The sequence below is a fragment of the Hippichthys cyanospilos genome, chromosome 3, assembly GCF_059441005.1.
Source record: "Hippichthys cyanospilos isolate Australia breed blue-spotted pipefish chromosome 3, RoL_Hcya_1.0, whole genome shotgun sequence".
Lineage (NCBI taxonomy): Eukaryota > Metazoa > Chordata > Actinopteri > Syngnathiformes > Syngnathidae > Hippichthys > Hippichthys cyanospilos.
The window spans coordinates 1,589,869-1,734,047 of record NC_142371.1 but is presented as its reverse complement, the minus strand read 5'-3'; the positions used below and the strand labels follow the sequence as shown (position 1 = coordinate 1,734,047).

General features: G+C 39.5%; 7 protein-coding genes and 1 pseudogene across 16 annotated transcripts in view; 4 read left to right on the top strand and 4 right to left on the bottom strand.

The window, feature by feature from the left end:
- Positions 1–43,706: 43,706 nt before the first annotated feature.
- Positions 43,707–46,253, bottom strand: LOC148425382 (INO80 complex subunit C-like). Its single transcript, XM_088411184.1, has 5 exons — positions 45,927–46,253; positions 45,123–45,251; positions 44,924–45,035; positions 44,203–44,270; positions 43,707–44,119 (listed from the first exon to the last, which is right to left on the bottom strand). Exons 1-5 carry the CDS (start codon positions 46,098–46,100, stop codon positions 43,988–43,990), a joined length of 615 nt encoding a protein of 204 aa, XP_088267310.1. The 5' UTR covers positions 46,101–46,253; the 3' UTR covers positions 43,707–43,987.
- A 353-nt stretch (positions 46,254–46,606) lies between these two features.
- On the top strand, positions 46,607–50,474 carry LOC148425381 (proteasome subunit alpha type-2-like). 3 transcript variants are annotated; one of them, XM_088411181.1, is made up of 8 exons: positions 46,610–46,724; positions 47,159–47,235; positions 47,774–47,906; positions 48,018–48,140; positions 48,665–48,746; positions 49,001–49,074; positions 50,126–50,183; positions 50,259–50,474. In XM_088411181.1, exons 1-8 carry the CDS (start codon positions 46,684–46,686, stop codon positions 50,373–50,375), a joined length of 705 nt encoding a protein of 234 aa, XP_088267307.1. In that variant the 5' UTR covers positions 46,610–46,683; the 3' UTR covers positions 50,376–50,474. The 3 variants fall into 3 exon arrangements, with proteins under 3 accessions (XP_088267309.1, XP_088267307.1, XP_088267308.1); XM_088411182.1 differs by lacking the exon at positions 46,610–46,724 and adding an exon at positions 46,739–46,966; XM_088411183.1 differs by lacking the exon at positions 48,018–48,140 and having other exon boundaries at positions 46,607–46,724.
- Positions 50,475–56,175: 5,701 nt separating this feature from the next.
- LOC148425379 (polypeptide N-acetylgalactosaminyltransferase 1) lies at positions 56,176–107,240 on the top strand. The gene is made up of 14 exons (XM_088409970.1): positions 56,176–56,672; positions 80,196–80,297; positions 89,720–89,866; positions 89,935–90,103; positions 93,415–93,581; positions 95,991–96,118; positions 96,226–96,305; positions 96,383–96,553; positions 99,709–99,826; positions 99,930–100,110; positions 101,593–101,732; positions 101,840–101,938; positions 102,040–102,174; positions 105,073–107,240. Exons 3-14 carry the CDS (start codon positions 89,728–89,730, stop codon positions 105,217–105,219), a joined length of 1,674 nt encoding a protein of 557 aa, XP_088266096.1. The 5' UTR covers positions 56,176–56,672; positions 80,196–80,297; positions 89,720–89,727; the 3' UTR covers positions 105,220–107,240.
- Positions 60,854–84,804, top strand: LOC148425380 (E3 ubiquitin-protein ligase TRIM35-like; annotated as a pseudogene).
- A 1,080-nt stretch (positions 107,241–108,320) lies between the features above and the next one.
- On the bottom strand, positions 108,321–119,294 carry LOC148425378 (transmembrane protein 245-like). 2 transcript variants are annotated; one of them, XM_088409968.1, is made up of 18 exons: positions 118,689–119,294; positions 118,129–118,246; positions 117,922–118,017; positions 117,596–117,703; positions 116,065–116,265; positions 115,826–115,995; positions 114,909–114,932; positions 113,762–113,866; positions 113,597–113,679; positions 113,421–113,511; positions 112,419–112,517; positions 112,211–112,342; positions 112,011–112,133; positions 111,785–111,930; positions 110,909–111,009; positions 110,663–110,837; positions 110,250–110,444; positions 108,321–110,169 (listed from the first exon to the last, which is right to left on the bottom strand). In XM_088409968.1, exons 1-18 carry the CDS (start codon positions 119,286–119,288, stop codon positions 110,121–110,123), a joined length of 2,616 nt encoding a protein of 871 aa, XP_088266094.1. In that variant the 5' UTR covers positions 119,289–119,294; the 3' UTR covers positions 108,321–110,120. The 2 variants fall into 2 exon arrangements, with proteins under 2 accessions (XP_088266094.1, XP_088266095.1); XM_088409969.1 differs by lacking the exon at positions 114,909–114,932.
- A 1,394-nt stretch (positions 119,295–120,688) lies between these two features.
- Positions 120,689–124,445, bottom strand: LOC148425377 (DOMON domain-containing protein FRRS1L-like). Its single transcript, XM_088409413.1, has 5 exons — positions 123,908–124,445; positions 123,288–123,372; positions 122,763–122,901; positions 120,988–121,234; positions 120,689–120,915 (listed from the first exon to the last, which is right to left on the bottom strand). Exons 1-5 carry the CDS (start codon positions 124,098–124,100, stop codon positions 120,743–120,745), a joined length of 837 nt encoding a protein of 278 aa, XP_088265539.1. The 5' UTR covers positions 124,101–124,445; the 3' UTR covers positions 120,689–120,742.
- Positions 124,446–140,458: 16,013 nt separating this feature from the next.
- LOC148425376 (phospholipase A and acyltransferase 4-like) lies at positions 140,459–142,834 on the top strand. Its single transcript, XM_088412140.1, has 4 exons — positions 140,459–140,512; positions 140,629–140,752; positions 140,839–141,140; positions 142,662–142,834. Exons 1-4 carry the CDS (start codon positions 140,459–140,461, stop codon positions 142,749–142,751), a joined length of 570 nt encoding a protein of 189 aa, XP_088268266.1. The 3' UTR covers positions 142,752–142,834.
- Positions 142,835–142,911: 77 nt separating this feature from the next.
- LOC148425374 (alpha-1,3/1,6-mannosyltransferase ALG2-like) overlaps positions 142,912–144,179 on the bottom strand; it is a 68,940-nt gene continuing 67,672 nt past the window's right edge. For all 7 annotated transcript variants that reach the window (XM_088412134.1, XM_088412133.1, XM_088412136.1 and 4 more), the window contains one exon: positions 142,912–144,179. This exon is cut by the window's right edge and continues 113 nt beyond it. In XM_088412134.1, coding sequence (XP_088268260.1) covers positions 143,552–144,179 — 628 coding nt within the window. In that variant the 3' untranslated portion in view covers positions 142,912–143,551.

The window sequence follows — 144,179 nt, the reverse complement described above, 5'->3', positions numbered from 1 at the left end:
TGTTCTCGGCGCTCTTTGGATCTGACGGATCCCTGCACATGTGTTCCATGCCGTACAGCCGCTGTCCAGCTGGTCTGTATCTGCGTGACGTGTATGTGCGCGCGTGTGTGTGTGTGTGTAGGTGGATAAGGGTTTGAATGCAGCGTATGGCGTATATGACAGCACAACAGCTGCTGCGGGCCAGCTTTGACCCAAACTAACGGCGCCCATTGTTTTGAACAGCTTATGTCATATTGTCATGCAAACACAAACATGCATTGACAAAGCGGAAAGTAAATCACAGTTCATCAATGTCATTGGAATCCTCATGGAATGAATAATTCAACTTTCGTTTCCCATCTGCCTTTGATAGTTTTTCTATTTGATCTATTTGTTTTGATGGCTTGCGTTTCGTCAATAAGCAGCCAAATACATCGCACCATCTCTTGTGCTTTTTGCTCTTTTGTAGTGAGCCGCGCTATGTTGTGATAAAGCTGCACAGTTCTGCGGCAATGCTAAATATTGCTGAGCTGCTCTTCTCATCAGGCACAGCAACAACACACAAAGGTAGTTGCGCACACACACACATACGCACACAATACAAAAATGCTGGTCTAGGGGAGAAATGTGGCCTGTTTCTTTGCCGTTTTGATGACTCGTGCTGTACTGGTGAAGCAAAATGTAGCGTACGTTAGCACAGCAAAGTGATGATGATTTGATAAAAGACCTTGAGTTGAAATATTTGGGTGTGCAGCTGCAGTGGCATCAAGGTGAGCAACTCAAAAGAAGGCGGCGCCCTAGCGCCCTCTATTGACCGACCGCCATTGTCCAGATCTTGACTCAAAAGCACTTTTAAAGACGCACTATTACGTGCAATCAAGTTTACGCCCGTTCCTGCAAGCCTTTAGTGAGTCTCCGAGCGGATTTGACCCGCCTGAGCGGCCTTCAAACAAATGAATATGTTCATTTTCCACATGGTGGAAGTTGTAATCGCTGTCACTGTCTGACCCAGTGGACACGCTGCATTATTCACCTTGTGATGATGAATCATAAGATTTATTGGTCGTTTAAAAGGGGATCCGCTCCGGTTAAGAGTGGATAATCAAAATGTATCATCTTTGTAATAAATCCTTTGCAGGGGAATTCATTGGCTCCCTTTCCATTAAATGGACCACTTTGGTTCACTTTGGTACAGAATGCAGATGACTTTTTGGGTATAGAATCAAATACCCTATTTGGTCAGATAAAGCTTCCAACTATTGCATAGGTTCCATTCTTGCGTTGGTAAGTTTCTTAGTCCATCACAAATTTAGCCAGAACAAGATGGATCATTTTGAGCCTTCATTCAGGGAATCTAAGATTCAACTTTGGACGAGACATTTGCTCTTTTCTTATCCAATGTGACTGGACACAAATGAGCTGGACAAGCGGGAAGTAATTACAGCCAGCAAATCACCTGCGCGCCTGCCATTTAACTCATACACAAACTAACTCGATGTAAAAAACTGAAACCCCTGCTGTTGTTTTCACAAAACGTTTTATCTAACCACAAAAACATGGTGCGATTGTCAATGAAAACCACATTTCTCTGCAAGCTTTTTGCCAAATTTTAGAGGCCCTTTTAATGCCGTGTGCACTCCCACACTCCTCTCATTGTTTTGTATGTACAATTTATGCCTTTTAAAACATTTTGCCACTTACTGTCAACTGGAAATGACACCACATATGTTCAAGACTCAGGTAATGACCAATTAGGGCTCAGCTGTTTTCTGGATTTGGTCATGTAATATTCACAAGCTGAGCTGTGATTCCTACCTATGTCCTGAGTATTTGGGATGCTTTTCATTTGGCAGCAAGAGGCAAAAATGGTACACGATGTTCAAATTCATAATCAAAGATTTGAAAATTAACTTAACCGGGAAACTGATTTTTTTGCAAAACGGTGGCGTAATACTGGGGGAATGGTTTCCAAGACTTGTTTACAATATTTACCAACCACTTAATTCATTCAGTGCCATTCATTTTTACCCTCCTTTACCCAAACACTTGAAAATAAATGGAATCAGTTGGCTGTTAGCGCCAGAACAGTTGATTACAGCAGCTTTTGGTAACCATGGTTGCACCACATAATTTTCATTAAAAAAACAAAAACAAAAACCAAAACAAGCAGCCTGAACCAACGTTTGAATCTATCCGTGTTCATAGGGGCATTAAGATGAGTTTTATTTTGTTAAGAATTCTTCAAGCTCTCCAGTTTTATCGTTCTCTTAACTGTGTTACCATATTTTGAAATATCTGCTTTTAATCTGGAAGGCTACAGTATATTTCCTTTTAACTAACCTGTAAGCTAACCCTAACCCTGTTTTCCGTTCGTCTTTTAGCTCTGTGTTCATGTTAACAAAGGTTGTTATGTTTGTGGTTTCAAGAAAAGAACCTAGCAGACTGACCCAACGTTTGAGTCCATCCTTGCTCACATGCAGGGGCATTAAGGGGACATTTATTTTGTGTTTAGAATTCTTCAAGCACTTTAACTTTGAATGTTCAGTTACTTTTACTCTGACAATGTGTGCTTTTATTCTGGAAGGCTGTGCGATATTTCTGTTTCACTTTTTTATGCGTTTTGTGTCCCGTCCCACCAAACACGTTCAATAGATGTTGCCCTATCACGCAATCACACATCATTGACTGCAATTCAAATCCCCCTGGCCTAGACTCATGGAAGATATGTAAAAATACGTCTTTGGAATTGAATGTTATGCACAAGATATGAATGTTAAGCTTAACATTGAAACTGACTTTAAATCATCACACATTATCATTGTCTGAATATTTTAAAGAAAAAATAACTTATAAATTAAACCTTGAAGTAAAATATTGTTGTTGTTTCTTACTTCATTGAAAATGGATAAAATTATAATTGCTCAGAATGACTTGTGAAAATTGAGATTTGATTCTTGGGCCATATCACGCAGCCATAAATGAAAGTGTGCAGACCTTGTGTGGTTAATGTCTTCAATAGCAATCATGATTCCATCAGTGTTGGTTTTCTGTTATATTCCGATCCCTCTAGTAAGTGTGATCCTTTACTGAACTATACAACTTAATGAAAATAAATAGCCTATTGACCAAAACCTCTATCTGTTACATATGTTGTAACGACGGCGAATATCTATTCCTTTTCGCTTGTACACCTCAAGCAAGTGGCTGGCTGATTTGGCAACGCACTGAGGTGTCTTTGTGTATTTCCTTAAACTCCCGGTGACCCACGGTGAGAGGGCTATTCCTCTTCCTCTCGCCATCTTGGGGTAATTGTGTGAATCAGGGCAGATTGCATTTAGTCAGACAGCTGAGTGGTGAGCTGGCAGGGTAATAAATGGCCCGATAACCAGCACCGCGCGGATCCCCCTCAACGCTGAAATAAGAACAAAAAAAATCATTACCTGGCCCGGACAGGCCTATCCCGCCATGTCACATGCGATAAAGAGGGACATATTTCGGAGGGAAACGCGGAGAGGGGGCGGGCTTGCGACTGAAAGGGGGGAAGAAAAATGAAGGAAGGGATAAAAGAGTGATGGAGTAAGTAAGAGACTTGTGGAAACATTCCAGGTGACATTTTTATTTGTCTTCTAGATTGATCCATTTATTCGTTCTTCCTGGAGGATAACGCAGAAATGAGGCAGATAGAGCCCGCTTAAACATTACAATGGAATTCTATCAGAGAAATGAGGAAAACGCTGAGGCTCACAACAGCACTGCATCACATGGAAAGTCGCTCTATTATTTTGCTTGCTTTAGCTGACTGAGTACTTCTGTTGTTTTCATAAGAAGCAATATGTTTAGTGTACTGTATATGCGCGTGGGGCCAGACTTTGCATTTTAGGATATTACGGTACTCTTTTTCAGGCTTGATTGACGATGCCATAGATTTTATCATTGACAATATCAAACATTTGCATGGCGAAGAAGCAAAAGAATGTTTAGGCAATTAATAAATTGCATGTTCAATTTGACTGTACTAACTTTGAAATAGTGTACCATAAACACACACACACTTACATGAGGTTTTAATAGCAGACAACCTCAGAGTTGTTACAAAATCACTAGATTAATCAGTACCTATTTTGTTATTTTTTTGCCTCACAGGAAAAGGGACCCGAGTTTGAATCCACCTGGCTCTGGCCTTCCTGTGTGGAATTGGCATGTTCACCCTTACATGTCCCCTTTGCATGTTCTGGACATACTAAATTGTCCTTTGGTGTAATTGGGTGCGTGAATGGTTGTTGGTCTCTGCGTGCCCTGCATTTGGCCGGCAACCAGTTCAGGATGTCCTCGACTACTGCCCGAAGTCTGCTGGGATAGGCACCAGCAAGCCCGCGACCCTTGTAAGGATAAGCGGCTACAGAAAATGGATGGATGGATAGATTTTTTTTTTTTACCTTAAAAATCTATTCTTTTATCTTTTTCTTGTATATCTTTTTGGTGCGGCCATTGTATAATTCACTGACTATAAATCAGGAATGAGAGCAGATTACAAATGGGTCAAAGTGGGGTAAAAAAAAAAAAAAAAAGAATACAGTCTTCCCTCCCTCCTCTCCATCAGTTCTGAGCGCATCCATTATTATCTGAGATTTTATTGCATCCACGTGTTATTGCTTTGTTTCATTTCACACACTAACAATCTTTCTTGCACACTCTTCTGTCTCTCTTTCTCACATGCACATACATGCACCCGCACACACACATGAGTTTTTTCACCACTTCAGAGGACATTTCAGTTATTTATATTTCTTTCCAAGAGCTTAACTCTTCTCTCCACCCTAAAGCTTTAAGTCTTTATCATAAAAAAACGTGCCTGTAGAAAAGAGTTTTTGTCTCCAAAAATGGGACAAACCGCAACAATACAAACTATCTCTAGTGATTTATGTCCCCACAATAAGTTAAAAAAGACACACACACGCACAGCCTGGATGTATGCAACCCTGCGGCAGCCCTTTAGCACAGGTCGCGATGTTCCATCAGCAGAACAAACCATAACTATTCCAAAACGCCTCTATGGAAACGTTGTCATCTTTTGTCAATATCGCTAAATCAGCTTTATTAACCCCCAGAGGACAAAGAGCTTCCAAACACACTTTTGATTTGAAGTGATGACATGAACCTCCAATGAACCCATTACTTGATCCTATATATATATTTTTTTTTACGTTCATTGAATGCACTTTTAAAATAAAGCGATAAGCTGTTTCAGTTTCGGCGTATTTATGTATTCTCTGATGTACACAAGACTGAAGAGATAGGAGAGTTTGTGCACTTGAGCCCCCTGAAGCATTTTCAGCCTCTTATGTTTTATTTATCCATCTATAAAGAATAAAAGCATGTGATATAGTCGTAGAAATTATCTTCAGCAGTGCAGATTTTATACACTGGACAAAAATGGGGTCACCACTCTGTGGTCCAAGTGGATTTTGAGTTGAAATTGGTTGAGAAATTTCAAATCACTAAAACAGTTTTAGTGTTGGTGCTACATTGCAATCACTTACCTGGACTTGTGGAAGAAATTTCAAGTCAAACCCTGAGTAAAAAGTGAGAGCTCTGTTCTCTCAAATATCTGGACTGAACAACGCCAAAACCCATTTTGCCAACTTTTGTGCTTTTTTAAGAAGACATTGAGCTTGCATCAGAAATTTCTGGATAATTAAAAAAAAAAAAAAATAGGTGATTCCATGCAGGGGTCAACAAGGCAATCGTCCACATGCAATGAAGGTCCAAATTTGTAACATTAGGGCTTCACAACAGCATATCCAACTGGCAAACATTTTAATTTGTCTGTGATTTTTCAGTCAGACTAGTTTTCAAGTCACTAGTAAAATTTTGCTATCAATATTATTATCAGCATACAGTATTTTGACACTTCCTGTTGGACAAGTCTTACAATTGTATGGCCACTTCTTGTCATGCAGGGATCATAATATAACGAGATCATTGTCTTAAAATTATTCACCCAGAGTTATTTGTGATTTTCATCACGGATATGTTTGTATATCTTAAAAATACTTGAAAATCGCAATGGTATATCTGTGAATAATTTTTTGACCAACCTCTTCATATCATAGGGCTCAATCATTACATTATTATTGATTCATTTGAAAAATGGATTTAGTTGTTTGGATTGAGCAACAGCTTGCACACCCATTGACACATTTGTGAAATGATTGCAAGTGAGCCACCGTCCTGAATCAAATATAATATAGACGTTGGTAAAACTGTTCAAGTTTACCTGGCTGCTTAAATGAGGTAAATGAACAAGTTGAATGTGGCTTTTTAATGGAGAGATACTGTTCATGCAGCGAGGCTGTCTCCAGGGTTTCTGCTTATGTTTGTTGTGTGAAAATGTTGCTGCCGTACGTTTTACTTGGGCCTGACCTTTTACAGATGTCGGGGATGCGGGAGTTGCGCAGGCACATGGGAATTTCTCTGTTGCAAGTAAATCATCTTTAGGTTTAAGCCACCAAGAAATGGCATGCTAACCTATGCAAAGGTCATTCCTTCTGCTTCTTCTCGAAGGTAGGAGTAAAAAAATATATATATTATCATGGAATGTCATACAAACAAGGATGACAAAAGCGCAAACCAGTAATTATTACATTTTGATCTGTAAGACTGCTATGAGTAGTCAAATAGGTCGTTTCGATCTGTTGAATTTGATATGTAGGATACAGTGTTGGGAGTAATGCATTACTTTACAGTAGTATACAGTAGTGTAATATATTACACACAAAAAAATAGTAATATTGTAGTCGTTTCAAATGAGGGTAACGCAATGCATTACAATGCATTTTTGTGGTGTTTTTTTCCCCCAAATTCAAAATATGTTCTTGCTGTTGCTAGTATCTACTAGAGCAGCAGACGACAGGTTGAATATGGACAATACTTACACAAGATGGACATACGTCCATGACTTTCACTTTGTCAGAGATAAAGACACGAAGAAGAAAATTGTCAGGTGCACTTTGTGCACGACACCTAAAGAACTGTCCACTACTCCAAATAGGACCAGTAATTTGACAAACCATTTAGAGCGGTGCCATAGTAACATGAAGTTAGCAAAAAGGAAACATGTGGAGGATTTGGTTCTTTTTTATCTTTTATTGCAATAAATAATACTTGATTTTTTTTTTTTTTAATTAATATAGCCTTTAAATATTGGTTAGCAGCCTTCTTGGCTACCAATAATCGGTATCGGCCCTGAAAAATCATATCGGTTGCATATCGGTTGATCTCTAGTAGCTATACTAGTGGTGTTTCAGATAAATACATCATATTAAAATTCTTCTGTGAGAGTTTTTGTTTTGTTTTGTTTTGTTTTAAGGCTATTTGGCATTTGGTACTCCAGAATAAATGGTACATCAGACACAATAAAAGCTATAAAAAAAACCACAGTAAAAATTCCTGTGTAAAGTCTATTTAACATACAGACCCCCAAAAAGGCCCCAGGACAGTGCTTTGTGGGACCCCGAAATAGTTTGTAACTAAATGTTGTATGTCAAATTCTGGTGAAATGAAAAATAATGGAAGCGATTTCACTGGAGCTGAACTTGAGAACCCTTCATTCTATTTCCACAACAGAAAACCACCTACTGTATCAGAAATAAGAAACAAATATAATATTTAAAAGCGGGGAAAAAAAACTGATACATATCTTCTGTGTATTTGATGAATAGCAACGTCCTGGAGGCACTACTGTGAATTATTCATCTTAATGGAATCATTGTTTACCTTAACGAGAGCTGATTGGATCTACTCTCTTTCTTCAGTTTTCTTGTTTATCTATGATTCACTGACTTTGATAAATAGATGAGAGGAATGGCATAGAAGAATAAAATGCTCCCAAACAACAGGGATGATAATTGGAGTCATACTGCAGATTCTATAACTTGCTCACATAAAATGTGTTAATTACATTTTTATTGCTACCTAAACAAAAGAGCGGTTCTTCATCTCAGTGGTGTGGGAATGAGTTTATTTTCTTCAAACGTTAACACAACAGTAGGTAAGACAAATCGTTGATGAGCCATGCTGGAAAAAAAGAAAAAAAACAAAACTCGTTTGTGTTGTTTGCATCCTGGAGAAATAATCCTTTTGAGTATTTGACATGCCAAATGAACTAGATATAAGCCAACGGTTAGATTAGGTCGTAATTACACGAAGGTAGTGAACTGAAAGCCGCTTTATAAATTGTAATTTACTTTATATTATCATTAAATGCATTCAAATCACTCTTTAAAACCCATTTGTGAACAACTAACATTGTGTTTACATTCATTCTCTTGTTTTATGTAAGTGTTCTATTTTAAAACGCTGCTAATTATAACATTACCATATGATCATCCATATGGTCTGTTCTAATTGCTTCTCATCTGTCATTCCACACTGATAACAAGCTGTTTCTAGACTTTTGTTTTTCTTTTTTTGGTCTCCACAGTCCACTGTGCGTGCTCAAACCTGAATGGAACAAACACAATTAGACAAATAAAAATATCACCTGGACTTATTCCATCATCACACACACACCCGCCCTCCACTTCATGGTTGCCAATTTAATCAGTGTGTCTCCTTTCAAGCATGTTTATAGACTTAGTTTGCCCAAGATTCTGTAGTTAATCTGCCAAGACAACATTATTATCACATCAAATGAATGCCAGGAACCTGTAGAGATTAATTGTTGCATTAATGTTGAAACTAACTAACTTTAAGAGCGTGTGGCAGGATGTAACAGCTTGGCCCATGCCTAAAGCTAAGCTAATTGCTAAACTAAATTTGGCAAAAAGGGTATACAATGTTGAAATAGTTTACATATACTTGCTACATTTATTCCAAGTATGCTGGGGAACACATTTTAAAATGAAATATAATCACGCTTTGTTGACGTCCGGCACAATTAAGTATATTGAGATGATTCCTGTCACTTGCAATCCCTTTGTTCATCCTTCATACGATAACGCGCACAATTTTTAAAATATTACATTTTTATAACACAAAAGCAATCACTAAAATGTAGTTAAACTCAAATATGTGTCAGTATAAACCACCCTTTCACCACTTACCAAAATGGTTTTGCCCGTTTTTTATGAAAACTGGTTTCGAATTTAAAATGATCTTCATCTTTCAATGGTGCGTATCAGCTATTAATCCCTTATGTTCATCCTCCATGATTATAATTTGAACCTTTTGGCTGATGGGAAATTAAAATCAAGAACTTCAGGCGGTTGTTTCTATAGAAATCCCAAAATGGATCTCTGTCGATAATTTTCGTCTCCGCCACATGAGCCTGCTTTTACCATTTGTTTTATTCAGTTGGTATTGTTGTATTGTAAATTGTGCAGCGATACCAAAGATTGCATCTGATGACTGTATGCCACATAGGAAGCACATTTGCTGATCAATATTTCCTACAACAATCCCCCAAAATCCTGGTGAGTTGTGATATGAGCAATATAATATTACAAGCCTGTCCTCTAATGTATTTACGTAGTCGTTACGTAGCGCGAGGCAACACTCAAGTGACATGGGATTCCATGTTAGGTGAACGCGTGCGTGAAGTACTTACAAACCTGTCTGTTTGTAAGTGCCAAAGGATAATCCTGTTCGCGCCTCTTTGCATGCACTCCAACTTTGTCCCCTCGTGTTGCCCTTCCCCACTCACTGTGCGCGTACCTCGCTCGCCTCCCATCTGTCGCTCCCTTGAAGATGGATGGCCGCGTGTCCGTCAGCAGTAGTATCGCACAATGAGAATGCATCGTCTGCTGTCGCCCATAATAAATGCTTCTATCTGCGCGACTCTTTCCACTCATAATAGATGGCCCGTATCTCCACAGCTTCTGTTTATGAGATTATCGCAGCCCTCCGTCAGCCCCGAACCCCCCCTACTCCGACAGGAGATGAAGAAATTACTTTATCGCTGGGGGGCCTGAAAGTTATCATTTGCGGGGGAATTTGAGGAGTGGAAGCTTTGTGAATTGGCAGCGGCACCGCCACTCGTGCGGTTATGTGAGCGTAAGAGGAGAGGTTAAATTGTTGGCTGATTGCTCAGTTATGCTCTTTGAATGGCTGATGTGTTATTGAGAGAGGCCACCTGAAGGAAGGAGAACAAGATAAGCATCAAACACTTCTCCCTCGTCCTCATACCGCATCTCCGTTCATCATCTTTTATCTTCTTTTGATTTATGTGAGCATGCGCAAGTCATCACTTGGACCTTTGTTTCACATTGTGGGGTTTTAGTCTGGATGGGCTGATGCCAATCCTACGTATAGACTCGCAGCACGTCCACAAAATATTCACAGCACTTCACTTTTTCTACATTTTGTCATGTTACAGTCTCATTCTAAACTATTCGTCTCTCATCTCAATGTGAAAAACTTTTTGAAAATGACAAGCTTAGAACTCCTATCTTTAGGCAGTCTGCCTTTTTTTCTCATAGTGTAGTACAGTCATTTTCAAGCGCCATCAGGTTAGAATGAAGATGTCTGTACACAGTCGTTTTCTGGTCTCTCCAGAGATTTTCAATCAGAATCTAGTCTGGGTTCTGGTTGGACCACTCCAGGACATTCGCAGAGTTGTTCGGAAGTGAATCTTTTGAGATCTTGGCTGTACGCTTCGGTTCGTTGTTCTGTTGAGAAATGAACTTTTGCACCTGGTCTGAGGTCAAGCGCGTTCAGGAGCAGGTTTTATTCTAGGATATTTTTGTATATTACAGCATTCATTTTTACGTTAACCTGACTAGTCTGCCGGTCCATGCTGCTGAAAAGCATCCCCATAGCATTATGCCACCACCATGCTTCACTATAGGGATGGTATTGGCCTGGTTTCCTCCAAACACAATGCTTAGTATTCAAACTGAAGAGTTCAATCTTTGTGTCATGATACCAGAGAATTTTGTTTCTCATGGTCTAGAGTTGCAAGCTATATATTTCACACTACCGAATTAGTGCAAATCTCGGTATATGCCATGCTCATTGACATCTCAGTCTTGGCAATCAAAATGAGTCAGTTTAGTAACAGACTAAAGACTCAGAGCTTGTTGTGTGATAAATGAAGCTCTGACCCAACAGAGAGAATCAGTCACAGTCACAGTTCACCATTGGACAGCCATGACAGTCATTAAGGGGGTGTGCTTGCCTTGATGACATTTATTACTGCTAGTCGCAGAGGGAGTCTGTTGACATTTGACCTCCGACATGACCGCCTGACCTTAACCTGACCTCGCTGTCTGGCTCAAGCGGTGGAGCAGAGGGTCTCATTGGCTCGGACCAATGACTGATGTCCCTCCTCTGCTGGCTTGGCTAAAAGCCTCGACCCGCTCCCTCCAAACAGGATGAGGCGACGAGAGGCGCCACATGAATGCAATCGTAAACAGACGTTTGCAGCCCACTTACAGGTTTTTGCACGCTACTGTTATTTTATGAGCGTTACCAGGCAGGCACTACTCAGCATAATTCCAGAAAATGCATGATATAAAACACAGTCATCTGTTTTGAGAGCAGAGGGCCAGCAGCTGAGCAACCATGCATTCACCGTTGTGCGATTTTGGCAAAAAAAAAAAAAGGGACCAATATCTCATTCTTGTCCAGCGTTCTGCCCAATGGCTCTAATTGGCCCACAACCTGAACACGGCTTAAATTGGCTGTTGGACTCGGCTGTATGAGCAGAAGGGACACTTGGCTCTAGGCCATGCCGCCTGCTCTGCTGCACTTGTCTATTAATGTCAACCACTGTAGAGGTTCGCAGGAAATTCACGCTGAGCATCTTGAGATGTATTACATGAGATATTACTAATGTTGTTGAGTTAAGGAACATGATGACATTTTTGTGTTCTACCACAGTTAAATTAAATAAGCATCAGATTACATACAAATCTAATACTATAAATTTATTAACTTCTATCTTGCATGTCCTGGCCAATAGCCAATCAGAGTAAGCTTGTTCCTCATCGGTTACTTGAATGAGAATGTTTTGCCTGAGCAAAGTAAGTATGTAAATCATATTTAAGAAGGCAAGTTTATTTGTATAGCCCTGAATCATCACAGTCTAAAAGGTCTTCACAGGTGAAAAAGAAGTCATACAGAACATCATGAATACACAACAGCATCCCCTGAACAAACATGCAAGGCAGACGACTTGGTTTCTGTCAACAAGTGGGGCGCACTGGACTGACCGACATCTGATGGAATGTCTAATCTGACGATTACAACAACAAAAAACACCCTCACCAGGCAGGCGTTGCAAATTTGCAACCATAATATGGGGGTCCCCTAGGTATTCCACATATTGATTCAGGCATTTTTTTTTAGAAGTTTGAAAAAAAAAAAGAAACTTAATTTGGGTTAACATTCTTAATCTGTTGTTTTTTTTATTAAGCATTCCTGTCATTTGACGGTCCGTAGGCTAAACAGGCGCCCGTAATGACGGACTGATGGACAGCCCGTCAGTGCTGACGGACTGCCCACCTCTGCCGTACACACATTAAGAATGTGATGATGTTGTGTATCGTAAAAAGAAAAGAGAAACCAATGAACACCACAAAGGTGAATCAATCTTAGCACTGGCACAGTGTAAAGATGATGTTTTGCCTCTGTTCCAACCAATAATACATTTTCCGTCATTTCACTACATACCACGACACTTAGTCAATGTTTGTCCTTGACCTGTCTGATGGTACCCTCTTTTCTACTTACTGGAGTGAAGTGAAGCTGCCAGCTCACCCCATAAATCCTACAAGGTGTCACCACGTTCTTTTTCTGTCTCAAAGTCTTTGCTAGCCTCAGGCGAGATGGGCTAAACTAACATGGTGGGCAGCGAGGCTCTTCTATTTGACATCCCACACCTCTCCAAAGACGTTTTCGCCTCAACTTTTTGTTACGACATTAGTTTGACCTATAAATTGCTTTTTATCTTTCTACATCTATTTGTTGCATGCTCATTAAGAGAATTATGACATAAATACAGGCTTGTTGCAAATGTATTTTGCATTAGGCAGTGAAGAAAATATTTGGGAGGTTACTTCAACAAACCAAACCATTGCCTTTTCTTCCATTGACATTCATGGAGTCTTCTGCTGTTTAAGGAAAATATTCAGTTCAGTAACAATTATTGTATTGGTAATCTTACCTTAGTTTTGTACAGACAATGTAAAGAAACTCTACTTTAATATGGGGCAGAGTATAGACCCCTGTTGAACACATTTTTCTTTTTTAAAATTTTGAATCAAATTGTCCCTAAATGCTACTTGTTAGAGACCAAAAGTAGTAGTAGCAGTATTGTGACACATAAATCATTTCAAACGCATGTATAATTAATGCATTCAAGAACATGATTTGAAAAATGATCAAATTTGAGTCCCCCTGCAGCTGCCTCGCAAGCTCTGATCTAAATGTCTAAATATGGATGAACTAAACTAAACTAAAAAAGATAAAAATAAAAAAAAAACTCTTTCACAGTCATCTTAATTCACACAGGTTAAAACACCAAATTTTCATGGTATTCTGATTAATATTGCAGTTGTGTATAGAGCAGCAAACTCCACCTTTTTCATCCTTCTTAGGGGCGGCCATTTTGTCGCTTTCTGTCGACTGAAAATTAGATTAGAGTTCATTGGGGTTTAGCCTGCAAATGTCAGATGAGCAGAAAGCTGGTGACCTGTGATTATTTGTTACCTGAGCAACTGTGATGCCATTTTCGGTTAAGAGTCAGTGGCCAAATGGCCGCCGGCTCTCTGGGATTGAAGTGAATTTTGCTACTTGATTTTTACCCTGCGAATGCAAGTTTATTCAGAAAGCTGTGTTTGAACGTGTGGGGATGCATAGAGCATATTATCGCACCAAATTCTTTTTAAGTTGATGTCCCCTCTAAATTAAAATCTGAAATCATTCTAATTGAAATCATTCCTTCAGCGCATCCACGCTTCATTAAGAAAGACGTGTAATAGATACAAATGATTTCCATGCCAGTATGCTCAACTGGTGGCAAGTTGGGTTTTGTGAACACAGCACAGCTGCAGCTCTTCTCTTTCTGAGACGCTGACGAGCCGGCGTAATGAAACGTCTGCGTAAAGCGTTCCAGGGAAGCCCTGCCTCCCGCCATCCTGGCATTTTCCCCCTGTGAATGACGCTCTTTTCAGACAGAAATCACTCTTCCAAGCAGCCGTGCATTCTGAAGTGTTCCCCTGATCAAGGTCATTGTGTTGCGGTTGCGAAGGCCGCCTCCCCTCCACGAGCTAAGCGCTCTCCCGCCTCGAGGCGGCACTAAATTGAAGACATGTTGGCGTGGCTTTCCGAGCAAAGCAAACTTTTAGTGTCTGTTAACCGCTCATATTGAGTGTTATGCTTTTAATGCTCTGCCAGACTGCCACTAGTGTCTCATTCCAACTAGAGGTAATGCTACCAGGGGACCCTTTACTGCCAGTTTCCGTAAAAAAAACACATCTTGTATGATGTTTCTGCATCTGTGGGAGCTTGAATGATTTTATTTAAGTCTTTGTTTTTAAGGTGAACTTTAATCAATGACCGATACTAGCTGTTTTTGTTCCATACATTTTGAATCTTGCTATCAATTAAAAATGACACCGTAGTTGCTAATGGCTCACCTTGCAAACATCACATGATCTAATTCAGAAAGTGGCTGTGCCGTGATTGGTTGTTAACTGAGCCCTGAGATCCTCTAATGTCATTGTTCGGCGACAACCGTTGACAAAATGGTTGCCTTGTGAGATGGTGAAAAAAAAAAAGAGCTGATTTTGCTGCTGAATCCATATACACTTTTTCACAAACGCAAATTGTATCTTAATGTTTTTGTTTTGACAAAACAGGGTGCAGAACATATTTTTGTAGCGAAACGTTTCTGATTGGTTTCCACTTTATAACTTTTTTTGTAACTATAATTAGGGGTGCAAGAAAATACTATAGTTTGGGGTGCAAGAAAATACTATACAGACCCCTTTGTGGTCAACTTTCCCTTTCTAACATTTTTCATAACAATAGATTGGTTTAGATAGGACTGAAAAAAAAAAAATCTATCAACATCATGATTGAGAAATTGAAGCATTTGGACAATTTGAGTTAAAGTATCCGAATAATTAATTGGTTATCAAAAGTATCCAAATGATTAATTGGTTATCAAAAATAATGTATTCATTTGGCAATTGATTAGTTATCACTCAAGTAACTATTGCATCGCTAATTGATTTTACCCAATGTAAAAAATGTCTTTGAAAGGGCCGTTTCATGGGAGTTCAACATTTTGGAGATTTTAACCATGCTATAATATTGATTTCTCACCCTAAACACCCCTAAGTGTTATTTCCTATCATTGATTCATTTCTGAGCATTCCTTGCTTGTTCTGCGCTCTCACACCTGCCCCGCCAAAGCAGGTAAACTTCAGGAAAACTCATGATGACAGAAGAAATTTGTCCTTCACCTACACCGCCTCCTGTATCTCCCGCGCAAGAGTAAACACTCGTCGACCACGTCTTTTCATTTCGTTTTAGTTCCGTAGTTGAGGAGGAGAGATTTTGCCCTGAGTAGGCAAAGGAAACGGCAACATTTCATTTATTAGTTACAATGTTTTCCTGTAGAAAATGCCAAAGCGGTGAAAATGTGTGTTTGGGACCACACAGCTGGACAATCAACGACAGTAGTAAATGTGTTAGCGAGAGCGGTTTATTGACATTGTTTTGCATTTTAATGTCAATAAAACACCTGTTTTTGGCTTGTTTATTCACTCTGTCGGGATAGGCTCCAACACCTGCGACCCTCGCGAGGATGAGCGGTCAAGATGATGCATCGATGTATGTTGTGAAGTTTGCAAGGTTGAAAATATCATGAAATGGTCCCTTTAAAAAATACATGTGAACAAAGCATTTCATATGTCCAAAAATTGTTCCCGTTTGTTGTTTTTTCTCCCGTCTCAAGCAAAATTGGCGGACACCCGGCGTGATACACGGCGGTCGGCCACATCCATGCGTTTCTTATTTCCTGTAAGTATCTTCAAATGTTCACAAAAACAAAGAATCAAATGAAATAGTTGATTCGTCAGCTGTGCACCATCCCCCCAAAAGCTTCTTTATTTATATGTATATTTGCTTCCCCGAATTGAAACATTACCTTCCTTCTCACATGTGCACACAAACACACCTCCAAGCTTGTAACCGAGACAGGAACACAGGTGTGAGATGTAGGCTGTGATTATGTTTGTAATGAACACATAAACCCGTGTGGTGTGTGTGTGTGTGTGTGTGTGTTGAAGCATGCGGGGGAGGTAGTTGTGTGTTTTGAGAGAACCCCCTTTGCGTCTCAACATGCTCCCGCACTCTCTCTCCTATATACCCCAGATGGTGTTGGTGACTCACTGAAACACGCACACACACACTCGAACTACCAGACATATACATAGTAAGCAGCGCACCGCAGTGATGTAAATGCTTACAGATTGCTGACAGCATTTGATTAATTACGCCTGATGACGGGGGCGCTTCTGCATTGATGTTCAACAAAATGCATGATGGCAGAGCTTGAATGGAAGTTATTTTTGTCCTGGTCCAATCAACTCAACATTGACTCACCAGTAAAAGTCAGGGTAGACATGAATTTTATTACGACTCGATGCAATTCATGCTGCTGGGCCCTGTTAGTGCACAATGAAGAATTCAATTAGGGGCGCAGAGAGGAAATGTTTGCAAAAGTGAAGAAAATGTATTTATCTGACAACACTGTGGTGAGCAATGCTTACTGCTCCCAGCAGTGTGCGCTCTGACAAGAACCAGGCAGTAGAAGAATTATTAGCACTGATTTAAAAACAGGAAAAAGATCATCAAAGATGCACTGCTGGTTTAATCACATTCAAATTTTTTGTACATTATATTTATTTATTTGATTCTATCATATGAGATTAAACAAAATAAAACCACAGTAAAGTAACTTGCCGTCTGTATTGCTCAGCTGCTAGAGGAAAGTAATAATTTGACTTCTGAGTGACTCAACTTGTAAATTATTATAAATCTGTTCAACCGTCATGTCATAGACAGGCTAATTACATGAGAATTAGTGCAATTATAACCCTACAAGCAACAGATACAATATTTGAACAAAAATGGTGCAGCAACACATGTAGACCAATAGTTTTGCAAATTAGAGGTGCAACAACTCATTGAAAAATTGACAACTAATCCATCATTAAATGACCCATCGATCCACTTTATTAACTGCTTATAGTTGCCAATATTTTTTTTATAATTAATAAGACATTTAGAGACATGAAATTCTCCATATTATGTGAATTTCACGTTCTCAACAATAAATATTTTGTTATTTATTGAGCCTTAACTGAAAGCAGATGGATTATCTTTGTGTTAAATTATGATACTTACAAACATCTGCTTTTACTGTGAAAACAATAATCGATATTTTAGATTATTTTCTGATCAAAGCATTCATCAAACAATAAAACCAATTATTTGTTTGTATTGTAGAGAATTATTGTCACATGTACGAAACCACACAGTGATATGAATAAAGAGATGAAAATCAAAGCATTTTTTAAATCAGATTTGCTGACTATTTAAAAACTTTAATTAGCACATTAACTGGTTGATAAAATATTAAGCCCTAATAATTACAGGCATATATTCTTTATCCTCCCAAAAAAAAAAACAATACAATTGTGTACAATTGTGTACGTTGATGTGCCTGTTCTGCCCCCTGTTGGCCATGCCACAAACACTAGAATGCGCACAATGTCAAAGGGCAACATTATAATTCTTTACAATCCATTTAAGCTTTATTTATTGCTTTGATGGCTATCTAGACTGTCCTGGCTACTGCATAATTACAACATAACAGTCAACATTTTAGTGTTTAATCAAAGTCTAATAAACAATTTGATGCAGTGTTTCAAAATGTTTTACCATTCTAATTGACTGTTGGTACCATGATGTTCAACTTAAAAGCCTGAGGGGATTTTTTTTTTAAAGATTGTGCCTTTAACAAGCCATCATGTTTTGTTGGTTATTTGCTCAGCACAGACAGTGTGAAAGCAGCAGCGTATAACTGAAAACAGGCAATCTGAAGGTACGCTTTTAACAAGGCCGAGGCAACAGCCTATAACACTTCCTGTTCAACAGACCAAGCGTGTGAGATTCCTGGGGTCTTACAGAAAGCAGAAACTCTGACGGCGGGGCTCTAAAAAAGTTTCTTCCCCATTACGCCGTCCAATATATTTCAGTGAAAATCCAACAATTGTGCTCAAAGTAAGAATTACTGTGGCCTCTATTTGTTGGGCCGAGTGAGTAAATGGCTCCCCAAAGGCCGGGCGATGCCACTGCGGAGACAATGGAGTATTTTACAACTCCCTCCAGCCATTCGCACGGCTATTTCTAAAGCAGTGGCAGCCACTTTAGCCCACCGGCTCCCACATGGCTCCGTGGGCGGATATGGATGGACAAGGCAATTACAGTGTAATTCCTTTCCCCCCTTTTCTTTACACACACATGCTTACATGCATTCTAATAGCTTGGACCTGCTAGCGCAAACACATCTGCTGGCCTTTGTCTCGACTTAATCTATCGTGTCATTAACCTCACGTAATTAAGACATTGTTACTAAACGCCTTGTTTACCTTTGGATATCTTGGGCCTTTCGATTGGTCAGCGGCTCCTGTGGAATGAGGACTTTCATAGCAAATGTGATCTGACTGTCGGGGAGGGGGGGGGGGGGGGGGGGGGGGTTATATTTGAAAATGGTGAGTAAAGATGACATTGTGGCTGTCAGGGGCTTTCTGGGTGAGTATCTGTGGGTGGTTTAGATCATCCCCGGACCCCCGCCGTTACAGACTGCAGCCTGATAATGATTGTGTTGAATAGCTGCATGATTATACCTCTTTCTGGGATATGTGGGCCCCTCGCCTCCCCTCCGCTTTTTGTCTCCGTAGAGCTCTTTCTTTCATTTGTTCTCCTATTTTTTATGCTTCTTCTCTCAGTTGGACCTCCAATCATCGGCGTCTTCACACTTTAACTGCACTTTAACGCCGGATTTACATTGCAGCTCTTTCCACGCAGTTTAATCTCTATATTCAATTTATGTGCACTGTTCTATTTATGCCTACCACAAGTGGTCGTTTTATGAGATCACTGTTTACATTTACCGGGCGCCTAAAATAACCCCCGCTTACTTGCTTGAAGAAAATATGGTCATTCATATCAATAAAGGAATAAATAATACACTTTAAAAATATGAATTCAGGCTTGCAGATTAAATTACATTATAACAGGGAATTATGTCATTGGGGAACAAAATATTTTACACTGCACATACCTTTTTCATGTACTATGTGTGTTTTTTTCAGCCAAATACACCCTCACCAGCGTAAAGCATGTTTGTATTGAAAAACAAAAAGACGTCAAAGGGTGTGGTGTGCCATCCATATCTGATTTATTCAACTACATTTTTAGTGATTTAGCCAAAGTTATTTTATCGGTGACTCCAGAAGACAGATCATCAATCTAAAGCGGAGGCGCCCATAGGCACCCGTTTTGCTGACATACTGACCAACTGAAGGAAAAGCTTACAAAAACACTGGAATAAGGATGTCAGAAAGTAGGCTTTTTTTCTGACATTATAACTCTCGCGGACACATTCCAACACACAAGTGTTGTTTGCTTCCAATGACTATAATATGGAATCTCTCTGTGTTGCCAGTAAAATAAGCGTCAAGCTTTGCTCAGTAAAGTTCAGTTCACTGCTTTCACAGTACTTTCATAGTAAGAAGCTCGCCGGCCTCTTGTGGCATGAACATCAAGTAATACAGGGACAGCACAAAAATAACCGGAGGTTTTATGCAGGCTCCCTCCCTATCTAGTTGCCCATACACGTTATACACCATTAAAACACTGAAATTCTGGATATCTGAATAATAACTAGGATTTTAACCTCACAATTGGGTCCTCAACAAAGGCCCAGTAAAAGAAAAGCATTGCAGTAAAATTGTACCAATGGACTCTTAGGTATGCACAATCTAATTGCAACAAATGGTTTTGTGCGTCTGAATAGCGTATCTGAAAGGCAGGTGCAAAACATCGCTTTGTGATGACTACGGTTATTATAGCAAGGAGGAGGTGTTTTCAAAAGGTCAAAGACTTACAAAGACCTATCATCAAATTCGAGTTTCTGATTAATCCAAGTGTTGCCATGATGCAAGTCAAAAGAAGGAGTCATGCCGCATCACCTGTGTTAAGACCCCTTTCAACTGTGGATTTCTTTGTATGTGATCGGTGCTGGTCTCTCACAGAACACTTTTATATTATGCTGTCGCAAGTTTTGAACACATTCTTTACACAGGAGTGGCAGATACCTCTAATTGCCCCGCAGTCCGGTAACACATTGAAAAGCACATTGAAATAATAGCTGTCCACGTTCAGTTTTTGGAGTGTTCCTTTTTTTTTTTTTTTTTTCATTGGTTGACCTTGTTATGGCTCTTAACACAGTGATAGATACTGTTTGGTGAGCTCCGCTTTAACAAATGCATGGCGCATGCTGTGGCAAAGCCCTCACCTGACGGGACCTTCATTGTCCTTTGTCTAACGTCTGCTGTAACCTTCTATTGTGGCGCTATGATCTAATGCCTGGTGCCTCACACACACGCACGCACGCACGCACACGCAGGTAGTGATCACAGGTTTTAAAGCGTGTATACCTCTGCTGCATTGTCCTCAAAGTCCTGCATAATGCATGCTAGGGTATTGAAATAAGGCAATGCTAATCTTACAGCATCGCATTATTAGTTGTTAATGTATTCGGGGACACTATGAGCTGCTAACACTAATGCCCGGCCACTATTAATGCTTAATGCTAATGCAGTAACAGTGAGAATCCTGAGCCAGCCCGCCCATCCAGGATTACGTGAAGCTTTATAATCCCTTGTTAGCAAGCGGTGGAGGCATACATCACACCTCCAAGATAATCTGTGTGACAGCTACACACCTCGACGTGTCCTCATCTACTCCTCTAAATCTACTCCTTCGGGATGGGTAGATGCTCTGTCAGCTACTTTCTTCATGATATGTACACACCAAGATTCATTTCAACCACTGCACTTCCAATGCATGCTGTTTTTGCCAGAAGTCTGCAGCTATTACCGAGGCAACGCGTACTTGATGTTTGACTAGCGATTACTGTAAATTCTCTGAACTGTTTTAGTGCGGTCAAGACAAATGGAGCCTTTCATTACTGAGTTTTATTGAACTGGGCTCATTTATGCAGTTACACTCTGTTGTTGTGCAGCTGATCAGATACTGTCTCGACTTGACACTAAATCTAGACGCGGTCTAATGAGAGTCCATTACAAGGACTGCCTCAAAACTAGACTTGGGAGAAAACTGTTATAAATAATAGGGGGAAATGTTTAGAACCAACATTGTGTTGATTTATCTGTTCAAATGATGTAGCAATCCATTGAGACTGCCTAGGCGTTTTGGATTTTGCAATTGTGAGCTCAACGACAAAAAGATGATATAGATTATTACGTTTAGTGAACATTTTTCGACAAAAGTTAAGACAACATTTCAAAAGACTGTCTGTGTACCATGTCTATAAGATATCTAACAGAAAGAAGTTACAGTTTTGTGTGGTATGGAGAATGCTTTATTTTGACTCAGAAATACATTTTGAATAAGGACAGAGTAATCCACAAAATGTTTATAACAGTGCACCATTTCTTTTTTTTTATTATGCGTTTGCCCAATCATTTGCTTGCTAGCTTACCACCAGGTTCACAGACAGGGTAATGTAAGTTGACAGGGCCATGATATTTTTTATTCAAGGGCAGTTTTATCATGCATTGAATCAAGAAAAAACTAAGACTTCTAAAGTAAGGCTTCATATTTGGGTCTTTTCCGCCCTTTTACTGCTTGGTTGGCTGATTGACATGGGACAACAGAAGATGCTTGGGCTGTAAGATATTTTTGGGGCAAAAGTGAATGGAGGGCTTCCATTGTGTCTCAAATGACAAAAATGAACACTTCAAACATAGGCCACCTGTAGTATTTTGTTAAGTTTGTTAGCTTGCATGCTACTTCCTCGTCACAGAAGGATTGCGTAAAATCACAAGATGGTACAGGTTTTGATTACAAAGCTGATAACGGTTCTATTGGGACTCAATTGGCAAAAATGTACATTTATTTCTTCAAACTTTAGGAATTGTGGTGCCTTTGTTTTTGTATCTGTGCATTTGTTAGGTAACAGACTACTTCCTGGTTCATGGAAGTTCACATGACTGGACCTTGCTTATGTAAAACAGGGATTGTTCTTTGGATGGCAAGCAAAAACAACAGATCCAAAGTTAGACTGATGAAAGAAATCTTGCCATAGTATTATTGCAACGTATTTAATATGCTAGTTCTAAAGGGATTTCTTTCCGCACGCCACCAAAACCCGCCTGTTTACAAAATTTAATTAGTAAGCATCCCGAATTATTGTTTTTTTCCAGTTTCATCAGGTCTTGGCTTGCAATTTAGTTTCTTGCAAGTACAAATATTCAGATACTGTAATTCCTTTTCAATAGAATCGTCCTGGATGACCCAGCTATATGTATATTCATGAACGGTCACGCTAAATTTATAGATCCCATTTGTGACTGGACACAAACGCGCAGGTTTCTTAGTCGTGATAACAAATCAGTGCATGGAAAGCTGAGGGGGGTGATAGGAAGGGAGGGGAGGAGAGGTGAAAGAGGGGTGATGGTAGGGATGAGAGGAGGTAAAAAGGAGGGAGAGGAGCGATAATGTACTGTAGGCTGATTAATGTCAAAGGCACTGAGCGCTGAATACTTATGAAGCAGATGTCAATGGAGCTTTACCCCGCAAGGTTATACTGGGGGAGGCTCATGAGGGAAGGCGGGTCACAAGCAGAAAGAAGGGGATGGCGAATGACGAAGACGGGCATCCTTGGTGTCTCCATCTGGACATATGTCACAAAGACAGGCAATAAAGCAAAGTCTAATAAGCAAGGGAGGAATATTCCAAATCTGAGAGCGCAGGTGCTCGAGTCTTCAATTCGTCTTCATCAAGTAACGTTTTCGGTAATGGCTGTTTATATGTGTCAGCGGGGTTATGTAAATATTACATCATTTATGTTGAGAAATCCTTTGGAAGGGCTGTGACAAAGAGAAATCAATTTATTGTCTATCAGCAGTACATTTGCATTACGATTGTTTCAGATTTAAATCTTGGCTTCCTTCCACAAACTAAAAACACATGTTATCTTACTGAAAATTGTTTGAGATGTTCAATTTGCTGATGGTCAGTGAATGGACCTTGTAAGCAGTCGTAAGCAGTCAAACGTGAAAGTCAAGGTTTTTTTTGCACTTCTCTCATGATGTGGCTGTTCATGATGAATGGTGTGGTGTACATTTGTTGGTAAAATTTCCATATATTCCCAGACTAATTGATTACCGTGCGTAAATGCCAAAAGTCGAGTCTGATGTCCTACGGCCGTTTGTGCAAAGTGCACATGCCCTTATTTGTTTACCCATGTGTAATGTCACGCCAGTTTGGGATTCTTTTTATTACTGTGGCTACTACTCAGTGAACCTCATGTGAAGATGGTAGCTTTGTGTTGAAAAATTAACCTAGTGAATCCAGTTTTAATCCCAAAATTGATCCCAAACCTGCCACCATTTGAAAACTGCAAAGATTCTGTAAGAAAGGTTCAATTAGAAAATCATGGCGCATCCATGGTTCTGGCACAGCTTCGAGGTGACTATTTTCAGTCACCCTATTTTGAAGTGGTCTTCCCCAACTTGATCGAATTTTCATCCGGCCCTAATTTGAATCCAAAACCTGAGAACTGTGAGGCAGTCTTTTCCACAATCTGAAGACAAGTTAATAAATACTGTTCCAACATGCAGTTTGATGTGCTAAAATAGAAAAGCCTACTATCTCCACTAGCCCTATGCTTTTTGTATGTATGTTACGTCTCCCCTGAAAGGCATGTCTTTTTTCGGCACCCGAGCAGGACAACATAGCCCAGGGCGGTACAACACTGTATGCAGCTTTGCGCTGCTTCTGAAGCCTCTTACTTTACACAGAGCGAGTGAGCTGGAATAGCAAACTGTGCCAGTGAGACGTTTTGGATGTCTGACTGAACCCTGCATCACCTGAGATCAAACGGTACCCATGTGTCAGCACTTTTCAAAAGCTCTGTTGCTCCATCCAAATAAAGACATGTGTGTGTGTGTGTGTGTGCATTATTGTGCGTGTGTCCTTTAAAAAAACATGAAACCTGTGGATTGAGTCAGTGCGTGTCTGAAAAACAAGCGAGTGAACGGCTCACGAGGTGAGCGTTCATCATAAGTGAGTGCATTCGACTCCCAAAGGGCGTTCTCGAGTCAGATCAGGACAAAACAAAAAAATAGACCTTACCGCGCTCTTTGTTATTGATGACAGTCACAACCTTTCATCCCTTGACCCGATTAGACCTTTCATCGAATGACGGCAGTTCATTGATTCAATGTTCAACACACATGAGAAAAACAGGGTTTGGTAATTAGGTTATTTGAGGCGTCTGTTTGTAGCGAGCGTGCATGCTCTGATTGTTTTTTTTTTTTTAAATGAAATATTACATGGTCCACATGGATTATTTTTCCTCAAGAGGAATGTCATCAATCACCATTATTTGTTAAATATATGCCTTGACCATCACTGACACCTGATCACGCAGCCAACACAAAAGTTGTTTTTTTTCCACATAAACTAATGAAAATAGAATCAACTCATACCAGGAAACAAACCTTTGCCCCTCCAAAAATAAATGAATAAACAGTGTAAGATGACGTTTTTGGGTAGCATTTTAGAATTTGTTTTTTTAAGTTAGAGATAATACTCCTTTTCAATAAAGGGAATAAATATTGGCTTTCGAAGTTTGGATGGATGGATGGATGGATGGATGGATGGATGGATGGATGGATGGATGGATGGATGGATGGATAGATAGATAGATAGATAGATAGATAGATAGATAGATAGATAGATAGATAGATAGATAGATAGATAGATAGATAGATAGATAGATAGATATGAATTCTAACTTTTAGCTCAGATGTTTTTTTTCAGACAATAAGCATCTTTGTTTTAAATGTTTAACAAAAAGTTCAGGGAGCTCTTTGTGTCATCTGTATGTATTGGTATAGTTTTTTACAAAACACTTTTCTAAAATTTAAAAAAAAAAATGGAATGTTGAACTTTCACATACAGTATCCCTCACCCCTCCCAAAAAAAAGTCCAGTGAATATAGGCCTGGCTGATAATTGGTCTATCCTAGTTTGCTTGTTATACTGCCAAATTCACAGGAAAAGATTCAGCCATTTCACACAATTTGTTTTAGTATGGTAGTAACCATACCTACGAGCACAATAGCCTGCACCACATTTCACACCTCAGAGTATTATCCCACACAAACTTATGAAGAACAATTACCAAAGTCCAAGAGAAAGTTTGCTGCAACAGGTGCGCCTTTGTGGCAGCTCCCCAATGTTCCGATGACATTGTGAGATAAAGCGCGGCTCCGTTGACATTACTAGTCATCTCACATCTTCTCTTTTGGTATCTCTCCTCTACTGTCCTCCTCCTCGCCACTCCTCTAATCTCTGGCTCTATTAGTAGTCTATTTACAGCCTATTCAGTCTGGAGCCTGCCAACGCGTACTCCTCTCCAGAGCTTTATCAAGCCATTGATAAACTACAACGTGCGCACACATTTGCATACAGGCGCGCTCATATGGAGTCATGGGGTGTGCGTGTACAGGATGTGTTTGCAGGCATGCGGCTATGTGAGCATGTTTAGAGGTTGCTAAGTGTATGTGGCCTATGCTGGGATAGGTTGCGAGGATATACTCTAAGTAAGCGTGCGTGTGTGTTTTGACGCTTGCATTTGTGCGTGTGTCAGTGCACACGGGTATATGTTATCAGCGGTGTCCCAGTGTGCTCGCCGAGGGCCAGTCTATTTAGTGTTCATAACAAAGCCTTTTACTCAGGCTCCAATCAGGATTAAACCCTTATCAGCGCTCACAGACCACAGGACACAGCCAGCCGGCATCCGTGTGAGCGTGTGTGTATGTACGTGCGCGCATGTGGCCGGCAGACGAGCTCGTGGGTGTATATGGGATTAGTTTGCATGTTTGGCTTCTATCATTCATTTTGTTTATAAATTTTGTTTCTTAATTTAACTGTATTTTTTTTTCATGCAAACACAGGTACAGTAGACGAGCGCGTGCAATTTTGTAAGTATCGAGTTGATATGTGTGTGTGTTTTCGGCAGAGGGGAAATTGTGAAGCGGTATTAAATGCAGATCCAAAGCTGTAAACCCCCCTGCGGGTTTGATAATTATCATCACTGTATGTGAGATTGTTTGTTTGAGCACACTATGAATCATATCTTTGCCTCATTGAACCTTTTGCACTCTGAGGTGAAGAGGTGCAACGATGGAGAGAAGAAGGGGGAAAAGTGAGGGGTATTTTAAGGAGGGAACAAAGTAAAGGGGAGATGAAAGGTTCAATTATAGGAACTGCAGTCAAGGCACAATAAAAACTGAAAGGCGGAAAAAAGAATGGCAGGAAAATTAATAAACAAGGAATAAAGAATGAAAGACTTGTCAAACTGTGAAATAAAGCAAGTAAGCAGGCAGCAATGGAGTTATGGAATGAAAGAAAAAAGAGAAAAACGCTTGCCTTCTGCCAAGTCACTCATCAACAACACCACACTCTCAAATAAACCAATTATGGGCCCACAAAGAACCCACCCAATATTTGCATCAATTTGACCCAACCTTTTGGGTTGTTTTTGCAGAGAACACCCCCCCAATTATGAGTTCATCAACTCATAATTGAGTTATCTTTGACCCGGTGGTTTTTAGAATGTGACGTGGACCAGCAGTAGAAAACTTAAGGTAAAGTGGAAAGTGGACTAGCAGTAGAAAACTTAAGGTAAAGAAGAAAGGAAAGACTGAAAGAATCCAAAATAAAGAGGAATGAGTGAAGGAACAAGAAAAAAAGAGGCAAACATTTTAAGGAAATATTTATAGAGTAGCTGTAGAAGTATGTAGTACATAAAGATAAGAATAAAGTTAGTTTAGCACAACAATGAAGTGTCCAATCATCTTTGTTCTTATTTTTCTTGTTCAAACTCAAAAATGGGATTGACTGACGAGGCCTCTTTAAGTGATAGCATATCCAGTAGACCTTTGTTGTTATGATAACGGCGCAACTAATTATGCAGATCGGGCTCATTCATATTAATGGTAACGCCGCCGCCAGGGAGGAGTCACCACAACAGACACAACAATGAGCCGGCAAAATGAAGACCACACTGAATCCATGAATACAAAGCGGGAGGCCACATCCATCTGTCTACTGTAACGCGTGTCACCCAAAATCATACGCACTCATCATCATTTGCGTAAATGGTGCATTGCTCCTTGCCAATAATATTGCCTCTGTTCATCAAAGTTATGCAAAACTATGATTGAATTTGAGTCTGTTTTCTGGATGAAGTTATGAAGATTTAATTTCATCACAAAACCAGATAAACAAAATTATCATCCTAATTTTGTACCAAAAAGTTAAACAATTATATATATGAATGCTTAATGCAAATTAACAAATTAATGGGTGACTTTATTTTTTTTTATTCATTGTTTTGTTAAATCAGCTCATATTCTCAAATCATTTGGCAATATGAAAGGATTGCGTAAAATATAAACATTTCCGTGGTAATAGATGGTCTGTAGTTGATCTTAATTCAGAACATATACTTTGTCTTAAGTTTTATTCTCATTTTGATTTGCACTCATCTGACACTTAAGCGCAGGGATGGGAAAATGGTGACTGCACTTTAGTGGCATTTGGAATAATCCCCCATCAATCACCCTTTACTTTAGAAAAACAAAAATATGGCAAACCCCCAAACTCTTCAGAAATTGCTGATAAAGAATCATTATATGTTCCCCATGGAAAATGGGGTTAAACATGGAAGAAAATTCCCCCCAAAAGTCCAAAAATGTCCAAAAGAAACAAAGTCGTTGCACAGTTTACGTGAACAATATTTGGAACTGTACAACATTTCCATGTGTAAGAAAAAAGGCTCTTCTTGTGGGTGGGAGGGCAAGTTCTGAAAGAGTAGAAGGAAAACGGGAACATAGAAGAGCATGTGAGAGATGTTGGTCCCATGAATGGTAAAAAAAAAAAAAAAAAAATACTCTGCAGCTCCTTTGATGAAGAGCGTGATGTACATTCTTTGTACGATTGAGCTTGCTTACTGCAGAAGCTGCTCAAGTTTAGCCTACCCCATAAATGCAAAGCATCTAAATAATTGCAAAAGCGATTTGCCAAAATGAATTCAAGAACACCCCAGGGCTTGAGCAAGTTGGATAGAATGAACGATGATTTATTTTAATGTTATTTTCTAAACATTTTGGGATTGATAAAAGAAAATTTGGGACTATTCTCAAAAATAACAGAAGAGAAATGGTTGCAAATTCATCTGTTAAAGAAAATTAATGGCTGGAATCACATTTTTGTTGTATTCCATCTGCTATGATAACATAATGAATTTCAATTAACAATAATTCTGGTTGAGAGTATTAACCCATTTAAGCCCAAATTTTTCCTGGACATGAAAACATATGCCATTGAAAACCCTTTGAAATAATCAAGAACTTTTTTTTTTTTTTTTAAGTGAAATAGTTGATGAAACGGTGTGTTTTATGACTGGTCACAACAATGTAATGACTATTGTGCAAACACTACAAACCAATTTGAGTAAGTGCAAAAGCATATATCATCTTAAAGATCATTTGTACAAAAAAATCAATGTTCTATGTTTATTTTAACATGCTTTACTAACCTTTTGTTTGGGAACTTTGAGGCTGTCATCTTTCTCTCGATGCGCAACCGCAAGATAAACAACTTAGGTCATGTGACAATATTCTCTAAACATGTGACATTGCTCACATTTCATCTACAAATTGTAGTATTTCAGTGTTTCATGAAAAATGACTGAAAAATCATTTATAGATCATCATAAATAGAATTTTCTTTACAGTAACTTTTGTGACCGATGGGTTGAAATGGGTTAAAAACAGAAATGTTTAAGGGAGATTAAATTGAGATTGATTAGAACAATTAATTGCAGATTTTACAGCATACACATCATGACTTGTGAGTGACACAAAATTTTTTAGCATATCATCAGCCTGGGCACAAGACCTGGTATATACAACAAGCTGCCCCAAACACAACGCACAATGAAAAAAATAACATTTCAGAATAACAACAAAAAAAAATTCTGGATCCACACAATCATGTCATGGGTTCTTCTTTTGCCCATGGACTACGTTCCTTTTAGCGGACAGCAAACATCCTTGAATGAGTGCGACTATGCAATAAAGTGATGGAAAAAAAATTCTGAAAACATGACAAAACACAATTGAATTCAAAAGATCAATGATGAGCTAAATCTTTCAGCGTCCCTCCTTAGCAGACAAACAATCAAGACAGGAGCCTCCCCATGAGAAACGATGATGGAAATTTCACATGACACCTTGTGTCTGCTCACGCTACCTGACGAACAATAAAGCTACATCAAAACTGAGCGGCCCATCACCGCACATTTGGATGGAAGGCGGGAAATTAGGCTGAAGTGAATCCATGAATAAATATGGGAGTCCTCGGAGGATCATTAACAACCGTCTGACTCCTCGCGACCACTATTCTATGCTAATGCTTACAGCAGTATAACCTGCCACGAGCTTTTCCAAATTCACTGTGACAAAACTCATGTCAGACCTGGGATACGGTTTGGAGAACCGCCCCAAAAAAAGCAGTTTTTAAGTTTTCCCATATATATATATATATATATATATATATATATATATATATATATATATATATATATATATATATATATATATATATATATATATATATATATATATATATATATATATATATATATATATATATATATGTGTATATATATATATATATATATATATATATATATATATATATATATATATATATATGTGTATATATATATATATATATATATATGTGTGTGTGTGTGTATGTGTGTGTGTGCGTGCGTGTGTGTGTGTGTGTGTGTGTGTGTGTGGTTAGAGTATAATGGGTATAATGTGGCAATTACCAGCATTAGCATATCAACTTTGCTTTGAAAATAGTCGCGTTCTCCACATACCGTGAAAGAATAACTTTTGACACTACGCGAAGCCGACGGTCTAAAAAAATGTGTTATAGATCTGACTCTAGCAGAGCAGAAGTCGAACTTTTCTTCTGAGAAGAACCTATTATCAGCTGTGAATGTGTGTTTGTGTGCCTGTTTGTTCTAATGAGCATCTGTCAGTACAGACCTGATAACCATGGTAACACCCCAGGGTTATTTTCAGCCCGTTGTCAGAGCAGCTGTAGGGCTGTTAAGCAAGGTCAACATCTGGACTTAAAAGAACAACTCTCACACCCGGCAACACTTTTATCTCGGTGGTCATTAAATTGTTCTATCTGTAATGTCCGTCCAGCAATACAATTTTCTAGTTTCTGATAGCCGGCGCTCTTTGGGTAAAGTAAATAGTTATTTAGTTGGAGACCTTTACACTTGAGTCGCACTGCCGCTGTTGTGACTGGGGCGCAATGATAACATTCTACCACTGGCATTAACATTTGTCATCGAATGTCTGACTCTTTCATTTTTGTCCAAAGCGAAACGGTATTTAAATTGGAGTTGCTCAGTGACTCATTGCAAGAATGCCGAGGGTTGAAGCTGTCAAGTTGTTTTCCTGATCTCTTTTAAAGTCACGTTTGCTGTGTCTCGTTTCTGAGTCTGCTTTTCAAGTCCAGTTTTCCAAATCCAGTTTCTGAGTTAAATATTCTATTTTCTTTTTTTCTGTTAGAAAACAAAAAAAGTGTCAGGAAAGCCTACTAGAACAGTGGCTTTTAGCCTTGCTTGTGAACTAGTTTTTATCCAAGTACCCCTTATCCAGCGCATAGCATTTTTGCTTAGAATTTAAAAAAAAATACCGAAATAAAGTGCTGTGCCATTCATGTCTGGTTTATTAAACTTTAAAACTGCATTTTTTGTGATATCACTAGGCATATTATATACAGCATCTCCAAAAGTCCGATTTTGATTTGTTTTTGACTCATCTGCTAAATGACAAATGACAATGCACGTTCGTCCAACACTCAAAGGCAAACAACGTTTTGCAAAACACCATAACACAATTTAGTAAAAATTCATTCATCTTCCAATTAATGTGCTCTTAGTTTGAAAGGAACACTTTATTGCTCCAGCAATTGTATTAAAAAGCATTAAATTAAATTTGAGAATATCTGCAGGAACTGTTAAAATCTCACAGAGGCTAAAGTGTGTTCACCTACTGCGCTTTGACATCCAAACTTTGCTTGAAGTTAGTTAGATGCACTTTGAATGGTGGCGGCTGTAGACTTTTTATGTGCTTTCTAACAATGGTGCTCAACACCATTTTTTTTTTAATTCTATCCCAAAGTTGTGTGCAAATCCAAACATTTATGTCTGCTTAACATAACCTTGAAATGAGTGGAAGATGTCTTCAAAATAATGGCCATAAGCTGCATGAGAGCAGTATAATATGCGCTCAGTATTGACAAAAAAGCGCAAAACTCACATTAAGTACCTCTTACAGTTTTTTAGGTGAAGATAGTGTCCTCTGAAGTGAATTGTGTGTATGAAGTAAAAGAATGTGGTAATAGTTTCTTCTGTGTATTCATGGGTATAAATTTTCTAGTTTACGGTTATAGTGGCACATTAGAGTGAACAACACACAACATCTGTCAGTTGGAAACATCACAGGGGACATGGTGTGTGTGTGTGCTCCCCCCCCCCCACCGCCGCCACCAAAGGTACGTCATTTGGAATGTGCTTTGAGAGGCAGGGGAAGGTCACCTCACGCGCACGGCTCAGTGTAACAGCGCCTGGCAATCGTGCACGAGCAGCCAAGCACCAGCAGTCTCCCAAGGACAACAAAGTGCTTATCCGTCAGAAAAAAAAAGGTGGCTTTTCAATTCGGTGAACACACACACACATTTTAGTGACACGCTGACAAGTGGCTGTAAAGAGTAAAACAAACCTTTTAGGTTTAATGCACACAAGTGAATTACGCGGCTTTGTTGAGCCTTTCTCATTCTCAATATTCTCACCAGTTGCTATGACTTTTGCTTTTTTGTTGCGATCGAAAAGATTCAGCTAGACACTCAGATAGGAGACTATATTCTCAGATATTTGTTTTAAATTTGGAAGCGGGACTATTTGTTGTCCCTGCACAGCACAATATCCTATTTGTTTTTTTGTTTTGTTTTGTTTGTTTGTTTTTTTGGGGGGCGGGCTCATAAGTGCAATGGAAAACACAGGAGAATGTGCTGCATGACAGTAGAACACGCCACCAAAAGCTGTGAAAAGGGCAGCTTCAAAGTAAATCTTACTATAGCAAACAATGATGTATGAACACCTTGATACGCTTTTATTTTGAATTTGTTCCCAGGAGCATGTCACGTTAACGGCTAAGATGACTTTCCACTGCGCAAACCTTTTCTCCCTCTCTGAATCGCGAGTTGTGACTGCCGATAAAAACAAATCGCCAATTTGGGGAATGTAGAAATGACTTAAATATGCTGACATTTGATTGTTTAGTGCAGTGTCTAGCATAAATTAGCCACTAGCTAGCAGCGCTAGAAAGCAGTCAGATTAATTTGCAGAGGTAATTTAACAGAAATAAATCAAAAACTGCACACTTTGATGCATGATTGGTCATTGCATGAGCCATGAGCACATGTGATAACATTTTCACTCTATGGCAAGTTGAAGGATGTGTTTTTAAACATATTATTTATATGCAAAAAAATAATAGCATTATCAATTTGATTATTGACAAATTAACGTCTTACTGCAGACTAAAGTATCCCTTTAACATTGTGTAATTTCTTATTTTATTTGTTTATTTGTTATTTTAAGTTTCAGTATCCCAATAACTAATTATTTTAGTTTTGTGCCATTAGAATAAAGTATATACAATATAATTCAATACATATGCAATATAATAGTGTATAGTGTTTAAATTATTTCTAATACTATCTCCTGTGTTTCTGAACCGTCGGATTATGCAGAAGTGGTAAAAACTTTGGACCTTGACCTTCACAGGTTAACCTTTAACTTACGTTTACACTTGACAAATAAGATTCCATTATTTCCTTTGGGGGACAGTAGATTTGGAAATTAGAACAAGAGAAACAGATTGTGTTTGACTTAAGAGTCTTTAATGGAATGTATGCCAGCTAAGGAGGCCTTCCCCAGAAAAGTCAAACAATGTTTACATAACGGTACGAACAATACATAGCCATCATCCATTGCACCCCAGCTTTGGTCAGGGCTGCATTAAACAGCGCCATCTGTTACTTTCTTTTATTAAGTATCGCATAGCAACCTTCTAATTCAGTGCAGAGCTTTGTTTAGTACAGTAAGTGGAGCTCTCCATTGCCTCCAACCCCCCTCATTCTCTCCTCCGCCATGGGTGCTTCAGCTGTTGTTTCTCATTAGAAAAACGGTGTGTTTCTTATTATCCCAAGATGCTCCAAGCCACTTGCGCGTGCATGCGCGTGTTTGTGAGTGTGTGTATACAGTAGCTGCCAAACGCAGCCTTTGTCTTTGCTGTTTGTCTCTTCTGTCCCCTCATTATAAAAGACACCTTACCTTGCTCTTTCCTCCCCATTCCCTATCGCTCCCTCTCCGCCTCTGCCTCGCTGTCACTCATTATCCAACAGCTTGAAGCAACCAGTCAGCCATATAAAAATGAAACCTGACGCCTCGCGCACCCGTTAGCTTGTATCGCCGAATATCGGCTTGGCTCCTCGCGCCTTAAACTTTGCCCTAAACCTTTGGCTACTTTTGCTTCTTTTCAACACTCGAGCTAATTAACCAAGCCGCTTGCAGCCAGTAACCTGCCATGTGTGAAGACTAGCTCAGGATTGGGGCTTCTTTTCGCGTTATGCTTTTGACTGTGTGCTGCGAGTTGGCCTCTGTAAGACTAATTAAAAAAGGAGTTCATCATCAGCGCTGCGTGAGGCGTATGCGGTTGCTTTGTTTGCAGTGCAAGCTGATGATGAAAGGCTTTCTTGTGAGGAAAAACTGTGTCTTATCCGTACAGCCACGCATATGTTCGTTTAGCTTGGATACGTGCATGCTGTCGCTCGCTAAACAATAGCCATAGATCACAATGCGCCTAGAATGTTACCTATCTTGTCAAAACATTATTAAACTTTTTATAAGATGATAGAATGGACAAAAATTGAGCTCATATGTATATACCAGGACTGGTCAAAAGTTTTGAAACACAAACATCATTTTCGAATGGTCTCACACATATTAAGAGGTCAAGAAATTCAAGCTATTAGCTTGATAAGTTCACATCTGTGAATTGAAGGTTGTTCTACGTACATAGAGCTGCATCCACATCATAAAGTTGACAGAGAAAATACAGAGGTACAAAGCTGTCATTCAGCAAAAGGTGCCTACATTGAAGAATCTCAATTATAAAGCAAACAAGTGGGCTTAAAAAAAAAAGGGTCAGTGTCGCAATGGTTAGCATGTCTGCCGCACAATTCAGGAACCCGAGTTCAAAACCACCTCACTCCGGCCATCCTGTGTAGCATGTTCTCCCCGAGCCCACGTGGGTTTCCCCGGGCACTCCGGCTTCTTCCCACACTCCAACTGGAATGGAAGAGAATAGAATAGAATTGTTGTCATCATGCACAGATATACAACAACAACAAAATAATTACACACCAAACAGCCACAATGATATCTAAAGCAGCATCATTGCTTTGTCCCTGATATGGGCATTTGGCAGTCATGTCGCGAGGCCCCCTTCAGCTCGGGGCCGTCAGCAAATGCCCAAGTTGCTCGCCCTGTTGCGGCATCTCTGCTCACGCTGTGTAAGGTCCAAACGCTCTTTAATTCACTTTGTCCTCTGACAGACTCACTCAAGCAAAACTACGATTCAATTTACTGCGGCGCGGGTTAACGAGATGATACGTTTTATTAAACAAGCGAGTCAGCATTCCTCTTCAACGTCCTTCCTACAACCACGACAGGGCAATAATTCACCTTCTCCGTCCCAGAGGTCCCAGTTCAGAAAGCGTGCCAATTAGACGCCTCGACTGGCACTTAATTGCCACTCGGAAGAGGCTGATGGGCCATTAATTAGCAGGACATTAACGAGACTGATTATTCATTAACAGCAGAGCATATTAGAGCAGATAAGAAGCGATTGTCATGGACTCTATTGGTGGAAAGAAAGGCAATGGCTGTCTTCTGAAGTATTATGTGACCTGCTATGGCACTCAAGGCCAGGATAATAGTGTTAGGTCATCATAACAGTGCTGGTCATTAAAGGGGGGAAGAAAAAAAAAAACCCCATTTTAGTGTTGGACTATGCTCCTCGTTGCTCAGTCCATATTACATCTCTTCAGATGAACATTACCGTCATAAAATAGTGTTTGAGTGTGTTAAAAGATGCTTAACACAAGAACGATAAAAACAAAATGCCAGAGGTGGGACCAGAAAGTAAAAGATGTATTTTATTTCCGTCCAGGGCGGGAAGCTTTGTCATCTCATGATATGTTCTACTGTCATCACATTTTTCCTGTGTGCAATCACCGGTACCCCTTTGAGGGAACATTTGGAATAGAGTTCTAAAAATCCATCGGTCAGCTTTGTAAAGCACTCATTGGGATTCCAGGGGATCTGGGGCCTAACACAGCTGATTTTGAGAAACAAGCGGGGTACACCCTGCACTGTATATGCATGTTGGGTTTACGATTTTTAAGTGCAGGAATACAGCTGGATTTTTAAGACCTAATTTTTCAAGGGTAAGAGGAGCAGAAAAGGCAATGCAACAAAAGACCAACTGCCAAAAGAAAGTCTAAGAAGGAATACGGGGACAAGATATTGTTCGTATGTTTACACTGCCTCACTTAAAAAAGACAATGGCCCTTGTCAAACAAATTACATTCTGAATATAAACTAGCAGCCCTGAATTAGGCTGAATGAATGAGATGAAAATTGTGCCTTTAATGTGTCTTGTTTTCATGGAAACTAGCAACACGAGATTTGCTAGTTGAACTGCATTGGAGAGAAGAGCTATCGTAAAATAAATCTTACTTTTCTACTCAAATTGCGTTCTTTCTGCACACTTTGACGTTTCAACCAGCAATTAAACCTTTTGTGCGACTCTGTGCTTATTGACCAGTGTTGAAATTACATGCTTGGGACGTCATCCTCGTCCAAAATGTCGCATACGGATGTCCCTTCGTAAGCATTTGTCCAAACTTTTGACCCTGGTGTAGATTCACATGGAAATGTGATGTCATTTGCCATCTAGCCCGTTATTGTTCGATGCCAAGTATGAGTTGCGCAGTTTGGAAAACCATGTTTGTCCACTAGAGGGTGCATCAATGCAGTGAGCTTTATTTCTGATCGTCTTGATCTGCAATGTGTTGACCTGGCTGCTGTCAGTCTTCTGTGGAGGTTCCCCAGCGATCTTCAATTCGCACACCTCCGGCTCCTCATTTCACGCTTCATTTACCATCCCTCTGCCCCCAAAACACCCAACTGTATTGATGTGTGTGTATTTGAGGTCAATTTCCCCCCTCCACTCAGTCTTATTACCTAACAAAATCATAAACTCTTTCGTATATATGCTAAATGAGAAAGCGTCTTGTGTTGTTCGGCAAGGACAATGATACTGTTGTTCCTACACTGACACAGACAAACTTGTTTTACTTGCAAAGCCAATGCAATTACCTCTTTAATGCGGGGAGCATTATGCATCGTATTAGGATGTCTACTTGTAGTTATTGGAGATACAGTATAGCTCATAAAGCCTCGGCGGTATCAATATAAGCATTCTCCACGGTCACACAATGGATTTTACTGCAAGGCCTCTTCTTTTTCACTCTGCAAACAAACTTCTCTTTGAAATATATTGATAGAAATGCAGGTTGAGATCAAATGTTATGGAGAAAATGGAAAGTACAGGAAAAAAAACTAAATTCATCACTTACTTGAATTTGTTCTCTCATCTGAGACTGGAATTGACATTTATAGCTACATCAGATACCAAACTGGCTGGCCAAGTAGGTGGCAAAATTTTTAGGTCGGGCACACACACACACACACACACACACACACACTTGGAAGAGCATAAATCCACTTGTGACACGTAATACCTTTTAACCACAGAGACATTGAGCTGCATCTGTAGCAGCAGTAGCTATCATTACACACAGACACACTCACACAAAAACACACACACACAAGGACAGTCGGTAAGTATGAATAGATGGTGTGTCTGGGAATGGCGAGATTGGTTCCATCTGTCCTGTAGATCGTTCGGTCACAGGCCTCTGTGTGGCAGAGATGATGGATAGATAGATAGATAGATAGATAGATAGATAGATAGATAGATAGATAGATAGATAGATAGATAGATAGATAGATAGATAGATAGATAGATAGATAGATAGATAGATAGATAGATAGATAGATAGATAGATAGATAGATAGATAGATAGATAGATAGATAGATAGATAGATAGATAGATAGATAGATAGATAGATAGATAGATAGATAGATAGATAGATAGATAGATAGATAGATAGATAGATAGATAGATAGATAGATAGATAGATAGATAGATAGATAGATAGATAGATAGATAGATAGATAGATAGATAGATGGATTTGGGTAGGCGGGCGGACGGACTGGGCGGGCGGACGAGGTTTTGTTAGACAGTGGTGGTGGCAAAAAAATGTATTTAAAGGGAATAGAAAAGACACTAAATCTGGAAACACAGCAAGACAGCGAGTGTGACAATCGGCTGCTATTAAGTAAGTGCTATAGCTGTAAGTCTTTGTCCTTTGTTTTATGGCGGAAGATAGTCTGAGATTTATTAGGTGGGCATAATGTTACATTTCGATAATTTAAAGGACTACATTAATAATAAGTACTTCAAACTATTTTTTTCTGGCACTTTTACACACGTTATCTATTTTATGATGAAATATTGGTACAATATATGAAATAGAAATAAGGATTTTATATACCTTGCTTTTTTTTTTTTTTACTTTTACTATATTTTAGATAACTGCTTTTACAAATTGTCTTTTTACTTGACTTATTTGTGCTGTGATACATGGATGTCCCAAATAAAGTTTCTGATTAACTGGTTTATTAACTGATTTAATCATAATATGATCCAGAATCAAACTGCTGCAAATCATAATATTAACTTTAGACACGATGTTGTAAGAAATATTTTCATAACAGTCATAGAAATGTGTTAAGTAGTCTAACCACAGTTAAGATTAACAAAAACAAACCAAGAAAAAAAAAGGTAGAGCAAAGAGGGACGGACTGACAGATGTGTTATCAATCAAAGCCCAAAGCAGAATGTTAATCCCCAAGCCAGCAGCAATGGCAGGCAGGAGGGCAAAAAGTCTTTCACAGGAGAGAGAGAAGAGAGGACAGCTCACGAGAATGAAGAGAAGGACAGAGAGAGGAGACACCAAATGTGGTCATGTGGTTGAAGGACAATCGTTGTCTATCAACATGAAGAATTACTTTTCTGGCCTGTCCGTATGCCCACATGTGATTGCCCGTGTGTGTGTGCGCGCGCACACACACACGCTCTCACGCAAACACACACACACACACACATACACACACACACACTCACAAGGAACAAGTCAACCTGTGTGAGAAGACATTTATTGGATCTTCAATGGGATTAGCAGGGTTTTATCCCTTCAGTGTAATGATATGTGAATGACTTGATTATAGCTATCTGATGACACTTTGTTAGTTGACCTCCAAAGCCCAACAATAACAACTGGTCACCTGCCCCGTTGACTTTACAGCTTGATTGAACCAGCAATTATTCAGGAGTCGCTCGTTTTATAAAAATAATAATAAATGCGCTCACTAGCACATCTATAGAAATGAGGTCCAATTTACCCATTAATGACCCATTTGACCAACAGCAGACTCACATTCAAAAAGCAAATTATCCATTTTAAGTAACATGGAGGACTGTACCATAAATACCAGCTCAAGCATTTGGTAGTTTCTAAAGGTATTGTTGACCATGCATAACATATGTTGTTACTGTAGAACATAATGATAAAATCAAGACTGTTAGAGTTATCAATAAGAGAGACCAGAGAGAAAGAACACCACCGGAGTCAAAATGTGTCTTTTATAAAAGGAAAAGTGTTTTTACTTTGCAGACCAAACCGTTCTAAAGAGATTTTCTCTCTTTTGGCTTTTATATCTTTTGGTTTACAAACTTACAAAAAAAAGAAAATCTGCTTGAGTGCAAGTAACTCAACACACCCAATCGGCTGGAGATTGGCCACTGTCCATCATGCAGAAGTGGTTCAATCAGCTCGGCTCCTTATCTGAGAAGAACTTGTTCAACTAGCTCTGTTCACCTTGCAAGCATCTGTCCCCATCAACAAATATAGTAAACATTCCAATACCTTCTTACCAACACCCTGAGCAAATACTGATTTTGTTTGCATGGATTATTGATTAGATACAGTACATTTTTACCTCCAAAGACCGAAATTATGATAGCGATATTATGGCATGACATGAAATGAATGAATGAATGAATGCATGCATGAATGAATGATGTCAGTCTTTTGTGCCTTTCATGGTTGGATGGATGGATGGATGGATGGATGGATGGATGGATGGATGGATGTTTGTAAAATCTAAAAATCCCGTGGTGTACGACAGTACTACTCAAATGGAAGTATCAGTAAATTTAATTGAATGCTTTTTAATGCCGTGACATGAACAATCCAACATTATTGAGCAAACTGATTTGAAAACATAGCATTTTTTTATGATTCATTTGCAAAATGCTTCATGCCTTTAGCTTGTCAAGATTTATATGGATGTGCATTTTATTAATGACACAATTTTCTGCAATTTTGGTGTTCCGGTGTTGCTGAATAAAATACACTTAGTTATACCACGAGAAATGTAGTTCCAAAGTGTAATACATCAGACACAGCGCTCTGTTTTAAGTCTCTTTTTTTTTCCATCCAAAATTGCTTTGCGCTCTTTAGGGGGCACTTGGCTTAAAATAAATTAAAAAAAAAAATCACAGGGGGTGCATCACTGAAAATAGGTTGAGAGCCACTGGTGTATAGTATTGTATAAGTTAATATATTTGTGTTGTGGATGAACTGCTTAAACCTTAATTTATTTCTACCCAGTGTCAGTAGCAAAGGCAAATCAATGATGGCTTTCAGCAAGGCCAAGAATTTTTTTCTCAAAGAAAATATGCTTGCGTTTTTTTTCAACCAATTTAAAACAATCCAACAGGTGACAAACGTCCTACCTGTTACAGGCATATATATATATATATATATATATATATATATATATATATATATATATATATATATATATATATATATATATATATATATATATATATATATATATATATATATATATATATATATATTTTTTTTTTTTTTTTAATTTATTTATTTATTTATTTATTTTTTAACATGAGCTGAGGTAGGCAGGCACTTCAGACGCACTCCAATATTTGTATACAAATACCTAAAAAGTCAATGTTCCATTATAATTTACGCTTGATCCCAGCAAGCCCAGGCGAAGATACCTGAATTGCGGCTATAATTAGGAATAATATGCCCAACTACACGTGAAAGTAGTCAGCCGCGTGCAGTACAAAGCCAGAGAAAGCCCCCATACACTATGTCAGCACAAGACAGCGTAGACAGCATCTTCTCCCTCATTAGGCAGCATAACTGTGACAAGAAAAGAGGGAAGACCGGGGACCAAATGAGCAGCGGAATGGTGCTCATTTGTATCATGTGCCTCCCAAGACACACATTCTGTACAATACAGTGTCCTCTAGAAAAGTATGATGAGACACTATTAGCTTCTTAATGAAGCTAGTCCTACTACAAAATACTACATTGTGCACCCGATTCAGTAATGACACCAGCCTTTTTGTTTTGTTGCTCGATAAATTTGAACAATTGCCCTTACATTGATCGTTTCACTAAGACTGATTGAGATTTTGACATAAATCTAAACTATTGCCAGGTTGGTTTATAAACCAGCATTCGTGCCTTTTTGGAACTAGTATAAATGGATCTATACCACACCCTGGTGGTAAAAATGTGTGAATGCAAGGCTGCGTGTTGCTGACATTTTTGTTTCGAGGTTATAAAGGGCGCACCCTGGAAGGTTTCTCTCAGTACTTGTGTTAATAAAATACTGTCTTGCATCTGTTGAAAGTTGAATTTATGTTTCGACTCATTTAGTTAAGTAAAAGTAAAAAAAAAAAAAAAAACACACACACAATTGAAAACAGTCTGGTTTAAAAACAACAACTATACAGTATTTGGTTCAAAATAGGCCAGGAGTGCTACTTAGATCACCTTACCCAATTTAAAAAAAAATTGTGACATTATATACAAAGCATACAAAAAAGTTGGGTCAAGCTGACCTAAATAGCGGCTCCATAAACTCAGAAAAATAAAAATATACAGTGAAAAAATAATAACAATAAAATAACAATAATAATAATGCAACCCATTCAAGGTGTCCCCCGCCTACTGCCCATAGACAACTGGGATAGGCACCAGCAGGCCTGCGACCCTAATGAGGATAAGTAGCTACAGAAAATGGATATCTGCATAAGAACAGGAACAAAAATAAGAATTCTTTGCACATTTATTAACATCCATAGTGCTCATACAGAGAAGAAACATTTGAGGTTAATGTGTTACAGACATAATTTAAAAAAAAAAGATAAAAAGCTTATGATAACCAAAAAGAAAAAAAACCCACCTCACTTGTATGTGTTTTTCAGATTCTAACAAAACATTTTGAAAGGCAAAAACTAGTGGATTTAGTCTGAAACAAATGATTATATTGTTTTGTTTTTTTGTTTTCAGTTAAGGCCACGGATGTGGAATATCTTGCTTCTATCAAAAATGCCTTAGCGTGTGTTACTTAAGACATTTGCTATGGAAATTGAATAGCTGGGCATTCATAGTTGTGGTTGTACATGCAGCAGCATGTCACCGTGAAATACTGAGATTTATTTTTAATATTTAGCCCCTCAAGTGTAGGTTAATAAACAAAACAGATTCAGAATCAATGACGATGCAGTGCAGTTGTAGAGCATTGCGATCTTCAACCGTAATTCTAATTCATCTACTGTAATTAGTTGGCCGCAAACCCCAAGCACAGCACGCCAAATTGTGTACGAACGCACACAGACACACTATTGGGTGGCATGCTGTGTTGGCACAACCTGTCCTGCCCCTCATTAATCACCGCGTTGAGGTTTTGATGCCACAGCAGGAATGAAAGTGCTGCTCTAACGTGAACAGATGTACTAGAGTGCCACCATCAGCTTCGCCTAAGGGCCCACAGCAGCCAGACAGTGACCACTGCTGCTGACGACGACACCTAATACTTCAACTTCATTAACGGCGGCTCAAATAGGAGGCCAAATGCTGCGAAACACTGATGTCAAGCTCAAGGGGGGGCAGGGGGCAGATCTGGCCCAACAAATTATTTTGCATGGCCTGCAAAAGCAAATCATGCTCGTCATATTCCCTGATTTTTACTTATTCTGCACAATTCAAACTGATCATATGTAATGAATAATAACTATGAAATACTTCAAGCTTTTCTCCTTGTGTTAGACATGCAAATTTGCCCTTAGGTGTGATTGGAAGTGTGAATGATTGTCTCTATGTGCCTTGTGATTGGCTGGCAGCCAGTCCAGTGTGTCCCCTCGCCGACTGCCTAAACACGGCTGGGATAGGCCCCAGCGGTCCATGAGAGAATAAGCGGCTATAGAAAACGGATGGATGGATGGATGAACAGCACTGTTCAAAGGGAATAGGCAAAAGTACAAAAGAAATATTGAGTCCTATCTCTTGTTCGGTGCATTTATTATTTGTCATTTGTCTTAATATGTAACAAAAAAACACACCTCTTCCGAAATTTAATTCTTGTCAGTGTTTCATACATTTTCGTCAGTCTTTTTAAATCTTTGTTTGAACAAAGATAATGACTCACATTTTCTAAAATCCATTGCATAATTGTTTCATAAGTTAACACCTTTTACAGAAATGTGTTTTACTTCTTATCCTAGATTTGTTTTAAGTCTTAACAACCAAATGAGTTCGAAAAACCTCTGAGTACTGTGACTAAGTTCCTTATTTAAATGCTTTATACATTTTGTGCTGTTTTGACTTTGGCTAAGTCATGAAATTTGAGCATGTTTGACAAATAAATTAAACTTATATGTAATGGCATGAAATTCTGGCCCGCTGAGAAATGTAATGTGGCCGGTGACAAAAATAAGTGACTGTAAAAGGTTCCTTTTCATTGTACAACATACCATTCACCCTATTCACAAAGCAGCAAGTGGAGGGGAGAAGAAAAGCAAGCGCACGTCTTGAATCGCATAACATGAACGGATATGAATTATATTAGATATGAGCCATGACACATGTACATATTGAAGCAGGTTTTTATTTACATTTTTATAAAAGCTGTCCTGTCAGGCATGAACTGACGATCGATTTAATGCACCGACGATGAAATGACCTGATGAATGAGAATATTCAAAAGGAAAGGGCGTCCTTATACCAGATAAACATAGCAAAATGAGCTAAAAAAAAATATAGATTTTCAGGAGTCATTTCAGTGCCATTTGCACATTTTGTCACTCGGCTGGTCAGGAGTTTCCCAAGCATCTTGACTGTTTACCGAAGCATCCAACTCGAACTTAGCTGTCAGGGTACGATGCAGTTTGCCTTCCGCAGGGCCAGGTAGCCTGTGACGACATCTGTGGGGAGGAGGCGGATGTAGGAGAACTCCTCTGTGGATGCAAAGCGAAGTTTGGTCTGCGGATCTGTGTAATTTGCCTGAAAAGTAGGAAATGATAAGTCACAGTTTTAAAGCTCAGCCACAGAAACAATGAAAGTCAACATGGCCTGAAATTACTCACAGGTAGTCCAGAGATGTCTGAGTATTTTTTTGGTGGTTTCAGAGAGGGAGGAGCATCAATGTTGAAGTCTGTCAAATACAAAGGGTAAACAATTGGATGACTGAATTATTGGCCAAAGGACGTAATGATCTAGTTTAGTGCTTTTTAAAGCACTTCAGTGAATCACTGAATTATACTTCTCATAAGTTAGGGATATTGTTATTTCAACAGGTCCAGGCACACTGTGTACACAGAACATGTAACATAAAACACAAAATAAGGTTTGGCTATTACACCAATACAATACCACATGTATGACATCTATTGTCTCTCATAATGTCCCTAAATGATGACTAGTGTAAGTACAAATTAAACTTACAATTAAATGTATACTTAATGTACAAAACAGTCAATGAGGAAATCTCATTGAATGTTTTTCTAATCTCGCTCATTAAATTTTTCACTTTGTTTTTTCTTTTTTTTTTTAACTTTTCATAACTTCCAACATAAAATGTGTTCAACTAAAAACTGTAACAAACATTTTTAAAACACAGAATAAGAAAATCATAGCATGGCCCAAAAAAAAAAATTCAGACAGATATTTGTGGTCCACATTGAGATATCAAATCTGTTTGAATGTGATCAAACCATCCTGTGATGGACCAAGAATCTGACACAATCTAAGGCTCCTAAGTGGGTTGTACTGTACTTTTAAAATCCATCCAACCATCCAGTCACTTACAGTTTGGGTCATCCAGCTTCCAGGGTAGAGTCCGTTCCAAAGCCAGAATTTGTTTGAGATTCTTCCAGGTTCTGTTCTTTTTGCCTGCTGCAGCTCCGCCGATCCCGGAGTGCTGCCAAGATGGAGCGAAAACACAAAGAATTCAAGATGTTGTCACAAAATCACATGGGCGTTAAACAATGACATAGTATTCACTCACCATAAATGAGGGGTTTTTGAACGGCAGTGGTTTGGCAGTGGATTCTGTACTGGTGCTGACGTTTGCTAACGGCGTGCTTTCCACCAAGCCACCCGCTTTCGTGTCAGTAACAACTTCTACCGCTGACGTCTGATTAAAATTGTGTTCGAAATGTTAACAAAAACGGTGACAGGGGATTAAGGTGAGAGTAAGGTTGAGATAAAGGGCAGACATGTAACTAACATTAACCCATTTAAATCCATTTTTTTCCTGGGCATGAAAACATCCAACTTTTATGCCATTGGTAACCCTTTGAAATAATCAAGAACTTTTTTTTTTTTTTTAAGTGAAATAGTCACAACAATGTACTCATTGTGAAATCACACCGGGCCAATTTGAGTAAGTGCAAATGCATACATCATCTTCAAAATCATGTGTAGGAAAAATCTTTGTTCTATGTTATTTTAACATACTTTACTAACATTTTGTTTGGGAGCTTTGAGGCTGTCATCTTTCTCTCAAAGTGCAACCACAAAGTAAACGGCTCTGGTCATGTGACAATATTCTCTAAAAATGTGACATTGCACACATTTAATCTACACATTGTAGTATATCAGTACTTTCAGTGGAGCCTCATAAATAGAATTTTCTTTACGGTCACTTTTGTGACCGATGGGTTGAAATAGGTTAAATACGGACAGTTCATTCTTCTTAGTCGTTTTCGCAGAATCTAATGTAGCACTGTGGATATGTTTTCTTCAAATGCCAAAGTAATCACATCATGAGAATTGACGGGCTGTTGTGACGCAAGCGTCCTGTTTCTACCTGATTCTGTGCGATTTGTGTCATCATTAGCGGAGCTTTCTTTTTCTTGGTGCCCCCGCCGGGCGGCTGAGCGACAGAAACCGCCGGGCTCCCGGGACGTTTCTTTACCCGCGGAGGAGCAGGGCCGGCGGTCAACGGCTGGCTCTTGATCGTAATTGGGAGCTGTGATGCCATGTGTTGGGGTTTAGTCGATTTGATTTAAATGCGGCGTTCTAGCCCGAGGATGAGGATTAGCTTTAGTGTTTGCGACGAATAGGGGTGAACCGGATGTTGATGTATTTAACTTCCGGTGACAGGCAGTTAATAGTACGTTATTATATTTTACGTATAAACTGACTACCCTTCAATGATAAAAGTATATATTTAATTATTTTAAGTATTATTTTTTTTCAAACTTTTTGATTTGTATTTAGAAATGTGCGAGTTGGAATCGTTTGTGAGCATGAAAATGCCACAGAGTATTGCGACCCAGTTGTATGTACCCAGTACCCAGTCTGTATGTAAAACAAAATAGAATCTCAAAACACAATTTCACAACCGACCAACCCTCTTCCCAACTTTTCAAATTACAAAATAAACCTGCGGACATTCGATCCAACAAAGTGACTCGAATTTAAACAAACCAATACGTCAGTCGTCAAAAATCATGTGACCAGACCCCAACTCCGCGCTACTGCTTTATTAGATAACGGCGCATGCGTATGGGCTTTGCGAGTCAGCAGCCCATTACTACTTATTAATGAAGTAGTGACGGACCATGGCAGAACGTGGTTACAGTTTCTCTCTGACCACGTTTAGGTAAACTTTGAATTTGAATGATACTTCCATGAGAGCTGTTGAATCGCAATAGATAGAAATCCATTATGCTATTTTAAAAGTGTATCTTTAGCGTCTTACGTTGTCAATAATTGTCTTTGCATGGAAGTACAATGAATCAGCAAAAAATAGGATTAGCATTTTTGCTGACAGTTTTATACGCAAGACTTTAATATGTGATGTACACAAATCCTACGTATTCAATTTAAAATTGGAATGTTTAGGTGAGTTACTTCTACGTGATAATCTTCGAAATTATGTTGCGATTGGTTATTTTATACAACGCGTTTTGGTTTTACTTTCACATTGTAAAGTATCACCTCGCTTGGCGGAGTGTTTCTGCATGACTTTGAGAACAACTGTAACATCCCTCCAAAATCATAATTTCATTACACTGTCCGTGTGTCTTTTCTCAGCCCTTCTGGTAAACTGGTGCAAATTGAACATGCACTTGCTGCGGTAGCTGCTGGAGCCCCGTCTGTCGGCATCAAAGGTAACGATATTCCAAAGTGCCACCATTATGCTGCTTTTCTTTGCTTGTATGTTCAATCTATTTGTGTTGCAATAGCATTGCATCTTAAATGAGGGAAGTGATTTATTTTCTTTCCGATTTTCAGAGTATCTTTCACAGTGAATTTTATTGACATTGCAGTTTTCAGCATGTTAATGAATGTTAAAATTAGTGTTGACATTTTTAAAACATACCAGTCTGTTACCTTGTTATGTTCAGATACCGTGTTTTTCCCTGTGATGGGCAAAGTGCACAGATTGCTTACTTGAGTAAAAGTAAAGCTACCCCGCAGATTGTTGACTTGAGTAAAAGTAAAGTTACCCAAGTAAAAACTGACTTGAGTAAAAGTGCTGATCCAAAAATCTACTCAAAGTAAAAGTACAGGCTCTGAAATGTACTTTAAAGTATATGGACTCCGGCTACCCATCACTGATTTTTGCTAATAATTTGATTACTGGATGAAGGTAAAACTGGTAATTGGGCTCTTAGAACTGATTGCTTTCTCACATTTTTTTTCCAGCTACCAATGGAGTTGTCCTGGCAACAGAAAAAAAACATAAGTCTATTCTGAGTGATGCGCAAAGCGTTCATAAAATACAGCCCATCAATAAACATCTGGGGATGGTTTACGCAGGCGCCAGCCCCGACTTCAGGTGGGAGATTTTTAACTTTTCCGTCGTGGAAATAGCGCAATTCTTTATGTCCAATATTGTTACAGTTGTTTAGTACTTTAAAAAAAGGTTAATCGGAGATGTATTTTACAGGGTTTTAGTTCGACAAGCACGGAAGATAGCACAGCAGTACTTCCTTATCAACCACGAACTAATAACCACATCACAGCTTGTTCAGCGACTGGCATCTAGAATGCAGGAATACACACATTCTGGGTGGGTGACACTTTCACTTATCATTGACTTTACTTATTTTAGGGTTCATTCATTGAACAATGTCTACAGATTGGGTGGGTGATACTTAGGCCACACATCTAGCGACCTAGCTGAATATGAGTGGACCATCAAGAAAAAAAAATTACACTTTGACGATGTTTCCAGCATTATGTAGTGGGAGCTGAAACCCCGTTCGGGGTTTTGAGGCACCACATTCAATATGCTGTACTTTTTTTCTTTAAATCAAAGCAGCCTTTATTGTCATTTTGTCCAATACAATGAGATTTAATTGTGAATTCATGGTCTCTATCTGAAAAAATAAAAAGTGGATTTTTTTGTTTCAATTCTCAGCAACCAGTGGAAATGGGTTGCTCACTTATAAAAGCTGGCTCCAGACACTGTGTGATTGCTGAATTGGTTTTCATAGCATCATTCAATGTGAACCAGGGTATACACTGGTGATTGACCGTTGAGTTTTTTTATAATACATTCTATCTGATTTTTTTTTTCTTTCTTTCCTGCAGCGGAGTGCGGCCATTCGGGGTGTCGTTGTTGATAGCTGGATGGGATGAAGACCAGCCTTACTTATTCCAATCAGATCCCTCAGTATGTTCAGTTTACATGTTCTGAAGACATAATCAATCCCCTAAATTGTATCCTGTAACCTCCATCCTGCTAGTATATTTGTAACGAGTTAAAATAATTGCATTAAAATCGGATTCTGAAATGTAAAAACTTGATTCAACAATGGTGTCTGAATTGAATAAGTGCTTATGTTACTCAGTCTGTTCCTTATGATTATAAAAAAACTATTAAGTCAGTGATTGATCCCAACATCCTCTCTAATATTTTCTTCCCAGGGTGCCTATTTTGCCAGGAAAGCCACAGCTATGGGGAAAAACCACAATAATGGAAAAATTTTCCTTGAAAAAAGGTAGGAATTGAAAGTGAGATTTACGTATTCTGATTTGCTGTTTACAAGTGCAACCAACTGAAAATATACAGCTGTTTTACAGAGTTGTGACCTGCAGAGATTGGTGTCAAGTTGTCAACATCACGTTTTTTCAAGATGAAGTCTGTTTAGCACAAGATTTGTGATTATTTTGAACACATCAAACCAACTGCTTTATTCAAAACAAGTCAGTAGATTAATTTACTGGTAGTTTAAAAGGCCCATATCATATCTTAAACTTCCCACAATGAAATATATGCATGCATTTATTTTTAAGCATAAGTTTTATGGTACTGATATTTCTAACCAGGAAGTGAAACATCTTTGTAGACCCTATCCCAGAAGAATAAATAAATAGGCCAAAACAAACTTTTTACTGTAATTCCTCCTATCAAATCAGTCCCCGTGGGAATAATAGTTCCATCCGCAGGTGAATTATTCACGACTGGCATAGATTGTCCACTTGTGTGCTCCCAAACTCACATTTTCGCCTCTTCAGCATTTTCTACAGTAAAATGTTGTAACCAACAAATGAAACATTGCTGTTTACTTGGCTGACTGTGCAAAACATCTCTTCCTCCAGTCCGGAACCAAAGCAAAACTATAAAACGCGGTAAAGGTCGGCGTGTATTCACTCTTGCACGGGTAACACGAAATGCTTCTGTCATGAGTTTTTTTTTTCATGGCATTTATCTGCTTGGAGGAGCCTGTGTGAGAATGCAAAATAAGCAAGGAAGGCTTAGAAATGCACCAATGAGGGAAAATGGCACTTTGAAGGTGTTAAGGGTGAGAATTCAACATTGTAACATGGTGAAAATCTCCGAAAAGATGAACTCTCATAGTACGGACTCTTTAAAACTAAGTGTAAACAACAAAGTCTCTATGCATACAGACAGAGCATATGCAGATTGCTCTCCCTATTTGCAAATATTACATGCTGTTAGTTGTATTATTAGTATTACGTTGTTGACCTTCTTCTGCATCTTGAGAGGTTTACCATACTGCACTTTCTTGATTGGGTTTCATTTTCCAGGTATAACGATGACCTGGAATTGGAAGATGCCATCAACACAGCCATCCTGACTTTGAAGGTACAATTTCTTTGAGTCATAAATGTACAGAATGAAGGGTTCCCTTCACAGAGACAGCATTTACTCGGTTTACAGGAGAATTTTGAAGGTCAGATGACCGAGGAGAACATTGAGGTTGGCATCTGCAATGAGGCCGGTTTTAAGAGGCTCACTCCGGCAGAAGTGAAAGACTACCTGGCAGCCATTTCATGAGGGCCCAGTAACATTCTCATGGGGCTCACTGGCCACATCAGTCTGTAGACATAATAGTGTAGCAGCCAGCAACTTAAATAAACATTTTTTTTCAAATAATCCGCTTCACTTTGCTTTTTTCTGCTCCGCTTTTCATTAGACATTTACTCATGAGTATGTCCACAATTTAAGTTGTCAATAAATGGGAACAATCGGCCAAGTCATCATTGATCCGACCTCATCACTCATTCATCGTTCCGCCACAGCACCCAAATGAGCAGCTAAAAAGTGTGAGGATTATTCGCTACAGTACCCCATCATTTTGTGACTTGCTAGAGAGATGATGTGCAGCAGTCTCCACAAATTTATAAATACCCGAGGCCAAAGAGTGAAGTGAGTCTCTTAGTGACATGAATTCAAAGGCTGGAGGCTACGCCAAAAAGTGGCATAATCTAAGTGGTTCAACAACAAGGCACTGTCTCTGCTCTTATGTGTGATGATTGTGGAATTTTTAAAATTTTGGCAAGATCAATAAAATAGTCTGCAAAACAAATGGTCTTTTTCGGTTTACTCTAATGTGAAGTTTCAAATACATAATTTTTCACACAGCAGTGGTGGCTTGTAAGAGCGTGTGAAGGGACAACTGAACGCAAAGATTTTTATTCACTCAAGGGAGGGATCTCCGTCAAGATGAAAGCCTGCCCTAAACACAAAAAAAACTGTTCTTTGTTCAACTTGCATATCAGTCCATAGAGTAGAGTAAATTTACAACATGGGAGGCCCAGACCATAAAATGAAATATGTGTGTGTTGAACTCACTTATCTGTCAAGGTCATTTCATTTCAGCTAGACAGAGTGTTCTCGTGTATTTTGAGTGAAAGGTTCTTTTTGCAAACAAAACCATTTGGTCAGTGAACAACAGTGTTTTAATAATACTGGTGAAATACTTAATGTTCATGACAGATGTCGCTCGAATGTGGTTACACTGCAGTAGATCCATCCATCCGTTCATTCATTTATCCAACCTCTAAATTGAATATAAATAAGAATGGTTCGTCAAAGTGTGCCTAGAGGTTGAATGACAAACGTTCCTGCATCCCCTCTTTAAAAGAGCAGGCGCTTATTAGCCACGAGTTGGCATTTCTTACCTACTGCTGCCATCTACAGGAATTATATTTCAGTTGTAAAATAATATGTTAAAATCAATTGAATGAATGAATAATAAATGAATGAATTCGTATTTGTTTATTTATTCGCTTTCTTCAAAGAGCAGCAGATTTCTCAATGTCATTTACAGCGGAAATGCAACCTATACATTGTGTAGACCAACTAAAATTTAACAACAACACAACTTTTTGACTGCTTTTAAGGTGTTTGCCCTGTGACTGCATCCTCAATACTTAAATAATGATTTGTTAATCGCGGGGCTGCTCTTGAAAATTTAAGGCTTTTCTGTAATTTGTTAGATATTTAGCTCACATTTACACTCATTTGTGTGTGTAAGCAGCAGGCTAGTTTGGGTGTGGCAACTTACGCTTGTGTTATTTTTGTTGACCTGTCAAACATTAAACAAGACAAGTCAAGCTCGCGTAAAGCAAACTTTGAAGATAAACTTAAACAAGCCATACCCACCAGGACAGCTTTGAAGGATTGGATTGCCTCCAGTAATGTGTTGATTGGTTCGAGTAGGATGCTATGCCTTAGAGCTATATGCGGGCCCTCTTGTCAATCTGACAGTGTTTCACACAAAAACCTCTGATGGGAAAGTGCCTGTAGCGTATCTATAAAACCTGCGCCACGGAAAGGACCTGTCAGGATTCCGTCTCGGCACTACAACCAAGCAACTGCATCCAAATTCAACACAGCATCCCTTAAGCAACTGCGGAGTCAGACCTTGATTAACCGAGGGCTACTGGTGTCATTTAGGTGACTTAGTGTGTGTCTGATTGAGAATACAAAAGAACAAACTTATTGTAACTTCCACTTTTATGTTCAAAATTGCATGCAAAATGCTGATTCAAAGGTATGTTTTTGTGAGATGTCTTATTCATTTTTTATCATTCTGCTGCCATCTATCTGAATAATGAATGATATATAGTTGGGCACAGTTGAAAAACAAATTCTAATGTAAAATGGATGATGTTTTACTCTGGAATGATACCGCAGAGGTTGCTTATGAAAATACCACCTACACAAGCTAATCCTTTGCAACAGTTCAAACAATCATTTCCATTTTACTGCAGCTATACTACGTACACCTGACAGTCTTAACTCGCCAGAAGTGAGCTGCCCTGTCAAACTACTAAAGCGTTATCTTCTACTTACAAAAGGAAAAGCGTCAGAAACACAGCGACAACATTTAGCTTGAATTTGTCACGCACACTGCGCACGCTGCTACATATTTATTTAAAAGCACATTATGTAAAAGCCTTGTAGCTTTTTCATGCTCTGGTGACTAAGGCCTAAAGCCACTAACTGTATTGATCCGCGTGTTGACTGGTGCTGGATGTGTGTCAATGTTTATAATGGGAATGGATAACTTACATGCATGCAGGCAGATAGCCTTCTACGAAATTTCAAGAGACTGTTGGAAATCTTTACCACACACCTTCATATCGGGGACCTCCGCTGAACACTTAGTTGTCGTTCCATACGCTTTTGTATCGACTGTAAAATAATTGCTAAAAACTAGTTTTCGTTTCCATAATCACAACTTTTTCTCAAACTTCAAAACAGTGGTGTCCGTACAAATACAGTAACAGAAATGATGTGATTTGGTTTGAATCCAATAACTCCAATAATAATTTTTATAATTCAGATTGCATTTTTTGTGATCTAGTCTTCCGTACTTTGACTTTTAATTGACAGTTTCATTGTCCACAATGCCTGTAAGAAATGGTCAAGGGGTACATTGCACTACACAGGTATAATAATACGTGCAACAAAGTCACGTAAAGGCACTTTCAGTGATTCAGCATTTGTTAAATTCATTGTAAATTAAAATTGCATGTTGTGGCACATCATTTACCAACAAAAGACTTGTTATTATAATTTGTTGCAATTAATGCATGCCGTAAGTGATCATTAGTTTATACTGCATATCAGTGCATCTGAAATGTTTCCATAGCTTGCAGCACCAGAGATCAATTACATAATCAGTGTCCCCGCATAAAAGGATTTCATTAATTATTCATAACAATATTAAGTTGTGAGTTGAATGGATTTTTCTTTTCAATTCTAGCAGTGTGTATCAAACTTGTAGTCCATCACATGCATCAATACAGATGGCAACAAGGTGACACCTGTGTTACAGTACTATGACAATTGCACTCAGTGATGGCCTTTTGCATAGTACTGTTCGCATACTTACAGTTTCATGATCAAATCGAACATGAACGCTTTATTTCTTCCCCTCTTTCTTTCTTTAACAATCAAAAAATATTTTTAAAAAAATGCATTATACTTGCACTGCATTATTTTAGGCTTGACAACTTGGTCTCCACTGAAGAAAATGACCCCAGTGGTGCAGGTAGTGAGCTATAAGAAACAATCTAAGGCAGCCCCCAGTGCTGCTCTTGCACAGGTAATAAAACTGGGTGACAAAAAGGTTGCGCCTGGAGTCAAGAAGTTTGACGGTCCCCAGGCGGAAGAAATTCTCGCCATAAACACTATGTCTTCTTGGTGATGCTGAAGCAGAGCCAATTTTCCTCTCGCTACTTTTACTGTTTTTTTTTTCTCTTCATAACACAATTTTTTACACTGTAATAGCTGTCTGTAAGCCATTAGCACAAGCTGAGGTGTTTTTTTGTAAGGTCAGCAATGTGTTAGACTATAGCTAGTGCATGTTGTATCAAGACAGCTTAAAGTTGTGGTAAATAGTCACTGACAATACAAATCCAGCTTCAATGTAATCGCAGTGCTTGCAGTAATTTAGCATTAGCAATGTACACAGGCTAATATCAAACAGGAGTGGTATTAAAAACACCAAATGTTATTGTTTTAAAGTTTTTTTTTTTTTTTTTTGGAACGTCCACTCAAGTAAAATGGTGGATATTCCACCATAGTTTTTAAAATGTGCCTGCAAGTGCCCAGCAATTGATTGAAATCTTGTTATTATGCCTTTTGTCTCTGAATGGTTGTTTTTCTTCGAATTCGGTAGTTTCTTAAAATAGTGGTTCTCAACCTTTTTTTTTTTAAATTGATGTATACCGTGAAATACTTTTTCAACCAAAAACCCACTAACGTGTACAAAACATTTTTGGATAAAAAAAAAAAAGAAGTCATAAACAAGACAACAGAATTTCATGCCATCTGTGTGTAGTGTTTCTTGGTGTATTTAATTCTGAAACTCCAGAAGACAGATTGTGTAACCTCATCAGTTTTATTTCTGACTCATCTGCATCATAAATATTGCACATCTGTACAAAACTAAACAAAATACAGGGATATAGCATTTTGAGAAGGAGTCGCTATGTTACAAGTCACCAATAGGTTGCTTTATTTTCCAATTAATTTTCTCATAAATTGAAAACAAAAACATGTACTCTTCCCTGTTATTACATTGAAAAGGTATTAAATTAGATTTGATAATACTGTACCTGCAGAAGCCTTAATCTTAAAAATCTAATTGGAAGTATAGAATGGAGACAGAGGGGGCTGATATTTTTTTTTCCATGTTTAATTAACTTATGTACCAATGTCAGGTCACTGACAGCAACTTCAAAACAATGTTATTTTGTGGAAAATATTTTGTATTTCAACATAAATAAAATTTAACAGAATATAGGTAGGAATACATCATCTTGGTGTTAGGGAGGTAAAGCACAAAATACAATGAGTCATGAGTCTACTTTTTGACACCACACCCAGGGTTTTCTAGATACAACACTAAGAATTTTATTTCATTAGATCAATCTGGTTTCAAGTACATTATCTTAAAAAGAGGAATGAAGGCATTATGGAAAAAAAGCAAATACTGCATTCTTTCACTTTTTCATTTGTGCTGGCAAGTCTTGCAAAAATAGTGCATTGAAAAATGGCAGAGCTTGCTTATGTGGAAATCTTTGTTTCACACATTGTTTGCCCTGGGTGTATTTCTTTCAGGGGGGGGGGGGGGGGGGCATTTGCAAGAAGTAAATGTATTCAAACACATATCTTAGGAATGTTCAAATCAAATTCCTAAACTGCGCCACAGAAGCTTGTTGAAGTGCTGCACTTTGTTCTTCGACTGAGTAGGGATATTCTGCAATAATTCAAACAATTAAGGTCTGTCTCCAAAAATTACAACACTGGGAGGTGTTGTGGTAAAATGGAGAAAGACATTACTGAGAAGAACACCTGCCGCAAAGAACATCGACCCACCGTGCATCTGCCCAAATGCAAGTTCAGTCCTGCTGCTTGCGGACTCCCATTTAACGTGAGTTTGTTATTGGTTTATTCCGAGTACGATTTGCACATTATATCACATTATGAGTGAGTGTGTCGTTTTTTTTTTTTTTTTTTTTTACTTCTTCTCAAAAAGATTTCACGTTTCATTCCAAGCGAGTTTTCAAGATTTGGTCGCATTAGTTTGTGTCACTCATTTTAAAAATCAAATAAGTAATTTATGTGCCTTAACATTTTAATAAACGTGCCTGCGTGATTATTAGATTCTTCTGATGCGACCCTATTGAAGATAAGTAGAGAATTCAAGGATGCATTGAAGAAATTGGTGAAATTCACGTAGATCTTTATGTGAAAAGATAACTTTCATGTGCCGTTTCTTTTTTTTAATCAATACGCTCAATAGCGTTATTTCTTCCGGGTTGAGACCGCGAAGGGAGGGATGAGGAATGATGCTGGCAGCCTGCGTCCGCTCCGCACATCAGCAACAGCATAAGCCAAATCTTTGCTTTCCTTCCCGCCCTCCCTCACAAGATCCCGGCCAGCCAGAGGCAGCACGTCCGCCCCTCAGGCAGCCGCGAGGGACCGATCTCAGTCAGCCGCGGACTCCTCTCTCCCTTTCTCCGACCCTGCGTGCTCGCCCGTCTCCCCTCATGGATGTCCCACCTCTCCCCGTCTCGAGACGACGGACGGCGCCAGTGTAGATGTGTGTGGCGGCCCACGCCTTGCGTTAAGCTTCTTTTTTTTCATGCGGTAGCCGGTTAGTGTTCGACGGTAGGGAGGAGGAGGAGCGCGCGCCCCCCAGTCGTTAGCCGGAGAAGCTAACCGAGCTAGCTAACTTTAGCCGCGACACTTGGTACCCCACTCGGGGGAGTTTTGTGGCTCCCAAGCTAACCCGAGGCGGACTCGAGCTGCATCGTCACTCTTCAACTCAAGGTAAGCGAGCTGTATTTTTTTTTATTTATATAAACGACCTTGGCCGCTTTTCTTGCCTCATTAACCACGCGCCGGCGAACGTGATATGATCGTAGCCGAGGACAGGCGCTTATGGCAGCGGGCTTCTTGTTGACAGAAGCAACCGAGTTTACGGAGGGAGGATGCGACCTGCCTTCAAACGCAAATTGTCACTTTCCCTGACTGTTACTCAGCCTTCAATTACGGTGACACTGCCATTCAGATTTGCTTGACGAAACCTTGCCTGCCCTGCTCATAATTGCTTTCTACAAGATATGTTGCTTGCAGATAATAACAAAAACAGACGCAGACTTGTGAAAGGACATTCGTCCTGCCTTGGTTGAAATACTGGGCAATATTTTGCTTGAACTAGGACCGTCTTATCAGTCTTATCATTGCACCATTGGTTGTATTCATGAGTATTTTGTGCACTATAGACTTGCTCTGTATCACTCCGTATACGAAGGTCAGATGATTCAATGCAGTTTAATACACTCCCTCTGACTCAACTTAATTACATTTCATGTAACAAACGCGTGGTGATCTTTATACTGGTTAAAGTATGAGTTCTAAGTCGTGAATGCATCAAAGGGACCGGTGAGCGGGAAATAGATTGCTCATCATTGCAAATGAAGGTGGCAAACTTATGTTTCTTAAGGCAACGATGTCCAATTACTGTACTTCAGCACAAGTGTGCCTTGGGATATGATCTAATGCTGCAGGGACCGAGCTGAAACTCAACAACAACTGCGTTGTCGGTACAAAAATGAGCTATTACCTTTAAATCGTACAAAGTATCTTGTGTCAGTGATATGAAGTGGTAGGAAGAGCATTTAAAATTATTGCTCCAAAACTAACGATAAAATAATCTGTATCTGTCATAAGTGAGTACATTCCTCACATCTTTTCATTACACGACACTCAATAAATTACATCCATCCACAATTGTGACCATAAAATGCAACTTTGGGACAAATTTGGAGGTTTTCTGAAACGGGTGTTCTCACTTTTGTTTTTGCATTTGATGGCTGTGTGTTGAAATATTTTGAGGACATCATATTCACAGTTAGGCTGAATACGAACCTGACATAGTAGCCAAATGTAATTTCTTCAGTGTCATCCCTTGAAAATATATAATGTGAGGGCTAGTCACATTTGTGAGAAGCAGCACATTTTTATTGTTAACCTGTGGGACACTTTTGTTTGGAGCTGTGCCATGAGATATTTGTAATGTAAAATATGTGCCTTGACTTGATAAAGGTTGGGAAATACTGCCTTAAAGGGATAAAGAGGGAAACTTGTTTTAACCATTAGAAATGAGTTAGTGTGTTTTAGGTGTAAAATGCTTTAGGGAGGAGGTATCGTTTTTGTTTTGTTATGGGCCCCTTTTTAATTTTTCTAAAGTTGGGTATTTAGATCTGGGCTCCGATCTTTATTAGTGGACTTTTTGTTTTCCATTTATTTGTTATGTTAAGTAAAAAGGACTCAACATTTTCCTGCGTTGTGACTGAGTGTAAAGATTTATTTATTTTTTTGTCTATATGTGGCAATTTTTTTTTGTAACTCAAGTACGATGTTCGCCACCCTTCAGACTTGTGTGAAGGCATGACTATCCAACATAAGGAGGAAATGATTCATGTTCCTTATTTCAAGGCTGTGGACTTGACATGATGCGTTTCCTGTGCTCTGCGTGTGTTGACAGTGTGTTCTTGCCTCAGCAAATGAACTAGTTTTTTCTTGTTAGCCAGAAGATCCTATTTCACTTAATTCTTTAACTGCAAATACACATATTTTTATTTATGTATGCCAGGGATTTATATTGAATGACAAAATAGTTCAACATTTCTTCCATTCGATGGCAGAAAGTGGAGTAAACCTGTGTATCCATTTGTTGGCACTCATGTAACAGAATACAAGTAAGCGTAGCTTTCTGTCAATTTGTTCAAAAGCTTTGGTTTAAATTAAATTGACCTGCCTACATTCATTTTTAGCTCGGACAAAATGTTACATTTTATTCCTCCTATTTTCAAATAGACACATGATTTGTGTCCATGTTTCATGAAGATTTTGACCACTTTTCCAAATTGGCCAACCTTTAGCGGAATTAAAATTTTAAAGCACCTACGTTTGGTTGTGGTGCTCATTATATTAGTGATCTGCGCAAATTAGTCTGGTAGCTAGGCAATCTTGATTAATTTTAATGCTTTCAGGATGCTTCACAATTCTTGTATTTTTAAAAACAAAGAGTCTTTTTCTCTTCGTCTGTCAGTCAGTGAAGCGAAAAGTGAGCAATAGCAATGTGCAAACCTGAGGAAACTTTTGTTTGTCACTCATGGCAATTTTGGCAAATTGATTGTTGCTCCGCGCTTGTCAGAAACAATAGCTCCTTTCTGGCACATGTCTCCGGAGGGAGGCAGCAGCATTCCCGACACTCCATGTGCCAGTGAGGCTTGCTTTAGGATTGGGTTTCCACAGCCACCTGGAGCTAGCAGCACAGGAATGCCATTGTTCCTAAATTTGGGACTATAGTGGGATCAGAGCTAGTTGTACACACACACACACACACACACACACACACACACACACACACACACACACACACACACACACACACACACACACACAAGTACACACATTTGGTTGCTATTGCTTGGAAGCTTCAGTCTTGTTGAGGGTAAATAAAGGAAAGTAACAAGTGGATAGAAATCAAACTAAGCTGCTTGTTCCTTCATTCACCGGGTGCAGTACATTTGAGTGTTTTCATTAAAACACTCATTAAAAAAAAATCAAAAACAGTTTTTCTTTTTTTCTTTTTGCATTTCAATACTTAGGAACATTTATGACATTGTCAGGATGTCAGTCAATATGTCTTGGGCTCTGGAGACTTGACCTGGATGTACATTTAAAATGATTTGTGAGCAAGCCACCTATTAATCAGTCTCGGAGAGCATCAACAGATCAATTAATGATGAAAATGTAATTCCTGGCAGTTTTTTCACGGGCCACTTCACTCAACGCTGACTGACAGGCTGTGTTTCTCTTTGTCATGTCATTAATCTGTGTGTGCGACCACTGTTTATAGGTGGGAGTAGGGCTGAATAATTTTATCTTTTTTTTCATCACAATCACTGTTCTTAGCTATTTTCCGCATAATCCCACTCTCCCTCTTCTCCCGCCAAGATCAGCAATCAAAAATGGCATGCTGCTCAGTGACAGCTCATACAAAAACCAAACCAAAGCAAAAACTGGGGTTGCTAGGAAGAGCAGCAAAACATTCTCCCATGGTGCGTATGCGCTCCTCTAAATAAAAAAAATCCTTGCTTCAGTGGTGTCAAAATGAACTACATTTATGAAAAGGTTCCTAAAAAACATGCAACACCGAGCAAGAGATAACAGAAGAAGGTAATGCTAATAGTGAAACTGTTGTTTTACTAAATGCCCAAAAACTGCAGTTGTGCACTATACCTTTTGCACACATGCAACTACCAATTGTGGAAATGTACTTTTTTCATTTATTAGTTTGTATCAATATTTTTTAGCAATAGCAAGGGGGCAGCCATTTTGCCGTGTGCACTGAAAATGACATGACAGTTGCTCACAGCTTAGGTAATGGCAAATCATGGCTCAGTTTGCAAATGTGACATAACCAAACTGAATAGAAACTGAGCAACTGTGATGTAATTTTCAGTTACAGCAAAATGGCCGCTCTCTGAAATGGATTAAAGCGGATGGATTTTGCTGCTTAATTCTTATTTTACAAACACAATATTATTCAGAATTCCTTGTTTAGACTATTGGGGGTGCATTATACATATTTTTGTCATGAAGTTTATTGGAGTTGACTTCCCCTTTAAAGGACTTAGTAGTTAACCTAGGCCTCCATCAAAAAAGTTTAACCAACCAAAAGAAAAAAGTCATCCAGAATTGTCAACTTTTAACTTCAAAGTTAAAATGGTCTTCTAGATAAGTCAGCTTTTGAGTTACTATTGCTCTTTTTGACCTTGCAGTCCCTCCACTGGTTATCTTGTTTAATTATTGCACTTTGGCACCGGGCAAATCCTAGCTCTTTGATGATAAATTCTCTTATCAATCTCGTCATTGATTAAGATCTCGCCTCAAAAGTACACCTTCCAAAACAGAAATGGATTTTTGGACTTCTTGGATGGGGGGAAAAAAAAGCCTGATCCATCCACTTGTCACTTAAGCATATGTCCTGAAGGTGATCCTTCGATGCTTGTAAAGTGAGGTCGGTATATTCACGAGGACCATGGCACGCAAAGTTGAGGACAGTCTCCAATTCCCAACCTTTTCTGGGCTTTTTAAAGATCTAGTCATGCTGCCTTACACTCATAGCGTCTGCCATGCGTGTGTGCAGCAGTGGTGGAAGCAGAAAGGAGATCAATCGTGCCCAGTCTGTAGACCATAGTTTAGATCAATTGATGTAGCTTTTAACTTTGCAGTGAGGAATGTGTGTGAGGCCTTTTCACAAGCGTCCGTTGAATCGGAGGGCATCTGCAGGTTGCACAAGGACAGACTGCAACTTCTGTTTAGACCACCAGGAGTTTGTTTGCTACATCTACAGAGATGCAGAAATCCACACCAGGCACAAGATCCCTGCCCCCTCAAAGAAGTGAGGAAACTCACGGAGGCCATCAGGGAATGAAGAGGAGTTCGGAAGATTGTAATGAGCGAAGAGACAACTGCACTGACCAATCAGTTTCTATCAAACCCGGACAGACCATGTTGAAAGCAAGATAAAGAAATGTTTTGAGGAGCTTCATTGTTTCCCACAGGTTGAGGAGGACGCCAAGTTGTCTGCTGTCAGGGCAGAAGAAAAAGAAAATCAAATGAGGAAAGAGAAGATTGAGGCTCTCCGCAGAGACAGGACTGCTATCTCAGACCTGATCAGAATCACAGAAGAGCAGCTGACGCCTGACCACGTTTCCTTCATGAAGGATTTCAAGGCTGCAATGACCAGAATCCAACAGCTGCCCGACTAGCATTTCCCATCGAGAGCTCTGCTGAATGAAGCCAGACATGTGGGCAACCGTAAGTTCATCGTGTGGGAACAAATGAAGGAAAATGTTTCCTACGGTCCCAAGTTTATGATTGTGTGCATGTGCCAAAAGACCACAATTAATAAACGAGTAAAATGGAATATCTTTTCGTGTTCTCTTAACTGGTGCACTCAGAATTGAATCAGATTGAGACATAATGACATTTCTGTTTTAGTAATATTCCTTATGCGTGTGAACAAGGATGGACTCAGACTGTGGTTCAGCCTGCCGCTTTTTAAATAATTCCCTAACACCCTCAACTAACACGAGCAGCTGTTAAATGCAACAGGCACCGGCTACTAACAGCTGACCAACGTCCACCCTCCAGCTTTTCCCGATATGGCAGTGCTTCTCAAGCACTGCGTTACGATAAGTATTTTAAGTCAATATGCTCGATATACTCTGCTTATGTGGCTGGCGGATCAATCATCCTCGAATGGTCTTGAAGTAAAAAAAAATAAAAATTAAGTTGGTGTTTATAGGACGCACCCATACTTTTGGCCTTTATTTTTGGGGGAAAGAAAAAATCTTTTATTTGAGGAGTTACATTAATTGTTTTGAAACCTAGAATGTTCCGAATGCTTAAAACGTTTCCAGTATTTTATTTAGACCTCTCTGACTACAGACTGATTAGCATTGTGTTGAATCAGAATAAAACAGTTCATCATCATCAACTTTTTGCTGATTATGGACCAAACAAGCAGTGTAATCATAAAACCAAAACATTAAGTTTAAAAATCAAGTCATTTTTGAAAAAGAGGATGAAGATAACATTTTTAAAAATCTGGCATTAGATAATCAGCAAAATAATCACCTGATTAATTGATTGTTAATCATGTTATCATAAATGACTATGCTTGTTTTCCCAACAGTTGGATAAAAATAAAGGCTTGTTTCAATTTGATCTTTTTGTGTGTTTCAATGTCATGAAATTTAAGTGCGTATGCGAAGTAAATACATTTGAGAAGAGCTTATTTGTTTTTTTTTTTCCTTGCTCTATAAAGAAGATTAATTGTCATGTTAGAAAAACATAATAAATATAAACCAAAGTGGGGGGAAAAAATCACAGTGCTGGGAGGAGGGCGTGGTCAACACTACTCAAGTGAGGTTGCTTGAAAAAACTTGAATCACTCTCATGAGGATGCTTATCCACTTGGGTTTTGTGTTCGCAATGCGCCAGTGCTGAAGGAGGGGAAAAATGTTTGAGACCTTGTCACAACCTTGCTTCACAACAAACGAGCAACATTAATCACTCGTGTTTGTTTGTTTAGATGATTGGAAATGTGTGTGCCCAGAGCAAACTGAAGCAGATGATATGATTACATTGTCAATGTAATAATTGTTGGCTCAAGAGTTCCCCATTTGTCACTTTGCAATTAAAAGGGGGAAGTATGACTACAACACTTTTGTAACTTTGGCATACTTTGCGCTAGTAAAATAGGAACTTTGAGAAACACATTACAGTAAATGAACTAAATAAATTATTTTATTTTATGGGAATTTTAATCATGTTGACATTTTTGTCATCTATGACTACACTGTTTTTGCTGATGTCATAGTTTTTTTTTTTTTTTTTGCTGTGATATGGTATCTATGGCAAGGTACTTTATGCAGGTATTGTTCCAAAATCAGAATTTTTGTGACATAACATCTATACATGTCCTTGATACTAGAACAGTGACAAAGAAAAACAAGTAGAATTGACTTTGGAAAAGTGTTGGGCCACTGAAGGAGGTTGAGGCATAAAAACGTTATAACTGCAATGCGTTTTTTTTTTTTTTTTTTTATGAACTGTGAGAATTGCTTTTGATCCATGGGATGGCTCTAATGTTCACATAATTATGTACTAAGAAGCAATCCATTGTGATTAGGGCCTGAACTAAACCTGAACAGTACCAATTACTGATTAATCAGACAATTGATTTAAAAATATAGAATGAATAAAATGGCGCTTTTCCACATAATGCATTTCAACAAGTGTCAGTTATATACAGAGGTACACTTTTCATGAGGCAAACCTGGTACCCACCCCGCATGAATAACAGATCAACAGTAAATAAATTGTTAAAAAACAAGTAGTTCCTTTTCGTTTTATAGAATGCATTGTGTGGTGTAATTAATAATGCTAATGTAATATATTTTTTCAGCAGTTGTACTAGTATTTATACTTGATTTATGTGAAATTTTAAATATGGGCCATCTTGCTGATTATTTTTGGCCGTATTTTAAAGGGCCATAATTGGAAGGTTTAATCAGTCAGACGATTAATTGGTTAGGATTACTAATTGGTATTATATCAGGGCTGTGTGTCATGCACTCTTTATTGTAGCAGGAAATGGGTACTTTGGTATAGGTTTTTACATTTTTTTTTTTTATCAGTGCTTTGCGGTCTTGTTGTGACGTGACATTGGATGTTGGAGGCTATTTAGCTTTATCAGATAGTAAGACCAAAAGGGCTGATCGTCTGATGAAGAGAAAAGAAAACAGAATGATGAGAAGGAAGCGATAGCTATCAACACCATTTAGCGGGTATGTTAACCCCCCCCTTCCAGTTTGCTCAGTGTGTGTTGTCGTGCGCGTGTACGTTTGAAGCAGAATGTGTACAGTATGCTTGTTTGCTTTGGTGTGAGTTTGTAGTCGTGTGTGCATGTGTGTGTGGCCTCTGGTTTCCCTCGGAGTCACGTCAGGGATAGAGTTGCGTAGAAGTGGGTCAGCCAGTGCCACCAGGGAGAATTTCCAGCTCTCTCTTTGGCTTGTGCCCACGAAAGACCAATGTCAACATTTACATCCGAGTTATTTGCATGCACAGGCTGCTCACCACTAAATGGTGTTTTGGATGTGTGTGCTGTGATGCATCGGTTCTTTTCCTCATGCAGTTTCTTGTGTCTGCTTGATTTTACTTTGAGGCCTCGCATAAGGTTTTCCAGGAAGCAAGCAACTTTGTAAAACCATTTAACATCAAGGCTAGGTTTTGCTAAACTAGGTTTTTTGAGGGTTGGGCCCTCAATTTTTCATATCTGTTTCAGTCTTATTTAACTTGCCTTCAAGTTTGCAAGATAGCATTGATAGGGTTTGATATCAGTAAACAGGAATAGGAGCACACTATGAATGCTATAAATCAGCCATGGAAAGCTTCCACTTAAAGACATGTTTCAACCGACTGGTATAGAAGCAAATAAAACAATTGATTAAATTAGTGCTACAAATAGAGCTGCCAAAATTAATTCATTAATTGACAACTCATTGATTATACAATTAATACACAACTACCGTATTTTCCGCACTGTAAGGCGCATCTAAAAGCCTTTTTTAAAAAAAAAAAAAAAAAAAAAAAAGCTGATGCTGCGCCTTATAATCAGGTGCGCCTTATATATGGATCAATATTGAGATTGGTAGATAGGGAATGAACTGATAAAGTAAGCTTTATCTTTTTCTTTTGTGTGTTTACAGTTGAACAAGGTTGGTCATATTGACATTGACTTATTATGCTATTGAGAGTTATTATTTGAGTTCTTGTTATTACTTTGAGTATTACTATATTGTATTTGAAAAAGTTTAAAAATATGTCATTAATGAGGGTGCGCCTTATAATCCGGTGCGCCTTATATATGGAAAAAGTTTTAAAAAATGTCATTAACTGAGGGTGCGCCTTATAGTGCGGAAAATACGGTAATTTAATAATCAGGTAATGTTTAGCTACATCATTTAATTTTAAATGATCCACATCCTCCAATATCAGGTTTTTAACTGTAGTAATTGATTTCTGTAGTTCTTTGTGAAAGGTGTTTGTCTAAAATAAGGCGTTTGATTTTACTTTGGGAAAATAATGACCATTTACTAAAACAGTTTAAAAAAGGTTGATGAGTATGACATCAATCCATCTTTTACAATATTGCTTGATTTTTTTTTTTTTAATCAATACGCTATAAACTACAATTGCTTTTACAATACACTTCAGTGAAAATTAAAAATATATTCCATTGTTCAAATAATCAATGAAATAATAGCCAGAATAATGGATTCCAAACACATTCGATATTGACAGCCCTAGCTGCAACTAACGATTATTTTTACTCATCGAGTAATCTGTTGATTATTTTGTCAAATAGTCGAAGAATTGGATGTCAAAAACATTTCCTTTTTTTTTCATTCACAAATACATGCCCCCTTCAAAAAACAGACCATCTTAAATCAAAACTATGACCATCTTTTGCCAAAGCTGTCACCCCACATACAGTAAATGCCAAGTTATTCCCCCCCTCCTCATGACTTCATACAGAGCACTACGCATTACAGAAGCATATGGAACATTTGAAAAGGTGGAAGGAACGTGGACATCAACTGCCGCGCAAGGTCACACCCAGTAACCCTTTCCAGTCTCCTCCAGTTTCCTGCTCCGTGACAGTGTACGTTCCATTGAAGCGCATCTGTATGTTGCTCGCAGCATCTGTTTCATTGCTGAGGTAGGAGCCGACAGGAAAATAGCATTGTTTCCATAGCGACAGCCCTACTCTTTACCATCCCCCCTTTTTGCCCATTGTGGTAATATGTAGACTATATCCACTTTCTGCTGACTCTGCTGTGTGACACACACTTCTCACACAGATGTCTCCGTTTACCCTGAACGCTTGTGTGCCCATTTTAATAGCTCTCAGTGACACTGAGGTCATGATTTATTTCCGTGTTTCTTTAACACACCCATTTCCAAACGCTTTTGTTAAAATGCAATGTAGGAGTCGTCGTTTGAGTAAATGTAGTTGAAAGTGTATGATTATGATTATTATGGCGTTAGGGCCAAGAAACATTTTTTGGGGTGCGTGCAGAAGCAGGTGAAGAAAGTCCCATGTACATTGTTCATGCATCTTTACAAAAGTTGATGTTGACACTGCTTTATTTGATCTTGCGTTGTGTGCCATGTCTCTGATTTACTTCTTTAGATGTTGTGCCCCCCCTTATACTGTAACTATAGCTCCCACATAAATCTCAGGACTTATTTCAGCTTGCCTCTATGATTAATGGCTTCAACTAGTTACACACTCTACATAACCAGACTTGTCCTTGTCATCCATCCTATGGAATGAGATTAATTGGGTCTTTTCACCCCCACCTCTTTTTTTTTTTTAATTTATTTTTACTCTGGTTTGTATAATTTTCTTCATCCACTTTAATATCAAGCCACTTTTTTCTTCAACTGAGCCACAATGCATACCTCTTGACACTGCATCTGAAGCGTCTGTGATAGAGATCCAGCTTTCTTCTCCATCACCCTTTTTTTGTCTGTTGCCTTTTTCACTGTTATATATATATATATATATATATATATATAAAATATATGTGTGTGTGTGTGTGTGTGTGTAAAAAGCGCCCTGACTTGCTATCGAAATTGATTTCTAAACATTATGTTATTTGTATCGAGAGTCAAGAGCAACAATTGCATTAGCTAGACTTCTCAAGCTATTAATGCTGTGACAACCTGCTGGTAAAAACGTCAAAATAAAAGAGCATGAAGGCATTTGTATCCATATTTAATAAACAAAGGTTTATATTGAAGTTGGCCTTTTTAGTACATTTGCATCAAGTTTACCTGTCATGTACTGTCGAGTGTTAGCAATTGTAGCTTCGGTTGGCTTGACATTTTTTTCTGACGTGTGAACTAAAAACAAGAAAGGGAGTAAAATATGCCTCCAGCATTTTTTTTTTTTTTTAGAACCAAGGTACTTGAATTACTAGAGGGCTAGATTCAGCCCTAGTTAATTTGTTTTTCGATGTCAAATAGTGTTAGATAGTAACTTTCCTGCAATTAGTTTATTCACTGCCCTTGACAGCAATAGATGTCAAAATTCAATTTACACTGGATTGGCAGGGAATAAGTTAATATTAATACAGTCTCTGCTAGCTATATAAATCATAAATCCATTTAAAGTTACGCTGATTGGGAATCGTTGACAGCAAAAGACCCGCCGGAAAATGTCTCAACTATCGACCGGGCTAAGGGGCAGCTTCAGTGTATTTCGGACTCAGCGTGGCAGTAAAGGGGCAGCCTCAGTACAGAGTTCCAGCTTGTGAAGCCAAGGTCCAGGTCAAGGGCACTGGCAGGAGTGCCGCTCGGGGCTATATTGAAACTCACTTGTCAGTCGCTGCAGGACTACTTCTTGCAGTATAGCGACACTTAACAAACACTGAGGCACTCCGCTGCTTATCTGCACAGAGGCTAAATCTTGAAAAGCCCAGAGAGGATTTATTGAGATTTGGCTCTCTACTCTCACTTACAGCCTAAATAAGAATCATGTTCATAGCTGGCTGACGGCTTTTAAACCGCTCACTTTCACCTTTGTGCTGTGTTTCCTACTACACTTAATGCAGTCATTAATGTCCTGGAAATTTGCAGATTGAATCTTATTCAAAAAACAAGTTATATGGGCTGAGCTTCTGATTGGAAAACTTGTTTTTGTTTGTACACATTGTAGTGGTACATTTACTGTACATATACATACCGTCATAGATCATTAAAAAAATGCCCCGCTGGAATACATTTGTGGTCACCTTTAAAGCAACCAATCTTGCTGCATTTTCAGCGATTTTTGTTTTAATAATTCCACAGAGAGGAAAAAAAAAAACTACAAAGGTGCTTTTATGGAAGTCCAATATTCAAGCTCATACAGTTAAAACCCTTTTTAATTAACTGTGCAAGGAACAAGTAAGTTCCCTTTGTTTACCTCTCCTGGGCTGATTCTAATTAGGCTTTGTAAACCCAAACAAATACTTTCCATTGTGTAACTACTCCCCTCCAAGGTGCACTTGTGAGGCTATTTAGATCCTCATGTGTCTTTTTGTATCGTTTATCGCTTCCACTTACCCTTACTTTAAACAGTATATGTCAGCAGGATTCTCACATAGTTGAGGAGAGGATGGGAGAGGAGGAGAAACCCCCGCTGTGGCAGCTGTTTGCTTTAAGCCAGATTCTCCTTGTCCAAAATTCAATTTTCCCTGTTAGGCCCACACAGGCTTGTATTCATCTGTGGCTCTTATCTGCAAGCAGGCAGCCTCCATGAGTGTAAGACTATGGACTTTTGAGTGGGGCGGTTGGAGTCCAGTGACACTAATAGCCATATCAACTGTTACTCCAACTGAACAGTAGCATTGTTGTTGTGGGTATGTGAGTCATATAACCCTGCAGTTTCCAACGTGATCTGTGCTTTGTTATCGTGACCACCAAGAGTGTTTCCTCTTGCAGTAGTTCTCAACCTCGTGGGGATACTGAACTGCTCAAGTTTTATAGTTGCATTTACTAAACCCTTTAAAATTGGAAAAAACAAAATATAGAATGTCTGTGTGTGTTTTATTTGTCGCTCCCTAATTTAATTGTTCGGAGGTGGAAGGCAGTCTTGAAGTGCCAGCTTTGCAGTGGCCAACTTTACACTATGCATGGCCAACTAGATTATGCGCAAATACAGGTCATGCATTTCTTTATAAACATATATTGTATGCACCGTTCTCTTGCATGGACTCCAGCGAGTCTGGTTGGCTTCTGCCATTTATACAGAGTACTTTTCCTGTTCTGAATTTAAAGAGAAGGTGACTAGCTGCAATCCATTTACTGGGAAGCAAGTGGGTCGTTTTCAGGCCCACAGCGGCGCAAACACCCACTTTTGACTTTTACAAAAACAACCACAAGATGTTTATGGTTGCATATAGGGCACACCGTCTTTGCATGGGCTTCTGCCGAACATCTGAAACTCACATGTAACTCTTGTGGAGATCGATTGAGCCAAATTAACTCACTCACTACAATTGACCACTATAAACGTCAAAGATCCATTTTTACTGGGCTGGTAGTTAAGTTAAAACTCATTCACAATCACAGCCACTGACGGCTATATAAGTCGAATTCCATTTTAAATGGACTGGCTGTTAATGATTGCAATAGTTTCATTATGCTACAATAAATCATATTTCATCAGGTGTTCCTAATATTGAATGCCGCATAGTACACTTGTTTGGTGAACTTTGTAGAAGGTCATGTCAATGTTTCATACTGGTACTCACCTGCTATCATTGAATTAGTATGAGCTTGGTTATTGCTTATTTAGAAGCTCTATTTTAAAGCTTTTCAGCGGTGATGCAGTGTGTGTTAGGGTGATATCGACCTCATGACGGAACTGCTTAAATGGAATATTGGAGATGTGCTGCTGTGAAAAGGAAGTTGCATGTGTATATTTATATCTTTAGCTTGTGATTGATCAAGCATTTTGCAGCTGCTAATAGCATATTGAGTGTCAGTTTATTTATTTATTTTTTTAAAGTACGGACTCATAGATCAGATCACTGCAATTGGCCCAGCGGTGTAAGCGAGTATTGATGCAGACAGTTTAAGTTACGTAACCACGCTGACTACCAGAGAGATGGATACTGTAATGTTTGTGCATAAGAAGAGATGAACATTTTTCTCCCCTGAAAGACCACATGTGGCATTTTAGGGCTTTTGAAGTTGATTACACAACCTTGTAGTGACTCAGCACACTCAACCAGACGTTTTTATTAAACGGGATCTCCGGAGCTGTGCTGCTTGCATATCAGATTGCCTTCACTCAGGATATAGTGGTGTTTTAAGAGTGATTTTGTAGCAGGGGTCTATGCCTGACTACTGTTACAATGGAGACTTTCCCACCAATGTATTCAAGCATTGGAGTATAAAGATTGGACATCAATGTGCCATAACTTTTTTTTTTCATATATGTGTGATATAATCATTCATTCAAATTAAAATCCCAATATCATTTTACAATGTGAAATATTTTCTGTTTAAAAGTTCTTTTCCTTACCAATCAATAATTTCCACATTCTCATGAATACAGTATTGGAAGAATGCTAGTCACAGAGGATATGAATAGTTGTCAAAATGAATCAATTAATCGACTGATCAATTACAAAATATTGACAACTATTTTGATCATTATTTAGAGCTATTGTTTAACTTTAAACTTGTAAATAAACAGTCTTTGAGAAAACAAGGTTTTTAATATGCTCTAACACAAAAAAATTTTACCCCATTCGATTAGTCGATCACGTAATCGATTATAACATATTTCATGGCAGCAGCCCTACTGAATAATCAACAGTTGCAAATAATTTGACGAATTAACATACCCCCTTAACTCATTCCCTGCCAGCCCAGCAAAAATTGACCTTTTACAACTATAGTCATCAATAGCTGTGCGCCAGATAAATTGTTTGTAAATTCCGAGAGTATATTAACTGTTTAAACCATATCTATACCTATACAAAGACACAAATTATGTTCCCAAATCATGGACGAACAAAATTGGATGAACAAAAATCAGAACAGCCACATGTAAACTCTGGTTGTAGGGGCAAGTAATTCTTTTTTTTTTTTACAAGGGTAACTACACAAGTGCAGCATCCGTACCAGTGTGCCAGTGTGTCTAGTCGTACTGATGGAAGCAATTCATGCACGAGATATGTAAAAATAATTAAATCAATGCGATTACAGCATTCTCTCCATTTGCTGAGAAGCAATCACTGTTTTGAGCGAGGAAAAACCTGCTTTTAGAATATTTTCCAAAAGCATTTATCACTATTCAGCACTTACCTGCTTTCCGCCCGCTCCAAACATGTGTTCGCTCATGAGCATAGTATTCTGATTAAATTATTTTGATAAATACAGAATGCAAAAACACATTTCTTCAAAGAGGCTTGTTACTGAAGATGAGTATAAATAAATGAGTTTAGGATTTTCCACATGCAAGTTAATGTCACATTTAAAGTGTGCCATATTTTCCAAGTGGATCTCTATGGAATTAACACCTCATAAAAACTTCAAGACTGAGAAATTAGGACCACCCTTAGATTTGGAGTCACGCCTCTATAGTGGTTGCACACAAATTTCCAAGTTACCCATAGTGGATGTGCCAGACGTCTGTATGGGAGAACTGGCCTTCCTTGAAAGTGCACAACCCATACACATTAAATAAAAATACATCCAAAAAAAAAATGGCTCGATTTCAATCCCCATATTAGGGAGATCAACTTAGAACCGCATAACTCAAAACATACCATTTTTTTTCCCCCACATATCTATGTTTGAGTAACATTAATTCAAATGCAAAATAAGAAATATGTCATTTATAAGGCGTGAAATGATTTATACCTCTAATTCGATATAGTATGCATCCGTTTTAGAGCGTTTGCACTGAACATAGCAAAAATGCACTTTTGTCAAGCGCCGCCTAATTGCCTCTTTGTTGTCATCAACGAGGCAGCGTGGATAATCTTTTCGGCGAAGTTTGACGCATTATGAAAAGGAAAAGACGGATTGACTTATCTCAGCCCTTGGACGTATGCTTGAACAAGCCGGCATGGATGTGGGAAGAGAAACAGCAAAGGACAACATTCCACGCTCCGATCTCACAACAATTGTCACTTGCGTAAAGAAAGCTTGAGATAGTATCCCAAGTAAGATGATCAGCAAATCTTTTCAGAAGACCTTCATTTCAAACAAATTGGATGGGTCCGAAAATGACTACCTGTTGAAGAGTAATGAGGATGTTTGAACAATTGGCGAAGGGATTGGAGGAACTATTTGGTTTTTCAGATAGTCAAGATGACTTTTAGGGCTTTTCGACGAATTACAGCAATTCCCCAAATATAAGATGCACCTGTGTATAAGACGCAGACTTAATTTTGGGGTCAAATTCTAGTATTTTCTATGTTATGTAGAAGACACACTAACAATTTGGGAGCAACGTATAAACTATAACAAAACACAATAAGTCGCATCTTTTGTAAAACTTCATATTTTCTTGTTTTCATATCCGTAAATTATATATTTGTTGCGCGTTAAGTAAAACGTGTGTCAGATTTCTCACATTGTGAGCTGTCAGTGAACGCCTCACCAGTTTATCTTTGAATGCGCTCGAAGCTGTTGTTTTTACTTCTCCTCGCGACGCAGTTCGAGTTCATTTGACCATAAATACCCTACGTTGAATATCATTTGCATTAAACCAAATTTTTGATGATGTGTATATGCCAAAAGACCGCAATTAATAAACGAGTCAAATGGAATACCTTTCTGTGTTCTCTAACCGGTGCACTCTTAATTGAATCAGCTAGAGACATCATAATTTGTACTTGATCCTCTCCGTTTTAGTAATATTTGTGTGTGTGAACAAGGATGTAGTCGGAAGTTGATTGAGTCTTGAGTTCTGTTATTGAAAATAATGCCGTACCAGCCTCTGCTCTCCTAAATTCAATACTGTATAAAGCTAGAGTTAAATTAAAAAAAAAAAAAAAGTTGTTTATCTGACTTTCCTGCAAGCTTTCCTGCAAGGGAGCAGTGACCAGAACATAAGTAACAGCGTTCTGCGTCACACTTTCAAGTCATGGAATATTTCCATCCTGACTGTTGTGCTGCTTGGTGCTGATAAATCAGAAATCCCTTCTGTTAGTTCTCTAACAAGCTGTTTGCAGAAAAGTACGGCTTGCTTTGCGCTTTTTAATGGGATGTCAAACAAGTTCATGATCAAGTTACTTGAGGGATTCACTGTGATGGGTGATGTTACGCACTCATGGCAACATTTGTCATTTTAAGCAGTGAGCAGAACGTCTGTGACGCGCCCAGAAACTGAAACCAACTCTAAAAAATTGCAGTGCGACACTCTAAATATTTTCTTGCATGTTATTTTCATCAAATGTGTGTTAAAGATACATTACGGGCATGGATCTTTAATTTTACTATGTTTGATGTTTAAAGATTTTTGTTGTGGACTAGATGGAAAATGAAAAGTTGAAGGTCATTAATGTCTCTGCAGCTTATTATCTTCCATTGCGCTGAATTGCATAAAATGTTGCTTTGAATCACAAGGAAGTAAGTCCTGGATTGCAAACGTTGCCGGGAGCGTTGAGCTTGGGCCATTGGAAACTCTTGATCCTATTAACACAACGGGAACAGCAGAGGAGATATGGTACCATGAATAAATTATGAGTGAAAGAAACATCAGCACTAATGCCAGAGGTGTCCGGACACGTCCATCAATATTGTTGGCCGCTAAAATCAGCGTAATTGGATCACTGTCGCCTGTTCAAAAATATAAACATCACACAATTAATCTGTTGTCAGTAATACCAATATGATATATAACAGGGGTCACTAACTTGGTACTCGCGGCCATCTGCTAGCCCAAATAGACCACATGGGTAGCCCTTGGGTAGCTTACTAGTAATAGGACACTGTCAGGCCATCTGAGCAAATTTCTTAATTCAAAGTGTGTATCAAACTGGTTGCCCATTTCCATTTATCCTGCTGCTCCTTCTGGTGGCAGACATTTCATGCTTACAATTATTCCTCAATTGCTGCACTACTATTAGAGATTGGCCAAAATGATTATTAGAATTTAAGGTGGCCTATACTGATATTTGGAGACAATATTAATTATCAGTAAAAAAGAAAATGTTGATGTTAAAAATGAATGCAAATGCTAACTGTTCGAATGTCTTTTAACAATTATTAGTCTCGATCAACCTTTTAAAATCTTAGACAAAACATTTTTGTTTTAAAATTGTAACACACATTTTAGAGTTCCCACTGTCATCACCATGTCTTAAAAAGTCAAATTAAAACTAATTTGTGGTTAGTAAATTTCTCCTAGATATTGGATTTTACAGTTTTTTTTTCATATTTTCAAATAACAAATATACTTCATATTTTTATTTATTTTAGGCCCTTATCCTCACAAAGGTCACAGGCATGCTGGAGCCTAATTCAGTTGTCTTTAGGTGTTGAATTAAAAACATACAATTGCAAACTTTTGCTTTTACTTTGTGGAAAAATCATTGCTTTTGCACTTTTTTCTGAAGTTACATACCAAACCAGTAACTGAATCATAGTTTATTTATGCTATTGCACGGTAAATTTGAATTTGTGTCATCCTTTTGAATTAAAGGATTAAAAGTGGACCGTGTTTTTGGTCATTCTATTAATTGATCAATCAACAAAATAATTGACAGATTAATTTAGAATTGAAATAATGGTTACTTGCAGCCCTAATCTCTTAGAACACAAACTCAAGGTCCAGGGGCCAGATCTGGCCCGCAGCATCATTTTATGTGGCTCGCGAAATGCTAACAATGACTTCAAGTTTCTGGCTAAAATCCCTGATTTTCAGTTGTCTTCAAATGTTACCATTGCCTTTGTTATCATTGATCTCTTTTTTTAATGTTTTTTTGTGGCCTCTGATTTCAAAATGTGTAAATGTGTAATGATCATACTTCAGATTTATTTGACTTCGCCAACGGCCCTCCGACAGAAATTGTAACTATAATGTGGCCCATGATAAAAATGAGTTTGACATCCCTCTCTTAGAGGCTATCAGGTTAAAAAAAAAAAGAGAGAGGAAAAAAAAAAGCCCTTTCCGATATTTGTCATAGTGGTGAATATTGACACCGATAATTGTCTGACGCTATAGTTAGTGTATCCCAAATTATACAGTATCTATCACTACATACAAGCAATGTATTTTGAGAGTTTCACCCAGAACAGTTAGGCATACAAAAACAAATACAGTATTTCCTCCTTTGACAGGGGCTAAAGAGTGACACGGAAAGATTGGCACAGGGCCAAATCTGCTAAAGTACAAGAAGCCAGAGCACAGAATCCGTAGTGGTCCAGTGGCCTGCTGCTCTTTGTCCTGTGTGTTCTACCCTGCGTAAACAGGAAGCAGTTATCTTTCTCTCGGTAACTCTTTCCCTATGCCTGTCATTTTCAGTCACTCTTGGTCACTGTTTGTTCCTCTTCCTAGTTCCTACCCTCGCCTCCCTCTGTGAGTACATACAATATGTTCACAAAGTGACAGCTTCCCTCCTATCCAGTGCATGTCCCCTTCAACATACAACACACGCAACAGGCTGTGGCCCTTTTCAAACGTAAAACAATCAAACAATCAAACGTGAAACAAAGCGGCACTTCAAAAAAGGGTGAATGGACCATCACCTTTTTACCTATTTTCTCCTCGTCTATTTCTAGAATTCCTGTTTTTTGCTGCTTGGCTTCCACTAGAACATTGTCAGAACTGTCAGATTCCATTTTTTTTTAACCTTTCCGCCTGTCTGTTTTTGCATTAAGTCGGTCTTAGTAAGTTCACACGCTGATGCCGGCCTAGCGTGGTATTCCTTTCCCACGTCAGTGAAACGACAACTTGATTGCGGGGGCCTGAAAGGAGGCAGAGGCGAATGGACACATGGCACTTGGTTGTTGTGAATACCAAAGATGACACGTTAATTCTCCCTCTGTTGCGGCATATGTTACACACAGAGTCACATAACACTTGGAGAAACCCGCACTCAAACCAAACATACACACATCACGATGTTGGCAAAATAAGGCATGCTCCTGACTACAGATGAAACTATGTTTTTTTTTTTCAGGGCCCAGACTGATTGTTAGTGGTCAAGAAGGCTGATAACAGACATTTGAAGTCAATTTGTCTATTCTATTAAAGAAAAAAAAATAGCATAAAAATACTCAGTCCAGCTCTTAAAAGAATACTACTTACTAGGGCTGCACGATTATGGCCAAAACAATAATCACCATTATTTTGGTCAATATTGAAATTATGATTATTAATCATGATGATTCATCATGTTTAGTAAAACATATCTATTTATTGCTGTTTTTTTATACAAGCAGTATATAAACAAGGCTTCACGATACTTACAAATAATAGTAATAATAATAATAATAATAATAATAACAATAATAACACTTAAATATATGAATAAAGTAAATAATAATTACAACAAATTCACCCCCTCATTCCCCTAGACGTGGCACACAGGGCAACACTGCTAACTTACTTGCTGAGTGCAAACCAATGAAAAAAAATAAACCTTCTCAGAACCAAGCACATTATTTACTTTTAAGCAAATTTGAATCAATTAGCAGTCAAAATGTCATTTTCAGTCATTTCAAACCAAATGTATTAAAAATTTTTGCCAGACTTTAACCCTGCTTCATATTTTTCAAAAGTGGTCTCAATTCACAGCTAGCACTGCATATATTATGAATCAGGTGAGAAACTCAACACCATTTCACACTGGCAAATAATATTTTAGGGGGAGAAAAGCAGACGCTTTTGTCATGCAAACATGTGGAAAACATTGCCCCCTTGTGGTAGGATGACAAAGTGCTTGATTTGACTTTTAAGAAAAAAAAAGTGCTATACTTTCTACATGTTAATATTGCCGTGGATAACCTTAATTAATCGTGGCAGCCAGTAACATGGTCACGATTGAAATTTGATTAATTGTGCAGCCCTACTACTTACTAAGCCATATTCAGCAGTAAAGAGTTTTGTCCATGATAAATTTAACTAAATTTCTTTTCCTGTACTTGTAATACCTTTAAAACCAAAATTTCTACCGTGTTCAAGAGTGTCACTTATTTAATTCAATTTCTAACTAAAACAAGGTGAGGAGAGTCTGCAGGGTCAGCAGAATATATTGTGAAGTTTGGTCAGTACAGTGTTTCAGGTTCTCATAAAACATAAAAGGAATGCACTGTATCATTTTATATTGGTAATACATGTAATATGTACTAGGCCCTATAAGATCATCCCTTGTTGCAATTTATGCCTGCTTTGATTATCGATCCATTCATTTTCTAGAGCTGCTTATCCTCACTAGGGTTTAGACCAGCCAACATGTCTCAAGGGTTAACCATGTTAACCAAATGTATGGCTTCAGGTCTCTGAGTCATTCCCAAGGAATCCCATGGGTAATCCCCACCGCAAGGGGTTTTAATTATTATTATTTTTTGTCAGTAGTAGTAGTAGTATTAATTTTGTTTTGTTATTATCAATATTGTTATAGTTATAGACAGGTAGGAGAAAATGTCCCGAAATCATAGTCCCTATTTATTGCTGGGTTTGTGGTCCTGAACAACAATAGACAAAAAAATTGAATTAGCAGCTGTCTATTCTGGTTAGTTTGGATAAACATCACATAAATACATTTCTCGCTCTCAATCCCAGATGCTTAGGCCTGCTTGGCAACCATCTTAAGCCAGATGGGCTGCTTAGGTTTCATTACGCTGGAGGAAACACTCGCTCTGCCAGTATATTTCTGCATTATTGTCTTATCGTGTTCACAGAATTTATATGCTGGACCTTGTGCCATTCAATTTTGTCATCATTTCCCTGCTTAACACACACCATTGATGCGTAGGACTGACATAAAGCTGACCGTTTGATCTGTGGACATTGATAGAGCTGCGGTGCGATTCGCTTTGTGTATGAATCTGATGGGTATTTATAGAGGTGCTTGCTTGTCGCGCTTCCAATTTCCACATGGTTTACAACCATTCATCTCAAGCTTTGTGGAGCTGGGTAAGAGAAAATGAAAATAGTAATGGAAGCAACAGTAGAAAAAGATATGCAATTGTGACTCGGGCGAAAGGGGTCAGGCAGACAGGCGCCTTTGGTGGCATTCTGAAACACACCTGCACTGCAGCACAGCCCACTAATACAGCGAGTGTGTGGGCTGGCAGGAAGAGATTTATGATATCATGCTTCTTGTGATACAACATACAGGCTGGCAATATAAAACCCCAGTAGGCCTGAATGATGACTTGGCTTTAAAGTAGGCCAAGAACTAGATTGAATGCACAAGCACTCACACACACACACATACATGCCAATGCCCAGACTGAGTCACATTCCCTCTCATCTACATTCTCTGTGGATTTTCAAAAATAGACGATTAATCCGGTGAAATGAGCAGCACTGAGTTGTCAATCTCTGTTCTGCCATCCTTGCATTGCCTTTCATCTCATCTCGTATCAAGCCGCTCAGGCCGTGCTTATGTTCGACCTTCGAGCGTCCTTACGAGGACAAAGGCTGATTGATTTCGACAATATACAAATAAACACATGTTGTAAATGATTGACTCTTGTAGACTTTCCAAGGTCCACTTTTCATTCAGATTGATGATGAATTTCCACTGATAAGGGGATGTGTCGGTTAACTGCAAATGTGCGTTGCAACACCGACACTTACAGTGATGAGTGTTCAGAGTTTTCTGTATGCACAATCAGGAAATCTGTTTCAGGTCGTAGAATAAGGCATTTTCTTCGTGGCCTTCCTGTACGTGTGCTTTGTGGCTTTGTTTTCGAGGGGAAAATGTAACAGCTTGGTGTTTTGCATAGCGCATTGCTTTACAGTATACTAGTCCTTCTAAAAAAAATTGCATATTGTGATAAAGTTCATTATTTTCTGTAATGTATTGATAAACATTAGACTTTCATATAATTTAGATTCATTACACACAACTGAAGTAATTCAAGCCTTTTATTGTTTTAATATTGATGATTTTGGCAAAAAAGTAAAGAAATAACAACAAATCCCCCAAATCTAAATAAAAAAAACAAAAACAAACAAAAAAAAACATATTGCACCCAAGCAATTAAAAAGTGTTTTTAATACAAAAAGGTCAACCTTCAAATAATTATGTTCAGTTATACACTCAATACCTGGTTGGGAATCCTTTTTGGAGAAATGACTGTTTGAAAGCGTGTGGCACAGAGGCAATCAGTCCGTGGCACTGCTGAGGTGGATGCCCAGGATGCTTCTATAGCAGCCTTAAACTCATCCACAGTGTTAGGTCTGTTGTCCCTCAACTTCCTCTTCAAAACATCCAACAGATTTTTGATGGGATTCAGGTCAGGAAAGTTGGCGGGTCAATTGAATAGAGTAATACCATGGTCAGTATCCATTTCCCAATGGTTTTGGCACAGTGAGCAGGTGCCACGTCATGTTGAACAATGAAATATTTATCTCCATAAAGCTTTTCGGAAGCATGTACAGTAGTTCTCCGCCGCTCTGTGCAGTGTTTTCTGCCACACTTTTTCCTTTCCACAGACAGCACTCTGAGAACAGCCTAGACATTTGTTTCCGTGTCTGACCCTCTTGCTTGAGGGTGTCAATGAGGGCCTTCTGGACAGCAGTCAGGTCGGCAGTTTTACCCATAATTGCTGTTTTGAGTAATGAATTAGGCTGTGAGTTTTTAAAAGCCTCAGGAATCTTTTGCAGGTGTTTAGAGTTAATTCGCTGGTTCAGATGATCAGGTTAATAGTTCGTTTAGAGTACCTTTTCATGATATGCAAATTTTTTGTGATAGGAATTTGGGGTTTTCATGAGCTTTATGCCAAAATGACAGTTTCACCTTATGAATGTGACCTTTGGAAGTCAACAATCAGGACCTTATTTGTTTTAAATGCTCCAAACCTGTTACACAGGTTTAATTTTGTGTTGTTGTTTTTTTTTTATCCCTATGATCGAATCTTATCATGTGACGCAATGTAAAATGTAGCAAAACTTTTCTTTGCAGCTACATAGCATTTCTGTTATCATCTGGTCTGTTTTTGTGTGGTCTCTTCCAGGAGCATGTTGGAGTGACAAGAAAAGGAGGAAGTGGGATCTCTGACGCTCTGCCTTCTTTACTGGTGGAGCCCGTTAACATCTGACCAGAGACCCCCAGACTGGTATGAATTAAAGATGGAATTTACCGTGTTAAAACTGCTTGCCTACAAGATTTCAATATAACCTCATGTCACAAAATCCGTTTCTGACCAAAGCGGTGCCTCTCACTTATGTAAGCAATCATTCTCAAAGTTGGTGTTTCATCATGTCAATATGGAAGTTCCTACGATGAATAGTCACAGAGATTGCATGTCTCTGATGTTGGGCAAAATCCTCATAACTCCAAAATCATCACTTTTCAGGAGACCCTTATAATAGCAAGTTTGTTCAACCTTTTTGTTGTTGTATTGTGAAAGAGAGCAAGACATTTTCAACCCTTTAAACCGGTCAGTAAAAAAAAAAAAAAAAAAAGTAAATAAATAAATAACAGGCGTATTAGGGATGCATGATAATTATCTGACCGATAATCATCAACTCAATCGGTAAAAAAACAACCTTGTTACCATAGGCGAGGGCAGAAACATAGATCGACCATTAAATAGAGAGCTTTGCTTTTTTGGCGAAGCTCTTTCTTGACCTTTCTTGACAGACAGGTACAGTGACCCCATCCCTGACCTGGAATTTTTTTTTTAACTTTTTTTTTTTTTTTTTTTTTTAGGCTACACCAACAGGTGCTTTTGGTATTCCTCTAAAAATATTGGTTATTGGTATCTGTCCATGCCTGGTGTTGAGCCAACACAGCAATATCCACCTCAGGCAAAATAGTGGTACAGTATTAGCAAATCTAAGACAGCATGAGCACTGTAAACAAGCTATTGTTACCTACACCTGCTACGTTGGCTTGTGATTTTTTTTCAAATGTGTGTAGTAAAATGGTAAATGTTCCCGGTTTGAATTTCTGTTTTCTGGCGCGTCCAATCAATTAAAAAAAAAAAAAAAAAAATCCAAAAGCTGTCATAAATTTGCTTTTCAAGCAACCATTTTACAACAAACAATCCTATCAGTTGCCCGAGTTCTTTCTCTTGTTCATATTACCTCATTGAAGTGTATGACTTTTTGGACCGAACTACACTGTCTAAAGAACATTTATAGATACAGTAAAATAAGAAAGAATGTTCACACTTTGGTGCTAAAACTGAGTACACTACTGTACTTGAGCAGTCAGTGGGGTGGCCAAGCCCACCTTTGATAACAGAACCATTTAAACCCTGCCGGCAGTGCCTGGGAGCATGGGAGTAGCCGGCAGAGAACAGCTGACACACGAACACATGGCTGCCGCTTCCAACATCTTAATCTGCTGGTGTTGTGACTCGATACGGATGTGTATTTATGAAAGTGTCTTTACACCAGTTAGCACATGGTGTGGCTCTTTGTGTTATTTGTTATTGTATTGCTTATGTTTCTCTTCTAATAATGACAGCAGGGTAAAGTAGCAATTACAGTACAATGGTGTCATGCATTCCAGGAAGAATGGTGTGGTGCGGGTGGTACTGTGTGTAGCCCTGTGACAGTAATATGTATTGACTTTAGCTTAGAACGTCTGAATGATTAGAGTATTTAATTCCACTTTGTGCCTATGCCAAGCTTTAAATTGCCAATCAATTTGAGCTGTTTTCTCGCTTTTGTGGGCACTTTCTCTTCCTGTTTCATTGTCCTTTTTCTGTCTCATTATCTTTGGTGAGCCCTGAATTTGAAGAATAATCACTTTTTAGTGTGTAACCTCTTATCAGCATTCTAGTATTCCAGGTTTATAAATGTTCATGGAGTTATGGCGTTCATCGAATTAATCGAGACATTGTTTCCATTTCCACTATCTCACTTTACAGTGATTGACTGATATGTTTTTATGTTTGTTTTTGTTTTTTGGTCCGTTACCAATTATAGTAGTTACGGAGACTCATAACCGATTTTTGGAGCTGATATTATTTTGCAGAAAAAGGAATATAATTGCTAAAAAAAATACCATCCTCACCTTTTGTTAAACTGTCTTAAACTATGTTACATTGTAGGGCTGCACAATTAATCGAATTTTAATCATGATCATGATATTGGTGACCACGATTAAGTAATCGTGGTCACCAATATCATGATCATGATTAAAATTCGATATTTGAATTTTTTCAATAATGTCTTTGACTATAGTTATAAACTTAATCATTGAGATGATTATAGGGCCTTTGATACAGCAATACTTCATAACATTGTTGATTTTAATGCATGTATATTTTCGGAGCAATTACAGTATTTACAAACAACACACACTATAAAGTTGTTTAAAATAATATTTCTGATCATTGTATTCATAAACAAAATGACAGCACTCACTTTACCTCATAACACGGCAATTTTTATCCTGTTAACAGACAACACAGAGAATTTTGTAATCAAGTGCACTTTATTGATTATTGCATTATTTTGATGTACATTGACCCATATATTGTTCAAACAAAAATCTTTTTGTCCTTCGCTTCCCTTTATCATTTTCTTCCTCATTGGTTTGCAGTATGTTTTGCTGTCAAGGTCACGGCCTGTTTATAAAGTGGCCCTTGCTCATTTGCCTTGAGCGTCTCTGTTATCAAGCTACTTCACATCAGCAGTTGAATACAAACCTCAAGGCCATTCTGTTCTGTTGCACTTCCTTAATATTAGCCAGTGCCTTGTTCTGCTCTAGCCATTTACGACAGTTCAATCAGCACTTCCATCAGTGTTGTCTTGGAAACGTTCTGGTTCAAGTCCTCATGATCCCGGGTCTGAATAATGTCCAGGTTTGCTTTTCTTTTCTTTTCTTTTTTTTTTTTTAGTGCATCGACAAACATTTGGCAGTCTTATTTTTTTACGTTACAGGACAACACCCCCTCCCCACCCCACACGCACACTTTTTTTTTTAATTGGAAAATAGAAACACCATCTCTCATAATTTTATTTAGCTATATAAACAGTGTTGGGCAGTCCGTCGGACCGCCACAGGCAGATACAGGTTTGCTTACAAATAACACTTTAAAAGAAAAAAAAAAAAGATGAATTAAGCTGTGATGGAAAGTGGGTTGTTCACTGTCATTGTATTCTTCACTGACTGGCAGAGGTGAGCATTCCGTCAGTATTTCTAACGGACGTCCATTTTGACGACAAGTGATAAATGACAGACCAGCAAACATTTGGAAAAACCCACCTTGTGATTACAAAGCGATGATGGAAATATGGGTAAAATAGAACGACGCCCTGGGCGTCTAAAGATGACTTCCAAACCAGCAAAAATGTGTTAAATGACCGCCTCTGTATAGTACATCTACTGAAGGGTGTTTGTATAATTATGATGAGACTAACATTCCCAATACTCAGCTTGGGCAACAGCTGAAGCAGGGTTAAAGTCTCCAGAAGAGGAGTGGATTAGAAGAGACAGGGGAAGGTGCAAAGGGGAAATTGTCTACTAGTAGACAAGTAACGATGGCAACCGCTCTTGAAATGTGTGAGGTGGTTGAGAGATAAATGCAGATGACCAGGATTGGGGATCTAAAAGATGGATGGAGTGAGGATGATATGTTAATGGAGGAGGAAGACTTGTGGGTCTGTTTAATATCACAGAATGGCTGGCGTTTTAAAGGACACATCAAAGAGCCCAGGGAGGAACCAGCATCAACTAAACTGACACACAAGTGCAAGTGCAACACATCAACATATGTACTTGTAATTTGCATGTAAGAAACTATTTTCATTTGCCACTTCAAATGCCACTGACAGAATTTCTAGGCGCAGCCAAAGCTTTTCAGTTTGGGATTTCGGTATTGCATCGCTGCTATTTGCCGATGATGTGGTACTGTTAGCTTCTTCAGGCCCTGACCTTCAAATCTCACTGGAGCAGCTCGCAGCCGAGTGTGAAGCGGCTGGGAAGAAGATAAGCACCTCCAAGTCTGAGACCATGATCCGCAGTTGAAAAAGGATGCAGTACCCTTTCCGTGTTGGAGATAAGGTTCTGTCCCAAGTGGAGGAGTTCACGTATCATGAGGTCTTGTGCATGAGTGCGGGTAGAATGGAATGGGAGATCGACAGGCGGATTGGTGCAGCATCTGCTGTGGACTCTGCACCGGCCTGTCGTGGTAAAGAAAGCTGAGGCAAAAGGCAAAGTTCTCTTTTTACATGTTGATCTTTGTCCCTGCCCTCATCTATGGTACGAGTTGTGACCAAAAAAACGAGATCCCAGATACAAGCGGCCAAAATGACTTTCCTCCCCAGGGTGTCTGGGGTCCCCCTTAGAGATAAGGTGAAAAGCTCGGTCATCCGAGAGGGACTTGGTGTTGACTCGCTGCTTCTCCGCATTGAGATGTGCCAGTTGAGGTGGTTCGGAATCTGCTTAGGTTGCCTCCCGGACGCCTCCCTGATGAGGTGTTCGAGACATGTCCCATCGGTAGGATGTCCTGGCGTTGACCCGGGACACGTTGGAGAGACAATGTCTCCTGGCTGGCATAGTAACACCAGGGGACCCTCCTGGAGGAGCTGGACAAAGTGGCCGGGGAGAAGGAAGTCTGTCCTTCCCTGCTGACGCTGCTGCCCTCGCGACCCGACCCCGGATAAAGCGGTACAAAATGGATGGATGCTTAAATGGATTATCAATTGCCTTACCTGTTACAGCAAATGATACACAAAAGATTGATGGAAAAAGAATACAGTAGAGGGAAATACATCGCTTCAATGATCATTCCTGGAAAAGAACCATTTTAGTTGTACTATTTGTGTAAAACATGATTAAATAACACTGTTTTTCTAAATATTTCATTGTTGGACCCACCAAATCACACTCACTTTAAACATGAGGATAGCATTCATGTCATATCCACAGGGACACTGAATTGTCCTATTTTGTGGTTTGAAACAAGCCAGCTTGCCTCATGTTGCTAACTTTGAACCATTGCCACTATGAGTTACATGCATTTCTTGTATAGACTGTATTTGGCCTGGCTTTTTTGGGTAAACATGAACCAAAAAATTTAAATAGGAAACATTTACAGAATTATTATATTACATGACGATTCTTACGCTGAAGTAGCCTCTCTCCAGATTATTTGTAACTTTTCTCCTGACATAAAGGCTGAATCATCCAACATTGCTTTCTCACTGTGTTCTAACCCATGGATGGGACCCAGTTGTGTCACAGAAGATGCATAAATTTACAGAGAAATATAGCACGCTAATGGTGCCAAACTTAACATGATCTCATTAACTACAGGAAGTTTGTATGAGGATATAATATGAACCTTACTAAAAATAATCTTTTATGGGTTGTTGTTTATAAATGGACTAAGCATTGGCCCCTCATGGCTGAACACAGAGGGTAGCCATCTTTTGTTGCATTGTTATTAACAACTTGTGTCACCCTTTTTTTTTTCTTTTTTAGCTGAAAACACCCTCAGTAGTGTATTTTATGCCAAGAGTCTTGTATGGAGTAACTACTGTTTGCATTGACCACCCAGAGTATATTATGTCAATATTGTGACTCACAGAGGTTAGGTTTACATTTCACAACATTTGTTTTACCTAATGGGCTTTGCTTTCATGTCATTGTTCATAGTTCTCACTAGGGCTGCCTTTATCGAACTTTTAAACATTTGATTATTCAATTGATACTTTGAGCTCCCCTCACAAAAAAAACCAACAAAAAAAACCCCATTAAAATTGTTTTATTTTATCTCATATGTATTATTTAGGGTTGAACTAGAGTTGGAGTGAATATAACTACTCATTCTTTGTTATTGTGAGTGTGTATAACTGCTCATTTAATATTTTATCTTCATTTGCTTATGCTAGCCAGTTAGCAATTGTGATTAGCATTAATAATTACATTTAAGGTTAACAAACACTAATCGTCAATTATTTCACGCATATATAATGTTATATTAAACATGTAATAATCTCCTTAAAGTTACATCCGTGCGATGCTTCCATTTGTAAATGTGCAAGTCCTGCTGCCTCTCAGCTTCTGTAATCTCAACAATTTCCTTTTCTTATTTGTCTTAACGAGCAGACTGGGCACTTTTTGTGCTTGACTGCCCCCTACTTGTGATTATTTGAACACCTAAAACCCAGCCACTATACTGTAGATTGTTTGTAGTTGCAGGATATATTCTCAAATTTTGGGAAACTCACAACATTATCTCCATTCTTTCAGGAATCTACATGTGATAATATTATTTATGATAAAAGGCCACTAACTACTAAATCAGTTAGTGTTTCTGAGCACACAAATAACATCAGCCACTAGGTGGTGCACCAACACAAAAAAACGGAGCCGTCAAGACTGTCTTTTCATATGTATAGGCAGTGCAACATTGCCCAGGTACAGTTCTTCATTTTACTGTCATTGTTTTTCATTTGAAATTATTCCAAATTGACATCCTCAGTAATTTCGGGGAGTCTTTCTCCCCTGTTGTCACTGCAACACTGAGTATGTCTACAAGGATGGTCTGTGTAGAAAACAGTGGCAACAACCTTTTTCTAGTGCAGCTTCGAGGTAGATATTTTTAAGACTACTTCACCAACCTGGTTACATTTTTTCCCAGCGTTCTTTTTGACATGATAGAGACAAATATTTCACTGGCACTCACAGATATACCTTGTAAGCGAAAATTATTATTATTTTTTTTTTACGTGCGAAAAGTACTTTATCCAGATTTATTGTCACATCCACTGTGACATTGTCATCGTAGAAGTGGTAAATAATATCAAACGCTGTGGAAAAATGTATATATTCAAGTTCGACAAAAAGAGCGACTGACAATCTTAGTTGTCCACCATTGGCTTCACTTCTCCTTATGGCGAGCAAGCGGCATTATCCGACTAAGCATTTGGTCATGGTGCATATCATATTAGCAATTGCACAATGTGAATGCTTTCACTGAAGTTTTAATCTAAAATTGAAATCAAGACCGCCAAACAAACATTGTTTACAGTTTTAACCTTGTAGAACTGCTGCACTGACAATACAGTCTTTGGCCGTGGCCAGAGAACAAGCAGATCTTCACTCTAACATTCTGCTTTGCATGGCACTTTGCAACAGCGCAATCCTATCAGGTGGAATTTAAAAACGCCGCTCTGCACTTCTACATCCTCCCAAGCTAAACTAAGAGTGGCTGCCGCCAAGTTAGCTATGCACAAACACCGTTTTGTCTCGCAGCGACGAGAGTGAAATCGCTGTGGCCAAATTAATTTTCTTCCTTCTGCTTGTGCTGCTGTAACCTGAGGGACGACTGAGGCAGCGAGTCACTTCGAGTGGAGGAGATGGTGCTGCAGGAAAGGCGGAAAGGAGAGCAGAGGAATTTTAATGTGGCTCTGTCTGTCTGTCGCTGCCTGCCAAAGAAAAGCAATTACTGTCACAGCTTCTCTCACGCCGTTTTGAGTCTGTTAGTTGTGTTATTTGTGTGTGTGTTTGTGTGTGTGTGTATAAGCATGTGACGGTGCTTTAGCGCACGAGGATTTTCCATGTTTCATGTACAAATGACAAATTGGCTTATTCACTGAAGGTTGTTTAGGAACTCAAATGGAGACCCCTCGATGTATCAAGAGCACTGCTTTGTTACTATAAAAGATTCATTCCATTACACAAGTGGTTGCGTGCGTAAAACACTGGCAAGCACTCAGCTCACTTATCACTTTAGTTTTAAGCATCTTCAGTTTCAAATTGCTTAGAAAATGGGTCAAGTGTGATTCATTTTGGATGAGCTATGTGCTTTAAAATGCAATACTTTAGTGTCTTTTCAACAACAACCAAAGTTATTTTTTATTAGTTTGGCATCATGTGCATAGGCTCAAATAAATAAACTGTATTTGGTCTGCAACTAAAGATAATTTTAATAATTGATTAAACTACCTTTTATTTTTTTGAATAGAATTTAAAAAAAATAATTTCTATGCCTTCATTCAAAAACAATTTTTTTTATAGACAATACAGAAAATGCATTATTATGTGTTAATGATTTGTTTACTGGTTTGGTCAGTAATATGGTACAAAGGTATTTTAAAAACCATCAGTGGGGGAAAAAATATTACGATATTATGGAGGATTTTTGATGCAGTGGTTTGCTCCTGGCCACAACACCGTCTGTCAAATTCATACCGCACTAGTGTTTGGTTGGATTTGACATTCAAACTGACCTGGAGCTTTTTTATTTTTCCATGCTTTAAGATGTCCTGTCAGTTCCTTCCCAAAAGTAAAACTTCACTTGGAACTGTTCAAGGCAACTTTTCATCTGACACACTCTTGCGCTGCTAGCCACACATGCTAGCTCTTATTCTTAAAACTTCAAGTAGTGCTGCTTTGACACATGACAAAAGGCGTAGGTGGATTTGGCTAAACTGTGCTGTGCCACAGTCCCACAGACAAAGTTTTTATTATATCACGTCTCTTTTTTGTTTGTTTGTTAAGATTAAAAAATATCCACAAGTGCAATTGAAAGCGCATCATTTTCCTTTAAACACAGACAGCGAATTACAAACTAGCTGAAGTCCGTACAACTTAAAAAGAAGTAAAGAAAGAAACAAGCAACAGACAGGCATTGGATGTTGTGCTGTCACCAGCCGGCCACTTGCAGCTAAGTAGCGGGTAGCTGCTGGCCGTGAATGCTGTAGACTTGAGCCAACATGCCTAAAGATGATTGAATGTGATTTTGATAGTGGCTATTTGTCACGCCACCATATTCACCTTCAAAATAAAAGTATATTAAGGCTATTGCCTTGGCCTCAATATGTATATGCTGAGCTTTATTTTGAAGTCAGCCTTGGCGTATGCAGTTATGAGTTTGTCCTTGGCATGTCTAAATGACGACGCATACGCACCCAAGGCTGAAAAAAAACATTTTTTTCTTTTTTTTTTTTTTTTTGTAATTTAAGGTTCCCTGATTACTCAAGGACTCAATTGACCCAATCTTGCCAACATGCTCACATAGGTGACTTATTTGACCCACAAGCATTTTAAAGTTTCTCTGCTGCCTGACATGATTTTATAAAAAAATTGCATCATATTCCAATGAATTTGCTCTTATTTTGAAAAGAAAAATGTACTGTTCCTGCCATGGCATGAAAAAGCACTCAATTAGATACCACCTGAAGTGCCTTCACATAAATCCAGGGTTACATTTACCCCCATTTGAGAACCACTGGTATACTGTAACTAAAGCACAGTTAATAGAAAGAATCCACATTTTAGTTTGTGTGATATATGATATTTGGTGACATTTTGGCAAGTGTCAAAGGTGTAATCATACTCAAGATTACATTTAGAGTACATGTGACCAGCCAACATATGAAAGGTGACTCCGACAGACAGACGAAGAATAAACAGCGGCGCTTAGAATATGAGCTGCTGGATTATTTTCCAGTTGAGTGAAATGAGCAGAAAAGCGCGCACACAGGAAAGGAAATGGGATGAGTGAGTGCTTCATTGGGCTCAGACTTTCCCCTCATTGTAAAGCGCTTCTCTTTTTGTGTCTTTCTCAAGTGACCAGGATGCGGAGGTTTGCCTACTGCAAAGTGGTCCTGGCCACTTCCCTGGTGTGGGTGATGCTGGACATGTTCATCCTGCTCTACTTCAGCGAGTGCAACAAGTGTGATGAGAAGAAGGAGAGAGGGTTACCTGGTCGAGACGGTGAGTGTTCATGTCGATGCGTCGTCAGCGGACAAACCGACTCACTGACTCTTTGTAACCTTCTTCAGACCCCCTGGCAAGGCCGAGAGATGGGCCCGGGGAGGGCGGGAAGCCTGTGGTGATCCCCAAGGAGAACCAGGAGAAGATGAAGGAGATGTTTAAGATCAACCAGTTCAACCTCATGGCCTCTGAGATGATTGCACTGAATCGGTCGTTACCTGACGTCCGCCTCGAAGGGTGAGCGTCCTGCATGCTCCTAATTAGCTGTCTTCTCATGTTGCCCTCAGCCAGCTCAGATTTCCTATAGAATGGATGTCAGCTTTGTCCATTGATGGGTTAGGCCACCTGTTTTTGTGGTTGTACTTTGAAGTGGCTTCAAACTACCCTGCATCATACTGACTATTACGGTATATTGCCCCTCTTATGTAGCTTAAATAAATTGGCAAACATTTTTCAGTATTATACTGTACAGTTGCAAAAACAGGCCATATTTGAAGATGCAACGATACCAGTACTGTTACCATTTTTTTTACCTTTTTTCTGTCTCTTTTTTTTCGACCCATTTTTCAAGGCTATACAAGTACGTACATATTGTCAAAAGAAGATGTTGTCAAATGAAAACAAATATTTATGCGTACTATGTGCAATATGTTAACAAAGCTGGAAGCAAGTGGAGGAATGTTTAAATGTTTTAGTCTACTTGGTTTATACCACTGCTTCACTAGCCATATAAAATGTGTTGCACATTTTTTTTTAAATACATGCATTAATGAATGACTGTATGTTTGAAAAATCTGGTTAATTTTTTTCTTTACTGTCCTTAATATATTTCCTAGGTATCGAAATCGTGACTGGATCGAAAGAAAAAAAAAATGGGTGCAAAGACGTGATTGAAACATCCTTATTTTTCAACTATAGAAATCAACTTGAACAATCCTATAAGGATTTTTTTAATCGTAAATAAAATTGCTTTTTTGACTGCTTTGATAAAAATAAAGTAAAATAGAGAAATAGAGAAAATAGAGAAATAGGACATTAACCCGCAATAGAAAATGTTATGTTCATAAATGAAAATCTGCAGAAGACCAAATCCACAATAACCAAACCTTGATGGAGCTAGAGAACACTATTGAAATTGATAGTTTCAGCCCTAGTTTTAAACTTGTTAGTATTTTGAAATACTTTAAAGTAAACAAACACCAATAGCAACACCAGCCAATGAACTATATTACAAAATGTCAAAGACAAGCTGTTAGTCTAAAAAAGTGAAGCTTGCTGTCTTGTTTAAGAAAGGTTCTTGTTACTGAACAATAGTCCGTGAAAAAAACACAATTTGATCACAATTGCAATCTATAACCGTGTAATTAAGTATCATTGCACTTGTTATATGGTCACATTGAAGCATCTGCGTTTGTACTCAGTCACATATAAGTGTAATGATATTTTGTGCAATTGGTGCACACTCTCTTTACCGTTTATTCCGAGTTGGGACTGGTGGCCTCTGCACTAGAGAAACACGCATGTACAAATAATGAGTTTTTTTGCTGAAATATTGATAGACAGGCAAGGGCACACACGCACGTGCAACACACACACAACAGACGACAAAGAAAGAAAGACATTGATCCGTGAAATGTGTTTTAGTCTTTGAACAAGAGTTGATTACTAGGTTTGTTTTCCCACAGCCTCCTCACCGTCTATCTGCTTTTCCAATTAGGAGATAAGACCAAGTCAATATCGACACTGCGTGTGTATGTGTGTGTGCGCCTGGCTGAAGGAAACCAGTGAAGGAATTGGGCGTAGGTCACCATTAGCTCAAACTGCAGAGCGTGAAGATGCTGGCAGTTTATTTTCATTATTGTCAGCAGGGCCATTCACAGTGAAATAAATGAGGGAGCTAGGTCATTCTCACATTACAGTCCAATGTGTGTGAGGGTGTCTTTAATAGGCTTGTGTGTGGTATTGCACATGTGCAACCAATGGGTGGATCTGTACCATGTGAACATTTTCCATGATTACATTTTCAGAAGAGAACATGTTTTACCCTTTTTACATTCTGACTTTTTTTCAATGTGAGAGCATATTTTTAGGTCCATGTGTGTGTGATGTTCCACTAGTGACCATGCCCTTCATTCCTTGGTGGGACAGGCAGGCTGTGACTCATTCTGCATGTTTTTTTTTTGGCCTAATGCTGCTCCACCTCCCCTCTATTAGCATAAATGGCACTCATGACCAACACCAACACACGGTGACACCCTGAAGTGTGTCAAAACATGTCTACTTGGAAACCTACTAAGTTTTCATTTTGGCGATGGTTTTATATGTATACAAAGTTGAAGTCTACGGAAAATATTTGTGTTTAGCGTTTACATCGAAAGAATTTGTGCCATGCTTAATTTTTTCTAATTTTGCATGCATTAATCTATACATTACACTAGTGACGGATAAATGAAGCTTCATGAAGCACTTGTGATATTTTTGAACTCCTTTAGATATTTCAGTCAACACAATTTTAAAAATGCACCAAGGTATTATTTGTACATGAAAAATAATTTGATCAAGTAACTGTAGACAAAAGTTTAAATTTTTACTGCTGAAAATTGCTAAATTAGTTTAGTATCTTTTTAAAATGTTGTTAGACTGTAGTGCAAGGCATGGCTACAGACACTTGTGAAGTGTTCCACCGCTGTTCCACTGGTTTTATCAGATGATTACAAAAATGTCGAAAATTTGCAAGACTTATCCTTTAATATTAGTGTGAGCCATGCTGTGGCCTCTACTTTGGTTTTTGACCTAGATTGTGTGCCAGATGCGTGCCCACTCAGGTTTCTTTCTGTGTCACGCAGAGAAATATGATTTTGACCAAATTATTCTTGCTTAACTTTAACATGAGTGTGTGTTTTGAGGGGTTCTTTTTTTGGGCGCGGGGTTGCTAATCGGTCGTCTTATTCTTTCCTATCTCATCATCTTACTTGAGATTCTTAGGAGTAAAATCATTTTTCAACCTAAGATGATTATAAAATGTTTAATCTTTAAAGCCTGAACTAAAAGCCCTGCGCTGTCTTGTGATTATTTGAAGATCTAAGCTTTTACATATGTACATTTCCCGCATTGATTTAAACAATTACAGCAATGCATATTGATGCAAACAATATTAAATGTGTTGTCTCCCCCATATGACTTCATTTAAATAGGTATTATTTCCCTCTGGACCCCTTTTGAAGCTGTGGTTGCTTTGACAGAGAAAAGGAGCGTGAACGAGAGGAAAAATTAATGAGCAGCACAAACCAGCTGCCCTACATATTTGCATTTCCCTAATTTAGGGATTATGCGCCTGTTTGCTCACCTTTTATTCACCCTCAGTTTACTTTGTTTAGGGCACGCTTGTAGGGCTTGTGGATGATGAGTTTGATTGCGTAGGGCAAGAAGCAGCATCCTGGGTGACACAATGATCCCATTAATGAATACATTGTGTTAATCTCCAAATGCCTCCAGTGCCATTGTGTTCTATATGTAGTTTCTATACGTGTTGTGTATTGTGTCCACAGGTGCAAGAACAAGCTCTACCCTGACAATCTGCCCAAAACCAGCGTGGTGATTGTATTTCACAACGAGGCGTGGAGCACGCTGCTGCGGACCGTGCACTCCGTCATCGACCGCTCTCCCCACACGCTCCTGGAGGAGATTGTTCTGGTAGACGATGCCAGCGAGCGAGGTATACACACACGTTGCGCACACACCCCTTGTGTCTATTTTCATTTGAGCCTCATTTTTATTTCTCGCACGACAGCGTGATTTTCACCAGGGTTGTGATGTATCTCTGGTGTCTGCCGCTCCAGCCTGGGCAATAGTGTTAATCTATGTTTGGTGCTGGGGATTAGGTCTTTAATTCGGCGATTGCGGAGATTACACTCTGCTATTACACCCAAGCGCCAGCCACAACACATTCCCATTGCTTCCTGAGGTCAGGTGTGAATCGAAGGTGTTTGTGTTGTCTGCAGCTTTAAGACACCGGCACACGTGTTCGGTTTGATCTGTCTGTGCCATAAAAGGAAGGAGGGATCGCCTGTAATCCAACCCCTGGAGTTTCAGTGTACTTCTGTGGGCCTGTTTGTTTACACTGATTTTTCTTTTGAATCTCTGCCAATACAAATTGTCATGTATCAGCCTGGAGATGGAAAGTAGAATGTTGGCTTTACATTGATCCACACGTTGACAGTAACATAAAAATGTCCCTTATCATTTTGCTCTTGGAATTTAAAGTTCACTCGTGGGTTTGTCTGAAGCTCGGGGCATTGTGAGCAGGCGCCTTGTCATACAGGAGCGGCCTTGAGTTGTCCAACTCTCGCTTTTGTCTTGTACACTGAACAAAGCAAAAGTCTTTGTAGATGTGCTGGTTGATTGTCTGGCCCACAGTGAGTGGGGAAAACAGAACTTTTCTGACAGACTCAGAAAGGCATTAAAGTATTTTATGACTTCTTACAGCCATGGATATGAAGTCAAGATTTATCCAAATGTGTCGTTAGATTTATTGATTTGTTATAAACAATCCCAGATAATGATTAAATGTGTGTGTGGCGGTGTACGTATTAGTCTTTGTAAGAATCTATCTAGCATTTTTTTTCAGTCTGTGTTTGGCATTGCGAATGTGAAGAAAAGACTGACTAAATGTGGCATGGACAGCACAAGCTATCTGCTTCATATCAATGAAGAAGACGTTTACAGGAAAAAGGAAAACTAAAAAAGCTCACAGTGTAAATGCGGTGTTGGTTAATATCTGTTGCTTTTCTTTATAACCAAATATAGAGTTCATTTTTAGCTATTGATGTCTTTAACGACACAATCTCTCCTTTTGATTGAATGTTTTCATGCACTGCGGGGTACAGGAAAGCAGGTGTGAGGAGAGAGCAATATGTGAAATTATGATGAGTTTAACATTGCTGAAAAACGTGGCCGCTTCAAGCGCCATTGATTTTGGATGTCGTTGTGCAAAATGTAGCACACAGTTGTTAATGGTATAATCTGTGTTGCTTTTGGAATTTATTGTTTCAAACACCCATCGTTGTGCTTTCATATCTCAAACCATATATTTAAAATGGATTATTCCATCGAGTAATCCCCCACACGTATTTTTAATAATACATTAAGGTCGAACATAAGGTGTTGTAGATATACTGTAATTACTCATGATTTATTGTCTTCTATACATATGAACTTATAGAGTCCAACATAATTTGCCTAGGCTAACCAGGTATTAGTCACTATTAGCATTAGCGCACTAGTGATTAACATTTAAAGTCAACAAACTACCATTTAGTTCACACATGCATAATGTTATACGTATATACATTACACATGTAATAGTGTCCTTAAAGCCACTTAGGGACAATGCTTCAACAATATTCTACAAGAAACTTCAGTGCAGCTTACTGTTAGCTAGGCTAGGCCAATATTTTGTGCTTGACTGCTCCCTAATGATTAAAATTTGAACACCTCAGCCCGAGCCTCTTGATTGTTGTAATGACAGGTTATAATCTCAGATCGTACAGCCCCAGTCCTTTTGGGGACGTATTTTTTCTTTAATTTGGGAAGCTCCGTATGCTAATATTGTCTTGAATGAAAGCCTACTAACTACTAAATCACATCACAAAGTGATTTTCTGCACACAAAGACCATCAGTCATTCGGCCACTATGTGTTGCATTATTTTTTCCAAAGTACTGCTGTGGTTTGCCTTTTCCACTTTGCAATAACTGAACATTATTTTTTTCACTCTTTTTTTTTTTTTTTTTTTAATTTGAAATGATCCCAAACATGTGATATCTCCTGTTTTTTTGGAAGGAGGCTTTTTCCCTTGCTGCCATTGCAAACCTGTGTGCATTTACAAGAGAGGTCCATGTAAAAAAAACTGCGGTGCAAACAGGATTCCGGCAGAGCTGCAAGGCAGATATTTTTCATTGACCTAATTTTTACAGTTAAGACCCGGCTTGGTCAACTTTTTCCGCAGCCCTTATGTATGTTTTTTATGAGGTATATATAGTATTTATTTTTTTCTTTACAGAATGTAATAGAGTCATCTTCTAGGTTCTTTAAGTGCTCATATCTTTTATTCTTATGTGTCTAAGATTTCCTAAAGCGGCCATTGGAGCAATATGTCCGAAGGTTGGAAGTTCCAGTACGGGTGGTGAGGATGGATCAGAGGTCCGGACTCATTCGCGCGCGCCTCAAGGGAGCGTCCATCTCAACGGGCCAGGTTCGTGAACTCGTGACATGCACCCTGGTTGAACTGTGCCACATATGGCTGACACAATCTGGAACTCTGCCCACTTTTTTTTTAAACTTTCCCACTGCTGTTTGCAGGTCATAACCTTTTTGGATGCTCACTGTGAATGCACGACAGGCTGGCTCGAGCCCCTGCTCGCTCGCATCAAGCAAGACAAGTAAGACATACACACGCTCGATGACAAGCAATATTTTACTTCTGGTGGGCATTGTCTGAGGACGACTATTTGCGCAGGAAAACGGTGGTGTGTCCCATCATCGACGTCATCAGCGACGACACCTTCGAGTACATGGCGGGTTCGGACATGACGTACGGAGGCTTCAACTGGAAACTCAACTTTCGGTGGTACCCCGTGCCGCAGAGAGAAATGGACCGTCGCAAAGGAGACCGCACACTTCCTGTCAGGTGCGTGGTGGCGCAACTTTGGTTCAACAAAATGTGCACTGTTGCATCCTGTGAACTGTAACATCTGAGTCATTACATTTTTTTATTGTTTAACTTGGCACCGCTGAATCTTATAAAATGATCACAAAATAGAGATGAATAGAGAAACTTTTTCCTTTGTGAACTTTTGAATTTCTAAGGCTGAGTTGAAGGTTCTTTTACTATTTCAGCCTTCTTATCATCTCTTCCTCCTACACTTGTTTCCATGCTGACTTGACACCATTACTCAAGGTCACGCGCATATTATAATGATTTATGTAACGAAATGCGTCACGCATTTCACTTGTTTTTCAAATCTTCTGTGAAGCCTAGTTCTCCCCAAGTCCCTCACAAAACATTGCTTTCCATTGTCAGGGCAGGAAATTTCAGTCAGTCTCATTACAAACAAAAAACTATTCATCTCAGGGAAAATTGGGTTTCGGTGCTTCGTCGTGATGAGAATGATAATACTATGTACAATAACGAATATCAGCAGCTTGTGCGTGATTGAAGAATTAGTATGACTCAAATGATATTATTGGCACATGTGCTCGCAGCGGCCATCGCATGACAAGCTACGCCCCGCGGCCTTTGCATGCGCACACGTCTGTTTGAGAGTTGAACTGGGAGGGCGACTGCTGCGGGAAGCCACAATAACTAAAGTGCTGTTATGGGTTTCTGCACCTTGTAATTTACTGCAAAGTCTTTGCTCCTTCAGCAAGCAAAGAGACTCAGAAACGGCAAAGCCATAAAAGGACTTTATTGAAAAAAATGACTATATTAAAATGGAACCCCTAGAAATGTATCATATTTTACCATCTGAAAAGTGTTGAGTAATTGGCAAATACTCATTTTGCCTTTGAGTCATGATAAAAGTGACCAAAACACTATGCGCCATCCAATTGCCATAAATCCTTTCTTGACAATAATTTATTCTATGTGCTTCCACTCATCCAAGCATGGCATTCTGATTAATAAGGTGTTACTGAAAAATGAATTGAGCAGTGAAATCATCATGTTTTTATACATCTTAAGGTGCAGCCATTTTATCACAGACTGGCTCCTGCTCGGGGCTTAGGTAACAACCAATCACGGCCAAGCTCACGCAAACAAACCCGGAAAACAAATGAGCTGTGATTGGTTGTTGAATGAGCTCAGAGTAACTGCGATGTCATTTTCAGGTAACAGCAAATATCAAAATGTCCGCCCCGGAGATAAATAAAAATGAGTAGATTTTGCTGCTTCCCTCAAAATAATATTAATCAAAATGCCGTGTTTGAACTTGTAAGGCTGCATAGAATTTTGGGGGTTGATTTCTCTTTAAAAATGTTATTATTGATGTCTTTTATGCAGTTGCTACATTGAATTTTGCTTCAAATACACTAACACTTTTCAAAGTAATTTATAAATACTGTAGGTAGAGGGAAATTAGATAAGTAGAGTAAATCGCACACAACAGTGACATCACAAGACGATAACGTTTTCATTAATTAACTTACTTTGTCTTTCTACAACCGACTCATATAAATGAAGAAGAACATGATTGAGATCTACACTATGGCACAATCCTTCCTTAAAACAAGAGTTATTTCTTTAGAAGTTTCTCATGGTTACCTTAACTCAGCAAAACACAAATCCATCAGTTAAAAAAAAAAATGCAATGCCATAAAAAACATACTAAAACTCTTGAGTACCAGCACATCAGTATCCTTTAATAAAATGATGGTCAAACAATGTTTTATGTTTTTAGCTCTAAGTTTTTATACAACAAAAACATTTGATAATGATTTCAAGCAGAAAACTATGTGAAGACATTTTTCCTTGTAAGTATTTGCGGTAGTCTCAGTGTTTTGCACCCTGTTTGATTTTTATCTGTGAATATTATCTGTTTTGCAACAAGGTATTTGTCCTGCTCCACCTGAGCCACTTATTATTTCCTCCTCCGAGTTAAACAACAGCACCCAGACGTGTTTTCTCTTTTGACATAAGATGATGTCTTGTGTTTAAGTGAACGTGTGCGTCAAGAAAAAATAAGCCGCTGCTGCAAGAGAGGAAATTATTTTTAGAAGTAGAAAGCAGGCTGTCGTCGAACCACTATTAAATGCGGACGTGACCGTCACAGCCACAGAGCAGGAAAACAACGTGGAATGGGGGACTTATCTGTATATACATCTTAAAGACTTGCACAATGTTGACGTTTCCTCCAACTTAATGTTATTTGTGACTTGTTTTCCCTCTCACCTGATTTATTTTCTTTAGTGCTGCCAAGTTAATAAACTAATTCTTTGCTTTTTTTTTTTTGCTAAAGTAAAATCTTGGAGCTGACATCATCAAATGGAAAATATTTATTGAAACAGCATGGTTTTGTTGTTCCTGTTTGAACTCTTTTAATGCCAGCCTTTAAAAAAAGAGAGAGAGAGAGAACACGTGAGCCAATTTTGAGCTTTTTGACGGCCATAGTTAGTGTTTTTCCCCCAAACTCTTTTCTACACCCATCAAAAAAAAGAAATCATAAAAATTATGTCGATGGTACTCCTCAGTAGGGTTTGCGCTGACATCCTGACATGCCGAAGGTGCTCAGTGTTCATGTAAATCACAACTGCAGAAAACTACAAAATCTGTCTCTTCATTAGATGCACTTTTTTCTTATAGTCATCCCTTAGAAACAATTCTCAAAATTTAAGATTTCTAGGTTTAGTTTGGTCCTTCAGCAGCACACTCCAGCAGCGTTTGCGAGGCTCTGTGGAGCTAACTTGACTTGACGGTGTTTTGCTCTGAGATGCTTTATCAAAGTTGTCCAACTTAAACTTTACCTTTCAAAGTAAAGACAAACTTCTATCTTTGTCTGTCTGTGCTGGTGTTAAGTTTGTTTGCAAACTCAACACAGTTCAGCTGCCACAAGAAAATAAATAGGACTAGTGAGTTTTTAGTTTTTTTTACGCTTTAGAAAAATATGAATTAATCACCAAAGTTAATGCATGAATGTTTATAGTCCTTTTTTTTTTAAATAATAATGTACATTATTCTTTGCTGCTCTAACCAGTGATAATCACCACAATATTTAGTCTTCTTATTGTGTTTATTTTGTGATCATTAAAAACAAAAAAATACTGACAATGAAATGTGTCCTTTTCCAGAACTCCCACCATGGCAGGAGGCTTGTTTTCCATCGACAGAGATTATTTCCAGGAGATCGGCACGTATGACGCCGGCATGGACATCTGGGGTGGAGAGAACCTGGAAATCTCTTTCCGCGTGAGTGGACACACCCGCAGCTTTGTGACATGAGCGCCTCCTTCCACTCGGTCAAGTTGACGATAACCTGCATGCCGTCTGCTGGTTGCGTGCCCCGTCGCAGATCTGGCAGTGCGGCGGAACCCTGGAGATCGTCACGTGCTCGCACGTGGGTCACGTGTTCCGAAAGGCCACGCCCTACACGTTTCCCGGAGGGACTGGACAGATCATCAACAAAAACAACAGGCGCTTGGCTGAAGTGTGGATGGATGAATTTAAAAACTTCTTCTATATCATCTCTCCCGGTGAGCACATGTGCTGCGTGCGTGCGTGTGTGTGCGCCTGTGCGCGTGTGAAGCAGGAGTGATCTATCCATTAACCTGGCGACAGCGATATCACTGTGATGGCCCACTAGTGCGGGACTGGGGCAGTGAGTAATTTCACGCCTAAGAGCAGCAATTAACTTACGCACACGCACGCATGCACACACACAACACACACACCTACACTGGAGTAGGAAAGATGTTGGCAAAATGCAAAATTAAAAAAAAAAAAAAGTTTATCCTGAAACTTTGCCTTCCCTAAGTCAGACATGGCCATGCAAAGACTCGACAAGACAAATATTTTCTGACGGACAGATAGATTGTTCTTAAATCAAAATGCTTTGTAACATGTCACTATTAAGGCTAATTTGACAAACTACAGGTGAATTTGCATTGACTACAGTAGTTTCAAGGTGCTGTATTGTAAAAGTGGGTGTGGTTGTTCTGAGATTGGAGTTTCAAATCTGGGCTCCTTCGTATCAATATTGAAATCCTTAAAAAGTTACTGAAATCATCTAGCAATTTTTAGCAATAATAAGTAAATAATCACCCAACAATAGAAAAAATGTACTGCTAACCAAGCCCATTTTGATTTGAATGTAACTTGATCCACTTGTTGATAATGATAGCGTAACCAATCTAAAATTTTAGGTCAATCAGAGTAGAGGTTTGGAAGTTAAAGCCTGGCACATTTGGCAAAAAAGGGCGTGTCTGCCTTCCTCTGAACCCTTATTACAGAACTAATAGGACAATATTCACAAATCGGGTATTGTTGGAAAGGGACTTCAATAAATATGAAACCCTTTTACAAGATATGCGCAAATTTTAGTGACTTGAACTTTTAATCAATAATACGACCTTGAACATAGTCTTATGGATCATGTGACCTTGACAAAAAAAAAGAAAAATGCTCTCACTTGTTTAAAAAAAAAAAAAATATATATATATATATATATATATATATATATATATATATATATATATATATATGTGTGTGTGTGTGTGTGTGTGTGTGTGTGTGTGTGTGTGTGTATATGTGTATATGGATATGTATGACATTAAAAGACATTCATAATAGAGATATATCGTCATAATCCAGCCACATGCCTCTATGTTCCAATTTATGTCTGCTTTGATTGTTTGAGCAAAAAAAAAAAAAAAGCGGGGGTTGAAATTGAGTGTGCATCGTGGCTCAAGGGTTAACCATGTTAACAAGCCGAATGGCTTTAGGCGTCTGAATCATTCCCAGGAATCTCATAGATAATCCCCATCTCAAGGTTTTATTATTATTAAAGCAAAAAATGATCCAAAAATCGAGTTGTCCCTCGCAAAGACCCAATACAAAGTCTTCGAGATGAAATAATATAAAAGAACTTTTATGTAATTTCTGGGGGATTTGTGGTGCACCTGTTTTAACCACACTACACTGGCTAAGTGAGAGTGCTTGTGTATGTGTGTCTTCAGGCGTGACCAAAGTGGACTACGGTGACATCACGTCTCGCACGGCTCTCAGACAGAAGCTTCAATGTAAACCGTTCAGTTGGTACTTGGAAAACGTCTATCCCGACTCTCAGATTCCTCGCCACTACTACTCCCTGGGAGAGGTATACGCACCCACACACACATGCATGCACACACACACACAGATCATCATCAAACGTGGTGTGGTTTCATCATCTCAATAAAACATATTTGTCTGTTGCTTATAAAGATACGAAATGTGGAGACCAACCAATGTTTGGACAACATGGCCCGCAAAGAGAACGAGAAGGTCGGCATTTTCAACTGTCACGGCATGGGTGGCAACCAGGTAAATTCTCTTTCTCCAAAGTGAGATACATACACTCATGACAGGAAGTTGGCAAAATGTCCCTCCACCGCCAAAGATCTGACCAATGGTGCTCCTCGCAGGTGTTCTCCTACACAGCCAACAAGGAGATTAGAACAGACGACTTGTGTCTGGACGTGTCCAAATTAAACGGTCCTGTCATGATGCTCAAGTGTCACCACCTGAAAGGCAACCAGCTGTGGGAGTACGACCCTGTGGTGAGTACAATTTTTTGACGCCACGTTACAGTTTAGACAGATGCTGGTGAACTTCACGACCTTTCCTCTTCTTACTGTTCACCTTGTTGTTTTGTTCTTTAAATGTCTAATATGTGTATATATATATATATATATATATATATATATATATATATATATATATATGGCTTTGTTGTGGTGGTGATTGTGCATCAGTTAAGGTGTTTCCACATTAAAACATTTACACTTGCGTGGAATCAGATGAATCCCCCTGCCATCCCTGCTCAGAAAAACGTAATTGACAATTATATGAGTCAACGGCAGTGATAAGGCTAATCTACACTTCAAGTATTTTTTTTTAATAAATAAATAAATGTTTAGAATAAATACAGTTTCCAAAATGTGCCTAGGTACTCTAATGTTGATTTCAACAATAATGAGAGCAAATATGTATCTAATATATAATATATATATCTAATATGTAATATATCTTTTATCGCTTCGACTAGACTCCCTCTATCACAGGGGTAGGGAACTCCAATTCCCGGAGAGCCATATCCTACCCATTTTCGATTTCTCACTTTCCCATCACTGGTTCGGGAAATCATCTGTCTCGCGAGAAACTGAATTTGGAGCCCGAAACAGAAAGGATAAGGGATTGGGAAAGTAAAGCTTTCTGCACAAAAATCCATCGTAACCAACAGCAAGCTTGGGAAGCAGACTCGTAAAACCAGACTCAGAAACTAGACTTGGAAAGAAACTAGACATGACTGCTTGAGAGCTTGATGTTCTGACAACGTGACGCTGAGAATCTAAAGCCTAAAAACTGACACAAGTCCTATAGGGCAAAGCAAAAGACCACCGTAACTGCATGGGAACTGATGCGGCAAAGAACAACTCAGTAACAGCATTAAATAGGAGATCCCATCTGGCAAAAAACGATAAATACACGAGCCTAACGTCTACATAACCGAATTGCTGCCTGTGTACGATTCGGTTGTATTTAACAGAATCGGGGCTTCCCTGCAAGCTGCTGAATAACACAATTGACGTTGTGGTCCGCTACATCACCAAACCCAAATACCCCCCACCCCCACATCGGAAACCTACGGTAGCTAACATTAGCACATGTGCAAGTTAGCTGTTCAGGCTGGCACGAGCGGAAACTTTTTTTTTTCAGGCAGAAGACTGAAGAAGATTAGCTGACATTTAATTTCACACTTGTTGGGTGGGAAGGCACTCCAGAGAAGCACCTATTTCAATACAAGCAATTAAAAAGTCAATTGTTGACAATGTTGCTCTCTTTATTGCTCACTGAATCCAGCTCCTTTCGGGTACCACCAGAATAAGCCTTTATTCCTCCCGCAATGGAGAAATCCCAAATCTATAGCAGCAAAGCGGTTTGCAGCAAGAATAATTACTTTTTTCATTTATTATACTCATTATGTTTCGTCAGTGGGGAAATTCACTCTCTGCTGTGCATTTGTGTTGTCAACTGGATCACACACAAGCGGGCGTGCAAGATGGCTGCTCGAGGGGTGGGGTCAAGGGTCAATGGTTTGCCTGAAAGCAGAGGGACTGACTCTTTGCTTCCAAATCCCAAGGCCATACAAAAAAGAAATACAGGGAGGGGCTGCATATTTTTGATGAGAACTATAGTTATGATTAAAGCTGTCAAAATTATCAATAGAATCAACAAATATTTTATTAATCAAGTAGTCATTTCATTTCACTCCCAACAATAGTCATTCATTGATTTTTTTTTTTCTTTTTTTTGTAGTCCTTCATGGAAACATTGGCATATTTTTTTTTAGGCCTTTTGACGCACGTGATTATTTATTTCGGTTTTTGACTAACCTGTATAAAAGCTGTAAAAAGTAATTAACTGTTGAAAGTTAACTCATATTGCTTTTTTTGTTTTGTATGGGTTAAAAATCATTTTAAGGTTTTTTTTTCAGTTTTAGACTAACCTGTAACCTGTCTCAACACTGTAAAACGTAGATAACAGTTGAAAGTTAACTAATATTGCTTTCGTTTTGTTATGGTTAAAAATGAATAGCATATTATATTTTATATTCATACCATTTTTATCGATGATTTATTTATATTTGGCGTGACGAGTGGGGGCAGGGGCGTGCAAAGTGTTCTCTTCCCTTGGGGGGGGTTGCGAAAAACTACTGCTCTAGTAGAAGAAATGAATGGTAAAAGTTTGGCATATCAAGACAACAACGATAAAAGTTTTAAAAAAGTTTTAAAAAAAATGAGTTAGTTTAATTTATTAATTAGTTTAAAAAAAAATCCCAATTCCATTGATTAGGTTACAGGCGCTGGGATTTTTTTGTCCCGTCTGTATTTTATAATAACAATGATAATATAAACATGCCAGAGAAATAAAAATGATGACCAAAAGCCTACAATACATTGTAATCCATTGTACCACACACACATATATAGCACATATTATCAATATATTTCTATATTTGACGGGAAATTGTACAACGCAAGCGACCTTGCCGACAGTGGGCCCAGCACTGGCTTGTTTGTCAATGGAAAAACTAGACCGTGTAGATAGGTTTGTAATGAACCGCTGGGATGCCATTTCCTCCTATTGCTACCAATCCTATACCGGCTGCCATTTTTTGAAAAGCACAGGGACGCATTGTCCCAATGGGGGGAAAAGGCTTAATGTTGCTGTTAAAAAAAAAACAAACGCAACATTTATATTGTTTTTACATTACAAATGTTGCCAGAATCTCACCTCGTGTCATGGTTGCGGACTGACTCTCATGTGACATCTCGTCTTGTCGGATTCGTGTCTCATCCCATCCTCGGAGACGGCCCGAGCTGTCATGTGATGGTAGCGGTCTGTTTACGTATCGATTTTAACGGAACGGCGGGGTGTGTGTTTGCCTTGTGCAGAAGCTTAGCCTGGTGCACGTGAACAGCAACCAGTGTTTGGACAAGGCCAGCGAGGAGGACAGTCAGGTGCCCAGCGTCAGAGACTGCACGCACTCGCGCTCGCAGCAGTGGCTGCTCCGCAACGTCACACTACCGGAGGTCTTCTGATGCCGCACGATCTCACGCGCGCGGGGCGGCCGGACCGCTGCAAGCCACGGGGCGCAAAAAAAAACAAACAAAACAAAGGCTCCGTGTGGATGTGAGAGGAGGACGCCTGGGACGGTACGACCTGGAGGAGCATCCTCAGGAGGAAGACTGAGGGAAAGAACAAAACCCCCCCTCCCCCCCAGAGCAGAGGCCGCTGGACGATGTCAGCCAGCGACCGATGCCCACGTCACATCATCATGTAACGTTTACTGACTGCCTCTTGTTACGGAGTGTGTGCACTTAATTTGTGTGTGTGTGACTTGAATGTTTGTTGTTGTTTTTTTTTTTTTTTTATTTAATTGTCATGAATTGTGAACATGAACTCCTATGAAGAAGGCTGTTCTCCATTGTGTGCCTCCTTAAGGTGTGTGTCTCCCTCTAGTGTCTTCTCATGGTCCCTACACCCTTGCAGACTGACGTGGCCCTCGAGAACCGAGCACATTTTAAGGAGGGGGGAGGGGCAGGAGGACCAAACGTGATCTTAAGATGACAAATAACATATTTGTGATATCATATCTTTTCTATGTGCTGTTTCTACATGGCTGTCTTTCGTCCCGTTTAGCATTCAAGCTAACACGCATCCAACCTGTCCCTTGAGTCCATTGGGTGCTTACAAGCAGGGTTTCTCCAACATCACGGCCTAACTTATGTTAAGCTACATCCTAATTAGACAAGTTACTGCCGCTCATGTATCCCACATAAACTGAGGATAAGCCGAATGCCTACATCGTGGAACACGTTGGAGTTTGTGTCAGAGGGCCGTTATGACCGTGAAGTCAAATCAATTTTGAGTATGATCATCTTTTTTTTTTTTTGGCGATTTTATGACAAGAAACCAAACAAAAAGTCTTACCTGATACAAGATTGGGGTCTCAGTTTTGGAACCCCGCAACACTCCGGAGCGGAGCGTGTGAATGACCTTGATCTTAACCTACGGCCAAATTTACCTCATTAGTCATTTTGCTGCTTCTTCTATTTCAGTTGTTTTGAGAACAATTCTCCACAAAGCCTGTGGGAGGGCGCCGCTGAGTCATTCAGGCACAAAAAGAGCTGAGAGGAAGACATTACATATTGTCACCGTCTTAAAATAATGGCAAGTCGTATTTTGACCATAAAGCAAACGTTGGTCACTTCTACTAGTCAGCTCCATACTTCAAACAGAGAATTACATTTTTACCCATAAAAGGAAATCGTTACAAAATACTGTATGAGTAGGAAACGATTTTTTTGTTTGATCATGCCATTATTCTAGGAAAGTGATTACTTCACATGGTCATATTTTAACTCCACCTTTCATACATTTTACATCATATCTCATAGTGTAGTTGGGCGCTAACGGCCATCTTGTTTCATCTATTGCATATCACTGTGAGTCTGTGATGTCATTACAAGCTGTGCTCAGAATCATTCACTCCTTCCCTACTGAATCACCACTGCATAATCACTAAGGATTTTATTTTTGTAAACAAGTTGTGAAGGTCTGGGCCTTAGTCCTCTAAAAAATATATATTACACAGTGGCTGGGTATACAGTATGGGGATTATTATATAAAATGGCAACAGAAAAAAAAATCTAGGAAAGTCATTCGCTGTGGTCGCAAAATAATTTTTTATACAAAGGACCAACAAAAACAAAAAAAATGCTGTGTGATGGTCCAGGGCTGCTCTGTTACTCCAGGGCCTTTGGTCCACTTAAAAAGTTAACAATCATTTGAGTGGATTTTTCAATCCACTACATAAAAAATCCTTAGAGAGTGACCAGGAAATCTGGAATGTGTAAATGATTCCCAACACAGCGAAGGTGTTTACACTCTTTAGAAGCATCATCTTAGCGTTGGTTCAAGGGAGCGGCTGCCATGCGGCCCCCAAGGACATTTTCTTATTTGGATTGTACTGAAATGTGCTGACACTTGCAGCTTTTTTCCACAATGAACGCATCCAGATGTAGAAAATAAAACGAAGGCCTGATAAGGACAACCATCACCAGTCTTTCTCATTCCTCAGCATTCATTTCATTTATTTATTTTTACAGGCAAAGGCAACTTAACTATAAATTTAAATGTGCCTAACGGACGTAAAGAGTGATTTTGACTGCTTATTATGCGTCGATTTCTAGCGCTGAGAAATAATTGATGTGCTGTTCAATTGTGGGGGCACGATGGCACTGAACCATCTTTACGGTCTCTCAAAGGATTTTCAACACGACGCACTGAATTATTCATGAGCAAAAAAAAAAAAAAAAAATCCAGAAAACATTGTTTTCCATTGACGTTAAATATTGTATGATTATTCTGTTATGTGTGCTTCTTCTACTCACTGAATAATGGATTTCCTTGTATTTTATAAAAATAGGGTATAAAAAAAGTTTTTTTCATCAAGATTTCACAGCATTCTGCTTAAGCGGGACCATGAAATAAAAATGGGGCTTCAGAAGTCTCATTTGCTGCAGAAAAAAAACATGCAGAGGGCATCCCGCGTATGGAAATATGGCTCAAAATTATTTGCACAATGCATTCGCGATTTAAATGTTTTCCAGCCCCACGTGATTTTCACGTTTTCTGGATCCATACATATGTGATTTTAATGTTTTTTTTAGAGCCACGTATACGCTTGGTTTTCAGACACAAATGCATCATGTTTTTCAATCCAAAAAACGGTTATTTTCATGTGCTTTTCGACCCACAGATATTTCTGATTTTCATGTTTTTAGACTCAAAACTATATTTGTGGTTCACATTTTTCCAGATGTACAATTTTGTTTTTTCCTCAAATGTGTTCTCTACATTTTTTTCCCGGTTACACAAATGTGAATTTCACATTTTTCAGATCACAAAGGTGATTTCACTTGTTTTTTAGACACGCAAGCAGTCATGATTTTCACACTCATAAATCTTTTTTTTCCATCCACAAACACATATTTATGCAGTGTTTTTTGTTATAGGAGAAAAAAAATACATGAGGCTTTTTTTCTCTCTAAGCAACCATGTATAATAAGGTGCAAAAAAAGCAACCATGTAAGACATTCTTTAATCGCAAAAAAAAAGAACAAAAAACAGCTACTCGTTTTCTTCAAACGGTGGTGTTTATTTGGCAGTGCATATCCAGTCATGGAGAAAAACAGACAGTAAAGTAGTAATAAAAACAAAAATAAAAGCGTTAACAGGTAATATGCGTACTACAAAAACACACACACTTGTTCCAAAAAAACCAACCCAATGCTCCTATCTTATCTAGCACACACACACACGATTATGAGTCATCACTCGCCACTGATTGCACGCCTTCTTTTAGGTGGCTATCAGCACTACACAACTCTTCAAAGTGCCAAGTGTAGCGAAAACCAAGGAAATAAATACGATCAAATCGGCCCCATGTCTGAGAACTTGCGTAGATTAACACCACTGTGGTCATTTTGCGAGAGAGAGACTTCAAGTTAGCGTCTCGTTTCGCACGTCGTCTCCTTCTATACGTCATACTTAGATAACATTCACTTAGAAAAACACCAGCACTCAACCTAGAGTTATGCGAAAAGCACAAGTACGTCCTGATGTTCATCTTCGAAGTTCAAACTTTTCAGTTAGCCCATTTTTTGGCTCAGTTGTGATTCCACACATCACGTCGCTGTTTAGATTTGTAACATTTCAACTTCACAAATGTTTGGGAGGCCCTAATAACTTCTCCAAAACAATGACGGCGTGTTCGTGGAAAGCATTAAAGCTCAGTTTTTCCGCAAACTATATTTGTATGGACACCTGAGTAGTGCTACAAAATAGCAGGGATTTTCAAAGTTAGAAGTAGCGTCTGAAAAAGTTCAAGTAGGTCTAATATGTCAGTAATTGGTCAAACACCCAAAATGTTTAAAAATATATGCATGCATGTCTGATCATGACATGACTAATGTGCTTGTACTGTAGGGTTTTATTTCATTTTCACCCAAAATCAATAAATATATAAGTATCCGGAGCCCTGTTGCAAATTGTAAATAACTACCTAAAAACAAACAAAACAGCCTGTATGTACCACTAGATGGCGCCAGAGCATTAGCTTTTACTTATTTTTCTCCAGCCATCACTTCACGTTGATTTTTGGCACTTTTATACCTTTTTTTTCATTGAACGTTATTTAGCCTCTAAGGTATGTTTTCCTTTTTTTTAAGCCCATACAGTGAACTACTTTAAATGTATATTTTCTTCCATTTTTTTATGTTTAGTTTGGATCAAGGAGTGTCTAAAAATTGCTCGAACTAATCAAATCAACTGATTATTTTTAGCTAAAGTCATCAATTGCTTTAGTATCTAAAGTAACGTTTACTTTAGTACTTCAATACCTTAATAGTTGACCCAAAGTAATCGATTACTTACAACCAGCCATTTTTAGACACTCCTTCAGCAAAAAATCTTGATTTTTTTTTTAAATTACCTGGAATTGAATGTCTTGCATTCTTAAAACAAAACATAAAAACGTCTTTTGGATTGATTTGAGGTCATTCCGCCCTTAAAGGTATCCATCTGAATATTTCTGATGCTGCAATAGTTAACCATACCTAAATGTCATGGTCCTTTACAACCTTGCACATGATCCACCATAAAAAAAAAAGTCCACATTGGACATCTTTGGAAAGAAGCTATGACATTGTTCCAATTGCGTTTGGATAATGGTCTCACCTTGTGGAGCTAGCTTTGCAAAAACTATTTGTCAACGAGACCTCTAGGTCGGCCATCTTTTTGACTGAGAGCAGCAGGGCTTGGCTTTGCTTCGAGCTGCGCCTCAGCAAAGCGTGGCGGCGGCGGCGTCATCACGCCAGAGCTGCCTAGCCGCGCGCAGAGGAGCGTTGGAGACGGGCGACGTTCCGCTGCCGTGCTGTCACTCACTGCGCTTCTTCAGAACGGAAGGTGTTGACTCAGCAAAAGCCCTGGGAGGGGGGAACAAAAAAAATCATTGTGAGAGGAAAGTTGTTAGTATTTAAGCGTGGGTTGCCGTGGCGATGGCGACCTGCTGCCCGGCTGGGGCCAACCGGCCTGGATGGGCGTGGGCGCAGCCGAATTGGGGCTCATCAGCATGGCGCTGTAGATGTTGGCCGCCACCACCAGGATGCAAAGCAGGATGGGCCCGATGATGGCGCCCTCAAGACCCAGGTAGTAGGCCCCGCCCGCCACCGCCAAGCCCGTCAAGTAGGGGTGACCCCCCCTGAAAATACACACAAAAATTGAAGTTCAACTTAAAGCAGGGGGTCCAAGCCAAGGCCTGGGGCTCATATCATTATGGCACAGTGAAGGAAGTTGTTTTTTTGTTTGTTTGTTTGTTTTAAAGTATTACATCATACTGAGAGCTTTTCTTGAATGAATAGACAATTCCGTTGCTGTATAAATGTCTCAAAACAGTCGTCCTGCCTTCGAGATACACACCCGGAGATGTCCGAGTAGATGGCCGTATCCACGAAGTAAGTGGGCAGCAGATGGCAGACCAGCAGCAACACGGCCTTGACCCCTTGGCCCTGCGCCAGCCACAGGTCACACACGGCGGGCACGGCGGCCCAGTACGTGCCCAAAAAGGGCACAGCCCCCAAGATGGCGGCCAAGGCTTATCAAAAGAGAGAAAAACAAGGTCGGAGAAGGAATAAAAACACGGGTTGCACAAGGCGTGACGCTCACCTGAAGGAATGAAGACTATGTTGATGCCAAAGATCGTGTGAGTGAGCCAAGTGTACAGGCCGTAGAAGGCGGCCATCTTGAGAGAGGCATCAAACACGCCCCTGGGAAAAAAAACATGTTCCACATTAAAAACCTTCACACAGCCAGCACTACAGTCGTAATATTAATTATTGTATTTGTGCAATGATATAGCTATAATGCTTTGAGAAAGTCGACCTAGTCAGGTAAATCGAGTTTAAAATAAGTCATCTATTAACAATGATTGCACCAGTTTTCTACACAAACTTTTCTTCCAATGGCAGCAAGGGGGAAAAAAAAAACCTCCCCTGCCAATTAAAAAAAAAAAAAAAAAAAGTGATAAAAATAATGTTCTATTTTTGCAAAGGGGAAAAGGCATACCACAGCAGTACTTTTGGGAAAATACACATGTATTTAAAGACTATCTTGACATGGGGCTCCATTAATTGTATCGTATTAATCAGTGATCATTTTAAAGTGTGTGTAGCATTAGTTAGAACAACAATAATACTGTAATAATAATAATAATAATAATAACCTCAACTTTAGCACTATAGTAATAATAATGACACGTTGATGAAAACACAAAATGTGTGTAAGGAGTGTTATGAGTCATGGATTTCCACATGTATGACAATAAACCACGTAAAAAAATAAATAAATAAATAAAAAAGAGTAAATAACTTACAAACATTGACGTAACTTAGGTAGCGTAAAATTGAAGTGTTCAGAGGTGATTGTATAAAAAAGGAAATAAAAATTTAACAACCACTTAACAACTAGTGGCTCCAAATTGTAAGGCTGGGCTCATCGCAAACAGAGGAAGCTACAGAGATACGAATATCGTTCCTTGCCAACCTGATGGCCTCCTCCACTGACTGCCCAACGATGTTGGATGAAGGTCCCTGCTGCGAGAGGGGGGTGAGGCTGATGACCCACTTGACGGGTTTGTAGTACTCTCCGCTGGAGCTCAGCAGGTAGAACAGGGTGGTCAAGAAGATCACCTGAGACAACAGCGCCGCCATGCATTTGCGGACACCGGGAGGAGGCGGACGGGGGGGAACGGGGGAAGGTGTCTCCGTACCAGGCTGAGGACAAAGTTGAGCAGAGCCGTGCCGCTGTGAAACAAGACGGTGAGGAGCGTGGTGGTGGTGGAGATGAGGAGGCCCACGTTCCTGCTCATCACCACCCAGAGGGACTCCAGGATCTGAAAGAACGCCATCCTTGAAAAACATCTCGGGCCGACCGGCCATCTCCATTTCGTTCCCGGAATCGAGCACTTACAGACCACAGAGTCTCGATATTCTCCTGCAGAAAGGAGGCGATGTCCTTCCAGTCCAGGATGTCCACCAACCAGCTGTTTGCCCTCTGAATATTCAACTTGGGGCCGCGGGAGCGGCCGGAGTGGGTCACGTTCTACCAACAAAGCGGGTCTGGATTTACGGGAAGGCCGAGCCCGTGGAGAAAGCGCCGGCCGGACGTCCGCCGCTACCTTGACAAACCAGGAGTGGTAGAGCCGGTCCCAAAGCTCCAGCACCTGCTTCTCGATGGCGTCCGTGTGGTTCACCTTGTCGCCGAGCATCTTGTGAAGCTGCGTACGCACAAGACATTTGCTCTGAATATTTACAATGACTAATTAGTACACAAATTACTTCAAGAAAGATAACCTAAAGCAATCAATTACTCAAGTACTTAAATTACCTTAAGTAATGAAGCAGTTAGTACTTGATTATGCGTTCATTATCCAAAGAAATTGATAACTTCAGTACCTAAACTAATACAATTAATTTGAGTATCTAAGGATTATGTAATTTCTTAAACCCAAAGTAAATGATTACTTTTGCACTTAATTGCCTAAAGTAATCAATTATTTTAGTACTCAATAGTCTTAAACCCTCTATTACTTTTTTTTTTATTTTTTATTTATTGCCTGCTTTATTATTTGCTCGTTTGTGGAATGTAGTCTGCTTGGAGAAGTGAAAAGAAAGAACTTTATTGTATAGCGTTACTCTGCATATGACAATAAAGCTCTTGAATCTTAAACAGATTACATGAGTACTCAATTCTCTAAGGTCATAATTTATTTTAGGACCAGCCATTTTTAGACTGTGCTTTAAACAAACATTTTAAAAGATTTGATCGAAATGTAAGAAAAATACCCGGAATAGATTGGCTGGACACTTCAAAAATATGAATACATGTCTTCTGGATTTAATGATTTAATGTAGAATACTTGAAAAATATTGAATTCATTCATTTCCTCTCAGCGTTATGATTATCAGATATAGATACCAAAATGTCATGCATAAAAAACAATTAAAATGTATAAATACGACAAACTGTCATAAAACAAAAATAATTTGGAGGAAAAACAATATTTTACTTTATACATATTTTTTTACAGAAACATGTTTGCTTCATGTTCAGCATGAACACTAAGGAAACCAACGTGAGTGCGAATAAATAGAAATGTACATCAAATTGCAATGCCAACTTTTTGCGTTATCCATTCTCTCCCATGCTCGTAGACATTGGTGGCGGCCGAATTGAGAGCCTTCTGGACCACACGAGCTTCTGGGAGCAAGCTAGGGAGAAAAAAAAAGAAAAAAAAAAGTTGTTCGCCTTTGCAATCACCATTTACAGCCTGAAATAACAAAATGGCCACCGTACTTTGCCCACTCTGGGTGCTTGGAGACGGTCTCGTTGATGAGATTACTGGTGACGTCAATGATGTGAGCGCTTTCGTGGTGAACCTGGGTGCACCCAAACCGCGAGAAGATCACTCAGAACGCAGAGATGAGCTGCTGCACGATGGAGAAATAACTAACGAGATACCATGGCCGTGAGCAGCAGCCCCATCAGGATGGTCCCTGCAACCAGGAGGATGATGATGAAGATGCTGATGATTTTATCCAGAGAGCGCTCCAACCACACTACCATCTGCATGGAGGACACACCAGTGGACACAAGATGAAGACTGTCAAATAAGAAGGGAGGGACACAAGGAGAAAGCAGTGTCCTTCCACCGGGGCGGCTTTGAAAAAATAAAATAAAATAAAAACTGTGTAAAGAGCCAAAAAAGGGGAAAAAAGCAAAGCCAAACACACACACACGAGCATAGACACATCTTTGCACTTCAAGATGTGCAAAAACAAAAAAACTTCTACTGTGAAGTCAAAGTGGAGGCAAATAAAAACACTGAGCATTCAAATCAAATTAAGAGATATTGTATATCGTAAAGAAACAATCATTGTTGACTGAAGGACAGACGTGTATGCTACATCTCAATAAGCTTGAATCTTTCTTCAGAAAAAAAAGAAAATGAAGATAAACATCATCATCGTTATCTCTTGACCTGAGTAGTGCTCATCGGTTGCCACATTTTTTACTTCATTTAAAAAAAAAAAACATAGGGCTGCTTCTTCTGGCCACCAGGGGGCAGCAAAATAAGCATATTGTACATGGAGCAGGTCAAAACTCCTCAGCAAGCCGCAGTAAAACGAGTCATTCTTGGGAGAGGATAAAGAATACATGCCTGTGGGTATTTTTGCGAAAATAGCTGGCACTGAATGCGTTCACGTGATTGGAGATTGTAAGCCTCAACCATGACAATAAACATCTTGAAGACTATTTTTAATGAACATTTCACTTCACTATCTTCCAAACTGCTCCTAGTTATGAAGTGAAGTGAGGGGATTAAGCAAAACGCTCTCAAGCAAAAACCTCGCAGGTCAGATGCAGGAGTCCCATTTACTGCGTCTTCCTGTGAGGGCAAAACTAAAATCTAAAAGCATAAACTCAAGACAAGCAACGTAAGCCGGAGAGGATCATGAAGGAGTTAAAGCCGGTTCAAGCATGTGACTCTCTCTCTCGCTCTCTCACGAACATTACACCCAATATTTTTAGTCTTTTTTTTTTTTCTTCCTTTGTTCATCTGCACACATACACACAGATGCGCTGAGCTAACAGCCTCTCTCATTACCTGCTTGTTAAGCCAATGCCACAGCTTGGAGAAGAGACAAAGAGACATTGGGGAGATTGTTATTGGAAAGATTTGTGCAGGAGTCGGCGCATTTCCCCCGCGTGCAACACGACAACACAACACTTGTGTTTGCGTGCGGGCGCGTGGCAAGCAGGGTGTTCATTACAGGCTGATTGCCGGTGTGGTGACTTTAAAAAGGTAAAAGTACTTGAGTGCCGTGCGTCACTTGAATACTGTGCTCAAATAGGGGGCTTAGTTCAAGTGGGATGTACGCGTAAACAAACATCTCACCTCGATTAGAAAATTAAACACATACTGTGCTGTGAAAAGGTGTTTTCCCTCTTGATGACTTGTGTTTTTTTGCATATTTGTCGATATTTGCAAAAGTTTCATTTCTTCAAACCAATTTCAATATTACACAGACAACCCAGGTATATACACAAAGGCTCCTCCCACATATTCCAAAAAGCATCTTGATGATCCTAAAGACTTTTGAAGAAATATTCTGTGGACCGACGAGTCAAAAATGAAACTTTTGGGAAGGTGTGTGAATTCTGGTGTAAAAATGGCACAGCGTTTGGTGGGGGCAATGTCGTGGTCTGGGCCTGCTTTGCTTCTTCAGGCACAGGACAACTTAATGTGGTTGACCGAAAAAGGACTTCTGTTGTTTACCAGAAGATCCTGAAGGAAAACATCTACATATAAGTTTCTGCCCTCAAACGCAACCGCTCTTGGATTATGTAGCAGGACAATGAGCCAAAACAAAAGAAACCTTTGTGAGTGATAAATATGCAAAAAACACAGAAATCAGGAAGGGGGACACTATGTTTTCACAATACTATAAATATATCAAATCCTGTTTCTAAAATGCACCCATGCTTCACAAGTGGAAAAAATTTACTTTGGACAAGCGTTACCTTAGTGTCGATACGCAGCAAGAACTGCGCCAAGCCTTTGATGGGACCCGGCAGCAGAGCCTCCTCTCGTTCTCGGCCGAACCCCTCCAGCGCGGCCCACCAGGAGCTCAGCGTCCTCGCCGCAAAGCTCTTCAGGCCAAAATGGACCACCAACTTCTTCATCATCCACACTACGTATCGGCGCAGGTGTGAGGCGGACGGCTAGGAGGCAAATTAGGGAGTGCCGGGTCGCGTTTTACCGGCCACGGGGATGGGCAGCAGCTGGAGGACCCACAAGTTCAGCCAGACCTGGACCAGGACTATGGCCCAGGCCAGAAGGATGAAGTAGATGTCACTGGCCTTGTGGGGGGACTTCTTCTGGAAAAGACCCACCGGTACTCTTCGTGAGCTCTGAGGGAACCGCGGAGTTGTAGGGAGGTCATCCACTGTGTCGTTGCCATCTTGCAGAAATGCATGTTAAGACAAACAGAAAGTAGTCTAAATCTTTTATGGAAATGCTTGGTCGAGAAAAAAAAAATCTGCACGCTTTTCAGAATGCAGCAAGTGAATCGGTAAAATTTCACGTGGAAAATCCCCTTTTGAGAGCAATTGTTATTTCCAGTGTGTTTTGTTTTTATTCAGAATGAAAACGCTGCACTAGTCTGTTTGTCCGGGTTTTTTGAACACTCTAAAACCCTCAAGACTTTGTGAATTAATGACTTGACGGAATATCATTACAAGAACATGAAGGGGAAATTCAACTAAGTTGATGAGAACAACTGTTAATATTTTTCACTCTAATTTAATGGGTTTGCATTAATTCTGAACACAGCAACAAACCAAGTTAGGAGGGTGTATGAGTGGCTGTGTGGGTTGGAAGGTGTAAAATCTGTTTGTTTTGCAACTGTGTGTGACAGGTTAAACAGTACCAGTCAAAAGTTTGGAAACACCTTGTCTAAACCAAAGCTGTCCAAACTTTTTCTTACTTTTCTTTTAGTTTAACTACTTAAACATCATAAAAATTGATTAATTAAAGATGTAATTAATTATTGACTATACATATAGCATAACAGCCTTACGGCCATGTCAAAATGTGATTTTAGAATATGCCGCAGGTTACTAAAAAGCGGATGGTTGCCTAGATCATTATGAAGCTTCTGCGGAGCTCGCTAATAAGCTGATCATTTGAATCAAGTCTGTGACAAAGAAAAACCTGGAAAACATGCAGGACACGGGCGCTTGTAGACTGGGGTGTGACGGTTCAAAGTAAGAGGATTAAAAAAAAAAAACCTAAATCGTAGATAAAGAAATGCTGATAGAATTATTTTTATCGACAACAACATTGCTCAAAACAGAATAGGGCTTGAAATGAATATTCTTCAAAAAGGGGAGTTTTTGCCCCGATTCCAGCTTTGAACGTCTTGGTATTGTCTCACTCAACTTTATGATGTGAATGATGCTTTATGACTCGGAATGACTTTCAGTTCACAGCTGTGCATTCTCAAGCGTTAGCTTGAATTTGTTGCCCTATTGATGTGTGTTTGAGACCATCTGATAGTGTTTCCAAACTTTCTTCTGTTTGTTACCGACGGAAAATCTTTATAAAATATTTATCTTGGTCTAATGTTTGACACGAACCTGACAAAGGGGCGAGTCGACTTTCTTACGCCACACTATATAATAAGCTGCATTTGTTATGCAAGTATTGATGGAGCTTTTAACGTATTGTATGTTGCATTGATAAACCATTAGAAAAAAAACAAATGGATAAAAATAAAAAAACATCCTCACTTGTAGTGCCTTCATCGCTGGGGTCAATTTTGGAGTGCAGGTTGCCACAAGCAATGGCCATGTAAATAGTGTTAGCAGCAAATGACAACACCTGCCCAGACAGCTCACCTGAATTGACCGGTAGAACAGAAAAAATAAATAAATAGACAAAAGCGTTAGGTTAGTGATTGCTTTTTCCAAAGTGATTGAAAAGACCAGCGCCCGTGCTTATCCATGACGGGTGGGCCATCACAATACATGACAACAGTCAGCATTTTTAATTCTTCACATTAGGGCAACTCAAACACTCAATTCCCATTCATGAGTAGCCATTCGTTACGCCTCACCTCTACCAGGGACAGGAGGCTTCTCTTGGGAGCCCACAACCAGCAGCAACACCATCACCACAAATAAAGGAACCCTCCACGGGCCCGTCAAAGACACTAGATGAAAAACATTGCCAAACTGTTATACTCAACCACGTGAAACATTTTAAAGCCTCAAGGCTGCGTACTATAAATAATGGGAGACTTTCTCATGTTACTTTCACCCACCAATGTAGACAAGAAAGGTGGTCCATACGGGCAGGGCGGCGGACCTCAGGTATCCTTCGGTGTGGGGGCTCCATTTAAAGCAGACTGCCAATAAATAGCCGATGACCACTGTGCAAACCTGTCAGCGCAGAGCAAAGAAAGTTTAACACAGACAATGTGGAGAAATGTAATCAATGCTCACAGCTTTTCTTTGTATTCGTGATTAAATACACACATTGACTCACAAGCCCAGCAAAGTACACTCTAGACCAGCTAGCTAGCAATTCGAAGCCCTAAGCCTCAAAAGTGTGAGGCTGATGTCAGTTGGACGCCGAGATATAATAGGGTGGGTGCTAAATCCATTCGGCCATTTTGCCAGTTTTCAGCGATACCAATCCTGGAACTTTGCAGGCGCACCTTGTACATTATATACACAACGGCGCAAATGCCGATCTAGCCCCCAAAAACGTAAGCGGAGCCAGACTGTGTCGGTTGACCCACATTCCCAAGCACACCCATCGGGTCTTTGATCATGTGGAGAAAGGGGGTCGGAAGTCAGCTGTCATTGTCAATCCACTCACCCAGACCGCGTGGAAACAGTCCAACCCCGCCGCGATGATCCCCCACAGGTGACCGAGAAGCACCTGCATGCCGACCAAGCTCCACGACAGGTAGAGCAGGTAGAGCAGCGGCGCCCCGGCTCCGATGGCCAGCAGCAGGGGGAGCTTGTCCATCACCTGCCGGCCCATGAAGTCCACCGTGTGGTTGACGCACCACACAGGCACCAGCAGGGTGCCCACCACGATGGGCGTGCCGGTGTCCTGCAGGCCGCTCAGCCAAGAGCGTCCGAGCAAGGCGAGGGAGTGCTTGAAGGGGTGGAGGAATGTTCCGCACAACACTGCCCACAGGAGCGGCCGGAGGAAGGCCTCCAGGATGAAGTAGACCAGCACCGCCGCCCCGCAGCAGATGGCCACGAAGATCATGGCTCCCGTGTTGTAGAAGGCCTGCTTGATGTTTTTGTCGAACTTGAGCGAGGACGGCTGGCTTAGCAGCTGGCTCATCATTCCCACGGCCGGCTGGACGCTCTCGGAGAACGACACGGAGTGCGGCCGCCCCGGGTGGGGGCTCCCCGACGAAGGAGCCGCGGCAGGGTCCGGTGACGAGTCCCCCTCGTCCGCCATGTTCAACCCGAACTCCGGGCTCGTGTGAAAGGCGAACGCGTGACGTAACAACAAAGGGCACCTTGGGAAACGTAGTTTATGAAGAAGCTTTCTTCGCTTTAGCTCCCGCTCCCCCAAAACACTATTTTCGTATGAAAACTTTTTTACATGTTTTTTTTCGTTAGGACTTTTAAACGACATCGGAATATTAGCATTTTATTATTTATTTACGTTTAATTATGCCCACATGACATTTGTACATGATGCTGCGCCATCACTACCTCAAAGGTGCTGACACGTTCAGTGATATTAAAACAGTTTGGGGTTCTGCAATTCATAAATGTAGCCTAAAGTACAGTGGAACCCCAACACAAGCAGGGGATCAAATGTAAAGCAACATTTCTCATATTAACACACATTTATTGCGGCCATATAAAGAAAGTTGGGGGCGGTGAAAAAGATGTGAATGTTTTATACAAAAATGGGGATAAGCCTCCCCCCCAAATCTGCAAATGAGTCAACTTGCGAATGCTTCAACTGTGAATATTTTGTGGCCCAATATATACAATATATAAGTTATATGTACCCGTGTTAAATGTAGGCCTAGTATCACACACATGCTAGAAGGGAGTGCAGGGATTGACAAGCAACACATTTTTGTAATGTTTTATTTAGATGTTTAGTGGTATTTTATACCATAGGTACCACACTTCATATAGTACATTATACTGATGTGAAAGATTAATTATTATCCATCCAGCCATACAAATTCTAATCCCTGAAATTGAATTCTCTATTAGGGAGTAATACTGTGTAATAAATCAAAAAATAAATGTAAACATTTTCATGAACATATTAAGCTGTATAGAAATTGTACAACACACTCTCAGTTATTGCAATTACTGTAGTATCTCATCTATTAGGTCTGTCTCCTTGTAAAGACATAGCGTTGGACAAAACCAATGGGTAAATGAAATAAAATATAAAGTATAAAACAGTTAGATGTCCATAAAAAGCGTAACTGAGATACATTGGTTGCAAAAAAGCCACTGCTAACATTTTGTCACATCACTTGATGGGTGACATTCATACATGTGAACCAAAATAAAAGGGATGATCAAGAAAGAGGGATGCAGGCTGTCCTTTTTTTAACCTTCAGCCCTTAATCATGGGCCAGGAAATATTTGCCATCTGCCATCTCTTTATGCTCCCTTTGGCGGTGGTTTCCAAGCAGATGCTGTGAATTCATTCACCGGCATGCGCAGTCTCCTTTGTAACTAAAGATAACTGTCATTAGATTTAGATTGGCAGTAGCACATGACTGCCTAAAGTATACTGTGAGTTCAACTACATCGATATACAGTATTTTGTTTGGAAATGTCTACTATAACATGTCTGTGCAAAGTAATGGCAACTAAACAAAGGAATGGCAACTTGTTTTATTGCTAGTACATCTTGTGGGTGCACCTCCGTCTTCACGGTGTTCCCATCAGTAAGTAGAAGGTGAGGGCCACTATGAGCAGTAGGCAGAGGGGTGAGTTGAATGTCTGGTAGGCTGTGGAAGGCATGAAGATGTCCTCGTATTTGTAAATACTGACCATGCGGTCGCTTACCGGGGGACTGTCAATGTCGTGCCTCGTGATGGACCCTTTAGAACAAAAGACCGTCATGATGAGATGATGCTAAAAAAAAAAAAGCACGATAAAAGGTCAAAGGTCACCTTGTATGGCCGGCCCCCAGGCGAACAGGTAGTACCACGACAGGTGAAGGTCTACAAGCGTCTCTTCTCTCGGAACGTAGAGCGGACGCTTGAAACGACAGGTGACGCGGTTGTTCTCGAAGATGCCCTCCTCGTCTCTGGCGGGGTTCCTCTTGATCTCCTTTGCCCACTGGCCCACGTTGTAGAAGTGATGGATGCGCACGCGGCCGTTGTCGTCGTGGACGCAGCCCATGACATCATCGCCTCCCTGAAGACAAAAGGTGAGATGGGAAAGTGGTAATAAAATGTGCGAAAAAAACTGTTAAAACTTCTAAACTTTATTTGGGTTAGCATGGGGCGCTTTGAAAGTTGCCAATGGTTGTGAGGTGTCATTTAACAAGAGCTAGAGATGAAACAAGTTATGGTATTCGAGTGCCTCCGTTTAACCATGGTGCGGTAGTTCGGCCAATCCTTTGATCGTTACATCCAACACATTTCACATCAAAGGGAACTCATTGAAAGATAACACTAAAACAACACCACAAACACTACAAAATTCCCTCAGGTGACAATATTCAAAGTAAGATAACCCTGACAGTAACACATTGCCAACGTGGCGAGAAGGCCAATTTCAAAATAAACCTCACCTTCCCAAATAACACCTGGACATCAATAACTGGGTAAACTTTTTTATTTTGTAAAAAAGCAGTAGGTCCCGGTGTGTCTTGCCTCATCGCCAACATCAACAACACTATGTGGTCCCCAAATCAAGTTCAATTGCTAATTATGCTCATCACGGGTGCTTTAAAAATATTTAACAACGCTGACATTGTATTATACAGAACCTGTTGTCAGCATTTACCAGCGGCTCCAATGTTAGTGGCTAGCAGCGGCGAGGAGCACAAGATGCTATCAGAGCTAGCGGCTAGCGGAGCAGTCAGATCACTTTTCAAAGGCAGTTTACAAGAAGTAAATGACACAACTGTTATTGCTGCCATTCCTACTGATCCATTTTTAACAAACAAATTAATATGTGGTTTAAGACAACAAAAATTGCTTCTAACTTCATTTCATAAACCAAATGCAGATATAAATGCATAAAATCTAGCTAATGTGTCTAGAGAGTAAAACAGTCTGCTACTGCACAATTTCAATTTGAGTAAAAAAAAAGATTATCCTAAAATAATATATGTAAATTCATTATTAAATGTTCCACTTAATTTGTTTCGTCCTCCATATTCATAGTTGTTCTTTAATTTAGCAGACATGTTTTTCTTAAATCATAATACTCATTTATTCGATAGACTTTTCAATAAGGTATCCAAAAAAATCCTAGTTATGGGTGTGCACACTAGCATCAATCCCTTATCTCAGTTGTTAATTCCTCAAAAGTATGTTTTTCTTAAAATTAGATTTTTGACAAATGTGGAAAAACTTTGTAATTATTTATTTGTGTCGGTTTCCTCATGTCTGCAGAACCTGGTATTTATACATGGAGTTGCTAGATATTTGATATAAAGTGTCTGTCCCAGCCACATTGGTTGGGATAATGGATTAAAAATAAACAAACAAAAAGTGGCCTTCTTTCTCAAACAAGGAGGAAGTGTGGAAATTAATTCCATATTTAATCCCTGATGAACATTACAACAGTACATTATTCTGAAATATTGGTAGGATTCTTGGTCTGATAGATAGTAAAACCAGAATGTCAGAATACTCGAATCAAAATCCCAAAACAAGAGATGAAATTTAAAATGAAAGTGCAACTTGAAAAAAAGAAAAGTACTTGGGCTCACCATTTTCTTGTCAGAGGAGAAACCTACGGCCACCCAGCCATCAGTGTCAGCACTCATCTCGTACTCCACATCGGTCCCGATGCGACGGTAACTCAGGAAATAGTCACATGTCTCTGCATCACACCCAGGCTTTCCATACCTAAACACAAAACACATAAGTCCTCCGAAGTTACAGATATATTAAAGGGACACTGTGTACGATTTAGACCGTTTTTCATTATGGACAGCAGGAGGTGCTGCATTTACCATTTTCCGTGGTTTTAACAAATATGGCAGCCTCCGAAGAAGTGCTACCCCCAATGGAATATAATTTCAGGATAACTAGACCTACGATTATATTTAAAACCTACTGTTGGTCGTAAAGAACACATTTATTGTAAGTTTTTGAAATTTATAATTGTTTAATTTATTCCTATTCATGAAAAACGGTCTAAATCTTGCACAGTGTCCCTTTAAGAGGGGAAATTGTGTGGTTACTTGGGAAATTAATAAAAAAAAAAATAAAAAAAAAACGTTTGCTTTCACCTGATGCATCCTTTGGTCACGCCACAGTCACTGACTTTGATTTTGGCAAAGGGGTCCACTGGTGGCGCGGTGGGAAAAGGATAACCTGTAAATATGCTGCATCAGCATTTTGTATAGAATACTTTCACACACGCTTGTCGATGAACATAAATAGTAGTCACAAAACTACCACACATGAAGAAATAGTTTACTCCCATCTTTAATTGAAGCAATTTGACAGAACTATGGCATTTAAATCAAGCTTCTTCAGAGAACGTACAGCCATTTTTCAGCTTGTGAAACCCCGCTTATAAAAGGTATCATCTATTGTTACTTCAAGACTAATCATATTATATTTTCAAATTGATTGTGGGGATTGTCTTAACATGATTATGCGACATCGACAGCCTTTCTTCTCATATATATTTAGTTATTTATTTATTTAAAAAAAAAAAAAACTTGTTTCCAGTTACTTCACCGTCCAAGTCCTTTGGACATCATTACATTTAATGGCACGCAGCAATGGGGGTTGGGGGTGTGCATCCTTAAAGGGAGCTGGCCTGGGTGCTGAAATCCCCTTTTCTGCAATGTAAACATACATCTACATCGATCTATAAATAATGTAAAGTGGGGATTCTCACCATCATCCGAGAGGTATCGGGACTCCAAGAACTCCGAGGCGAAGGTGCTGTACGAGTCCTTGTGGCGTTCCTGGTGGCCCGGCTCTCCGTGGTCCCCGTGGCCGGCCCGCAGTGCTCCCTCGTCGGTCGGACTCGGCGCGACCCCTCGCCGTCCGATGACGTGGATCAGCAGCGGCCACAGCGCAAAAATCATGGTCGCTCTACGATTTCGATATGAAATACAATACTGGAGTATAAAAGTGGTTATACGTCAGAGCGGAGCTTCATTTTTGTTGGAATCCCGTCGCAGGAGTTCATCTTCGTCGTCTCAACGTTTATTAGCAAGATCGCGCTAATTGAGGGGGAGAAGGGGGGGGGTCCCTAAGAGGATAGCTCAAAAGAAAATTAGCAGGATTTGTAATGTCGCCGGGTAATCCACACACAAGGGTCGTGATCCTATTCGGAACCATGACAGCGATGACCGCTGGAGCGAGTTATGTTTAGATAGGCTTGTATTAATGGGCGAGAACCTCGGGATGAAATGGTTTGGTCCATCTTCTCTCCATCAAACATGGCTTCCCATACGGGGGAGTTACGTCACCACACACCGTGATTGGACTACAATAATGAGGCATTTACTAATAGACAGAGAAATACATTTAAAATTATTATAAAACATACACCCGACGAATTGAAATATCTCGAGATTTATCCAATTGGATGAAAAATGTACATTTAGTAGGTCTGTTCAAGAAAGTGTGAGTCATCTTTTTTGTGAGTGTTGATTTAGGGTGAAGTTATGGGAAAACATAGTGGAGTTTATTTTTCAAAAAACTAAACACAGAATTAAAATTTAAGATAGAAGTATAATTGCATGTTTCGTACACAAAGCCACTGACATCTGAATTATTGTCTTTTTATTTTGTTTGGGAAATTTCACATTCACAAAGCCCATTTTTAAAAATTCACTCCGTGTTTTAAAATATTCAAAACTGACATTGATGTTTATTTTGAGTCTCTTAAGTATGTAAATAATAGGATTGAATATATTTTGGTTATTGTTTTAAGTTTTGTTGTGTTGTTCTTCTATGTTGTAATGACAAGGAATGTTTATTCCGAATTGTTAAAAGAATACTGCATATGTCAATTAAAAAAATAAAAAATAGTGTGACATTTATTTTTAACAATCATTTTCTTCCTTATTGCCTCTTTAATATGTTATCAGTTTACCCATCAAAACATTGAATGTTATAACATATATGTATTTAAAAACCACAACGGGAGGAAATTTAAAATGAAAAAAATTGAAAATATTGAAAGTGAGAGTGTTCTACCGTAATAAATGTATCTCAAGTTCAACTAAATGCCATATTGTTTAGCTTCTCTGAATACAGCAATTTTAACAAGTGACAAACAAGAATTTTTAATTTAAACAGGTTAAGAACGTAATACTTATAGGCGGAGAAATATATTTCTAGTAATCAGATTAATATGTAATCAGACTAATTTACAACACAGACTGTTTATACCACAAATAATAGTGTAATTTTTTTTGCTACAAATATATTATACATTTAAAACATCTTAAATGTACAGCTTATTTAACACTAAGAAAAACATCTGGTTTTAAAATGTTACTTGTTTTATTTATAACTTCTGTACTGTTGTTCATAGTTTGTCCGCGTGATGACGCTACAAACCCATATTTTAAAAAGTATAGCCATGAGCCGTATGCGCTGAAAACTTAAAAAGAGTTGAGATATACGAGTGTTTTTAATGCATTGTCAAAATTTTACTCAATGTTTGAGTCAGGCGACATCAAAACTCCTGTTTTGAAGGCAAAATTACAGTGCGAGTTATATATTGTAACAGGCAGTTCCTAATCTTATTTCTCATCTAATCTCATGGGGAAATACAGTCAATCGTCATTACACTATTTAAACAAAATATTACAATGTATGGGGATCTTCATCCAACATTAAAAGACTACCCCGCGAATGCACAAATGATATATAATTTTGAGAAACACTGGGACAATTCTTGATTATTTTCAAATTGACTTTCATTTGGACTTGTATTTATGTTTATTTATTTATAAAATGACCCTGGTTTGTTTAAAAATACAAAGTTCCTCCAAAAGTGAAACATTACATTCAAAGGACGTTGCAAATTGTCATATTTTTGTTCTCCTTTTTTTTTTTTAACAAGGCACAGTTCAGCTTCTAGCCTGCAGGTAGCGCTAATGTTCCACTGAAGGTATACGAAACGACTACGTGCACTAACATCTTACCTGCAGAACGAGTACTAAGTAAACGACTTCATCACAACACCCCACATGCATGTATATGACGCATGTTTTTCCCATAACATCATCTGACTCCACTGATGCCAACGGAGCTGATCAACGTCTCATCTTTCCTCAATCCACTGAAACATAATTTGTTTACCCTTCAGTTATGTCTCCTCATAAGCACCCCTACCCTCTTAAACACCGGCCACCCAATTAACATTCTGTGTAAGGGCAACGCTTATAATGAGGAACTCAGGGCGCAGCAATCTTCAGTTAATAGCCTTAAAGGGCCGCTCATTAACACAACTGCTACACACCTTTTTCCTTGCACATCACGTCACGGTGAAGGAGTGACAAGAAAAGAGAGTGAGAGGCAGAGACAGAAATAGAGAGTGAGAGAGACAATGAGGTGGTGGTGGGCCGGCCTGCTAAATGTCAGCGGCCCGTCTCCTGGGCCTGACAGACGACTCGGTGACAGCGCAACAATAGCCGCCAGATCCATTCAAATACGTACACGGGCTGCTTTGAGCGATGCCCGCAGCCGTCGTCTGCTCCAACATCTAGCTCGCGCAACTTCTATAATGAAGAAAATGCAGGCCGGTCTCGCCTGGATGCTGCAAAGGACCAACCCGTTTAACAGTGCAACACAGAATATGGTACCTCAGAAGTTTCTGATCTGTTTTTTTTGTTTTGTTTTGGTTCTAGAGTGACATGTCGGATCGGAAAATGTTTAAAGCATTGTTTGCTAACCTCCATAGAGCCAGGCGGCAGCAATTTATGGCATTGCTCCTCAACCGTTGTCAGTGCTGTACCTCCTGTGAAATATTTTTTCAGTCATGTACCCCCGTAACCCCCTTCATAGAAAAAAAAATAATGACAAAAGATTTAAACTGAGTTGAACTACATTTTAGGGGGTTATCCGGGTGCAATTTATTCAACAATTTCAGATGATACATTTTTTCACATTTGTCTATGTCAAACTCATCTGTTTGAAAAATTGGATCACTAATAATGAATGAAAAAAAAACTTAAGATATAGGCATTCAAAAATAAGGTTCCTTTAAAAAAATAAACATATATATACATTGAGATCCTCAAAATTATTTATGTCTGGTCCAAAATAGAAGGAAAAATATCAAGACAAAGAGTGAGGTAAACCTGCAATAGATATGGTAATAAATGAAAACCCTTGTAGCACGTAGTATGAAATTGCTGTCTTGTTGACTGTTTTGTCTTAAATGAAAAAAAAAAGTTATGGTCATGAATGAAAATCTGCGATCGGAGTAGAGTTGCAATAATCGTAGCAGGGAAACACATTGCACAATTCAGCAATACAGTAATTCATTCATGTTTCAGTGGCTATGAGATGCAGTGGTTAGCACAGTTCTATTGGCCCGAGTTCAAATCCACATCCCTTTGGCTTTCCTGTGTAGAGATTGCATGTTCTCCCCGAGCCTGCATGGGTTCTCTCCGGGCACTCCAAAAACATGCATGGCAGATGTATTGGACACACTAAATTGTTCTGAGGTGTGATTGGGTGCATGAATGGTTGTTTGTCTCTGTGTGCCCTGCAATTGGCCAGCAAACTGTTCAGGGTGTGCCCCGCCTACTGCCCAAAGTCAGCTGGGATAGACACCAGCAAGCCTGCGACCCTTGAGGGTAAGCGGATACAGAAAATGGATGGATGGATGGATGATTCATGTTCCAATTAATTTGCTTTTAATTTAAAAAGAAAAATGGACTGTACTTTACAGTTTTCACATAATTCAAAATATGTGGAGTATCTCACGCACCCCCTGAGGTGCCTTCACATACCAGGAAACAGGAAAAGAACCACTGGCTGAAGGCATAATCATGCATGGGACTGCTGGGTGACGACGACATAAATGAAAAAAAAAATGCTGTCAAATGATTTTCTGTTGTATAACCATTACTTCCTTCATCCCATTTATTTTTGAGAAAGTTGTAATTTTTACAAGTTGAATTTTTACATGAAACCTTTCATAACAATAAAGACAGGAAACATAACATTAAGAATGACACTATTTTACTACTATAGATTTAAAAATGATTAATTTATGAACAAACAAGATGTGTTCCTTCATTAAACCGTATGGCAAGAAAAAGTTGCATTTAAGAATAATGTGTGTGTGTTGTTTTTTTTTTTATAAATAAATATCGGCACCTAAAGAGCAAATATTTCGCTTTCCTGTGTTGTCAACTATTGTGAGAATTTATTATCTCTGTAAAACAATTGTGGCAGCATATCATTAAAAGGACACTAAACATACTAAGCCATTTTTAGCAATTAAAAAGTTAATAATTGTTAGCTAAATTATTTCATCAAGAGTTGTTGGCTAAATTATGTCGATACAATTAAAACTTTTAAAGACACGTTTTACCATTTACTGTCAACTGAAAACAACATCACAGATACTCAGGGCTAACGTGAGAACCAATCATGACAAGCTTGTGAAGGTAACATGACCATACACGGTGAAAAGGTGAGCCCTGACTAATAATTGTTTCGATCTTATTTATTTTCACACACAATAATACCTTTAAAAACACATTTCCACTTGCGGTGAATGGAAAATGACATTGCGTGTGTTCAGAGCTCAGGCAATCAAAACTCAGCTCATTTCTGAGCATAGTCATGTGACTTTTTCAAGCTGAGCCACGATTGGTCCTTACCTGAGCACATGTGATGTCATGTTCAGTTGAAAGTATTATTTTATCTGTAAATACATTTAGCCACCAAATTATCAACAAAACATGAACTTTTTACGAATATAAATGGCTTTTGGTGTCAAAACCATTCAATTCAAAAGAAATTTTGTTTGTTTGTTTGTTTTTTCAATACAAATTTCAATAACTGCTAGCTCTTGGCATTAATCCATACCCAAGAAGTGTCTTACCTTCAAAAAGATTAATGACACTTGAACTAACCCAAAGACAAACAAATATGATTCCCATTGACATTCAAAAACAAGTACAAAATATTAAGCCAACAACTGAATGTCACTACATGAAAACACTTGCCACATACGCAAAATGATGTATGGTTTTGAAATTATTTTCGATTATTAGTTGGTTTTAAGAATATCATAGTTCTGTCATTTCACTTGTATTTATCATTTCGGTAATCTCTTTAGCATTTTTAATACCTTCCGAGCGTTTTTAACCACGCTCCCCACGTGCAGATAAGTCATATGTGTTCCCCAACACTTCCAGCTTTCAAAAGTGCTTTAATGAGCCTTTTCATTTTTCATAAATTCATCCCATATAAATATTCCTGTGATAAGATAAAGACTTGAACCTTTGTTTCTTTCGAGCGGCTCATAAAATAAATCAGACGGGTGTCCTCCCTCCTCATCGAGCATCAGTTAGAAGCGAGGCGAAATGGCTTATTGACTCGACTCTTCGCTATTTCCTCGCTCTGCGGCTAAGCTCTCCGATAGTCATGAGGCAGGCCTGTGATCTAGCCGCCGGCGCTCCGGCCCTCGGGGCTTCATTTGGGATGTGTCAGAGCCCACTTTCATCACGCAGGACAATGAGCACCATTGGCATGCCCCACCTTCAAGCCGCAAAGACACTTCAAAGCTTCGCATCCAAGCGGGCGTACCTGGAGACGCTTACGGCCGCAACGCTTTGTGATAGCACAAAGGTTGCCGCGTGTTTGTTTGCTTTGCATACATCATTGGGTTTGGAGAAGTTTCTCCGGCGGGATGCGTGTGTAGGCAACGCTGAAGGCTTCCATCGTCAGTCAAATGTTTGCTTTGGTGATAAGCGAAGCACAGATGAGACGTCCATCATCACACAGTAAACACCGCGCCGTCAACCTCATTCGCATGCGCGCGTACATTCGACTACAATCATTCCTCTGCAGCCTCTCGTGCTAGAAGCCACGCTCACAAAAAATTGACTTGGATATTCTACACAGACAAAATGCTCTTTGAAGTGAAAACTGACCATTTGGAGGATGTAAAAAGTCTACGCACGCCTTAAGTTTAAGTGCCAAGTGTTTAAGCAGTCAACTAAAACCTATATGTGTATTTGAATTAACAGTTTATACACACACACACACACACACATATATAAAAAAAATAGTGGCAGGCTGTCAGGGCCAGCAAGGCCTTCTCTGCAGGCCTAATATAAGCTGACATTATCATAATTATAATAATTATAAAAAAGTCATTTTTTTAACTAAATATATATATATTTTATATAGAAAATTATTCTCCATATTCTGTTCTTTTCGTGTCATATTTTATCCATATGGTTACACTCAAACAAGTGCTGCCATTTTAGTGTAGAGTTTTTAGCCGATTAGAATTCAGCTAACGTGTGTTGCCAGGCAGACTTCCAGGCAGACTTCGTATCTGTTTAGTTGGGATGCGCTCGGGCATTCACTTGAACAAGTAGAAGGCTTCTGTGCAGTGTGCAATGTCGTATTGTGTATGGGCTCATATTTTTTTAGGTTATTATTTATTGTAGGTATCTCTACTTAGGCTTCATACCTGTTACTTGTTTGTTGTTTAGACCTTGTTCTTTGTCTTAACTTAGTACTTATTTTATGACATTCATTGGACGGCAAAGTAAGAATTTAATTGTACTTAGTAACTTGTTTCTACACTTTGACTTGACTTTCATCTTGGTCAGTCGTTGAGCTACCATCACGTAATATACATCGTTGTGTTTCAGTTGTTTGTTGTTATTTTTCACCTAAAAATACATGTCCCGTTTATGGCGAAAAAGGGTTCGAAAAGACATCTTGTTCTCAATGATAGCACAAAAACCTGGCTTTTGAACAAATATGTGTCATTTTTACATCTAATGTACAAACAGTTCTTATGAATGTGTCAGATGATTGCCACAGTCCATGGAGATAAACACCTCAGCAGTAGTCGGCGTTTCCCACGCACATTATGATTTTTGGTGGTAAATATTGAACGCGTTTATTATTTATCATTGTGGCCCCCGGCCCCTTTCGAACTCTTGTCAGAAGAAATCTACTCTTTACACTCCTCAGAACGATAACCTTTAAGGGGAATCTTACAAAACATGAAATAGTCGCCCTCCTCGACAAAAACGGGAAGGACGTCATGAGTGTACCCGACCTTTCGCTTACCGACGACCCAAATGTGAATACGCGGTATTGAAAGGGTTTGAGCAAACTTTCCTGTTTACGCACTCCAAGTAAATCATTTTCTCAGGAGCCAGATTTTTTGAATAGAGACAAAAAGATGCGGCCAGTGACGAAAAGTTAATTTTGAAGAAAACTGCCTGTTCGAAGTGTACACATTTCACAACAAAGACTTTGCTTATCTACAGTACAAAGCTATTTAAGCCATAGCTGCTACCAACAGTGCCAAAGGTGATGACCACCCTAAGGACCTGCAAATGACAGAAGAATAAAAGTATTTTGAAGATGCGGTATTATAGTGGGGCCCAAAGCGATATTTTATTCCCGCAATCTCTTAAATACCAAATTTTCACAAAGCAGGATCAGCAACATTGACGTAGGAGCTGGGCTAATCTGTTTTAGTATCTGAAAAGGCACATTGTACAGCATGCCACTTGTGACATGTTGCAACAAGATTGACAAGAAACACATAATACCAATAACCTAATGTTTGCTAATTAAGCTTTTGTTTCATTTTTAAATATCAAACGCTGACCGGCCTTTCCAAAATTGAGGCGAAGGGATTTTTGGCTATTCGTTAGTAAATGGTAAAAGTTGGTTTCCTACTGAGGGGCGAATGCTGGCAAGCGTGTGCAAAGGTAGCAGCTCTTTTGATCACCTCCAGGGTTGGTTCAAGGTCATTAGAAGTCATTGCAAGGTCACTAGAGGTCATTTGCGATTATTCATGAGTTGATTATAGCTTTTACAAAAGAATCAATTAATAGACACGTAATTCTTCATCAAATTAATCGACAACTATTTTAATAATCGAGTAATCGTTTAGAGTTATCACTTAAAGCTTAAATCTCTGATTACAACCTCTCAGCAGTAACTATTCTTTCATTTTTCTAGTCTTTCAAGAAAGTAGACTGACAGAATGATGACAGAATCAGTAACTCAATCTTTAAAATTTTTTGGTGAGTACACCATCGATCTCACTCATGTGATATTGCTTACTTGTTGTTTTTAATAAATAATTAAGAATGAATAGCAATCGGAAGGAAAATGGTTTTGCAATACACTGCAATTGTTACCAGATTATATGATAAACTGAAGAAATCCGCCCATCCATCCATTATCTGTAGCTGCTTATCCTCACAAGGGTCACAGGCTTGCTGGTGCCTATCCCAGCTGGCTTCGAGCAGTTGGTGGGGGATACCCCAAACTGGTTGCCAGCCAATCGCAGGGCACAGAGGGACGAAAAATCATTCACGCACCCAATCAAACCTGAGGAAAATTTAGTATGTCCAATACAGCTGCCATGCATATGTTTGGAGTGCGGGAGGAAGCCGGAGTGCCGGAGAGAACCCACGCGGGCTCGGGGAGAACATGCAAACTCCACACGGGAGGGCAGAGGCGAGCTGAATTTGAACTCGGCGGACGTGCTAACCACTCGACCTGGGCAATCGAAGAAATAGTGACTAAAATAATCGATTCTAAAATATTCAATAGTGACAGCGCTAATCGCTCAATCGATGAGTGGTTGCACCTCCAGTTGCCATGTTGTTCCTCACTGCCATTTGTCCGTGTTAGCTTACACCATCAGCTGCCTTAAAAGTCATGTTGTCGGTGGACTTAGCCATTAAGCCGAGACACCGCTCGGGCTCTTTCTCCATATAGACACGGCGAATGGCCGGGGGCCTTAAGCAGTGATTATAGCGTTGAGAAGTGGGAGCCGGGGGCCTCGGCGTCATTAGTCTGGTTAATCAGAGGCCGGCTCCGGGTTAAGCTCCGCGGCCTCCAGAGACAGGCTGATGAGCAGATAGCGGTAGCCAGCCTACAGTGCTCAGGTCTGGGCCCCGGAAGCTCCCCTGGCCCCTGCCCGCTCCAGACAGTAATCTATAACTCGCCCCTTGAGCACGGCGTCAAGGCTCAGGCTGCTGGACAACACTGACACATGATGCATGGTAATAAGACACACACAGGCGGTCTCTCCCTCGCACACGAGCGCACACGCGCGCGCGACTCACCGCTGCCGTTAGCAGCCCTCCGTGTTTTTCGACGCCGGTGCCCTAGTAGAGTGTTTAATGCTCCGGAAGCGGTGACCTTGGCCTCATAACTCATGTAATTCAACATCCGAGTGTTTAACTACCCCTGTCCAAGGAGAGCACCGATAACCAACTCAGCACAATGAGCGTATAATGACCAGCGGAACTGTCGCAAACACGCGCGCTCCCAAGACGGAAGGGCCCGGGCTCGGCGGGGAGGCTCCTGAGAGTCGGCCGGCCCGACTCTCCCCTGTGAGCTCATTAGCGCCAATCATAACCACTTCCTTCCGCGACGTTACGCGCGCCATCCATCGCCACGCGCAAATGACGCTCTCCATCAGAACGCGTGGCGCTAAATGCGGGAATGCAGGTGCGCATTCCTGTTTAAAGGACAGGGAAGGTCAGGGAACACACCCCCAAATGGGTCCCGGGGGGCCCGGTGGGAGGGGGGACCCCAGAGCGGGGGTATTCGGGTGATGGAGTGGACGACAAGTGACCCAGATGGAGGGGAGCGAGACGGGGAAATGTGGTTTTTTGAAATGGCTGCGCACACAGAACGGACCCCTGAGGACCACCTAAATGGGACGAGACAACAAAGAATCCCATCATCCCTATACTGAATAGATCTGTTCATCTATTGCTTTTTTTCTCTCCTCATAATCAGCTTCTCATTACAGCCTGTAGTCTCAATCAGACGCTTGGCAACATTTTAACGCAACACCAATCATGTCACTCACTCGTGTAGCCCCTCAAGCCAAACAACACACGGGGAACCCCCCCTCCCCCATTTCTCCCTCCTGTCCATCACCGAGCTTTTTTGGGTGTGAATCCCGGGAGAAGAAGCGTAACCCGCATCACCTCCCATCTCGCAAACACTGTACACACGCCGGGTTCCGAGTGTGTATGGATAACGACCATTAGCATATTCATGATCATTGCCAGCCTCTTATTGTTTGCTCGCTCCATTAATCTTCATCTGCCGCCTGCCGACTGACAGCTCAATCTAACAGGATGTAAACGGGCACTGGGTGTACACGCGCGCGCACACTCGGACGCGCGCGCTCACACACACAAACACAACGCACGCTCGCATCAACGATCATAACGAGGTATTGTCTTTCCGTCCCTGTATTTCACATACACCTTCACATCGTGATTGACACCCACCCGTGAGTGTTTGCCAGCTGTGTGGTGTCGCACCTGTGGTCTGTGAGAACCTCCTGGGCCACAGGTGTGCAAAGTGTGAATCTACGCGGACCCAAAAATGTACCAACAAACATACACACACGTACCTCAGGCCAAATGAATTGAGAACATGCCTAAGAGGACAAAAAGAATAATACCGAGCTAAACAGGTTGCGTGTGTGCGTGGAAATGTGTAGGTGTGTGTAGGGTAGGCAGCAAGCGCTCTCAAATGTTAATGTGTTTGTTTAAAGCCGGCGTGACTGATAGATTTGCAGCAGCTTAACGGGCAAAATGAGCGCTGGAAGCCAGCCAAGTTCAACGGGAGGTCTGTTCTCTCGTCGCCTCACCCGCCACCTCCCCCTACACCTTCTACCAGATCACTCGTGGATTCCCTTAGACCAGTGCTTCGCAACCTTTTTTCAATTATGTACCCTCTATGATTTTTTTTTTTTAGCCAAGTACTCCTGAAACAGTGCAAAAATGAAAAAAAAAACCCATCAAAAAAGGAGTTACTATATAACACAATTCAGGGCTGGGCAAAACAGTAAATATAACTCGATCAAGTCATTTTAATAGATAGTCCACTTACTTTGAACAAATTGAAATTAATGAGCTTAATTATTTTTCGGATTGATACTTTTAAAAATCTGTTTTTTTATTGCACAAGCTATGAATGTTTATGTTAAAACTGATTTGTTATATTCATATATTTTGTCTATTTTCCACTCATTTTTTTTAAACCAAGAAAATCTTTAAGGAAAAGTTTTTTGGGTTGATTTAGTTTATTAACATCTATTAGACATGTAATTAAACAGAACGATTGAAGTAAAAAAAACATTTTTGGGGAGGGGGGCAGACCTAACATAATTTGGCAATAAGTTGCTTTATGTTCCAACCTATTTGCTCTTAATTTGAAAACGGGTGCCATTGAAAATGTAGATTTAAGAACCTCATCCGAGAACCACTGCACTTGACAAAATATTACATGTGAGTGAACTATGAAGATCCAGCTGCTGGCCTTTGTGTGAGACGTGGCCACTATGATGCAGTCAAACAAAGAAGACTTTCACAACTGCTGTTAAGATTGTGTTTCGGTCGGGGGACACACAATAGGTAAGTATTTTTATATTCTCTATGCATGTGTTGTTCCACCATTAGCATCACTTGCTTAAAGAATCTTAACTCCATCAAGTAGATTCAATTTTTAGCCCATCTATGGCATTTCCTGTGATCTATTACCATTACCGTAATTCTTTTTGTTTTATGTTTAGTTTGACAATCACAAATCTTTGCGCATAAGTCAATGAAAAAAAAAGGCTCGTAAGGCGCCACTTGATTTTCATTTATCTAGGTCAGTGGTTCACAAATGGAGATATGAGTAACACTGGGTGTAGGGGAAGGCTCTTCAGGGGTATGGGGAGATTTTAGGCAGGTAGCAGCAAATCTAATATATGCTCGAACATGAAAAAAAATAAGTGTATTTTAATTTTGAAATTAAGAGCAAATTAATTGGAACATGAATCAACTTAATGCTTAACCTGTATATGACTATTTGTGTGTCATTTTGGCAAATTCCACTAATATTGTCGTGACAATCTGGGTGAAATTTCAGCACCCTAGTGTCTTGATTTGAAATGCCTTTGATGTGAAGTTAAAAGGAGTGGACTAATTACTGCAGAAGGGTTAATTGTGCTAATTTGACTTCTTTGCCAAAGCTTCATGAAGAAGTGCATCGCAATTAGCGATTTCATTTTAGAGCAAACAAGTCAGAAATAAAACAGATAATGCTATGCGATATACCTTCTGGAGATGCTAAATAAAAAATGCTATTATATACAAACATAGTTGTAAAGATTATTATTCAGCTATTAGTGATCGTTTTTATGTTTAGTTTTTGTCAGGTTTTAAACTGTGAGTAGTTTTGCATCATTGTCATTCACGATAGAAAAGAACTTGCAATAAACATGCAACTAAATAAATAAAACTAAACAATACAATTCGTCAGGCATATTTGATTGTATTTTATCGTTATCCTTCTGTCGACAAGGCGTCAATGTATTAAATAACGAGATGAACTTTGATGCTTCTTAGCTGATCAGTAAATGCAGAAAGATAATACATTCACAGATTAAATAGGAAGAACATGCGCACACTGGAAGCATACTTTGTTGTCCATTTAATTTTCACAGTGTTTGGCTGTTGCCTTCTTTGTTATACCGAATGGATTTTCTTGTAAAATAATCACTTTTATGAATAAAGCTACTGCGAGTTATATCTTGAAGCTATACGATGTTTTAAACTGCAACATAGAGGCCAGAATGCGTCGTAACGTTTCTCCTTGCTGGGCCATAAAACTATTTTTGTAGAGCCTCCAGTGTGTAAAATATTCTCCTATCAGAGATCATAAATGCTTTATTGTGATCTTTCACAGAGCATATACTTTTATTTAGCATCAGTAAATCATTACTTTGCTATGTGCTATCAGTATCTGAGACGTTTTGTCTTTGCGAGTGGAAGGGATGCACGGTTTTGATGTTTATGGGTGGGATTTTAGTAGATTTCCATGATTTACAGGGGCAGTAAAGTGTGAATTATAATTTACAAACATTTTGCGCTCAAATAAACACCTCTTAAAAGACGAGCTGTGAATACAAAGACATCGGCTTTTGCTTTAGCACGTTCTATGATTCAGGTTGTCATCCGGTATCCGCTTATATTGTTATTCTTGAAAGTTACTTTTTTTTTTGTATTGACAGCTTTCATTTCATTTCATTCATCATACAATATTTAATAGAAATATAAAAATAAAAGGAAATGTTTGAAAGTGTCTGTATCATGCAAATTGTAACTTTCGAAGCCATATTATAGAATGCTATTTCCTCAGCAAAAACACCCCTAAAGTCTTGTTTTCCTCCATTCACGCGTCTCTGAGCATTCTTGCTCTTTGCTGCGCTCTCAGAGAAAACAATTTTGTTACGACACTAATCGAATACCGGACCCGTACAGCCCAACGTCAACATAGGTCCTTACTCATGCAGTCAGCAGTGCAGTGAGATGTCATGAAAAGGGCGCTCAGAAGAAGGATTTAAGGAAGTTGAAAATTACTTAAGAAATCGAAACACCATTAGGGCTGAAATAAGTCTTTGAGTGATTCAAGTACCTCAGTTTGGAAGTATGTTTTAAATATAATCATAGGCCTAGTTATCAAAAATGGTATTACATGGCGGATGGCGCTTCTCGGAGGCGGCCATGTTTGTTATAGCTACGGACGATGGTAAATGCAGCACCACCTGCTGTCCGGAATGAAAATAAATCTTACACACTATCCCTTTAAGAACAAGTTCCAACTGTTTTTCACCAATTTTTTTGGTGCAAATATTTTATGTTTTCTATAATATATCTGAATACGAAAAATACTTGATAGCTAAGGCACTCATCCCGTCACTGTGCAGAAAAACATAATCAGACGCATCAACTAAAATTAATTGTGTAAAGTTGAAAATACCACGCTACAGGCCTTTTAAAATATTTGCTGCACTCATGCAGATATTGAGAGTAAGTAATCGGCCTAATCAACAGTGATGGACAAATGAAGCCTCATGAGGCACTTGTGATATATTTGGATTCTTCTAGATGGCAGTCTCGGCTCAAAGATTGAATACGTTTCTACTGCACAAATGTGTACCTTTCAACGAGGAGCACCAGCTAGGCTCCTCGAGGGAATTGAAAAAAAAAAATCATATGTGCTTCATTGAACACATCACTACTAATCAACTGTGCAGATGCAATGTTAAAATGTAGGCTGGCAAGGGTGCTTTAGAGTGCCAAAAATGTTGTAGTAGTAGTATTTTTTGTTTACCATATAGATATGTCCAAAAAAAAAATTAATTAACTAATGGGGATTACAAAAAAAAAAGAACCTGGTACACGGTCAGTCTGAGGTCATGTGTGGGAGGCTGAGCAAAGCTAACATGACTGCGGGTTTAACACCATAAATAATGAGCCTTTTTTTAACTAAAATTTGATGAAACTGCACTCCGTTACGCCGATTTTTCAAGAATCTAAGCTCGGTGTTCCAACACAGCTCACAAAATGCTTTCAACATGATTTGTGAAGTTATTTCCCTGACTTATCAGGCTCAAACCGGGCTTGCGTTATTTACAGCGTCTAGCAGAAAAACAAAGTAGACAATAAAAGATTGTTAATTTTCCCTTTAGTAGACCACCTCATTCTTAATAATGAAACATGCATGCTGCTCTAAGCACCTTCTCACTAACTTGCAGGCTGTTTAGTCTTTTCTGGGCCATGAGTCCATGACCTGGTTATTAAAGCGGGATCAAGAATTGATGTAGCAACCTTGTAGTTCTCATCATCATCATCATCATCTTCATTTAGCCCATGATTAACTCCCAATCATCACGCGTGATTAAAAGTCGGAGTAAAAATATTCTACACATATTTAATAGTCCGGCACTAACAAGGGGAGCTGGTCCCGGAGTGTCATCAACGCAGCAGATACAGAGCCACGGAGGGCACATACATCATCTCCTTCTTAGCCCGAAAACAGCCCTCACCGATCCCGGCCTATCGAGTCCCCATGCCGGATGGTTGGAATTAGAAAAACCAGCCTGCGGTCTCATTAATTAATTAAACGGTGAGCGCCGGTGGCACCTGGGTGCTGGTTATCGCTGTCACTCAGACGCGCCGTCGTCTCAATAAGAACCTCACCACAGGGCACCGCTAGGCCAGGCGGCCAGCTGCGCCTTCTCCCTATCTTCTCTCCTACCTTGACATTCTTCTTCAAAATTCATTCTTTGCGCATTTATTTTAGAGTAAAACTTTGTCCGTGTGATTTTCCTTACAGGACGGTCATTTACTTTAATCAGGACTCGATTGGCTACGGGGTCTTCTATGAGTTCATATTTTTTCATTGTTTTTTTAGAACTGTCAAATTTTTGATCGAATTAATCGGCAAATGTTTTAATATAATCGAGTGATCGGTCAGACTAGAGCCATTGTTTATCAAACGGCTTAAAGAGGTCATGTTGAGACTTTGCTTGAAAAAAAAGTTGTTCAGAGACATATTTTCGATTATAGGTACACGACAGCATACCCTGCTCAAAGTTCCCATGAGGGGAAGGAAAAACTCAAAAACCCCAATTTGGGGAAAATCAGAAACCTTCAGAAGGGACCGCAGGTGGGAGGAGTCCCGTTCCAGGCTCAACAGGTTGAAGTGGATGCTGCGTGTACCAAATACAGACAAATACAGGTACACAATACAGATTACAGAAAACATATTGTGTTATATTAGGATTGATTAAATTTTATGTCAGTTAGGTTATTCAATTTCATTATTTGAAATTAAATGCCAGATTCCCTCCATAATAGAATGGTTCGACCTAACTTGTCAGGTGAATAGAAGAGGAATTGAAGAAGAGACTTTATGTTTAATATTTTTCCGTGGAAAAAGAACCGGTCTTACACTTTATGTTGATTATTTTTTGTGGACAAATATTTTTTTATAATTAATTTCTTTTGATAACATTCTCTCTCCTATAATTCAAAAGAGGACACTTTGGGGATTATTTCTTAAGGACAGTTATAAGTGAAGTTTGAAGGGTTCTTAAGTTTAATAAGTCCAACACGGATGGCCTGTTTAAAGTCATTTTTTTTAAAACCCCAAACTGCTTTGCACTGGTTAAGGATTATTTGGATGGAAACATATTTCACAGGGGATACATCATTCAAAAAGGTTGAGAACCACTGTCAAAGACTAATAAGTAACATATTAAGCAGCCAATCTTTGAACTGCGTCAGTCAAGGCTATCTGGAAATAACGAAGGCGTGTCACATGGAATACAAACTGATTACAGCATTAAATAATAATCATCTTTAGTTGCTTGGTTGTCCTCGGGGGATGCACCATGGATGGACAGACAACCTGGGCCAGCGTTCGCTCTCAAATGCAGTGGCGGCAGGTGCGCTTTCATTTGTTTTAGCGAATCAATTTGCTTTTAAGCTGGGTGACCTTTTTTCGCGGGAGAATCCGGAGGTAAAGAAACATTTGACACATTTATAAGATTTTCCCCTGCAGGTGGATAAGAGCGTGTCCACAGCGGAGATCGGAGACATGATAGAATTCGTGCACCCGTGGTTGGGGGTGTCTCTATGGGGAGTTTATATGGGACAAGGTCATGTGATTCATTTTGGAGTGGGAGGTGAGAGAAGAAATGGTGAATTTGTTTGAAGTCTTAACTGCTACATGACAAGACTTGTTTTTTCTTCTCCCCCGCTCCCCCAAAAGACGAGAACATGACTCAGAAAGCGTGCCGCAGCTTCGTGCAGCATATGCTGCCCAGGTCGAAAGGTGACGGCGTTCTCAAGAAGACCGCCGTCACCTCTCAGCCCATCTCTGATATCAGAGTACCTACGGGAACCCGCATCCGGGTCAACAACGACAAGCACCAGCTGGCTCCATCCATAACGGAGCAGATGATGCATCGCTGTCAGACCTTCCTGCACCAGGAGTTCAAATACGACCTGATCAACTTCAACAGCGAGCATTTTGCCACGTTTGTTCGCTACGGCCGAGCCGTGTGCACGCAGGTTGGTGACAGTCGAACACCGGCAATCGTTAACGCGTCCGTAGAACATACATTCTTCATATGTGAAAGAAAAAAAGAGAAGTTATGCTTGGTTAAAAAAAAAAAAAAAAAAAGTAAAGCTAGACTAGAGGTATTTAAAGGGATAGTGTGTAAGATTTACACCGTTTTTCATTACGGACAGCTGGAGGTGCTGCAGGTCATGTATTTACCATTGTCCGTAGCTATAACAAACATGGCCGCCTCCAAAGAATTGCCACCCTTCATGTAATATAATTTAATGATAACTAGACCTGTGATTGTATTTATAACATACCGTTGATCATTAAGAACACATTCATTGGCACGTTTTTGAAATTTACAATAATTTAATGAATTCCTTTTTAATGACAAATGGTCTATATCTTACAGCAGCTCATTGGTAAAATCCCTGGATTTTTTTTTTTTTTTGACAGAGGCTCTCTGCACTTTGCTTTCTTGCCACAAATACATGTAAATTCTGATTTGTCATTAAAGGAAAGTATTCAGACTTTTCTGAATTGTACGTAGATGAAAAAGTCATCAACACTATGATGATGAATAAAGAAAAGTAGGGGTTTTTTTTTCAAAGAAAAATGATTCTGCAAAGTAGGTACTTTTTGCCCACATCTTGGTATTTTCCCCTGTCAGCTTAATGATGTGGACGATGCTTTGACTTTGGATGACTTTCAGTTCACAGATGTGCAATTTTAGGAGACAATAACTTGATTTTTTTTTTTTAACTACTGAATATATACTAAACATTTTTTCAGCTGTAAAAAGATCATATTTTGGTGACCTAATAGTTTTTCATGTACAAATAATACATTTAAAAACATTTTTTCAAACATACTATCAACAGAAAATGACATCAGCCGTAGGTTTGGGAAACGACCAATCAAGTCTCACCAGTTGGTCATGTGATGATAACAAGCTGACCTGTGAATGGTTGTAACCTGAGCCCTCAGCATGTGATGTTTTTCTCAGTTGACAGCAAGAGAAAAAATGTGTTTTTAAATGCAGTTATTTTATATAAATGTTAGTCATCAAATTATTTCCAGACAAAATAATAACTTTTCACTGCTGAAAATGAGTATATAAAAGCACTAACCCATTAATTTGAGTCCGTGTTTCCAAAGTTCTGAGTGGTATTGTATTAAAAGCAGATGACCTGACAGTGGTGCAAGAATAAACTTTTGTGTAAAATGAAAAATCATTCTGCTCTGGTGGTCCTCCATGCCTGTGATTTACAAGAGAGCACAATCGCTGAGCAAAACCTGCAGCCTTCCAAAAAATAGAACTAAAACTATAATCCAATCAAATTAAGTGTTATAGTGACGACAAGGTGAAATGTTAGCATTAGGCCTAACTTAATTCAGTTTACGCAATTGTATACACGCATAGTATTTTGCCAAGTGGTTTCTATCATTCATCTTCAGAAGTTTACTACTATTCCGATATTCTTATCGATGGTAATTATTTTTCCTACTAATATTTTGTTTTGCAGATTCCCTTCCAGAAAACGACTGGAGATCACGCCAAGACGACTGAAACTCTTGAACTGATTATGAAGCAGCGTATAGAGACGGAAACATAAGCACTCACATCTGCTTATTTCTCCCACTAACGAGCTCCATAAAACCTTTTACCGCGCGACAGGATTTCAACTATGCGCTGACAGTAAAGGACATACTTTGTCGGCTGCCCAAACCCCAATAAAGGCGGACAAAACTTTGCAACAAAGCGGCTGGAGAAACTTTATGAGTCGTCTAGTTTATTAAGACTTGTGGAATGTCAATAAGAACATCTCTATACAGTAGAAGGGTGGAGGAGGCTGTTGCGCAGACACGGTGACCTTCTGCTATTCTCCTCCTTGATAATGACCCAGACAGCGGCATACTGCCCACGAGCCAGACCTCTAATGAAGCCAAACACTCTCTATCATCTACTAATAACCTCCGTGCAGCAGAAAGAGTCACGGAGCGGGCCAATGTCTTTGGAAGAAAAGCTCCGGGCAGACAGGAAGTGGAGGAAAGCATCCCGTTTATTGATTTAGGACTGCGTGTGCTGCCTGATGATAACTGCGTTCCTCCGCTAATAAAGATGGCCATAAAGGGGAAGAGACATTTCACTGTATTCATCAATATTTTTTGGTTGCCGCGCTGCGACACGTTCACATACCGGCATAGTATGGAAACACTTGGGTTTTCTTCATAATTGGTAAAGAAGTCCGGTTCTGAGCAACGCTTCCAAAGGAACGCTGATTAATTGTCCTCTTAAATCCTTGTAATACAGCAACCGCCTCCTACTTCACCAGACAAATGCACAGTCACGTGCCCATTCCCCCGCGCTTAAAAAAAAAAAAAAAAAAAAAAAAAAAGGAACACTTTCGCCTTGTCACTGGCTGAGGCCGACAACGTATCCGTAAAGCTGCTGCGAGAAGGCCTGAAGAGAAAATTTATCTTGCACCCGCTTCCTGCCAGCTTGTCCCATGTCCCTGCGGAGCTGCGGCTCCAGTACCAACCTGGCCATGGCCTTAGAGAAGGCCTCGGCCGTAGGCTCGCACAAGAAGCCCGTCTTGCCATCCGCCACGCTCTCCAGGGGCCCCCCGGAGTTCACGGCGATAACGGGGCAGCAGCAGTACATGGCTTCCACGGGAACGATGCCAAAATGCTCCCTGCTGGGTGTGTACAGCACCGCGTGGCTGCCCCGCAGCAGAGCCACCTTGACCGAATCCGAGGGCGAGCGCAAGAAAGTCACGTGGTCCTCCAAGTGGAGTTGCGATGCCAGCTCCCGCAGCTCGCCGTAGTGCTCCACGTTCTCGCCGACTCGGTCGTCGTAGCCCCCCGCCACCACCAGGTGAACCCCCGCTCGCCGGCCCGGGGCAAGCGCGACCCTCAGCGCCGCCAGGGCTCGCAGGGCCAGGCCCAGATTCTTCTTTCGCTCGTATCGGTTGAGCGAGAGGAACAGGTGGGAGGTTCCCTCGGGGAGCAGCCCCCACGGACCTTGCGCTTCTGTCGGCGGC

Coding starts and splice junctions, on each gene's coding strand:
- LOC148425377 (XM_088409413.1), bottom strand. CDS start 124,100: ATGATTTTTGCGCTGTGGCCGCTGCTGATCCACGTCATCGGACGGCGA. Junction 122,902..123,287: donor GTGACCAAAGGATGCATCAG/GTGAAAGCAAAC, acceptor TTTTGTGTTTAG/GTATGGAAAGCCTGGGTGTG. Junction 121,235..122,762: donor TCTCCTCTGACAAGAAAATG/GTGAGCCCAAGT, acceptor TTTTGTCTTCAG/GGAGGCGATGATGTCATGGG.
- LOC148425381 (XM_088411181.1), top strand. CDS start 46,684: ATGGCAGAACGTGGTTACAGTTTCTCTCTGACCACGTTTAG. Junction 46,725..47,158: donor TTCTCTCTGACCACGTTTAG/GTAAACTTTGAA, acceptor GTCTTTTCTCAG/CCCTTCTGGTAAACTGGTGC. Junction 49,075..50,125: donor AAAATTTTCCTTGAAAAAAG/GTAGGAATTGAA, acceptor TTCATTTTCCAG/GTATAACGATGACCTGGAAT.
- LOC148425379 (XM_088409970.1), top strand. CDS start 89,728: ATGCGGAGGTTTGCCTACTGCAAAGTGGTCCTGGCCACTTCCCTGGTG. Junction 101,733..101,839: donor ACTACTACTCCCTGGGAGAG/GTATACGCACCC, acceptor TTGCTTATAAAG/ATACGAAATGTGGAGACCAA. Junction 101,939..102,039: donor ACGGCATGGGTGGCAACCAG/GTAAATTCTCTT, acceptor TGCTCCTCGCAG/GTGTTCTCCTACACAGCCAA.
- LOC148425378 (XM_088409968.1), bottom strand. CDS start 119,288: ATGGCGGACGAGGGGGACTCGTCACCGGACCCTGCCGCGGCTCCTTCG. Junction 112,343..112,418: donor ACCACTCCTGGTTTGTCAAG/GTAGCGGCGGAC, acceptor CTTTGTTGGTAG/AACGTGACCCACTCCGGCCG. Junction 111,010..111,784: donor TCAGTGGAGGAGGCCATCAG/GTTGGCAAGGAA, acceptor TTTTTTTCCCAG/GGGCGTGTTTGATGCCTCTC.
- LOC148425382 (XM_088411184.1), bottom strand. CDS start 46,100: ATGGCATCACAGCTCCCAATTACGATCAAGAGCCAGCCGTTGACCGCC. Junction 44,271..44,923: donor GAAGCTGGATGACCCAAACT/GTAAGTGACTGG, acceptor TGTATTTGACAG/ACTTCAACATTGATGCTCCT. Junction 44,120..44,202: donor CAGACATCTCTGGACTACCT/GTGAGTAATTTC, acceptor CCTACTTTTCAG/GCAAATTACACAGATCCGCA.
- LOC148425376 (XM_088412140.1), top strand. CDS start 140,459: ATGGATGGACAGACAACCTGGGCCAGCGTTCGCTCTCAAATGCAGTGG. Junction 140,513..140,628: donor CTCAAATGCAGTGGCGGCAG/GTGCGCTTTCAT, acceptor TTTCCCCTGCAG/GTGGATAAGAGCGTGTCCAC. Junction 140,753..140,838: donor GATTCATTTTGGAGTGGGAG/GTGAGAGAAGAA, acceptor CTCCCCCAAAAG/ACGAGAACATGACTCAGAAA.